We start from the raw sequence: 112,066 nt of genomic DNA on the forward strand, positions 1-112,066 counted from the left end.
GCCGTGTGGCTGTGGCCTACTTGTAAGGTTCCATCCAGTGTCTGTCTCTTTCAGTGGTTACATGGCATCTCTCTGACTCTACCTTCTTTTCTCCTCTATCTCTGCTTGGAATTCCCACCTTGCTGTATTCTGCACTGCTATAGGCCCAAAGCAGCTTTGTTAATCAATGGTAATAAAACATATTCACAGCACACAGAGCATCCCATATCATTCTGTGAATAATTAAGTTACAATGTTAGCATCCAATGAGATTTTTTTCTTTCTCCCATCAGTCATCATAGTCACCATCTTCCTCTTCCTTTCCTTCCTTTTCTCTTCCTTCTTTCAAAACATAATTTAATTATATCAATACAATTCACATATAAAAGGACAGTATAATAGAATGACTTGATATAGTTTTGAACAGATGAAAAAGGGGAAGTTTTCAGGTTCTAAAACCCCTAGGACAACTTTTTTTTAAAGTTTTCATCTCCTTTTCTAAGTGATCCTGTATGACAAATGTATCCAGTGACAGTCATATCTAGTTCCTATCACACCAATGATCACCGGAATGTAAGAGAAAGCCCAACTTGGTCACTGACATTCATCATTCCCGGTAGCAGCACCCGGGCATACAGGAGCATCGCTCCGCTAAACAAAGGTGAGAGACACAGGCCCTAACTTCTGTGTCTTGACTCTTGAGCTGGGTGCTTCCAGCCTGGGTCTTAGCTCTCCATACCGTCCCATGTCCCTCTCCTGTTACTTTCCTTCTCTAGTCCCTCTCTCACACCCCTTCTGCTCAGCAGAGCCAGCTCAGAGCCATTGTACCTCTGCCAGATGAAGTGATATGCTAGTCCCAAGACCACAGAGCCATGTTCTTCGCCTTCAACCTACTGTGCATATTGTGAGATGTGACCCCTCCATCCTTCCCAATGCGTCAAGCCACCAAGGACGGGGGACCCTATGGGTGGCATTGCTGCCGGGGGTTGGAATTTGAGATGTCCCTCCACAGCCAGCATTTCCTCAACTGGCCATCAGGTCCTCTTCGTATCTTCTACAACAGCTGGCGGAAGACTGTGCACCTGGCGGTGGCTAATAAATATTGACTATTTGTCCTTTGCTCAATAGTATTTCTGCCTGCAGGAACTCAGTAAATATTAACTCACTGGGAAAACTCCCCAAGACATATAAAAACCAGTTGGTCACGAGGGCTCTGGGAGTGTGGCTAGTCTGTGATGGACCTTGGTGTGCGGGTGTGGAAAATGAGGTCATTAGGGCACAGAGACCATGCAGGTACATTTGGACCCTAGACCTCACAATTTGCCCCAGTTCTGTGGTGGGGTTACCCCGTAGGTGAGCGAGTTCCATAAGGGAAAGCCTCCTTGGGGACATGGGCATGCCAGTGAGTGGGAAAAGATTTAAGGTCATTGTCTCCTGATGAAGTAAGCGCCACACAGCAAAGTGGCCGTAGCCCCCAGTGCATCCCGGGGGGTGGGAGCTGTGAGGTGACTCTCCCTCAAGCAGAGGAAGTCAGCAAACCTGTCCTGAAAGCTAAGACAAAGCAGCCTGAGGCCCTGTGGTCACTAGAGGGCTTGGTCCATCTGGCACACCTTTTCTGTGGCTGTGAAGTTTTGGCAGCCCACTCCATTCCTAAGGTTGTCTGTGCATTCAGTCTCCCTTGAACTTAAAACCCTCTGTCTACGGGACTGTAGAGCTGATCGTTGTCGGCACGGCTGGAGAAGATTCTGGTACCAGAGTGGTGGATTCTGTGAAATGCAAGGGATCTCCCTCCCCCCCGACTCCTATTCTACGTTTTATGAAGCTCATAGTTGGCATTGGTCGTCCTGAGTCAACAGGCACTCAGGAATCACCTGTCTGCTCTTGGGACAGTGAGTAGCATCTTCCTAGAACTCAGAACAGCCTCCCCGCTTTGCTCTGCTTTGCCCTGACACACTAAGATGGTTTCTAGCAAGGGTGACACACCAAGGGTGCGCTTGGTGCAAGAGACTCTCAGTATGGAGGGTTATTCCCTCTCCCACCTCCCCATGCTAAGTGATTCCGTAGTCCTGCTCCCCCGCTCAGGAATGCAGTCTGGGCTCCAAGCAGGTGCGATGCATCAGCTAACATAGTCAACTTTAGGAGAGTGTCTTAGACATACATTGTTGACCAGCTGCTGTGCAAACGTCACACAGGGCACTCTCCTACACAGACTAGATGGCACATTCGCTCAGTGTTCTCCTGATGAGATGAGCAAGCAAGGCTAGCACAGTGTGTTAGAGAAAACCCACCCCGATTAGCAGAAGCAATACATCTGCACTGGTTTTACGTCAACTTGACCCAAGCTGGAGTCCTCAGAGAGGAGGAGCCTCCATTGAGAAAACGCCTCCATAAGATCTGGTTGTAAGGCGTTTTCTTAAGGCTTGGGTCTCCTCCAGCATCTTAGAGTCATACCTGATTTTTCTTTCCATCCTGTTTTCATCAGAGTCCGTTGGAGAATGGGACAGTTTCCTTTTGTTTCTTGGCCAGGGATCTCCTCTTTCTGAAAGTCGGGCTTGTGGCACGTGATGGCAGAGAAAAGGAGAAGAAATAGGCTTCTTTATGTAAACTTGGTCATAAACACACGGATGACATATTGCCATATGTCAGGACATTTTCAACTCCATCAGCATCAGATGAGGCTGTCCTACCGAGCACTCTCTGCTGTAGATGAACGCGTCATTTCCCAGGGCAATGGCGAGAAAGAAAGCTGAGGTTGCCCCATGGAGGCCCAGGAATCAAGGAGTTAAGTAAGATCTGACATGACTCTACTCCCCAGGAAGCTTGGCGCTGGGTGGGACTTAGCGAGGGACCCTCACTCTTGACCACGTGAGAATCTGTGGTGTTGACAGTTTTCCAGGTGGGGATGTAAAAATAACTCCAAACCAGGACCCCAGCCTCCACCCCGAGCCGGAGCCTGGGTGGTCATTGGAGGCTCCACTGTCCCTACTGTTGCTGGAATTTGTTTAATGTAAACTTCAAGTGTTTCAAATGTGCTTCTTCAGACAATGTGGACCACAGCGGTCATCTACGGCCATCTACGGGGATGCTGGCTTTTGCTTTGTCGGTCTTGATGCCTCTTAATAAAAACATGGAATCCTGTGAGTGCTTCCTTTGTCGCTATCCTTGTTTGAATCCGTGATAAAACACTAACCACAAGAGACCTGGGGGAGAAATTACATCATCTTATAGCTTACAGTCCATCATCAAGGGAAGCCAAGACAGGTGTAAACCAAAGCAGGGACTTGCAGGCCGGAGAGATCGCAAGGGGACAGAAGCTTCCAGGCTTGTTTCCCCTGGGTGGCCCAACTTGCTTAATTGTATGGTCCAGGCCCACCTGCCTAGGATAGTACTGTCTGCAGTGGGATGGGCATCAACCTGCGGTTAAGAGGAAGCCTCACAGTCATGCCTCAGTCAGGTGGGGCAATTGGTCAGCTGAGGTTCCCTCCTCCCAGGTCTGTTAGATTGACAGCCATTTTCCTCTTCCCTCCCCAGAACCATGTCTCATTCTCGCACTTACTTATCAGTACTGCATGGTAATGTTTGCTGTTTTTTTAAACTACCAGAAATGATATGCAATATTTTCAATTTATATTCATATTTAATTTTTGAATTTCCTTTATATGAATAAAAGTAGTACCGACACATTCACATGAACATGGGTCTAACATGCCTTGGAACTGATTCTCCGTTTGACAGGCAGTTAGGTGTGTTGTTTACAGTTTCTTCCTATTGAAACACAGACTTTTCCGATGTAGGTGTTGTCAATGTGCCTGACACGGTGGGAGTCATTGCACTCTCGAAGCACGCGCGCCAGCGTGCAGACAAGGGTGTGTCAGCTCTAGTTTTGTGGTTCAGAACTGCACACTGAGGCTGGGCCTCTTAGTTGTATTTCCCATTTTTTTTAATCTTAAAAATTGTGTTGTGTTTCCCCTAGTTTTAGTGTAGGTTCTTTACCAATTCTTGACCAATGATCTGGGTTTCAAGTATTTCTGTAAAAGTTCAGAATTTCCATGCTCCCGTGGAAGTAGGCAGGTCCTGAGACACAGCTCTGTTGACAGCTTTAGAGGACATGGGGTCATTCAGTCATTTCGGAATGAAAAGTCAGTGTAGTCACCATGGAAGGAGAGGCAAAAACAGACGTTTGATGGTGTGAACCACCAGAGGGAAGGCCACTGGAGGGGAGGCCTCTGGGGGGGGGCAACAGAGGAGAGGCCAGCAGAGGGGAGGCCAGCAGAGGAAGGCCAGCAGAGCTAAGCCTTGGAAAGCACCAGATGGTCTTGACTTTCCTGCCTGGAGCAAAGGCTGATGTGGACTCAGAGACACTGGCTACTCTAGAAAGGACCATGAGAGGCAGTTCACCTGGCAGAGACTTAGCTCTCCAACCCTGAAGCCCATGAGACCAAGAACAAGGTGTTGGCAGAGCATTGTTCCTGGCACAGACTCTGGGCAGGAGACTTGTTTTGTTGAGACAGAATCTCACCACATAACTCTGGCTGTTCTGGAACTCACTGTGCAGACCAGGTTGGCCTCAAACTCACAGAGATCGCCTGTCTCTGCTGCTCGAGTGCTGGGATTAAAGGCGTGGGAAGGGTGGGGCTGTGTTTGTGTTGAGGTGTCCTGCTGTGCAGCTGTCAGCTGCTGTGTTTTAGATTTATCTCTGTTACATAAGGTATTCCTGGAGATGATTCCAGGCCACAGTCCCGCCCTCCTACAGACATTGGGAGCCAGGGATCGCTGTGGCGAGTCTCCCAGAGTGGCCAAAGCCAGGGCCCCAAGTATTTTTTAAATTGGACATCCTTTTCCCAGAACACCAGGGCCTATACCTTCCTGACAGTGATGGGTGAATCCTGTCTCCATGCTCAAGGCAGGAGACTCAGCCCTATGTAGACTGACTCACCTGTAGAAGGCTCACCTTCTGCAGCTAGCGTGTCACATTTCAACTGTCACCCAAAGATGGGGCAGCCCGGAAACAGTCACAGTGTTTGCATCCCCAAACAGCCACATCTAGGTTCTGATGACTCAGAAGGGCTGGGAGGCCAGAGATGCATTCACAGGGAGGGAGGACCACGCCTGGTGCAGCTGCAGAACGAGTGACAGGTGGCCAGCAGGAATTCCTGGCGACGCTGCCCGGCTTTTGCCTTCTTCCTCCACCTAACTGCTGGCTCAGATAACCGAGAGTGGTAACTCGAGAAAGGGAGGTGGCACCACCATGTTCAGCCTTCACCTGCCTCAAGGACTACATTTTTGTGGGATGCTAATGAGTATCACTAAGCAGGCAGTACCACTGCAATGCCCTCCCAACCCTCGTTCATCTAGTGAACTCATGCCTGGGCCTCAAAACCCAGGTAGTTTACCTCATCCCGACAACACAATCGTGACAATTGTATGTCAGAATTCCTGCCATAAGGCTTTTCAGTGCTCTCCAGAGGGCTCTACTGGGTGTCATGGGCTCTCAGTATCTGCAGGCTGCATCTGGTCTTTGATCCAGGCTCTGTGTGCTCTAGGCTCTCCCCACTCTATGCTCTCCCCATGTGGGAGACGGCATCTCTATGCCAGGACCAGCTTGCAGGCTTGGACTTGTCCATCAGACCTCAGACCTTGCACACAGATCTGGCTTCCACTGCCCAATCAGTGAAGGATGACCCCTGGACACCCCTTTGGGGGCCCATGAGATGCCCAATGTGGATATCAAGTGGGAGCAGTCAGACGCAGCCATTTTGTGGGGTGATGGACAAAATGTGCTGGAGGGTTCTCATGTGGTTCCTGTGAAAGCCTATTGATGCCAAAATGCCAGTTGGTGAGGACCAGCCTATTGATGCCACACTGCCGGTCGGTGAGGACCAGCCTATGGATGCCACACTGCCAGTCGGTGAGGACCAGGCAAGAAACACCCACGTTGAGCTGATGGCTACCCCCATCTGCTGGAGCAACTTCAGCATGGCCTCTGTTAGGCCTCAGTTCCTTCCTTTAGGAGCCACAGCAGCCTCATCCTCACAGGCTGCTCAAAGATGGTTTCCATTGTCAACCACTTACTGAAAGTAAGGCAAGGCGAACTGGACACGGATGAAGAGTCTGCACCTGCTTGGGTTAAAAGCGACTTAGGAAGGAGCTGGAGAGGTGGCTCAGTGGTTAAGAGCATTGACTGCTTCTTCAGAGGACCAGGGTTCAATTCCCAGCATGCACATAGTGGCTCACAATTGTCTGTAACTCCAGTTCTAGATGATCTGATGTCTCTTCTGATCTCTGCATGGCCCTACATGCATGCAGACACACACACACACACACACACACACACACACACACACACACACAAGCAAGTACATTTTAAAAAATCTGTTTGACAGTGCTGAAAAGAGATGTCTCCAGACAGGAAGGGGGCTTTCTATTATTTGATTAAAAAAACTAAATGTATACTATTTTTATCAAAATACACTGAATAAACATATCTCAGGTACTTATTAAAGTGTACTCAGCTATTTATTAAAGTGTATAATAATAATAGCTTCTCTGGGGAAAGTGCAGAGTTAGAGTTTCTGCCTTTAAGAGTGATAGACAGGGAGGCCCTGGCACCCAGCCTAGGTCACTTGTGTTTCAGGTGTTAGTGGTGCTATAGATCAAGTGGTCCAGGGTCCTCTGCATTGCTCCTGTGAGGTGGCTGGGAATGCAAGACTAAATGCCCCTCACAGCCTCATAAAGCCTTCTTCCAGACTAGGCTCATACAATGATTGACAGACCCTGCTTCCAGGTTGCACTCTAAAGTGGCTGTCCCCACCCATCCCCATCACTCTCCCCACCCCACTCCATCCACCTGACTCAGGATGGGGGAGGAGTCTTCTGGAATTTCACAGGAGAGAAGGTGGTGGAGCCAGAGGCCAGAGTCCACAGAACCCAGCAAACATATGGGTATAAAAGGGCCTTGCTTGTGCCCCTGCACATCCTGTGAGCTCATCCTGAAGCTTCCTGCTGCCATGGAGACCAGAGCCCTCTGTCTAATGCTGCTGGTCCTGCTAGCTGGCTCCTCTGGGGTAGCTGCGGAGTACATTGGCCTGTGTAAGTACCTATCTGGCTTCATCAGCACTAGTCTGGAACCTCTCAGCGGGGGAGAGACTCAGAAGCCTGCCTACCTTCTACATCAATTTCATACCTAATTACCATTCACCGGGCACACGTTTTCTTAGAGCAGTCCTACAGGGTGCCTCTTTCTGTCCCCTTTCACAGTCAGGTTAATGGAGGCTCAGAGAAACTGAGCATGCCCCTCTCCTCCTCAGTCTGTAGCGGGGTTGAAACAGAGGTTGGGGTGGGAGGGCTGGCAGGTGCTCATCACCTCTCATTTCCTTCTTTGCCAGAGATTTCTGAGCAGGGATGGGCTTTCCACACCATCCTGGCAAGTTGCCAGAATAAACCAGGCACAAATAGAAGCTCCAGATGGTTTACAGAAACCAGTAAATCACAGGGCTGGGTGAGAGGTGGCCAAACTCAGAGACCTGGGGTATGACCTTTTCCAGGTGACCACTTACTGGGGTGAAGACAGTAGAGCCCCTGGGGAGCAATGAAACCCTTTAGACTTGGGCATGTAAGGGCATCCGGTAGCTGGAGCCAGGTTGAAGCTTCAAAATGTCCCTTAGAGCCCTGCGTCAAAGTCTGGAGTAGTCAGGAAGACATGATGGCCCCGCTGCAGTGGGGAGATGTGGAAGGCTGTTGGGTTTCCACTTTCATAGGGGAAATCAGGTAGCCGGTGATCGGGGGCAGGCTTTAGAGGTACATATGGATAAGTAGACAGAACAGGGATGCTGGAGATGGAGGAAGCCCACAGCTGGAACAGGACCAGCTAAACCAGCATGTGGTGGGAGCTACAAGTAACTACAGAAACATTCTTGACAAAACAAAGATGGTCCCAAATCAAGACAATTCCTGAGTACAAGATGGGGGTGTCAGGGCTACAGCAGAGGGTGGGGCCTTTGCCACAGTTTCGGAAGTTATCTGATGGCGTTCTTAGCTTTGGGGTTGGTGGCAGCTAGGGGCGCCTTAAGCAACACATTCCAAGGTTTCACCCGAGAGCCAACGGATGCTAGTCCGCTGCAGAGACGGGTAAACTAATGACAGTCCAGGACGATTTTAGCTCCGTATCCCCGCTCTCCGCTGTCCGTTCATTTCATAATGAACTGCTTTTCTTTAGACATCCCCTAGGGGGCAAGACTGTCACCATCATTGAATTCAGGAGGAAGGGTTCCAGGGTTCCACAGGAAGCAAGAAAGTAATCCCAAACTTGCAGCCTGGCCACTGATGTGGTTTCATTTGGACAGCTCCAAGTCAGTGTATGGTCCCGGCCAACGTCAGGGTGGACTGCGGCTACCCCAGCGTCACCAAAGAGGAGTGCAACAACCGTGGCTGCTGCTTTGACTCCAGCATCCGGAATGTGCCCTGGTGCTTCAAGCCCCTGCAGGAGGCAGGTAAGGTCAACCAGCGATGCCCAGGGCAGCCCTGTCCTTCCATGTAGCTGGGCCTCAGCAGGACACCAACATTGTCACTATTCCTCGGTGGAGGCCTCACATAGGAGACCTCATTTCAGGTATTTTGGATCCAGGGCAGCTAGTGATCAGTGGCTGGTCCTTTCTATAAACTATAAAGATGTAATCTGAGGGCTAGAGAAATGTCCCAGTCAGTGAACCGCTTCCCACACAAGCATGAGGACATGAGTTGGATTCAGGAAATCGTGTCAAAAAGCCAGGTGCGGTGGTCCATGCTTGGGCTCTCATTGCCAGGGAGCAGAGACAGGCAGATATGTGGGGCTTTACTGGCCAACTAGCCTAGACTAATTAGAAAGTTCCAGACCACCAATAAGCAAGGTAGGACTAGTGAGATGGCTCAGCAGATAAAGGTGCTCGCTGCCCAGTCTGGTGACCTGGATTCAAATCTCTAGCCCCACATGGTGGCAGAGGAGAACTGACTCCACCAACCTGCCCTCTGACCTCTACCTGTGCACTGGCATGCCTCCTTTCACATATGCACACACACAAGTAAATAAATGTAGATGTATGCACACATACACATAATTGCACACACACACACACACACACCAAAGCAAATAGCAGCTTAGGAACAACACATGAGGCTGACCCCCCCAACACACACACACAAACACACATGTACACACACACACGTACACACACACACGTACACACACACACACGTACACACACACAAACATACATGTACACACACACATACACACACACACACGGTGCAAACTGGTGTGAAAAATGGACACTGCATGGCTGTGGAAATGGATTGATTTTGAGCTAATGTTTTATCAAACAGGCCATCCATAGCCCCTTGTCACCTAGGACATGCTCACCGCACACCAGCAGCCAGGTGACTGTCCTTGTGCCCTGGCTCCTGCCCACTAGCCCGCCTCTCTTACCCCCTCCCTGGGTGGAGTGGGTTGTAGGGCAAAGCCCCTGAGAATCCCTGGGTAGGGCCATGTGCAAACAGCAGATGGCCAGGCACACGGGTGGCTTGCCAATCCTGTTTTACCAAGGTCCAATCTATCCCATCTTAGGGGAGCCATCCGCTGTGAGCCATCTGTCACTTCTAAATGCTGGCTCACCTTCTAAGAGATTGTATCTCTACGAGGGATTGTCCTGGGCTGGCACCCAAAGGATCCAGATGTGCTCTTTGGCCTGGGTAACAAATGGCTGAGCCCCAGCTGAACAGAGGCATCCCATGTGCCGCTCCCCTCCTTCAGCAGAGCCAGGAAGGAGAAATGAGTGTGGTCAGGAGCAGTAACAGGGGCTGGCCGCTGCCCCATGAGTGGCAGGTCACTTGCCTCTGGCTCCCTTCTAGGCACTATGGCACATACCCCTGACAGGACCTCTGGGGTGCAGTTATGTGATTTGGTGATGTCAGGAGGATGCACAGTGCCTCCTGCAGGCTTTGGGGGACTCACATTCCCCTGTGACCAGGGAAGAAGGCCGCCATGTGCTAGTTTGGGAAGCCAGGCAACCCTGTGGGAATGACCTTAATCCTTTTCTTTCTTTCCAGAATGCACATTTTGAAGCCAGCCAGGCTCTGGGAAGCGGCCTCTGCACCCCGCACACTGGCTGCCGGTGGTGGTTGAGGGCAGCGCTCATCCCTGCTCTGCTCTCTCTGCTGCCCACATAGGAGCCCGGAGTCCTGACGAATAAAGACCCCACACTCAGCACAAGGCTGCTCTGATGGCTGAGACCTCTGCTCTTGTGTTTATTTCTCCATGTCACTCTTGGGGGGTGCAGAGGGGGAAGGGCCACACTTCACGGAGGAGAGAGTGTTCCAGACCCATGGGGAACTGATCCTGAGTTGCTTTAACACACCAAGAGACTCAAGTCAGGAGCCCCCGAGAGGAGTGTTCTAGTTCCCTATAATGTTGCCATAAAACACTCTACCCTAATCAGCTCAGGGGAGGAGGGGTTTATCTGGCTTACACTTCCAGGTCACAGTCCCATCACTGAGGGAGGTCACAGGAGGAACTTGAATCAGAAACCATGAAGGATGCCCCCTGCTGGCACAGTTGGGCTTTTGCTCACTTGACTTGCTTATAAAGACCAGGCCCACCCACCTAGGGAAGGTGCCACCCACAGTGGGCTGGGCCCTTCTACAGCAATTAACAAGACCATCCCTGCTCCACCCCCAGGCAGGCCAATCTGATCTGCCATGCCCTCAGTTGAGACTGCTGTCTCAGGGGATTCTAGAAAGATAGAGTTAGAGCTAGCGAGAACAGCAGGCAGACGGAACCTTCTACAGCACATCGACTCTCTAAGATGAGAAGAAAATAAACAACAATAAAAAACCCAAGAAACAAACAAAAACAAAAGGCAAGCAAGCAAAAGTCCCCAAACACCTCTACTACAAGATTTAGAAATCAAGTCTTTCTTGCGAAGAAATCAAACGATGAAAACCATCTTCTATTATGGCCTGGTTTGTGTTTATCTACAGTCCCATTTAATATCAGTCACATTGTGGGTGGTCACCCTCCCCCCTTTTTAGTGGACACAGAGCAGTGGTCTGTATCTCATTTCCTACCCAACATCCACTGTGGTTTGATCCGCCCTCTTCATTTCCTGGTGTGAATTTTCTCTGAATCATCTTTGGGGATGTTTGGGGGTGGAGGCTCCTGCTTGTGTTGCCTGGCTGATCCTTAGCTCTGTGCCCACAGGGGACCCCTCTAAATACTCCATCATCCATGCCCCATTCACACAGCACAGTGGTCAGAAATCATTGCTTCTCACTGAGGTGGGCATCCATGGTTTCTTCTCCTTGGAAAAGGACTCAGTCCCCCAAACACCATGCACTGGGAATGACATTTCATTCCCAGTGATATTGGGCAAGTCACACTGAGAGCACATCAGACTGGATAGTGATTGTTACACCCAGGACACACAGGGTCAATAAATGTGGTTAAAGAGGTCCTGGAGAATAAGAGAACACAGTGACAGGGGTCTCCACGAGGGAGTCAGCAGTGCCTGGTTCTGCTGTGGTGAATGTGTGGAGACAGATGGAGAAGCCCCAGGCTGTGGTCAACAGCACAGGACCTTCCAGACTGGCAGGACGCATCAGATTCTCTCTCCTCACCCACAACTGGGATGTCAGCTTTGGTTGACTTTGGAGGTTAAGCACCCCAGTCCCTTAGAAAACCTCTCCAGCGTGTAAAGTCTGTGTTGGCGTTACACAAATAAAATGCAAATCCCGTTCCAGACCAGCTGTTTGTAACAGTCTGCAGGATCTGAACTTCAGGCTTCCAGCATGACTGTGGCAACTCTTCATCCACACTGGCCACCTTCCTGCCTGACGCTTAGAGAAGAAAACTGCATCCTGTTGCTCCCTGGTTTCTAGTCAAGCCATGAGGTTGCAGTCCCTCTGAGCGGAGCACCCTTCTCTGTGGGGCAGGTGAACTGGAGTCCTCTGCTCTTCTGGGTACAGCAGTCTTGGCCCTCACCTCCCTCTCATTGCAGCACCCGCCCATCTCTCTCTGCCTGGCTCTCCTTGACCACAGGAACTCAGGATGCTGCCCCTTCCTCAGGGCCCCGGGTAGAATGGTGTGGGCTCAGCTGAAGGCAATTTGGCTACACTCCAGGAGCCATGGTATTCACGTCAGAATTTCTGGGAGTGTCCTCCAGGCCTAAGTGAAGGCAGCTGTGAGCCCTTCAAGCGTGAATCAGAACCTTGAATAAAACTGAGACAGCCTCACAGCGCCCTCTGCTGGCAGCCTGGAGTGGCGGCCGCTCCTCACCTCTTGCCATCTAGTTTCCAGCTTCCCAAATTCCCTGCCTCCTGCCAGAGTCCAACCCTGCAGCAGTGATTTCCTTGACTGGCTTTGGACTGTGTGGTGTCCTGTGGTTGTTCATCTCTCTGACACTGTCACTGAGTCAGCAAGGTGCTGAGACCTTCCTGGCTGTGGCTGACAAGCCCAGTGTCACTCGGCAGCATGCCTATGATGTCCTGTGGGGTCGTGGGACACACATGGGCCAAAGATAGGTATCTCACATCCAAATTCACTTTGTGTTGTTTCCTATCTAGGGCGTGGGGTGGATTTGGGCTCAGAGACATAGTCTAACTGTATTGCCCGTGTGTATTTAGGAACTTGGGGTGCATTTCTGAGTGTCATATGAATGTGGGGACAAGGCCGGCTTTGAGTAGATACAAGGATAGAGGTATCTGTAATGTGCCAAGTGCCCTTCCATAGACCACTGCCTCTGTCTGTGACCGTCCAGAGTCTTGTCTGCTCATGGTGGCTGCAAACTTGCTGTCATGATTTGAACCCAGGCCCTGTCCTGTCTGGCATCCTGGCATAGGTTATGTCCTGGTTTTATTCTTTATAGCAGTAATGAGCAAAAACAACCCGGGAGGAAAAGGTTGATTTGGTTTACATGTTACAGTCCGTCACTGAGGGAACTCAGGGCAGGATCCCAGACACAAGAACAGAAGCAGAGGCTATGGAGAAGGCGCTGGTCCCGGCCTGCTCCCCATGGCTTACTCAGCTTGCTTTCTTACACAACCCAGGACCACTTGCCTCAGGGTGGCTCTGCTGTAGCGGGCTCCTCCCTCCCATATCTCTCAGCAACCAACAAAAAGGCCCACTGATTTACCCACAGGTCAGTCTGATGGAGGCATTTTCTCAATAGAGGTTTCCTCTTCCCAGAGGATTCAACCTTGTGTCATGTTGAAAAAAAAAAAGTCCAGGCACGTTGTTTTTGTTTTCTGGCTTACCGTGTCCCGCATTTACCTAGCATGGAGCTACAGGCATGGTGTTCACTCCAGTATAGTGATACCAGCACTATACAGCTGACCACTCGACATTCCAGGAGGTCTGCTTTTGGTGATTTTATGTAGGAGCTCTGGCACCCTGGTTCCTCGTTACATCCTCTGGGGTGTGAATATGCCAATACCTGTTCACTAGCTACTTAATAGGGATGTATGACGTTTTCAAAAGTTTATGTGCAGACTTGATCATTGGAATGTGAAGGGGAGGTGGTACCGTGTGTGTGTGTGTGTGTGTGTGTGTGTGTGTGTGTTAGGGTTCTCTAGAGGAACAGAATGTGTGTATATTTTACAAGAGGATTCAATTTATTGGTTTCTATCATAGGGACACTTGGGAGGCAGAAGGATTCCTGCAAATTCAAAGCTTGACTGGTCTAGACAATGAGTTACAGCAGGCTGGGCAGGGCTACATGGTGAGACCCTGCCTCAAGCAAGTAAAACAAAAACAAACAAACAAACCGAACGAACAGTGTGACTATCAACCAATTCTCACTTAGTCAGAATCTGAGTTTCTGAGATTTGTGTTGCCAGGGGTCCTGCCTGTCGTTTCTTAGGTGGCTCATCCCCTTCCAGGCTGATCATGTTCTATTTCCAGCCATCTCTCTGGGCACAGGGGTTACTAGCTGCTTTTCTCTGCAGCTGTCTTTGTCCCCATTGGCCTGGTCACAGCAGCCTTTCCATCTTGTGACCCCACCTCCCTAACCCTAGTTGGCCTCCCTTGTCTTCCAGAGAACAGATCTGCTCCCCACACTGTGCGTGTGCAGCCCCAGCGACCACTAGAGGGCACCCTTGGACACTCACTTGTGTGAAAGGACTTGTCATTGTCCTTTCAAAGCTGAATGCATCACATCCAGTAAAGGATGTGGCCCTCAGGTCCCCTAGGAGGGAAGACTATGCTGGTGACGCCCCAGAGAAAGGGGAGCCTGCTTCCTCTCCCCACCCCCTGCAAAGTTCCATTCAGAAAAGTTTGCTGTGTGTGTTGGGGGAAGAATGTCTAGGCCAGTGCCTCTCAACCTCAATGCTGCGACCCTTTAATACGGTTCCTCATGTTGTGCTGACGCTCCCCCAACCATAACATTCTTTCCATTGCTACTTCATAACTGTAATTTTGCCACTGGTATGAATGGTTAATATCTGTGTTTTCCAATGGTCTTAGGTGATGACCTGCGGATTGAGAACGGCTGTTTTAGGATTGCCTGGGGAGGTGGAGCATCAACAGGAGCCCCACACTGCCTCTCAGAGCAAGGATTGCTTATGGAGAACCAGTACACTGGTCCCAACAGGTCACTAGCATGGGCCTCTACATAGCTACGTGCTCCCTGGCTAGTCTCAGCATCTCTGCCTCACACTGTGGAGAGGGACCTAGTAACTTGAACGTTTCTGGAGCCCAGAGCTCATGACTCATTGATCATAAAATAAACAGGACCCCTAAGTGGACACAGCTCATTCCACACCACAGCACAGAGCCACAACAACCCCAGTGACTGGTGATTCTGTTTTGTGCATCCCACGATGACAGGTAGAGGGGACCAGCACTACTGTATTGAGAGAGACCTCACTGAAGGGGCTACGGGTTGGTGCCAAGGTTTACTGTCCTGTCTATGGAGTTGTGTTGGATAGTCTTATGTCAACTTGACATAACTAAAATCATCTGAGAGGAGGGAGCCTCATTTAAGAAAGCACCTCTGTAAGATCTGGCTGTGGAGTATTTCCTTAATTAGAGATTAATGGGAGGAGGCCTAGCACCTTGTGGGTGATGCCATCTTGGGCTGGTGGTCCCGGGTGCTATAAGAAAGGAGGCTGAGCAAGCCACGGGGAACAAGCCAGCAGGCAGCGACCCTCCATCAGCTCCTGCCTCCAGGTTCCTGCCCTGTTTGAGTTCCTGTCCTGACTTTCTTCAGTGCTGAACAATGATATGGAAGTGTAAGCCAAATAAACCCTTGCCTCCCCAGGTTACTATGATCCTGGTGCTTTACCCCAGCAATAGAAACCCTAAGACAGGAGTGGGCGTATGCCCTTCGCAAGAGCTCAGGGTGGAAAGGCTGTTCCCGAATGAGTCTCAGTGATATTACTCCTGAGAGGACCTGAAAGGCAGAGGTGGCAGAAGTGTCGTGACAGCATCTTAGACAGGCACAACCGTGCCTTAGAGAGCCCCAGAGTGTACCCCTGCCTCCCTGACACCTGAAGCCTGACAGAGCAGGCTATAGGCTTGCGTAGCTTTGCATTTGTGTCAAACAAGGGGGCCTTTCTGCTTGCTTTCCTGGCTGTTTTGTGTTGATCATCTGACCTGGAGGGACCTGGGGCTGCACCCATTGATGACTGGGATGGGGAAGACATGCAGTTAGGTTGTTGTTTCCCTTTGATGCCAGGGAACAGTCTTGAGGATACAAAGGCATGAGACCCCGAAGCCTGACCTGTGTACCTTGGAATCAATCATGCAAACTCCACATAGCATTGACTTCCTTGCTGCCCCTAGCACACTGCAGAGGCTGCAAAGATCTGCAAAGAGACAATGGGAAGTGGGGTTCAAACTCTCTTCTTCCCAGGACGCAAACCAGAAGGGGCAGGGCCCTGAATGGTTACTAGAAGCTTAGGGGTGGGTCATCTCCACATGGGATCTTGAGTACCTGTACCCAACCGGTCTAGTTTCAGTTATCCATGGTCAACCACAATCAGAAAATGTTGAAGCTACTTTGAAAGACTAGAAGAGAGACCATACTTGCCCGACTTTTATTACAGCATATTGCCAAGACCAATCTAATTGTTGGGGGCTAATGCTGTCAATCTCTTGCTGTCTCTAACTTTGTCATGGGCACATCAGAGTATGTCTGGGGCATCTGCACTGGCACTGAGATCCAGGCATCCCATTAGGGTCCTGAGTGTATTCTCTTAGGTGCTTTATTTCAGAACTACCAGAAGGCTCAACCCAGTATTGCAAGGCGGCTTCAGGAGGATAGACAGACTAGAGAAGCAAGAGGACACTGGGAGACATAACAGAAGCACATCACACTCAACAATGGGCAAGACAGCATGCCCATGCCCAGCCATGCTCACCACGCTCACTTATCACCCTTCCTCCCATGCTGTAGGACACCGCAGGAGCCAGTGAAGTGCACCCTTTTGACCTATCAGGGTCTCTGCTCTGTGTCCTAGAGATGGGAGCAAGGTGTAGTTTGAAACCTTGACTTTAGGCCCCCACTGCTCTTCAAAGATGAATTCCAGAAGGTCACCCAGTTGAGAGCTCAGCCCAGATCTCAAGGGGACCCCACACAGTCACGTGAGAGCTGCTTCCCAGAACTCAAGCCTAAGATGAAAACCTATCTGCTGCAGAATCGGAGCCCTGAGCAGGGTACTCCCTGAAGCGGTTGCCCCAATCCTGAAGAGGAGCAATGGGCAGGGCTGTCTTGGCTATGCCTACGGGGTTGCAGTGGTGGCAGCCTTCATGTTCCAGTGGTTCAAGCCTCATCTGGTGCTGCTGGTGCATGGGCACATGATCACGGCAGAGGACATGGGTCAGATGTCTAGGGAAACACAACCTAACGATAGATGCATAGAAAGTGCTGGCGAGAGCAGGCCAACTCTACAGTGGGCCAGACCAAGCAGCCAATCAGAACCCTTACCAAGCAGACACATGCATCTTCAAGATGGCGAAAACGTGGATTTGACACCGAAAACACGTAAAACTTATATATAAAATACTTTATTAGCAGTCTTTATTTCTTCCAAGTATCTAACTTTATAGTGACACAGTCCACTCCTCGAGCTCCCCTGCTGGGTTCTGTTCGCCTTTCCGTTGCATTCTCATTCAGCTGGTGTTTGTCAATAGTCTCGATGTATTTTCCACGGAACGCTCATCTGCGCCACAGGCATGGATGAATTTTGTCTTTCCTCCATGCAGTAATGTGATGGGGAAGGACCTGGAGGCTGGCGTGCTACTGACACGCAGGGAGAGCCATAGAGTAACACTATCCGACATGTGTGGGAGCAGGCCTGCATGTGTGCACATACAAGCATGCACATGTGTGTATGTGCAAACTCATGTATAGGCAAGCAAGCCAAAGCACATGGACGCCAGTCTCTCTGACCTGAAGTGGCCCCACTAGTGTTGCTTTGGGAAGCTCAGACAGGAAAGAACAGGTCTATTGCCACTAAGACACAGGCGAGGTCAGCCCCTGGACGGGCTAGAACAATTCATCATGGGCACTTGGATGTGAGTCCCTCAGACATAGAGCAGACTTGGCCTTCTCTTAGCAGTAGAATGGCTGAGGAGACAGCCACTGCAAAGGTGCGGCACTTTGCACGAGTCTAAACGCTTCCCGACTGTTTGCACCGTTGCAACAATGACAGCTGGAAAAGCCAGACAGCGTGGACTCCGGTGTGTGACACGGACTCTGAAGCCCCTCAGCACCGTGCCAGCACCTCCCCGCCTCAGTCCTACCTGCATAAGGAGAGCAAAGCAGCTGCCCACTGGGGCAAGGCCTGAGGAAGGTCCCTGCCCTGCCCGAGGGCTTGAAACAACATGGGGGAAGCAGATCAGTGAGGGAGTGAGGGATGAACACAAGATGGAGAAGCAGAAGGCACTGCGCAGTGCCCAGACACTCCCGAGGGCTAGGAGGGTCTCACCTCCACACTGGTTTCTCTTCTCACAGACACACCCAGAGGCATTTTCTGCTTGGCTGATGTTGTCTGTCCCTGGCCTCAGGCTGATAAAATGACCTTTCTTTAGGCTTCTAAGATGGGTTCTTACTAAAACGTTGTATGCTCCATTTTCTGGTCCTAAGGGTGCCCCTCCCCACTCCCAGGTGAGGAAGGGAGAGTATGACACCTATTCTGTATGCAGTTCTCATAGGCTCATCTCCCCCACACCCCAGAGTTCAACTCTCTCTTGACAAAGGGTATAATAGGAAGCAGGAGAGGCTGGGATGGGGGAGGTGGGACAGGATGGACAAAGGAGGGGGGCTGGACAGAGGATGGCAGCCCCACCCTTGCATCCTGCCTTTCCTGAACCTCAGCCTGGCAGGGCCCTGAAGGCCTCACTCTCTGAGGAGGTCTCTGCAAATGCTGTCTTTGAACTTCCGTTTTTTTTACCTCTGCTAACATGAGGAGGGAGTACAGCCTTTAACTTGATGGAATCTTTCCTTTAACTGAAGGAACTTAGCCAGAGATAAAAGGAAGGCCTGGGTCCTCAGAGGCACATGGAACCCAATTGCAAGGGAAGTCTGACTCTAACATCAGTGTCAGGAAGGACACACTGCCGGATACCTCCTACCATGACAGAGACAAGCAGGAAGAGGAAGAAGTCCAGACTGCATCTCTGGAATTCAAGTTATGTATGGCGGTAAGCAAAGCTACACATCAGGGTGCCTGTGGACACTGGATGAGGGACAAGGATGTAGCATCCCCTAGGATGGCTGTCAGCCTTCCTCAAGTCTGCAGAACAAGTGAGCAATGCTGTCCTGTGGGGTGACTTCTGACCTCTTGCCTGTTCTGGTCAACATTCTTTAGCAACTACCCTCGTCACTCTGCCCATCAGCAGTGAACCCGCTCCTGTAGCATCAGCTCAGACTCTGCTCTATGGAGGGACCCCAATACACCCTCACTGACTTAGGGGTGGTGACAAGCTGCTTACAGTGGTGAGGAGAAACCGGGACTTGCAAGAACTCTTCCAGACATGAAACATGGACCACCCTGCCTCTTTGATTGACAGCAGAGCAGTCTCAGTGCAGGAACCCAGCCCCTGGCACATCTTGCCAAGCATGAGCCATTACACTAAGCCGTCAGTGGAGACAGGAGAGGAATGGGTTCTTTGGCACTGGCTTTGAAGTGACCGCCCGACTCCCGTTCCTTTAAACTTGCGCTTCACCAGCTGACAGCCCACAGTTCCCCTCTGGAGTCAATGCAATACCCCCCCCCCCCACACACAGTTCCTTTCTGGAGTCAATGCAATGCCTAGCATCTTGAAATTAAATCAAGACTTTTTTTTTTAATGAAGACATTTTTATAAAGGCGAATCGTGTCCCTGGTTAAAAGCTGAATCTAGAAGGCAGTGCCATGTTTGTATAGAACGAGCAAACTGAAAATTACATTGTAATATGCATTTCAATTGTCTTCTCTATAAAAGATCTAGGAGTGAAAAAAATAAAAAGAATCTCTAAATATTTTCAAAGCACATCCATGCGTTTAAGTAAAATTCGGACCCTTATCATTCTCTACAAGGAAGATATGAAAGCTTCAAGGCCACAACCGAGGAATCTCAGGACCTGTCAGAACATGACCTAGTGCAATTACTTACAGGTGTTGAAACCAAGGCTCACAGGGTAAATGGGCCTACCCACAAAAATATAGGGTTTTGCAGGAGACTCCATCTTAGGACAGCGGTGCTTCAGAAGCAAGCAGCTGCGTGTCCTAAAGGGGACATCCATGGCACCTCCCCTTCCACTTAGCCGGCCTGCCCCTCACTGCACCCTCATTGCACGCCCCCTGGTATTTCAAGGGCCACACCCAATGTGTCCCCAGGCCGGCTTCCCAGGCTCAGTGGAGGTAGTTAACGTGATTCATGAAGAAAGGGGAAAACACTCTTTAAAAACCGACAAGGTTGATCTATGTACTTCTTGGGCAAATGAAAGTGGCCAGAAAACTATAAAAGAAATCATCTATTTTGCTTAAAATAGAAGCATGTGAAAAAGAAAGGTCTGGAAAGAGTCTGCCAACATCCAGCTCCATACTGTTGGCATGGCTCTTTGTCCCTGCTGGCCCAGCACAGCTGGTGTGTGTGTGTGGGGTCTCCCTTGCCTGGAGCCCACGTTTGACCATCCGTGGTTGTGGCTGTGAGCCTCACTCGGTGGCTAGGTGGGACTCGTCTATTTCTAAGCAAAACACACCTTTCCTACCCTGAACCAGTCCTGGAGAAGCACTGGAAAAGATACAGTCTCTCAAAATGAATGAAATTTATCGACTTTGGCTCGGAGAGTGACTTCATGAGAAAGGGGACGAGCTTTAGAAAAGAAGAAACGACAGTCATCAAGTGGAGTCCCACCATCTGTGGACTTTCTCCCCTCAAGATATCCACCTCTGGGGACCAGTGTGGCCAGCGCTCCTCATCCAGGCCAAGGTATCCTGGACTCCGGCAGGAACCTCCTGAGAAAGCCTCTTGTCCCCAGCTGGACCACAGGATGACATTCTGTATCCGTTGTGTTTTAAATCCTGCGTATAAAATAAAAATCCCAACCGTCCTACATCTTCCTAGTTAAAGCTAGAAAAGGAAACGAACAGTTCCAACCCGGCGGGCAGAGGCGCTGAGCACTGGTCGCCATCGACCTGCGTGGCCTCCAGGTAGGGTTGGGAGAGTCTGTGTTACCAGGAGCAGGCACACCGCTGCCTCCCAGCAGTGCCCTTGGTCATGATGTCTGCTTTGCCTCCTTGCTGGCCTGCAGGTGTTTTACCTCTCGGCCCGGATTTTGTATCTCAGGACAAAATAGGCAATGAGCCGCAGGGAGACGAAGAAGATCCCTAAGACGATGAAGTCCAGGTACAGTTTGGCGTTCTCCACATCCAACTCCCGCAGGATGGCCTCTGACTTCTGGAAGTGGCAGGTCTCAGCAATGTCGCAGTGCAGGTCCTCTCGGTCCAAGCCATAGATGGAGAGGATGACCCCCTCGAAGCCATATCTGGGGAGAGGCGCACCAGGTGAGAAGGGCATCCATGGCAGAAGGTCACTCTGCCGGCTCGCCACTCTCAGTACCCCGCCCTGCATTGCTTCCTGACCTCACAGCCATCTTCCCAAGACAACACCCTAGCAGCCCCCTACCTTTGCTTCCAATCCTGTTTCTTCCAAGGCCACCAGAGGAAAATGTAAAACAGAACAAACCATATTTAATCCACTGGTGCAACAAATAAATAATAAAATCATATTTGGCCTCCTTCCAATCCTGCACACCTTTTCACTGTTAGGTCTAGTTATGGGTTGGATATCCTGGCAAGAACACCGGAGCATTTAAAGAAAGCCCTTTGGGTCCAGTCTTGTCTTACAGAACAAAAGCACCAATCTTCAGAAGAAAGGCGCTGGGCTCCAGTTTCCCAGGATTGGCAAGCGCACAGGCAGCTGAAACTCTGTACAAGGGCTTTGTGTCTGTCTTGGTCTCCGGAACAATGTAGTGGGGCCTAAGCTGACACTCGAGGAAAGCAGCACTTGTTCTCAGCATGGACCTTTGTGATGCAGGGGGATGGCTGCAGATGGGGGTGGGGAGGAGGATGCACGCCAAGTCCTGAGGATGGACACTGACTGCCCAGGGAATGGCCAGTGTGCAGAGCTACTCCACAGAGGGGAGGAATTCTGGGAGACCCCGGACCCAAAGAGTCAGAAAACTCCTGCTGGAAGGGAAATGCTGGGATGTCTCAGAGAGGGCACAGTGCGGCTCTGTTGGGCCTTGTTTAGATTTTGTAACCAGAATTTCATTGGGGAGTTTTTTTTTTTTTTTACATAAAATATGGACACACCCTTGGAAATGCCCAGAATGTGAGGGCATGCCACAGCATCTTCAGAGGCCGTCTGCGTGCATCTGTGTGCACTGGAAGGGTGAGGCCCCACACCAAGGGAAACATAAAGGCATATTCTTGGTGTCGGGATGCAGATGCAGTGGGCAGCCAGGCAGTGGCTTCCGGGAGTCCCTCCTTCCAGCGCCACTGATTCGGTCCCTGGGCCTGCCACCGGCCCCCGCCCACACGCACCTGACATAGGAGATATAGGACATCCACTGCAAGTAGGTGGGGATCGTGTCAAAGCTGACGAAGAATCCCGAGAAGAGCAGGACGGGGATGGCAGTCACGGGACCCACGAACGTGGCGACCTGGAGTGAGCCACGGTGGGACAGGGTGAGGACGTGAAGAACACTCACTGGAGGAAGCAGAGGACATCCACCCACTCAAGTGACCCTGAGGATATCCCCAGTGGTCGGAGAGCAGGAATCTCAAAGGGCCAGAGTCTTTCTGGACTGGCCAAGACCAGGATGGTGGCCAAGAATGTCCCGTGGCAGGGCCACAAGTTAATCTCCTGAAGAGGGACCCCCGAAACCCCAGTTGAGGAAGGGGATTGAATGAAAAATCAAAATAAAGTATTTCCTGAGGTCAGAGGCCAACAATTTGTGGGAACGGTCTCCGAGGGACTGCAGCGAACAATTTCCAGCTGTCCCTGGAGCTAACAACTGGGTAGGACCACCTCTCTGGAGATCCTACCTAGAGATAGAGATGTTGTCACCCACCAGCAGTGGCACCAAATGCTAGAGTCAGGTTTCAAGGAGCCCACGGGACCCACGGGACCCACGGGAAGCCCCCTCCTCTCAGGTCTTGCTGTCCCTGAGAGCTAAGGGCTGGCAAGTAGCTGTTCCCACTGTTTCTCCAAGGGAAAGATTCCAGGGTGTCAGTGTGTGTGCATATTGTGTGTGGTATGAGTGTTGTATGTACATAAGCTTAAAGGACAACTAACACCTAGTAAGATACACCCTCTGGGGTCCAAAGGTCTCGGGGGAGGGGCAGAGAAGGGTCTGAGAAAGTGAAATGGGTTGGGGGGGGCGATCAACACAGGGGACAAAGTCATCTATGAAAACAGTACGGATCTGATGTGTGGGTGGGACTGGCAGGGTGCATGGGGAATGCTGAGCTGGGAGGTTCAGATGGGGGTGGCAGATGTTCTGCAGGCCTGATTTGGGGCTGGTGTGTCCCAGGCTGCTCTTCAGAGTGTTGTCTTCTCGTGACAATGTTATGAGGTAGACACCATGGCTGCTCCCATCTCTCCATGAGGAACCTGGACCCTGGAGGCCAGGAAGCCCTTGTTGAGGACACTGGAGAGGAACTGGGATGTATGTGGTACCCAGGAGCCCTTGGAACATGACACGGAACCTCAAGAGCCTCAGGTGGCTTGGGTTTGTAAGGACAAGGAGGCATCTGGGGGCTGGAGATGAGAGCAAGCTCAAGGAGACCGAGAAGGGCTACGTGAAGCTCCCGGTGAGGTGAAGAGTGGGTACCCACCATTGGCGTGCCAAAGAGTGGTCACGTGGACCTATAGGCGTGAGAATAGAGGTATGGCGAGTTTGGCCTCTAAGCCAGCTGTGTAATGCCAACCAGTCAAGGCATCTCTGGTCCTTAGTCTTCCCTGCCTGCAAAATAGAGTCCTGGGGTGTGCTTGGTGCTACACATGCTGACAATTAGAAAGCACTGTAGGGTACTCATGTCTGGGTATGTGCAGTGTGTAGGCACAGCCACTCTGCAAGTCTCTTACTTCTCAGTAAGAATGTCATCCTGATCACAGAGGGCACCACCACTTTTTCCCTATGAGAATAGCTTTGTGAAGACACCTGGAAGTTCAGGACAAGGTTAAGAATATGGGGATCACCGAGCCCCATATGGGGAGCAGTCTCGTTAGAGCAAGGAGGCAGAGGGAAGCCTAGTGCAGCTCAGCACCTCCTTGGCTGTACCTGCAGAGATGTGGAGGCAGCTCCAATCAGCAGGCCTAAAGACTGGGCCACCAGTGAGGTCATGGTGCCAAGGGCAGCAAACAGCACAAAGCGCACGGCGTCTGACGGCTGTGATGTCATCCAGTACACGATGCTGCAGTAGGCCACGGGAAACATGATCTGCAAGTACAGAGCCTGTGTCCCTGGGGGCTCCGCTTGTCCCACCAGGGGACGGTTGCTCCCGCGATCCTTTCAGTTGCAGGCCCCACAGATCCCACCGAATCCTGCTTTGCCCCTCAGCAGGACACTAGTGGAAACCAGTCCCACCCGGCTCTGTGGGTGTAGAGATTTCCTGCCCACTATTGCCAGTCACCGGTGGCTCATGTACCTGGAAGGGGACATCAGCCATGGTCTTGGCCAGGTAGTAGGCCTTCAGGCTGTACCAGTAGTTCAGGTGCTCTCGGAGGAAGACACTCATCTCCAGGGGAACTAGGGCAAGAAGGGAGAAGGGAGTGATTGGGTAGGCACAGCCAGCTACTCCGATATGCGCATGAATAGCCTTAGGCCCAATCCTAGCAGTTCTGGCCTATGTCACAGTGTGGGCCAACACTCCAATACTCACACTTTAAACCAAAGATGGAACCAGATTCATTGGTCTGGAAAAAGAAAATCACCAGCCGTTTCTCTAACCTAAAGACTTGCGTGGTGGTTTAAATGAGAAATGTCCCTCACAGGCTCATGTATGTGAACACTTGGTCCCTGGTTGGTGGAGCTATTTGGGGAGGCTATGGAACCTTTAGGAGGCAGGACTTTGCTGGGGAAAGTGCATCACTGGAGGGCGGGACTTAAGGGTCTATAGCCTCAACCTATTTCCTGCTTTCACCTGTTGCTTCCTGTGTGCAGATGTGTGCCAGCAGGCATGCCACACCTTCCCCACCATCATGGACGCTAGCTCTGGAACCGTGCACCAGAATAAATGCTTTCTTCCTTAATTTGCTTTTGGTTGTGATATTTTAGCACAGCAGCAAGAAAGACACTGATCTAAGTGGTCACATGAAGACCCAGAGTGGACCACGTTCCCGAGAACATCAAGTGTCCCTGTGGTAGCTAGTGGAACCGTTCTGATCAGCCTTGTTCCTGCTGGGTTCATCAGGTCTCTAGCCACTAGGTTTCTGCTTTGTACCTAGCAGTCCAGAGTGGCCAGAGTTGGCCACCCTTGCTGTCTGAATAGCTGACCTCCACTGGTCAGGTTGGGACAGCCAGCAAGCTGGATCTGAGTGTCTCTTGAGCAGTACACTTTGGGGAATTTCTCTCCATTGCCTTCTGCCACACCTAGCTGCCTTTCATTGAGATGGGATCATTTGTTCTAAACACAGCATTTTCTTGTATATGTGCAAATGTGAGTATATACCACCTGTGGGCAGGTACCCTTAGAGACCAGAGGCATCGGAGCCCCTGGAGCTGAAGTTCATAGGTGGTTGTGAGTCATTTGACATAGGTGATAGGAACCAAGTCCTGGTTCTATGAAAGGGCAGTATGGGCTCTTGGCCATCTCCCCAACCCACTATACAATACTTTCTTATGCAACAGTAAATACAATACAACCTGCTTGGTCAACACAGAAAGGTTGGTCAAGACAAGGCCTCAGCCCCCAGGCCTTGGTAGGAGTCCCGGCTAGAGGGGAAGGGACACTCACAGGTCAGAACGGTGGGCATGAGGGCGGCAAACATGAGGAAGAGCATGGAGAAGAACAGGAAGCCGGAGTTGCTCAGGACCTTCTTGGCTTCGTTCCCGATGCCCAGGTACAGCAGGCCAATGAGGAGGCCGATCCCGATATGTGAGGTGATTCGCAGGTGTGTCAGGACCTAAGGGCAGGCACAGCTCACATCCAGTGCACAGGCAAGAGGGAACAACCCCAAGACCCCTAGAGGTGTCGGATCCTGACTCCCATGACAACAGATCATATGGGCCACCTTTCCTTTCCTTCAGGGGAATATTCAGAGCCTTACCAAGGCAGTCACACAAGCACACATGCACACACACACACACACACACACACACACACACACACACGTACACATGTACACGCGCACACACACACACACACACACACACATGTCAAGCTCATGTACTACTGAAACAGAATCACTACACTTTGTTGATTCTTTTCAAAGCAGGCAAACAAGGCTGGTCTCCCTCCTGAAGAGACAAAGCCATGGTGGGGATGGCGCTACTGGAGACCCTCATCCTGAGCTGTGGCTTGGGTTGCTGTGAGCATGAGCCCATGGGAAGCTACAGATCCTCCAACTCAGGACCCTGAGGTTACACTGGACTTAAGCCTCCCCAGGCAGGCTGCATGGTGCCCACTGGACAGGTGGTCCATCATTCCCTGTCTCCTTCCTGCATGATCCCAATCCTCTGCCTTCCTCTAGGACTTTATGCATGTCCATATGGAGGTTATCCTTTGTTGGGGCTTGGAGTGAGAAGACAGATGGGGCCAAGCCCATCTCGACCCACGGCAAATATATGACAGCAGTCAAGACACACACTGGGTCTAGTGGATACAGGTATCTTGGGGCTTTTTTTTTTTACTGCAACACAGTGGTAATAGCCGATTGACACAAGCTAAAGCACAGCAACTTAAAAGTGTACTTGTGTGTCTGTGGTGTGTGTGTGTACGTGTGAGCATCGAGGACACCCTTACCGAGTCCCGCATGATGCTGAGGAAGGTCCTCTTGAAGAGGATGCAGAATTGGGTGAGGCAGCTGGCTGAGAAGCTGTGACAGCCTTCCATGGAGGCGGAGTCCTGAGGACACACGGGGTGCGTTAGCCTCCTGCCCGCCATACCCTCCTTGCTCAGGAAGGGCTCTGCAGGACCCATCTCCAGACCACTCCAATCCCTTCACCTCCGTCACCTCCTCGGCAGGCCGGTGCCAAAGAAATGGGTTCACGTCCGTGTCGCCTCCGAGATCTCTCTTATAGTCCGAGTCACACATGCCCTCCCGCACAGCTCTCACCAGGCGGCTGTTCTGGTCGCCGTACTCGCCTGACGCCACTTCCATGACTGCAGGAGACACAGAAGGTCAAGTGAGACAGGGGCTGCTGGGAAGAAGCACGGCACTGATGGTGGGAACTGAGGGTCTCTGTCACTTTGTGACAGCAAGGTCTATACGGTAATGAGAATGCTTTCAAATGAATGATGGTGGTGCCCGAGAGCCACGGTAGCAGGTTGCTGATTGACTAATGTTCGCTCAGAACCCCCAGTAAGCCATTCATGGTGTCAGGTGACCAGAACTGCAAACACAGAAATGTGCATCATGCTGTCAGCTCACCTAGGGACCCAGGAACTCATGCATCTATGCCATGACCATCCGTACAGCGTACACTGAATGCCTGCTGTCTGGACCAGCAGGAGCTAGAGTGTAAGATCAGCAAAAGGAAGCTGGGCTCCTTGCTCAAGTACTGGGTAAAAGGGGCACTGCATGGTCCACAGGGAAGGATTGTCCACAGCACACAGGGTCCACTGCTCCGAGGCTGGGGACCACAGGCCACACCCCTCACTTCCCAACAAGCAGCTGCTCTCCTAGCTGTCCTCACTTGCTCTACTTGCATCCTCTGTCCTCCCTGGACCCCATCAAGTTCCCTCTGCCTAGCCTGCTTCTGTAGCTGCTGAGTGGTACCATGAGTACCACTCCATGGTAACGACGGTGTGTTGCTGTCTAGAGACCTCTGGGACCTGTTCCTTCCTAACCCTTCCCTGTGCACACACCCTCATCTCTGTACCATGCAGCTGACGTGCCCTCCTCCTCTGTACCCCTCAGCAAACTGGCAACGCCGTTTCTAAGTGGCACATGGAGCTGAAGTCGGGACACATTGGGCCCCTCTGGAAAAGCATCACTTGCAGCACCGAGCAAGTCCCCAGAACTGCCCGGTCCGTTTCTCAACTCCTTGGGGGGGGGTGGTGCTCCCAGCACTCCTAAGAGCTATAGTCCCCACCTTCCTTCCAGAGGACCATCAGAGGAGAGAAACCCCTGGGAAGGGACATCCTCATCACCCGCTCTCTCCTCTCTCTCTCTCTCTCTCTCTCTCTCTCTCTCTCTCTCTCTCTCTGTCTCTCTCTCTCTCTGTCTCTCTCTCTTTCTGGTGAGGGAATAAGCCAACCACAAACAAGATCTTTCCCTTGGCTTTTAAATATGCCCTTTAGGGCTGGAAGAGATGGCTAGTGGTTAAGAGCATTGCCTGCTCTTCCAAAGGTCCTGAGTTCAATTCCCAGCAACCACATGGTGACTCACAACCATCTGAAATGAGATCTGATGCCCTCTTCTGGCCTGCAGACAGACACACAGACAGAATATTGTATACATAATAGATAAATAAATATTTAAAAATAAATAAATAAATAAATAAATATGCCCTTTGTGGAGCACTTTCCCTCCCGTGTCTCCTCCCGCCCCCTCCCCACTTTGTGGCAGTATGCCTCCTGTGGGTAAGGACCATTTCCAGGATCAAGGACTCCTGGAGACAACTTGGGGAATGATATATGGAGCCCTGGGGGCCGAGGGGTCAGATGTTTGAAAGAAACACAGTTGTGGGAGAAAAGCCACAAAATGGGGTTGTCCAACTGGGATCCCAGAGTGACCCGGAGTAGCAGGGTTCTCATAGAGAAGCAGTCATGGATGCAGAGTTGGTCCTACGTCTAGTGACCAGTGTCCTCATAGAGGGGATGACTAAGAGACAGGGTGAGGACAAGCAAAGACGGGTGGGGTCTGGTCACTAGACAAGTCCTCCTGGGGAGAGGCCTGCCTGAGGTTCCACCATAGGATGGTCCTGTCCCATTGGTGAGACATGGCAGTGACTCCAGACTCGGGCATCATATCACAGTAGAACACACAAGATGGGGCGGGGGTCCTTTTCCTTCCCTCTGGGTGGGTTCTACTCACCAAAGTCTGCAGGGTTGTGGTAGGTAGGGCAGTTCAGACCCAAATCCCTCAAATACGGCACGAGATTCGAGACCTTTCCCCGGTACACGCACTGCCCTTGACTCAGGACGTAAAGCTGAGGGGAAGGAAAAGAGAAAGGCATCAACCACAGCCCTTACTTCTGGAAAGCAATGGAGGCTCTCACTCAGTCCATCCTTCAATCAGGTGGTCAGTCAGTCGGCCAGCCTGCCCACTGGTCAGCCAGCTTGTCAGTCAACCAGTCAACCTGCCCACTGGTCAGTCAGCTAGTCAACCAGTTATTCAACCAGCTAGTCATTAATCAGTCAGTCAACCAGCTAGTTAACCAGCCAACCAGCTAATTACCCTGAGAACCAGTAGAAAGAATAAGGACCCAGGGTCTAATTTCCCCAGGCTATCTCAGTCCCATCAGAGATCTTGGGATGGACTCTGGGGAGGAGATTTAGGTCAAGGACCTGGACAAGGGCGGGGCCCACGTACCTGGTCAAAGAGCTCGAAGAGCTTGGCGCTGGGCTGGTGGATGGTGCAGACGATGGATCGGCCACCCTGGGCCAGCCCTTTCATCAGTGACACCACCTGGAAGCAGGAGGCGCTGTCCAGGCCACTGCAAGTCAAAGACACCATGAGCAGCTGAGAATGTGAGGGAGAAGCCCAGGGCCCCAGGTCACTACTGAGAGAGGGCCTGCCATAGGGCCTGTAGCTGCACCCCCTAAGGTCATGCTCTTCTCGGCCTGTGTAACTACTGCTCAGGGGTGGCACTTCAGTGGGGGCTGCATGCGCTGTACGTCACTTCTGGCAAGAATGCAGGAGCCCAGCAGATTCCGGAAGGACTGGCTGTGGAGTCGGGGAGGGGACCCCCACTTGCCTTGGCCAGAGACATCAGAACTGTCTGGGTAAATAGCTGGACTCCAAATTGAGCAATGAGACCTGCAGTCAGTAGTCCCAATGCCATACCCTTTGGCCCACTTTAGGAATGTTAGAGGGGGTGGGTTGGGCTGTGGCTGTGCTCCTTCTGATGGTCCTCAGTTTGGGACATTTTGTCATGGCAGCCTGAGCAGGCACAAGTCAAGCAACTACGGGGATGACAAAGGAAAGCTCTAGAAAGGAAGAAGGAAAGAGAGGAAGCCAAGCCTCAGAGCACAGTGTGCCAAGGTGAGCCTGAGATGACCTACACCAATTCCAAAAGGCATGCTGTGCTCCTTCTGATGGTCTATCCATCATATTGATGCCTTTTGTGAGGAGGTATCCTTTGAGCGGCATCCTGAGGTATGCTGGATTTGACCAGGATCTGGCACTCCAGGGGAATTCTCTCTACTTCTGTTTGAACACTCCAAAACCCGGCTTACTTCTCTGCCACTCCCCACAAGGGAGCGAGACACAGTGGGTACCCTGACTGCTCGCTTTCCCCCAGGGCAGTGAGCCTAGGAGAGGCAATTTTAAGGGTCCTGCAGTTGTCTTTCGGGCCCTCTTTTCTTTTCTTTTTTTTTCATCTTACAATATATATTTATTTCATGTTTATGTAGTTTTCATTAAGTCAGTTTATTAAGAACAAACGGTACAGAATTGGTGAACCATAGCTTGAGCACAAAAATAAATGTTAGCTAGAAAATATACAGTACTAATTATTTACCTATTTTGTTGTTTGATGTTTTAAATAGTGCTAGAAATTTTAAGTATAAAATTCTAGACTCAATATTTCAGTAAACTATTGAATAGACCAAAGGAAAAAAATCAATAACTCTGTGTGGGTATGTGTGTGTTTATGTGTGCATGCACGCGCATATATGTTTCTAAAGTATTATAGATTGAACCCAGAGTCTCATATGTGAGGGAATTTTTAGTCAATGGTTCTGGCGTACTACATCTCAGTACCACCCACTCTGGCCTCGGCACTTGGGGCACTTGGCTGGGCTGAGGCAGATGTAACCGTCCCTAGGATGCTGGAGACAGCTCTCAAGTTCAATGGGCATCCACGAGAGGAGCACACAGTGGGGAGGAGGTGACGAAATCGAGAGAGTCAGTCAGGACAAGCCCTGTGAGGCCAGGCTACCCTGTTAAGAATGCCTGAATACAACGTGCTCGGAAGAAAGGCTGGAAGACTAACTAGTGACCAGGGTTCTCCAGAGCCAGGACTCAAGACCAGGACAGAAGTCAAGATTCACATGGTCATGCAAAGGCAGTGAGCCACTCAAAACCGGAGGGGCTGTTCAAAACACAAGGCATCAAGCCCCTTCCTCAGAATGCCCCACAACACTAGCCTTCAGGGGACTATGCCACTGGCAACTCGGGAACAAGGGAGAGACAAGCACTATGAAGCTGTTTCCAAACTCCAACAGTATCTCCACATTCAGTACCCCACGTCCCTGAGTACACACAAGCCCCTGAGCTGATGGCTTTGTCCTGCCATCCCACAGACAGGGAAGCCTTTTGCAGCTCCTCCAAGGCCATACCGAGATGTTGGGACTACCTCTAAGAACCTCAGAATAGACTCTAGAAGGAACTCTTCCCTGTCCCTTCTCTGGTCACCAGTCCAGACACCAGACACAGGCTTACCTGGTGGGCTCATCGAAGAACATGACAGGAGGGTTATTGACCAGCTCCAGCGCGATGGCCAGGCGCTTCCGCTGGCCTCCTGATAGGCTCCCCGTCCGTGTATTGGCACAGGGCAGCAAGCCCAGCGCCGTCAAGATCTCCTTGACCTGTGGGCAACAAACCCGGAGTCTCTATTAGAAAAGAGTCTTCCATCGTCATGGCTATCAGGAACATATGCTGAGCTCTGTGGGATGCCCTGCCCTGCTGGGCACAGCCTCACTAGTCCATACACAGATGTCTACACTGCTGCGCTATCTCAGGCCATCCCAAGCCGAGGGGCAGGTTCTGCCTCTAAACCTGTGGCCCTGACTAGAGAGACAGGAAGAGCTGTTGAGAGGCAAGAAGTAGTGTTGGGAGTTCAAGTCAAGGGCTGGAGTCTTCTCTCAGCCTCTGACTGGTGACCTGATGTCATCCGCCACTTCTAAGTCAAGCCTAACGTCTGGCACGAAGAAATGTCCTATAAACATTTGATGAACGGATGGATTAATGAACACGCGAGTGGATGGATGATCGGGTTTGTGACCAGCACCAAGGGTCACTGGCCATCAAAGGCAGACATGCAAAGTGCCCTGTTGGAACACTGGGCGCACAGTAAGTACCCCCAACAGCTATCACCCATGTTTCTCATCCCACATGAAGAATGCCAGCAAGTCCCCTGACACACACCCCAGCCAGCCCCTTCAGGAGGCCACCTGAACAGGTGAGTGGCTCAAGGCAGCAAGCAGATCTGTGCTGTATGTGGCACCGTGGCCACCCTGTGCTCAGGGCTCTGAGACACAGGCTGAGAACAGAGACAGGCACAGTTGGCTGTGTGCGGAGCCCCCTGATTGGCCCAGGATGGTGACCTAGTGTTGGCTCGGGGAACAAACAGGTCAGCGGGCTCTTGGGAAGGAGAGGCTCATCCAGGTGCCACATCCCTGCCAGGCTCCTCTCCAGGGGGCTCAGCGATTCCCTCCAGAGTTTGCCCAGAGGTGGGACAGCTCTGAGGTAGCCAGTCCCTGGTGACCATACCAGTCGGACTTGGGCCAGTGACTTCTCTAGGGAGATGAGGTCATCCAAGAGGAGAACTCACAAAGAAGAAAACTTTCCACTCTGGCCTTCTCAATGATTTACGCATGGTCAGTACAGACTGAAACTCTGGGGGCAGAACCACTCGGAATCCAGTGCTGAGGGGCTGGGAGCAGGAGCAGTGCGGGGCCAGGGACCCGGGATCAAGTCCTGCTCTGCCTATTCTTGCCAATGCTCTCAAGTCAGCACCACGGTCTTCTTCTGGGATGCCATGCCATGGGATGGATGTCAGCCTGGGAAGAGCTTCAGTGTGGCTGTCTGGGCAGGGCCAGAGAGCCAGCACCACAGTGGATAGGCCTTTCTTTTTGGCATTTTTGCGTTTTGCCACAATGTTGTTATCTTCCTGGCACAAGGCTTCCAGGCTCTTCCATACAGGTGGCTGATTTGGCAACATGCCTGGGGTCTTTTCTCTGTGGGGGCATTCCATACACTAAGTACACCCTTCTTGTTTACTTTTATGCCAGAGAAGTGGAAATAGAGGCCACCAATTGGTGGTTGTCCTTCTGTCCATATGACCATGTTTCTACAACCATCAGGCCTGGCCTGTTCTCTTTAGTCTGGTCTTAGAAGTAAGTAACACTACCCAGCTTGGTTTTGGTTTAAAAGTTATCAGAAAGAAAAAACAACAGTGTCACTTAAAATGTTTCCCTTCCCTAAATAAGCAAACCAACAAAACAAAACAAAACAAAACAAAAAATCCCCATGGTCACTTGTAATTCAAGCCCTCCTGGGGCATCACTGTCTAGGGATGGTCTCAGTAGCCCCAGACTGGCCCATGGTAACCTCCCTCTCGAGGAAGCCACTGTGCCGGAGGGCTCCTCAGGCCAAGGTGCCTTTTCTGGGAAACAAGGGAGTCTGTGAACAACATATTCCAATGATGTACGAGAACATTCCATTCCATTGTTCTTCCACACGCTACCCACAGCAGGCACTGAGGTCCTGCAGGGGCTGCTGGGAAACGAGTCAGGAAGTGTCCAGCTGTAAATCTGTGATGCCTGTGACGGGTTCTTGGAAGAGTCAGGAACTGTGTTCAGCTGAGAAGAGGGCCGTTGCAAGTAAGATCTCTAGTAAACAAATATGTGCAGGACACACCAATCCCTCAGCCCTACAAGGCTGGCTTACTACGACACATGGTCAACACAGAGACCATGACTGGAGGAAAGGTTTAGGCTTGGCACTCTTGGGGACATCTCTTGGACCAGGATGATGGAGGTTGTGCACATGTAAGAGTCCTCTCAGTCTGAGGCCTAGCTATGGCTCCCAGAAGGCTCCAGGCTTCTTCAAAGAATGCGATCTTCTACACCAGCATCAGAGTGGGCTCCTGAGGCCCAACCATCACCCAGAAGAGTAGCTGGAAGCCAGACTCTGACAGTACCAAATAGCATCACAGGCAAAGATGGCAGACCAAATGCTTGCCTCATTGTGATCATTTGCTCAGAGGCCTGAGTCATGGGATATCTACTTCTTCAGCTACACGGGGTAAGGCTGGACACAGAGCCACAGCTGTGGAGAAACAGCCCCGCCTCCACCTCTCCACTCTACACTTACATTGATCTTAGCAGCGTAAAGACTTGAGCCCGAGAGGCTGGTGGATGGGGGATGGTCTCAGGGCTACTACAGTCTTCTGATCAGTCACCAGGTACCACAAGGATGCTCCAAAGCTCCACCTGGACTCACTTCCAGCTTCAGCCTGTCCCACGGCTGTTCCAGCAGTGGGTAGCCGGTCTTCTCACCAGTGGCAGATGGAATGCAGGGGCAGGGAGCAGGAGCAGGCACAGATGAAGATGGAGGACCCTGCCCATTGTCCATTGGTATAGGTCATCTCAGGCTCACCTTGGCACACTGTGCTCTGAGACTTGGCTTCCTCTCTTTCCTTCTTCCTTTCTAGAGCTTTCCTTTGTCATCCCCGTAGTTGCTTGACTTGTGCCAGCTCAGGCTGCCATGACAAAGTGTCCCAAACTGAGGGCCACCTCAGAGTCTGAGAGCTGGTTGGTCAAGCTCAAGGTATGGGGGCGCTGCCTCTTCCCAGCCCTCCTGACTCCTTTCTGCTGGGTTTGCAGATGGTGTTTTCTCCCCAGATCCTCAACAGCTGTCCTTCTGAGTGTGCTTGTGTCCTGACTTCCTCTTCTTGTAAGGGCACAGTGAGATTGGATCAGAGCCACTCCAATGACCTCGTGTTATCTTCATCTTCTCTGCAAACAGCCTGCTAATTCTGAATGACTGGGGTTGGAATTTTAGCAAATCCCCTTGGAAGGGGAGGGTCAGCCACTGGGCCTGTCTCTTCTAGTCTTCATTCTCAGGGATGGTGGCAGTAGGTTTGAGGGTGGGAGTCAGGGGAGGTGTGGGGGGATGGGTGGTGGTGTCCTAAGTCACATTATTCAGAAAAGGCCAGTGACTGAAGAGGCTCTTGAAGCTCACCCTACGAGCTAAGGTCACAAACCCCATTCTGCTGCCCACCTGTGAGCCCTGAGTTTTTCACAGGGTACAAATGGTTCAAATTCTTCCCCTCAATCTCAGAATAAGAGAATTCCACAGGAAACATTTTCAATAGTCCCAGTGAGCTGTTTTCATCTCAGAAATGAATTCTTCCTCTCTGCACTGCACACTCTACTGCCATGACAGAGAACCCCAAGACTGTGAGGGTCCTGTAAGAAGGGGAAGGGGGAACCCTCAGGCAGCCCAGAGATGTTTCTCCATAGCCAGCCTCAATCTATACCGTGTTAGTCATTCTGGGCAGTAGGAGGATCCATGTGAACAAAGTTATAAAAAACACTTCCTTAGGTAAGTATTTAATAATGTCCATCTAAATGGTGCATCTCATGCCACACTATCAATGTCCTTGAAACTGCAGCACCCCCACTGGCTGGCCTTAGAATAGATAACATCATGAAGGGGGGGGGGCTTCTGCTACATTCATCTCCTGCAGAGCATCCCAGTAGCACCAGGGACAGAAAGGAGGAGGCAAGCTGAGCGTCCCTCTGGTAGCCCATGAACAAGGACTGGTCAGCACTCCTCACCTCTGCCTACTGCGACCTCCTAGGGCTCCTGCTGGACCCTGTTCGCTTCCTTCCCTGATCCTTAAGGGCTCAGGGAGCCAGGAAGACTGCCAAAAGGAAGGAGAAAAGTCTCAAATAGGCTGGGAATGTTTTTATTTTCTTTTTTTTTTGAAAGGCTGGTTAATAACATGCAAGAGCCCAATTTCTCGTTGCAAAGGTATGTGGGTGGAGGGGGTTATTTTTAAACCAATGACTAAACCATCTCCATTGTCAGCATTTCATAAAAATTTATTTTAATCTAAAATGTATTAAACACCCAAGGGGGTGGAGCCCTTGGCCAGGCCCTGAGGTTAGCATCTTCTGCCCATGGGTGGGTGGGATGGGGGTTGTGAGGCTAAGGCAGCAGATTGCTGGATCTAAATGTCAATCTAGCCCCAAAATCATGCCTCCTCGACTCCAGCCACTGTACCCCACCACACACTTTCTGATGCTCCCATCTCTAACATACACACCCAAGGAGAGGCAAAGAAAATCAACAACAACAACAAAAAAATTTAGAAGAGGAATAAGCCCTCCCCGCCAGGCTCCTCCCCGCATGTGCTTCCATCACGCTCTGGACCACGTGTGGCTTGGAGCGTCACACTCACCATCTCCCGTCTGCCCTCATCCTTCTCCTGCAGCTTCAGATGTGCAGACACCTGCAGGTGACAAGGACAATGGTGAGGCGGCTTCCAGAAGGATGAGTCTCATAGGACCCAAGCACGGCCTGGGGTGGTCACACCACGGCCAAAGCCAGCACGACCCGGAGTCCCATTAGCTTTTTAAGCTGCTTGATGGACTCACAGGACACTTTCCCACTCCAGTGGCCTGGGGGGTGCGGTCCTGGGGAAGCCATAGGGGCTGCTATGCCTCTGTTTATCTCAGGTGTCCAGGAGATGTCTCTGGCCCAGCACAGAGACAAGGAAACGTTAGGCAGCAGTGTGAAGACAGCCTGGGAGGGGACCAGTAGCGCATTCAGGACCACCACAAATCGGGAGATGAACCATTGCTGACTTGAGGTTGTCACCCTGGGAGGGTCTGCAGACAGCAGGCGTGGGACAGCAGGGTGAACTCCCTGGCTTGTTTACTCAGATTCTATTTACCAGGATAGGATGGGGTCCCCAGCCTTGCAGTATAATATGGGGTCCCTAGCCTTACCTGGTGAAACCCAGAGACTGAATTACCCAGCCCAGGTTCAGCCCTGTTTCAGTCATACCAGACTCTGTTCTTGGGCACACCTGGACCTCAGTTTCCTCACCAGCACGAAAATAAGTTTAAAATCTACTTCATTAATTGATGAAGTTGCTGAAGGGGTCAGATGAGAGACTGAGAGGCAAGGGAGGGGACTGAAGAGGCCCCAGACCTCAGAGTGGGACAAGGAAAGACCTACATCACCTCTGTAAGACTAGCTGCCTGTCTTGTGACACTGGGTGTCACAAGTACCTGTCAGGATGAACATGAGGCAAAACAAAACAAAAACCACATAAAAATGTACAACGACTGTAGGTCAGTAACCGGTGGCCAGGAAGTGGAGACCATGGAAGACAGGATCTCGAGGGGTAGAAGGTTAAAGAGAAACATCCCCAACGGTACCTGAAAGCCCTCAAATGAGGATCTAACCGTATGTGATTCTGAAAACAGATGTATTTCACAGCAAGACCTAGAAGACAGAGAATTACTCCAGAACAGAAAAGACCTAGGAGCTGGTGAGTCAAAGCGATGGTTCTCACACCGGTGACTGCACGGGCCACCAGGGACTCACCAAGAGCTACAATCGGGTCACGCGACACACGGAGGGTCACTCAGGGCCTCACAGGAGAAGGCAAGTACATGAAGGGCAAGACTTGAAGTGAGGGAAACCTCCTCGGTAGCTTGCCTGTCTGCCCTGGACTGTGTGCAAATCCTCTCGCATCCTCTAAGACTGCTGAAGCCCCACTGGAGGCCAGGTAGGCAGGCAGATCTCCCTAAAGTCACTGTTCCCGGACTGGGTGGTGATGTCCTCTCACCCGGTACCAGGGCAGAGTAACCCTGCCAGGCCCTCTCTTTCTGTTTCTCCACAAAGCAGGTCAAGGAGCAGGTCCCCGATCTGAAATCGTAGCCGACTTTTCTTCATTGAGCCAAGACTCCTTTGAAGTCACACAAAGTGCCGTGTGGTGGCTACTATCCGGTGTTTGCCCATAGCAAGTCATGAATGTAAGGGCAAGACCTCTCTGTGTAAGGCCACCAATATGAACATCTCATCTGCTAACCGAAGTGCAGAGTCTCTGACAATGTCCCCTTCAGGATCAGGGGAGGCACAGTCCCTACCGAGGCTCTATGCAGTGGCACCCAGAAAGCAGAGAAACAGTGCCAGCTAGGCATCAAGTGAGCCATGACAGGCAGAGGCTACCAATCAGAGCTGAATGTTGGTTTGTAAATTACCCTTTAATGAGAGACATTCTAGAAGCTTCTTCTACCCACAATGAGATCACATGAGCTGTCACTGACGGAGGTGGGGGGAGGGTAGGCCCTTATAAAAAGAAAAGATCCCAGAAGTCAAGAGTTCCTGCATTGGTGGGGACACAGTCTATGCAAAGAACACAGCCTGGCTGTTCTGGAAACCTATGATACAGGCGTCATCTGGACACTTGCACGGCCCCAGAGGGAAAGGTATTTTTAAACTCCCCCTGGACATGAGCACCAAAGTCTCATGTGAAGACACGGTGAGAAGATACAGTACAGTGGAAAGAACCATGAACAACATTGATAGACCCAAGGTCAACACTGATAGACCCAAGGTCAAGGTTCCACCCCGTCTTCCTGTGTTACTCATTCTTTATTCTAGCCATAGACTGGAATAGTTTCACAGATGAGGAAGCCATGGCCAAGGGGCTAAAGCAACATCATGGAAGGAGGTAGAGTTTAGCGGTGATGCTCAGAAACCCAGAGTCACAGGCCTGTTTCAGAGTCCCCCCTCATGGCGCTGGGAAGCCTGCAGGCCTGCTTCATGGCTCTGTTCACCCCTGCTCCCCAGAGACAACACAGCCTAGACCCTGTAGGTACTCAGCAATGGCTGACTCTGTCTTTCACCTATGGGTGAAATATGGGTGAGTTCTCTCAGAGAACTGGCAACCTACCAAATATAGAACGATTCAAGGCAGTGATGGAGGGCATCGAGATTATACCAGCTTGACATAGGCGAGAGTCATTTGGAAAGAGGAAACCTCAACTGAGAAAATGGCCCTACCAGACTGGCCTGTGGGTAAGTTCCAGCCCTGGGCTGGTGGTGCTGGGTGCTATAAGAAAGCAGGCGAGCAAGCCAAGAGGAGCAAGCCAGTAAGCAGTATTCTTCCACGGCCCCTGCTTTAGGTCTTGCTTCCAGTTTCCTATGCCACCATAGATGATGGGCTACAATTATAAGCTGAAATACCTCCCCCCATCATGCTTTTGGTCATGGTGTTTTATTATAACAATAGAAACCTTAATTAAGCAGAGGGGAAGTTGCTTAGCCCAAGGGTAAACAGGAAAGTGGTTACCATGGAAACAATCATTCAACCTGGTGATCGATAATCTCAGAAACTTGATTGTGACTCTGCCAAATCAGAGCTATTAAAACTTCTAGTCTTGGGAATTATGTCCCACAAAGCTGTGTAAGCAGCAAGCCTGGGGCAGCATTTCAGAGGGAGTGAACTGGCTGTGGCCAGGTGCAGCAAGCCTGTGTTGTACTGAGGGCAGAGGTGGCTCACCATCATGGCCTCCTGAACGGTGAGGTGAGGCAGCAGCATGTCATCCTGCATGATGTAGCACGAGACCTTCCGGAAGCAGCGCAAGTCCCGGGGCATACCATTAATGAGGACTGCCCCCTTCATGCCGGTCTCCCTGCAAAGATAAGGAGAGAGGTGGCTGTCAACCAGCTCCTTCAGCATCCCACCCTCAGGTGGTTCCCTCCCTTCCGGGCTCTTCCCAGCAGAACCATTCACCATGGCGACAGGATGGGGCAGAGGGCCCAGAGACCCAGAGTACCACACTAGTACTCTGCCAGGAGCAAGCGGCCAGGAGGGAGACAAGCCATACACCAGGCCTTTCCCAAATGGCATGTTTATCACACCAGAAGGAAACGGCTTCTTTTCTTTGCCTGCTGCACAAACATGCCTGGGAATGCCCCTCGATACAGCTGCAGGGCAAGGGTATACACCAATGGCTACTCTATTTGCAGCCCAGACGACACCAACTGCTCCAGGATCACAGGTGCACACAGCAGAGGCCTTGGGTAGCTCAGAGACAGCATCCCAGGCACGACAGTTCAGCCCCATGACTGGTCCTGATGCAAGGGGAGAACCTTGTTATTGCAGGTGAGGGGGTTGGGAGCCTCCTGTGTCCTAATTGGGTCAGAGAACACTGCTCTGGTAGCCACCTGTTGGCTCCTCAGGCATGTGCACACTGGGCCTGCTGCCTCTCAGGTACTTCTAAACATGAGCAGAGCTAGCTACCAGGGTCCCTATCTTCCTTTCTTCCCAATGACACATCTTCTCAGCTCTGCCTCCCTGTGGCCATGGAGAACAGTAGCGTTATGGAGCCCGTGGGGACTGATAGAACCATTCTGGGTTCCAACTTCCTGTGGCCCACTGTCAAGGCTAAGGGCACTCCCAGGCAATGGGCAGCTCCCCTGGCTTCCTCTGGGTACCCAGCCTGGCAGGGCTGACTCTGCACCTCTGGAATGCATAAGCACCCTTGGTCTTCTAGGAACTGCTTTGTTGTTCTCAAAAACAACTACCCCCATCCCCCCAAAAATACCCGACTAGGCTCCCTCCCTGCCTTGACTTAGGGAGTTGAGAGTTTAGCCTTGATTTTTTGATATGAATGTAATGGACAAGAACTTACGGTGATGATGTTGAAAATCAGAACCTCTGATATTAAGAAGCAATTCAGAACTCTAAGGAGCAGTGAGGTTTGTCTTTATCTTTCACCTACCACCCCAGTAACTGAAATAATTAGTATTATGGGTATTCATTATTAGTATCAGGGACTATAGCATGTTCAGGCTTGTATCTGAAATGTCCTCCCCCCAGATCCCCAGCTTGTGGTACTGAAATGGGGGGTTGTGGGACCTGGGTGGTAGAGGTGAGTCACTAAGGACAGGCCTTTAAAGGTTGAAGCCTGGCTCTGCCTCTGGCTCTGTTCTGTCTGCTTCCTTGGGCCAGGCCACAGTGAGAAGACCTCCCTTGTGGAAGCCCTCCAGCTGTTTCAGCTGCTGTGCCTTCTTTCCTATGACTGTTCCCTCCGAGACCGTGAGCCAGAACTGATCCTTGCTCCTTTAAGTTGCCTCTGCTACAGGAATTTGGTCACCATAACAGGAAAGCAAGTGATACGTTCTAGGCAGATACTGAAACCACACGGAGTTTTGTACACTATATGACCATGACTTTTCCTATGCCATGTGTGTTAACGTACAAATTAAGCATGGTAAGAAATTAATAGTAACAACTAATAGAACAGTTATAATGTGTTGTGATGAAATTGTCAGCATGCCTGTCCTTGTACTTTGGGGATGTTATTAAGAAAAGCAAGGGTCCCTTGAACAAATCCCATATCTCTCCACCAATCTGGTAGCCTAGACAGTTAACAGGCATGAAATGTGGATGGAACAAAAGTGGCATCAGATCGCATCATATTTCTTTTTAAAAGATGTGTGCAAGTAAAAGTATAAATGTTTTAGGCTGGAGTTTTAATTCTTTCGGTCAATGGTTAACTGTGGAATATTGTTGCTGCCACTCCCTGCTCTGTGAGAACCGCAGAGCAGAATTTTAGAAAGCCTTTCTTAATCACTTCAAAAGGTTCTACTTTAGAAGCATTCACCAATGAATGACCTTGGTGTGACCTTGGTAATGGTGATTCCCTAAAGCCCTGAACAACCATGGAAACCACAGGCCGTGGACACGGCAGCTCCTCATTCTCTTCTGCCATGCCTCGTGTAACTGTCCAGCATGCCGCCCTGCTTGCTCTCTGTCTTTGGACCACTGCTCTTCCAGATCGTGACCTTCGTACACTTTCCTGTCCAGAGGATATACAGAGGGCAGAGCTAACTAGGAAGCTGCCTTGTCCACCTGCCTGGGATCTCTTCTTCATGGCCTGTGCAGTCATCAGCAGGTTCAGGCTTTTGTCACTGTCTTCTCTGCATGATTTCCTGCCTTGATTCTCAAGCTCTGGAGACAGCATGCACCACACCCACCCACCCACCCCCCAACACACACAGGCACACATGCACGCATATGCTCGGTTTCCCAGGAGTCCATGTGAGCAGAGCTTCCGGTAGCAAATGCTGTACATGACAGAATGCTCCCAGGGACGACAGCCCTGAAGTGGCTCCGCCCCCTCACACAGCTTTCTCTGCTGGCATCTACTCACCTGTATCCCGCCAGAATGTTCATGAGCGTGGACTTCCCAGCTCCAGAAGGACCCATGATGGCTACCAGCTCTCCACTGTTGAATTTCCCAGAGATCCCTTTCAAAAGGGTCTTGTATCCTGAAAAATGCAGAGTGGATTTGTTTATCTAACTGTTGCATGCTCTGTTTGGTCCCAATGCTGAGCTGCTTGGCTGCAGCCAAAGGCAGAGTCTCCCACGATGGATGCAGTATGAAAGATATGAAAGATTTCAGGTGCATTCTATGCTGGAAGCAGACCTGAGTCTGTTTCATGATACTCTCTTCCCAGAATGACTTCATCCTCTATACCCATGTTCACGGCACGTGCACATTGCTTAGGGTTTTCAGAGCACTTGTTCAAGTGACATCTAAGTCTAGGAAGATCCACCACCCTCATGTCAAAAGGGCAGGTGGACAGAGCCTATTCAGCATCGGACCAAAGACTGTTTCCTCCTCCTAATATAGTACACAGGTTCCTGTACTGACAAGCAATTACCTCAGCATTTCATTTGTGAGGTTTTTTTTTTTTACTTACCCCTCCTAGACTTACAGAAACACAAATAATTTGTACACAATTCACAAGCAATTGCTTTATGATTAAATAATATAATCAATGCATTGTTAATTCCCCTATGAATGATTGAAAGGGCTTATTGTCACACAGTCACATCAAATGTCTAGGGAAGGCCTGCCAAGTGTCTTCTGCCAGGATCTTTAGAAATGGGGGCGGGGGAAGAACCACACATCCGAAACAAAGTCAGAGCCCTGTAGTTTTCAAGTAGACTGTAGAAGTGTGCTATAAATGACAAACAGAAGCCAGCGGCTCAGAGATAAAGATGCCAGCTCAGACATGTCCCTTGGCATGGTATCAGATAAGAGCCCACCCTTGCATGGCAGGCTCCTTACATTTTAACTCCTGTCCATGATGGCTAAAGAGACCTCCTGAGCCAGGGACATGTGGGGAACTTGCCTGGTCTCCCCAGGCTCCAGCGAGCACCCAGACCCACAGGTCAAAGAAAGCTCCACCCCACGGGAACGACTTATCCACAGGCTTACCGTCTCTCACAGATGGGACACTTGGACATTCCAACCTGTCACCAGGTGCCACCTTAATTTGGACAAGGAGTCCCTGGAGCCTTGTTTAAGCAAGGCAGAGAGAAGCGGAAGCTAGAGCCAGGAAGCCTGCGGCTCTGAGACTGAATCATTAAGCAGAGGAGGTTGGTTGTCAGCTGTTGCCCCAGAGGGCTGAGAATCTTCCCAGTGGGAGAAGGGGCCCGGGAACAAAAGGGAGGGGCACCGAAGGAAGCTCAAGCTGTGGAAGAACCCAGTTTCCCTACATGATGGCATTGGAGAGCAGAAGGAGATGTGTGAAGGGGGAAGCACAGGTACTGTGTCTGTCTTCAGTGGACAGACAGACAAGCAGATGGGTAGACAGACGTACAGAAGAGCCAGGGATGGCAGAAACTCTTTCTGCACAAAGCCAAGTGCCCTGTCCTGCAGGCTCGTCAGACAGAGTTCTGCCACTTGGGGACAGATGTGGACCTCCAGGGAACCCGAGTGACATCACCAAGGGAGCGCTAAATACTCGGGTGCCTGCTCATTACCATGCTTATCTATCTAGGCTGGGGTTGGGGTTACTGTCGAGCAAATGGTGTTTCAGGCTGCTTCTACTCCAAGACAAACACTCAGCCCCTGCTGAGCTCCCATGAGCTGCAAGCTGCTCAAAGCTGGAGACAGGTCACTGTGCTGGCCACCGGTTGAGTGAAAGCCAGCTGTTCTGCAAGTTTCCTCTGTGGAGCTCACATGAGAAAAACACATAGACGGCTGGATACAGCTGGACTCTCAGCCCCCATCAACAGATGGAGCGTGTATGGCCAGGTGTAGGAGCTACCTCACACTTCTAACATGGCAAACAGCTGTTTAGAGTCCCATTTGTACACAGCCAGGGCAGGACCAGAGAGTATTTTCCCTTAGAAATCAAGACCACATTCCTCAGCCTATGAACAAATCAGCCTTTCCTCTTTTTTCCCCTAATCCATTTTTAGGTGCACGTGTATATGCATGTTTGCATGTGCATATCGCATATGTGTAGAGGCCAGAGGTAGAATTCATTCTCCTTCACCCTTCCACCTTACTGAGGCAGGATCTGTCAATCAAACCAGACATCAAGTCGGACAGTGGTGGCGCACGCCTTTAATCCCAGCACTCGGGAGGCAGAAGCAGGGGGATCTCTGTGAGTTTGAGGCCAGCCTGGTCTATAAGAGCTAGTTTCAGGACTGGCTCCAAAGCAACATAGAGAAACCCTGTCTCGAAAAACAAAACAAAAACAAAACAAAACAAAAAAACCCAGACATCACTGACATGGCTAGTCTTGCTCTAGCTAGCTCACACTGGAGATCCCCTCTCTCTGCCTCCCTAAACTGAAATTACAAGTGAGCCTGTCATATCCATCCAGCATTTACAGGACTTCTGGGACTCCAAACTCTGTCCTTCATACTTGTATGAAGCCCTTGGGCCACTGAGCAACTTCCCTGGCCCAAGTCTTTCCTCTTTAGATAGGAAATCACTCCCTAATAATCCCATGAGCCTCTGCTTGCCACGCGAGACTGTACCCAGCTAAACAACACCTCTCATAGGACAGCACCTCCAAGATGAGCTAACGCTGTGCCAGAAAGCAGGAAGCTGTGCACAAGGGGAATACAAGCCCTGTTTCCATCTCCCGTGCTAACAGCGCTTTACACACTGAACCCTCCCGGTCCACCGACTGAGGGGATGCCTTGATTGGGACGGCCTTGTTTGTTTTCGTCGGATGTGGCTGGCTGAGTGTTCCCGAAGGCAGCCTGGCTCACTGGGGTTGGACATGGCGCCGGCTTTGCTCATAGCATTCTGTTTGCCCACTGTCGTCTTCTGTGCATTTCACACACATTCAGAGAGAGCTGGGGATGGCTAATTACACCTAACAGCCCAGTCAAGGAAACAGGGCTCCACAGTTTCAGGCAGCCCGAGGATGTCTGTGGACCTGGGGCCACCTGCGTTTATGCCAACCTGGGTAGAGCAGCCTGTAGGTCTCAGCAGCCACTCTTCTGACTCCCTGACCTGTGAGCAGACTTGGTGCTCATTGAGTCTGGCCATTCAGCGCAGTCATAAAACATAGAACATGCCAGGTGTGTTTATTCCCTTACTGGCGCCTTGTGGCCAAAGGCCACACTAAGGCATCGACTATCAAAGGCCTCTCTTCCTTTCAAGTCAAGGGCTTAATCTACATAGACACCATGTGAATTACATGACATCATGTCTGCGTGGATTAAGGGTCCTGTCTGTGTCCGGGGTACTTGCTGGGCACCAGCTCCCACCAACAAGCATTCACAAGACCAGACAGTTCCAATCCAGCTGCTGATGGCTGTGACCATCTTCAAGGAGCTAACACCATTCCTGGCTGGGAATCGCCTGGGCTTCTCTGTGCAGGGGGCTGCCAGTCTGGAAGGAATCCTGTCCTCAGCATCTGCCCCAAGATTGGCTTGTAGCTGTGAGAACCTGCCACTACCAGGGAGGCAACTAGGAAGCAATGGTTTGCTGTTTGGGGGGCGGCAGCAGAGGCCCTGACCTTCCAGAAGCCTCAGAGAAGGAGTGTCCACACTGCCTCCAGGTCCTGCCACTTTACAGCAAAGGCCACTTGGTTCCACCCACTCCTCCAGGGACAGCAGAGAGATAGGTCAGGATGCGGAAGCAGATGCCTGACAGAGGACAAAAGCTCCCAAGGACTGGATCGGAAACCCCAGCCAGACTCCCTGCTGATCCAGACAGTCTAAAGTCATCTGCTAAGAGGCGAGTTTACAGGGTGTGGACCCATGAGCCTCAGGGACCGGAGCTGGCAGAGCCTGAAGACAGTAGGAAAAGCAGGACCACTCCCTCCCCAGGCAGATGTGCAGCAGAGCCCCAGCTAAAGACAAATCATGCAGCTAAAACAAATAAAGACCATCAGCTGGGGGCTGGAGAAATGGCTCAGTGATTAAGAGGTTCTGAGATCCTTCCAGAGGTCCTGAGTTCAATTCCCAGCAACCACATGGTGGCTCACAACCATCTAAAATGAGATCTGGTGCCCTCTTCTGGCCTGCCAGCATACATACAGGCAGAGCACTATATACATAAAAAATAAATCTTTTTTAAAAAAGACTATCAACTGGGCCTTGGGAGGCTGAGGATTTCTTCCTATCTAAATACATCAGCCTTAGATGGGAAGAAAGGGGCAGGCAAGCCTAAGTGCTAACAGGATTCCAGTCTACTGGGGTTCTCTTCCTGTCGCACCCACCAGAAAGAGCTCATGGCAAGCCTGCCCTGTGTCCATGCACACACATGTGCAGTCTGTGTACACGCTGCCAGCAAAAACACAGGGACATTCTCCATTTAGATATGAACACGCCACGTGCACTCACACACCTGCAACACCATGGGTGTAACCTTTCCCCTTCACTGGGTACACACTCACCCATCACAGTCACACACCTCCAAAGCACACGGACTGTGTGGAGACAGGCTAGGTCCTCAGATCATAGCCTGGCCACCCTGACCTATGGAGAGAGCTGGCAGTCACTTGCATCAGCCCACACGATACAGCTTTCCATTATACGGAATTTTTATGCTTCTAAAAGCAAAGATAGTCTCTCTCCGAGCTTCCAAGCCTGGCTAGAACAATCTGAAACAGTTTCCACCATCCAAACGATGTCACAGCACCAATGAGATCTCCAGACGGGCTCCAAATGCCACATCAACCTTAGCCTAAAGGCTATCTAGCTGTCCTGGCCTCCATACCCAAGGCCCAAAGTGACTCTGCATAAGCCAGCGTGCCTAGGATGAGCCTAACCTCACTTCCCTGTCTCCCGTGCTCATCTTCCCACTATCTTAGCTCCTACCTGGGGGATCTGACTCCAGAACAGATTGCCTGCCTCTCCTGATGCTTCATACTCTTTCTCCAAGAGTAAACACAACACCTAAAGACAGAGGAACGCTTTTTTTTTTTGGTTGTTGTTATTATTTCACCATTTTTACATGTGTGAATATTTTGCCTGCATGTATGTCTGTGTACCACATGTATGCCTGGTGTCCATGGAAGCAAGAAGAGGACCTCAGATCCCTTGGAACAGGTAGTTGTGAATCACCATCTGGGCACTGGGAATAGAACCCAGAACTTCAAGGTTCTCTTGAAGGGCAGTCAGTGCTCCTAATGGCCTAATCATCTTTCCATCCCAGAGGTACATAATCTTTCAATACCTGGTGGCATTCTTTTCTTACTTTCTTTGGCACCCCCAGGGCCCAAGTTCCTTCTGAACTGCCAGTCAGCCAGAGAGTGACACAGACCTAACTCTGCCAATCAAACTGATGCTCCTGGCATTCTGTACCTCCTGAAGGACAAAGGGGCTTTGGACCAATGGTGGACATGGAGTCTGGAACACTGTGTTGGTAACAGAAATGGGGACCTGAAGGTACACAGGGAGCTGTCAAAGTCACAAAGTGCCAGAGAAAGGCACTGTGATCTGTCCCCAGCTGTGCAAACAACACACTGTCCCATGGGCTGTCCCTCTCTTTGGAAGAGGAGTAGGTCTTCTGTTGGCCTATGGAAATCCACTGTGGCCTTAAGCCAGCACCGTGCTCAAGAAAGCAATGGGGTAATTGCAGAGCGGGGAGCCCTGTGTCCCTCTGTCCCCAGCTCTACTTTACAGGCTTAATGGTGGTCATTTGAGCCACCCCCCCCCCAATTTGCTGTCCTGGCCAATGGTTCCTCTTTCTTCCCCTTCACCATCTACTACTGTAGATTCCCTGGACCCCTAAGTGTATGCAGAAGCCCCTCCTGTTTCAACCTTCTAGCCTGGATTCAGTATATCTAGTTGTAACTGGCCCCTGTATGTCACTAAGCAGCTTCCATTTGGGTCCTAGGAACCAGGCAGAAAGGCTCATGGGTATTAGTTAGGCCCTCCAAATACCTATCTCCATATGAGGCTACACACCAGATGCCTAAGGCACAGAATGGGTGTACTTCAATGACATCATTGCTCTCCCATGTGACTCAAGGGCTCTTTGTGTAGAAGGTTCATGGAAGAACAAGAAGTCACATAGCTACAGTACCTCATTAAGGACATAGCTTAACTGAGCCCAGTTTTCTAACTTCTAGCCTTCCATGGTAGCTAAAGGATGCACTGATCACCTGGCCTGGGTCTTTGGTCTGTCTCCAGCTCAGCATCTTCTGCCAAACAACCCTTTCCACACTGCAAGGCCTCCTGCCGGGAAAGCCTCCCTTCATTCATGCCAGGACCCATGCCTGTGTCTCAACAGCCATTGGTGCAAGGCCAGCACTGTGAACATGCATGCTTCTTGCCCACTGCATGTTGAGGCTCTGACAGCATCTGATATGGCATGCCCATGACACGGAAGGTGCCCTGCAGAACTGGGGTGGTGGCTGCTGGTACAAGTCTCTCTTCTATGGCAAGACCCGACAATGGCTTCCCCGTCCTATCCTAACACACTTGACTTGCAATGACATCAGGAGGGGCGCTTTCCTCTGACGGCCTCCCCAGATCTAACACTAAAACGGGGTTAAAATCCAAGTGGCGAGCCGGGCCTGGCAGCACACACCTAAAAATCCCAAGTGCTCAGGATGTTGAGGAAGGAAGACCTTACGCTCAAGGCCTTGCATGGGCATCTTCGTGAGACTCTGATTCAAAACAGAAATTAGTAAAGAGAAAGGAATGTGGCGGGGGATGTGGCGCAGCGCACGAGTGCTTGTCCAGTAAGTGTGGAGCCCAAGGTCCAAAACCCAGATAAACCAGCAAACAGAGCTCAAAACTTCCAGGCTCAGAGGAAGGGCCAAAGCAGAGAGGCCAGGCGAGATCAGGATGCCCTCCACCCTGCAGTCACCAAGTCAATGAGGGTCTTGTGTTCCCAGGCACCTCTGCTGTGAATAAAGGTGTGTCTTGCGACACACGTCAGAGTTGAGCGACATCAGAGCCACGCTCCGCTGAAGCGCAACCACAGTACGGCTTCCAGAAGCACGTCTGGACTGGTAACCACTGGGCCTTATCGTGTTCCCTGAGTATTTACATAGAGAGGCTTCCCAGAGGAAAACGTCAGCACTCTCCTTCTCCTGGCAGCCATGGCCAGCTAGAGGTAGATACCCAGGTAAGCTGTCTGTGGGTCACGTTTGGGAAGCATTTCAAGGACAGGTACGGAAATGGCTGCTCGAAGTACAGCTTCCACACCTGGGTTCAACAACCTGCCATCAGGGTGAGGGTGGGGATTTCCTGCACCCAAACCCTGGACTGCCCTCCTCTTCCTGTTCCGAGCGAGGCAGACATAGGGAGAACACGGGGCACACTTTGTAAGATTACACAGACCTTCTGAGGGATGCTTCTCCTAGGGTGGCTGCTTAGTCTTCTAACTGCTTCAGTCCGTGGCTCCGAGCACACTTTCCACCCATTGATCCTTACTCTGAATGTTCCCTCAGTTCTCCATCGGGTCAGAGTCTCCCAAACATGTGTTGGCCAGAGAAACCCATCCTGCCCATTCTTAGAACTAATTTTATGCCCTCACCCGCAAGAAGCATGTGGATTTGATAGGGTGACTGTCCTGCTCCCAACCTAGCTTACATGTCATGAGACCTGGGACCCCTCCACGTGTTCCTATGGGCTGTGCTTTTTCCTCTATAATTTGGAGACAAGGATACCTACTTTTTTCTGGTGCTACTGAGACACAGTAGGAGTGGCTACAAAGCACTGGACATACATCTGGGCCCCACAGACCCCTCTGTCATCACCCACACCTTCATCTGCAGCAGCCCCTTTCTTCTAGGATAAGGGTCCACTAAACCCAACTGTTCCCTTAATGGTTTGTTCACTTTACCACCCCACACACACACCAGGGAGTCCATTTAGTAAGCCACACCAATAGGCCAGGTCCTAATCTTACCTCCCACCCCAGAAAAGGACAAGAGTAAGGTCGTGGGACTATGTTTGGGGTTAGGTAAGTCAAGACACACAGGATGGCCTGTGTTTGGGATCTGCTGTTGCCTTGTGCCTCCATCCCTCCTCTTGTGACTGACAATCTAACTCCATTACTATAGTCATCAGTGGATCTAACTGCTGACAATAGCTTGTGGATACTCCTGATCTACTTCATGTTCATTCCTGGGCTAGCCTTCAGCTACACAGCAGGAAAAGGTAGAATTGTGAGAGAGACGAAAAGAGGTGTCTGAAGCTTGATGACAGTGGCCGAGAGAGGGTTCGTGTTAGTGGGACCACAGAAGTGTCACTGATGAAGGTTTACACTAACCGTAAGTGTGACCCAATCACTGAACTGTCAATCAGTGAGTAGCTGCGGGGAGTGCGCTGAGGCCCGTTCTCCCTGGGATGCCTCTGAGCCATCTTTTTTTCTTCCTAGTATTTTGAGACAGGGTTTCTCTGTAGTTTTGGAGTCTGTCCTGGAACTAGCTCTTGTAGACCAGGCTGGCCTCGAACTCCCCTGAGCCATCTTTAGAACACTTTCACAAGCCAGTGAGCTAGTGTGCACACCATGACTGCCAGACCCAGGAGTCTGAGCCTCCTCAGGCAGAAAGAAAACTGAGTTCAGCAAGATACTGGGCATCTCAGGAGGCAGGGGCTAGGGAGCAAGCCCAGTTAGTAAGATGCTCGCATGCAAGTGTGAAGACCTGAGTTCAAGCACTAGATAGAACCCATACCCAAAAACGTACTGTGGTGTGTACTTACAATCTCAGGGCTGGGGAAATCTCAAGACTAGATTTCTGGGGCTTGCCAGGTAGTCAGCCAGCCTAGCCTACTGGGAAAGCCCCAGGACGGTGAAAAATGTCTAACAAAGAAAGCGGGTGGTATACGAGAAAAGACATTAAAAGTTTATCTCTGGCCTCAATAGTTTTACACACACACACACACACACACACACACACACACCAGTACGCACACACACACACACACCAGGTCAACAGGTATCAAGGCTTATGCTGTTCCCAGAAAAAGTGACTTGAACAGGCTTTACTCCAGTTGGCAGGGCAAGCGAGTTCATTTCAGGTGTCACCAACATGTCTGTCTAACTAGAAGCCACTAGCTTTTCCATCATCAGTTCCTTTCCTGTCTCAGACCTAAAACTGGGAGGCCAAATGGGTACAAATACATTGTCTTCTTTAATTTTTGATGCATGCTACAAGGACACTGTCAATACATGGATGACAGAGAGGAGAAATTTGGAAAGAGTGTCCCCAAGTACCTCATCAAGTACCGAGAAAAGCCAGAACCTAGACAGAGTCATGTGGAGGCCAAGCGGAAGTCACCTTTATGAGAACCAGGAGAGAACAAGCAGATGTGCTGGATACCAAGGGATGAAGGGAATAGGGGCTCTGGAAAACTGTAGAGAAAGTTAAAGATGCTCTGAGTTACAAGGCTCAAGAGGCCGGCCCCTGAGGCTATCAAAGCAATGAATGCCTGCTGGGGGAAGAGGAAATCTCGGGTGGAGTTGTCCCCAGGTTGTGCAGGAACCTCCAGAGAGGCAGCTTTTGTGCCTTGTCCCACACAGAATGGAGTGAACATTTAATGATACCACTGGCTGAATCGCCTATACGCCTACATAGCCCCTTACCCATGCTCCCATCACTAACCCGAATAATCTCACCAAGCCAGATTTGCGTGTAGTCATTGGTTTGTTCTGTTGTTGGTGCCCTATCCGCAGCAGTCTAGGGAGCTAGCTCTCTAACCGTCAATAGGACACAACCCAGAGTCATCTGAGAAGGGAGTCCATGGCGGGGACTGCCCAAAGCAGACTGGTCTGTGGGTCTGTGGGGAGTGTCTTGTTAATTGATGTAGGAGGGTCCAGCCCACTGTGGGTGGCTCCATTCCCTAGACAGTAGTTCTGGGCCGTGTAAAAAGCAGGCTGAGTGTGAACCTGCAACCGAACAACCGAGCAGTGTTCCTTAATGGTTTCTGCTTCAGTCCTGCCCCAACTTCCTTCAGTGATGACCTATGACCTGGAAGTGTAAGCCAAACAGACACTTTCCTGTCCGCAGTTGTTTTTGTCAGGGTATTCTTAACCACAGGCCCAGGAAGGAAACTAGAACAGAGGTTGAATGGTGTTTGATCTTATTTCCCCAGGAAAACTCACATGACAACCAGCCTGTCTCCAGTCTGAGGCACACACCTCAGCTCTTCCTGAGCCTCAACCCTTCCTCATCTCAGTCTCCAACCCTGCCCCCCACATCACCTCTACTGAAATTTTTATTCTCCTGCGCTTTTCTCTTTTTACTGTCTAACTATATTCATCCTTAAAGAGTTTAAGTAATTTTTGCATGTTTCTGGAATTTATGTAAACGGCGCTGTATTGTCTCTTCCTGGGGTGGTTTCTCGCCACATATAGAATATATATGTATATATACACATATACATGGGTATATATACATACATATATATGTATGCATGTGTATATATTGTCCAAGAGACTAGGTTCTGCTTCTTTGTACAGTTCTAGAATACTCCATGCTGAGGGTATCTGCAGCTTGCTAACTAACTTCTCTTTCTAGCCAGGGTACATGGTGCTCAGTATGGCCAGGGCTGACCCCAGTCTGGGGTGCTTCAGCAGCTGAAGGGACATGCAGTGTTGAGCACTGACTGTCAGTATGCTCATCATGGGCCTCAGCCACGAGAGTGCACAGCAAAGAGCTCCATCTCCCCGCCCCTGGGCAGCAGCCCCATGTCTCCTGCCTGTGATACATGGCCCATTTCAGGCTAATGCTGGAAGCCGCCTGCCACCAATCCTGCATGTGACATACTGGGCCTCAACAGCTCTGAGCCTGCTGTGTGTCAAGCCTCCATCTGACCCCTATCTATGGAGACCCTCCTTGTATCTGAATGAGCTATCTGTCTCCTCATTTAGGGTACTGTCTCTATAATTGTGTGAAGGCTACTGTATGCCCTGAGAATTAATATTAGCAATTAAAACTGGAATAAATGGGGGGGGTGGCTAAAGAAATAGCCCAGTAGTTAGGGACACTCATTGCTACTGCAAAGAACAGGAGTTTGGTTCCCAGCACCTAGGCTGGAAAATCCACAACCACGTGTACCTCCAGCTCCAAGGGACCTGATCTGGCATCTGTGGGTACCAACACACAGACATATACATGAAAATAAAGACATATAATGAAGAGCATTGGAATAAAAGAACCAGAGATTGTCAAAGGTCATAAAAGTCTAATTCTGCAGGAGCTGGTGACTCTAAAGGGCATGAAGGCCGGGTTACTGTTGTTTACCATAATTCAATCAATTCTGCTGCTGCAGAAAAGCACAGATGTGCCCATCTATGTTCCTGACTACGGGTTCACAGTGCTTTGCAATCTATGAAATAAGCATGACTGGACAGGGCTTTCCTAATTTAAGGAAATTATAAACATGGCTGTGCATGTACAGACACACGCGTGTCACTGTATCAAGGTGACACTTCCCATGTTCTGCAGGTCAGAACTACAAAGAAAGGGAGACGCACACGCAGTAAGTTGTTTTTCAGTCCCTTATTTCAGGATTGAAGCTATGACTGTGAATCCCTCCCTCTCTCCCGTTCCCCGCCTCTGTCTCCCCCTCTCACTGCCCTGGAGCAGACCTGCTCTGGTTCCTGTTTGTGCACACGGACTGAGATTGTTTTATGAAATATTTATTAACAAGTGAATTACTAGAGCAGCTTGGTTGCTCTGCTCGGATCCCTCAGAATTGAAACGCCTCAATAATAAGTCCTTTCAGAGCTATTCTAGATCCACAGAAGACTCTAAGAAGCTGCTTCCCATAGGCGCCTTCTGTAGGAGTCCTCAACTCAGCTCTTTGAAGTGTTCGCATGGCTGGTTCACAAATCGAGAGGCCTTGCAATCTAGAATGTTGAAGAAACCCCCATGTTGGCACTAATTCAGGAGAGGTGGCCCCTCCACTGCCTCTTCACTTCAGTTGTCCACACCGATCCAGAGCAGAGTCCCCCACCTGCCCCACCCCCTCTGGGACGTTCCTGCTAGGACACAGATCTTGATCAACTTCAAGGCCGAGCCAAGAAGAGGCAGACAGGGAAGTGTATTGCTGAAGCAGCCCTTTTGCTGGCTTTATCCAGATTCCATCAGCACACCTCCACCACACTTCCCTGTGAAGACAGTCTCCAGAAAGGGGAAGTCTCAGGAAGAGAGAGGGAAACACATTTGAGATGCTAGGTTGTCCCATCTTGGCCTCAGGCTGCTCCCTCCTCTGGCTCTGGTGGGGGTCCCACATGTATATCCAGGCTCTAGGGGAGCGGGGAGCTCCCACCTATAGACCCAGGCTCTGTGCTTTTCCATGCCTTCTTCTCATGAATGGCATGCAAGCTTCAGTCTTGTGGCTGCTCTGTTAGCTGCCCTGATCTCCTCCTAGCCCCACACTTAGCCAGGGAAGTCACCTGGCCTGTACTTCATTGCAAACACCAAGAGCCATCCACATACAGAAGGCCCAGTTGGCCCAGGAAGCTCCCCTGGGGCGGCCTCTTGATCACACTGGGTGAGGACTCTCTCTTTTTCCAGTTGTCTGAGAAGATAGGCGCTTTCTAGTTCCCTAAGCATATGTATAAGTCCACCAGTCACCTGAAGGACTGATTAACGGTTCATGGAGTGGTGCATCTAAGAGAACTGTCTTTCCTTTGGTTTCTTCGTCTGTCCTCTTTCAGAGGTTCTGTGACTTAGTTCATCCCACCCACTTCCTGGTACAGAGCACACTATGTAGACTTCTTAAGAGGCCTGGGTTGTACCAAGGTGCATAGGGCCCATCAAACTGCCGTTCACTCTGGGTACCTGACGCCTGCCTCCTCAGGGCCCTGAGGACAGCCATGGGCCAACAACCGAGGAGTGCTGCTGCCAGGCATGGGGTGTTTACATCTGTTTCTCACCCACCCCTCTGAGTCTGACTCAAGCAAGTCACCTTTTGGTACCTCCTTCAGGCCCCTTGCTGGTTCTGTATGTGAAGGTACTTCCCCCACGTAAAGGTCATCCAGGGCCTCAAATGGGTGTTTCCCACATTATTCTTGGTAGGAACATGGGTTGCTTGTAAACAGCCCCAGATCTCCATCAGCAGGAATAAGAAGAGGCCTCCATTGCTGTCGTTCCACCCGAACCCATCCCCACACACTAGGACCAGTGTTGCCATATCAATGATCCAATGGCAATCTTAAAAAATCAGGGATTGGGATCCTTATGCATTGGAATCTGCCATTATTTAAATAAGGAAAAACTGAATGCATTGCCCAAGAGTGAGAACTGCAAAGTTAGACAATATGGAAATCAGACTGCAGGAGATGTAGGAAATGAAGCATCCGGGGCTTCTGCTGCAGCATTTTGCTGGCAGGGCACTGGCTGTGTTAACTATCTACAGGCTTTCGTTTTTCTTTTGTGCTAGACACTAAACCCAGAGGCCAATGCCCGCTAGAAAAGTGTGCTCTACCACTGACCCATCCCCCAGCTCTGCCTGTTTCTTATCTGATCCGAGGAGTCTGGACCAGAGGACTGTGGGAATGTCTACTGTCCTGATGTACTGTAGTCAAGTTCTGAGAAGTTGGCTCAGCAGAGCTCGGCACTGAGAGAGACCAGCGAGGCACCGGGTCTGGATGTCATCTTCTCCACACCAACCCAGCCCCTGCCTGCACTCCATGACACATTTCCACCCTGGGGGCCACCTGAAGCTCTGCAAATATTTCTGTCACCTGCAGAATAGAGGGCGAGTTTTCTTCCAGCCAAAGATAAAGAAGGTTTACAGGTAAAAGCAAAGAACTCCCTAATGGAATGGTTCTTCTTTAGGCTTCCCTCCTGCCCCTTCTGACGGGACAGGGCCCTGGAATCCAGGGACAGATAAATCTCCCCCACCCACATGACGCCCTCTGTGACCATACTCAGTGCGAGCTGACAGGCAGGGATGGGGATCATAGACAGCTCATCTGGGGTTTCGGCAACATGCTTCCCAACTGGCAGATGGACCCCCACCACTACCACCAAGAGACACTACAGCAGTCATTCACAAGGGGGCGGGGGTTAGAATGTCTCTCTGGGGTCAGTGAGACAGAAATAAAATCCATACTCTCTTAAGTAATAGTAACAGAAACTGCTGAACCAGGTGTTTTGTCCCACACTCAGCACCAAAGTCTGCTGTCCCTGGCAGATGCCCTGGGGACAACGGTCCACACCCCAAGTCCTCAGGAAGGAACAGGGCTGAGCAGGGCCTTAGGTTCACACTGGTGTCAGCACCAGGTCCTCCCTTCCTTTGGAGGGGAGCTTCAGCATCTCTCTCTGACCCTCCAATGTCTTCCAGTGCTGGAGGAACTGCTGACAAGCAGGGGCTGCCTGGACCACTGTGAGTAAGACCCTGTCCTCCCCTGACTCCAGGAATATGAGAAGCAAGGACTCTTCCTGACAGCTTCTCGAAGGATCAAGTGTGGCTCCCAAGTGGGCAAGCCCTCCTCACTGCTCTGAGGCAGCACATCTCAAGATGAAGTCCCCCAGCAACAGGGTCTGCATTGTCAGGAGGTGGGAATTCCCCCCTGCTGCACACCCCATAACTCAGAAGCGCCGGAATAGCACCAAGTCAACCGCATGCCAAGCCCTCAAGACCATACCAGCAAAAAAAAAAAAAAAAAAAAAAAAAAAAAAAAAAAAAAAAAAAATGAACAGTACACCAACAGCTTCACAGGTCGCTGCCCCACCATGTCCACTCCAAAGGTCGACAGGTGGGGGACTGTGGAGCAAAATGGACGACCTTCTGGGGGCCACGAGTCTTCTCCAGAGGGAGTTACACCGTTAGTCTGTTATTACCCATGATGCTTAACTTCTCCGTTTCATTATTACCCCTGCTGCTTAGTTTCGCCATTTCATCCCAGGGTCAAGCTCTATCTAGATGGGTCTAACCTCAGTCTACGACTTCATGCAGCTCCAAATAGCTATGCAGACAGCCCAACAGAAAAATTGTAAACTTACTTAGAGCACTGTAAATGTTTTGGAAAAAAAATTCAAACTTGGTTGTGGAATTCTCAAGCATGAACTCTATGGGTGACCATGTCAAAAGGTTTGGCACATGCCCGTGAGGTGCTTCAGTGTCTTCTCTCAGGGTCCAGGTTTGGAAAGACGGTTTTCCCTAAGGGAATCTCAAAAAGTCAAAGAATAGGGTGAGAATGGCCTCTAGAACTTTCTACCTTAAAGCCCTGGCTGCCCAAGTTCTGGGACTTAGGTACTGTCCCCAACAGACCGGTCTATGAAGCAAGCACAGCACTGTGGCACTGATTCCCTAGGGAACACACAGACCCAGGGTCTGACCTCCCCATGGAACATGCCCCACTCCCACCTGTGGCAAGCTTGCTGCTATCCTGGGAACAGAAAGGGATCTATTGCACCTGAATGTCTTGAATCAATGGGCTCTGAGAGCTGGTAGGCTAGCCTGGGCTCCATCAGGATCCCATGCTCAATGTTCCACCAAGTTCGATGTTCTCACCACATATCTATGAAACTCAGAGTGTAAGGTTTTCAGAAACTCATACACTCCCCGCCAGACCTAAAGAGTGCTAGGGTAGAGGCCACAGACACCTATGCCAGCCAAATTCCTTCTGAGCCTGCCCACACCCTGATGCCCTCTTAAACCTGCCCCCTGTGCCCTCAGTCCTGTGGGTGGAACTGAAGGTCATGCCAGCCGTGTGTGAGTAAGTGTGGAATGTTCTGGTCTTGGCTGTTTGTTCTCCCCAGGCACGGCTTGCAGGTGTCACCTGGGGAGACCTGTTGGGGGCCTCCACCCCTAGAAGCATCCAAAGCTCGCCAGACTTGTCGAGGTCCACTGCTTCCTCCTCGCTGAGAGCTACTAGAGGCAGCAAGCACATGTGTGTTCAAGGTCACTGGTGGCCATGATCATAGCTGGTCACTGACTGCTTCACATGACTTCAAGAATCAAACGGAAGGATCTTAGGAGTCAAGGCTGGGCTTTGCCTTGGGGTCCCTCCTGTCATGAGCTGGGTCTCTGAAGCTTCATGCTGTAGTCTCTTCTTTGATTGGGAGGAAGTGGTGCTGGGGGGACAGCCTGTCCTAAGGCTGCACCATCATCCTCAGCAGCCTTCCTCGCTTATAAAACCCCGCTCCCCTCACAGCCTATGATGACCACACACAGGATTCTCAGCATCATAAGAGGGTACCACCTGGAGCAGAGGTGATGGGATGTCAGTCTCACACACTGATTTTCTGGGTCCAACTTGAGGGATGGGGTGCTAGAAGCCTGGACATCACCAGACACCCCCAAATGACCAGAAGAACGTTCTAGAACTTTCACGGCCAGCTCCTTGACTCTGAAGATACCACTAAACCAAGGCTCCTCACTTGAGTACCCTGAACATCTGCCTGTGGGAGCTGCATGGTAGGCAGGCTGGAGGGCATCTGTCTGAACAATGGAGATTACTTTAGAAGTTTATGTTACACATAGACATATTGAGGTAAGGTCAGAATGGAGATTGATCTGGGGATTGGCAGGTAGCCACCCCGATCACTTTGGGCTCTACCACACACGGACCTGTAACCTTGGTTGGGTCTTGAACACATCTCTTGTGACAAACGCAGTGGCTTTGAGGACACATGGCCCACAAAAGGCTGAGCCAGGATCTGACAGTAACCACACACTGGTTCCTTGACTTCTACAGCCTGGAATCACAGCAAACTTTCGTTTAGAATGACTAAGGGGCTTTTAATCCACTGCAGTGATCCTATTATGACTGGTTTCTGATGGCACACACAACACTGTTTATTCAGCTCTACCTGTGGAACCCAAGGCTTTGTGGGTGTCAAGCTGTTTGACCCACTAAGATAAGGCTTATTGCTGTTATGACTGCCTGTTTCATAGAGTAGGTAAACTCACCCAGAGTCCTGCTGGTGAGTTGAGGAGTGAGTTTTACAACTACATTCCCAACCACTGGACTCCTTACTTGGCCTTTTCCTTGACTGGGATGGTGTTAACTGGTGTTAAGACTTGGAGCCATTTTATTAAGAAGAGAGGCAAAGAAGTGAAGTTCAAACCAAATGCAAAAGTAGTTTAATTTATTTTAGTCTTTTTTTTGAGTAAAAAGGGAAATGCATTTCCTATAAATTTGTAAGATTACAGGACTTACTGTAAACATCCGTAAACCCTGGCCTCGGGTGTTGAGGCTACTTCTCTGCCAACGCTTTGGCCGTCCCCATTGCGGCTGCCAGTTAGAGAGTGGGTACAGCTCTCTTCTGTTCGCTCATGAAGATCCAGCCACAAGACAAAAATACACAGGGCCTGAGAGTCTCACATCCTCCCTAGATGACCTACATTAACCTCTCTCAGGAGGCAGGTTCTGAAGTGTAATGTTGCTTACCCAGCTCCGTTTCGATGGCGGAAATTTCCACCTGGCCACTCACGAAGGCCAATGCTTAAATATAAACACTCTCCAAGATGCAAAACTCATCGTTCAAAGACCTGAAACTTCTCAGCGGGTCACTCAGGTGTGACATGGCGGTGCTGTCCTGTGTAAGGCAGTGCCAACTCCCAAGTAAGACATGTTTGTCAATGACTCTGAAAGGAAGGCTAATTCGGTTCTGATATTCGCCACCAGGAAAGCCCAGCGTAAGTCTTAGAAATGAGGCTGTGAATCTCTGAGAGGAACGTGACTGGAGTTGTTAGGGACAGAGACCGACCCCCGTGGTCCTAACAAGCCATGCTCAGCCACCTACCCCCAATATGCTGATTAAATAATAGAGAAAAGTAGAGAAAGAAGATTTACTCAATATAGCCTCATTGGAAAGAACAAATAAAGAGGCCCAGGGACCCCCAAGTCCACCTCCAGGGCATGGACAAGAGGCTTAGGTGTAAGTAGAGGGCAAGAGCTGTGACCATATCTAAGCAGCCCTGGTCAATGTGTCTTGCCACCCACCATGAACCCATCATTGTCTGGGCTCTCGGCTCTCCTGCACGGTGGTCTGATACATCAGAAGTGTGTCCAGTCCAGTCCTGGGGAACAAGGGCCTCTTTGGCTTTTCCCTATTCTTGGGGGAAATTCCAATGTCTTGGGGACCAGTGTTAAAGTCCATCGGCTGTAGGGAAGGACACAGGGACTCCAGGAATCTCCCCCAGACTAGTCAGGTAACAGAGAGTTCAGAGAGCTATGTGGCACAAAGCTCCAAGGCCCAGCATCCCTGTCCCTCATTAGATGGAGCTAAGGACACCTCTACACAGGGTTCTGGGCATGCGGTCATGTTAGTACCACGTGTGTCAGTGTCTTCAGTAACACTGTAGTTATCACAAATGCACACTTCCCTCTTTTGACAGAGGTTTCCGCCCACCTCCCTGACAACCCCCACTCCGGAAACAGAAGGGGGTTCATTGGACCATGGTTACTCCCCACCATCAAGCTCCAGCAGACTCCAGTCTGCCGTCAGTTCAGAGAATTGACACTTAGGAGCCATCGTCTCCCTTGCAATAAGTTAACTCCACCACCACAAAACGAGGTAGAGAAGCAAGCTGGGAAAACACAACCCAGAGAAGTCACCAGTCCCAAGGGGTCCCCTAGCATTTGGGCACGAGCCCCAAAGGTTGAGCCGGCCATATGTATGATAGTGCTTAGTACTTCACAAGGTGCCTAAATTAAGCCCAAAGGAGCCAGCAGGCTGGTGTCTCAAGAATGTCCTGGTCCCCAGGGAGGGTGTGACATGGTACCTCCTGTTCCACCCACATCCTGGGCCTCCAGTTATCCGAATGAGAGGACCCGAGCTTTCCTCACATCTGTGGGTTCACAGACAACAGCTTCAGACACTACAAAGTGCAGCCCTGCAGTTCAGCTAATTGTTCACTCCCTGCCTTACCCAGGATGGAAGTGACTCAGCTGGGCCAGGGAAGCCCTCCGGATTCCAGCTGGCTTAGCAGAGCCACAAACCAGTCTCAAAGGGAAATTCCAAGGCTTGGGAACCCACCCTGGTTCTTTACCAGACCTGGTCTTAGAGAAGAGGTCTGCCTCTTATGCTTTCCCCTGCTCTGAACATGAAGCAAATCAGACCATTTCCAAGGAGTCACAGATCAGCAGTGTCTCTCATAAAAAGGTGGGACTTGGAGCTATGAGCTCTGTTTGACTTTAAACAGTAGTTTAGAAGCCCCCTCCCCCCAGTCCCCAACCTCAGCCCCCACTTATACCTGGAAGTCTGAACAAAACTTGAAGGGGCATAGCCAGTATGCAAAAAAAAAAAAAAAAAAAAAAGCCCCAAGCATTCTTTTCTGGTATCTGCTGTATTTTTCCCACCCAGCCACATCCCCCAATTAAGCTTAAACAGGAAACAACCCTGTGTGTCAAAATATTCATCCAGTAATATGTCCTGCTTCATCTGCTTCAGCGCCTTCCTGTTGGGAGAGTTCTCAGTTCCGGGTGCCTTTTGGACCTGGAGTGGAGCGTGTGACCAGGGGCTTTGCACTCTGCAGGAAGGTCTAGCATCAGGACCACTTGAGCCCCCTAGAGCCGCAACATCATCCTCTTAGCAACAGTGCCGCGGCCGACAGCCAATCCCGCAGCTCCTCACTGCTTCCAGCTAGAGGTTACTAGCGAGCGTTGACCGATAGTAACCCCAACGCTAGCGTCGGTGGCGGGCAGGCAGGCACTGCGCCTGCGCAGCAGCAGCTCACACCTGCCCCGCCCGCACCTGCCCACTAGAGGAAGCAGCGCCTTGCTGTGTCTCCTTCCAGTCATTGAGAATTCAGTTTCCTAAGAACTCAAAGATCCCGCAGGCAACCTCCACTGAGCCTGCAGCCAGGGTTACATGTGAGCAATGGAGCCAGTGTGTCCTGGCCGCTTGTAGGGAGCACACAGAACCACAGAAGGAAGGGAGGGGTGTTCTAAGCAATAAAACCCGTGATAGGGCTGTCACTTGCTGGTGCCTCCAATAATGGGCCATGAAGATAACAGTTGGCTGGAATGAACTATTCGCTCATTCATATTCATATTTATTCTCTCTCTCACTCTTTCTTGCTCTCTCTCTCTCTCTCTCTATCTCTCGCTCTCTCCCTTCCTCTCTCATCTTGGAGATCAAACAGAGATCCACTGGGTCCAGCAGGCAGTGACGGTCGGTGTACTGGACTCTGGGCAGATGCCAAAGCTGCCACCTGTCCAAACCTGAAAGACTTTTCTCCCCCCAGGACCTCCATTGACACAGGCAAAGAGGCCTTCTTGGGGACACCTGGCAGTGTTCATCTCCCGAACAAGAACATAACACAGGTTATCGTATGTGGGTCTGGGCCTCCCGAAACACTTTGAGGCGGAGAGTTAAGCTCTGAGGTAATGAGACAATGTGGGAAAGCACACAGTAAATAAACATCGGCTATTTTTAATTGCATCTAAGCATGACTCCCTCAAAAGTGGGAGAAGAGGCGCAAGACTGAGACACCCTACAATCCGTGCTTGGATGCCTGGCCCAGGCACTTCGGGGCAGAGCCACCAGTGACAGACAGAGAGCAGGTGACTCATGGTGCTTCTCCACTGAGCACCGCCCTTACCAGTTACAGAGAGCAAGAACCTTCTGGGAGGAGTGCTTGTCTCTGCCCTGCTACCCACAAGTGTCACCACGCTGTGTAATCGTGAAGCAAAACTGGGACCTCGTTTCTCCACCGGCCACATGTTCCTCATGTCTTCTGTCAAGGTTGTCCACCCTGGTGCACTTGGTGACTGTCATGTCCCCGGTCTGCTTCTTACACTGTCCAGTTTGTAAGCCCATTTCAAGACCAAGACGAGTTGTTGTTCCACAGAGTTCTAGAAGCAGGACCTGGGCCAACACACGAGCTCAGGCTGACTTAGCACACAAGCATTTTCTAAGAAGGAGCCTTGGGCAAGCCCGCCCATTGCTGTCCAGGAGTCTCAGTTCCTGGTGATTGAAGTGAACGAACAGGCTGACTTGTGGGCAGGGATGGTGCAGACGGCTTGCCCCTGTACATGGGAGTTCACGCTAGGGCAGGCCCAAGATGCCTGTTGGCTCCACGATCTAGATTCTAAATATAGGCCTTGACTGGATATAATCATAGCCTTGATAGCCCTTCCAGCATATCTTACTTTTGACACTGAATGCCATTTGCCCCACTGCACAGAGGTGGCTAACAACACAGCTGGCGCAGAGGGAAGTGAAACCATCGGCTCTGGATCACGGGGGACGGAACCAGCGGGGCGCAACAGCCGTCCTCGTCTCTGGAAAGCCCTTTGACACATTTTCCTCACGGGGCGAAGCACCAGCATCAGATACATGTAATCTGAAGATGCGTTCTCCTTCACACACAGTAGGGGTTTTTCTCAGCACTGTCGCATGAAGGACGTGCCTTGTGACCATCACCTCGCTTGTGTGGCGGAGCCTGAACTTTATTTAATCTACCTCTTTTCCTTAAATAAGCGAATCTGTTGGTGCAAGAACTGAACTCAAAGGGAGCAGGTGTGCAGTTACTAAACATTATTTCCCTGCCAGTTTACAAACAAAAGAAACGGTTTTAGGTTCAGCAAGCTGTCAGCTGTGGTTATTTCTTGAACCAGGAGACCCAGCTTCAGTTTAAAAGGACTTTGCATCTCAGAAGGTGGACGTTTCAGGATACAGGCCCACACTGAGGTGCTAAGTACAAGCAGGGTGCAGGGCGAGCACGGCAAGAATGTCCTTGGAAAATTAAGTAGTGACACCAGCGCCCGTCGAGCAGCGAGCAGCGGTGCACAGGCCTGCAAAGCCACCCTGCAGAGGCCAGATGGCTCCAGAACGGGGACATTCTTGGGAAAGTGACAATGAGGTCACATGCCCAAATAAAGAAATTGCCAAACAGAGTGCTCAGGAAAATAAGAACTCAGGGCCAATGTCATCAGGGTACCTGACCCATGCCCAGAGGTGTCACAGTCCTGACCACACAATGCTTTGGATACACACACCTCTCATTCCAGTTCTCAGCTGGAGAGAGCTAGCTTCTCATGTGGGGGGACCGAAGGGAAAAGGTGTGCCAGGCAGAAGACAGGAGGCACAAGACCCTAGATGCTGAGATGAAAAGCTAACAAGTCGATGGCACTCAGCAACCACTGCCCTTGAGTCTGTCCTGAGAGTCGCCCATTGTGTTAACTCCTTATAACCAAGGGTGCTGCTCTCAGGACCCTGAACAGATGGCCTACCCATCTGTCCCCAGGAGTCACCAAATACTGAAGAGCTAAGAACCGGCTTCTGGGTTCACCAAGGCAAGAGATGGCCATTGGTGAACTCTCTGAAACACTAACGCCACAACAGAGTCTCTACAAGCAGGCTGGGGCTATCCACTGCCTGACAGGGTTAGCTACGACCCTAAATAAAGAAAACAGTGTCTTAAAGCATTTTCCTTTGGAATCCAAAAGAAAGCCCAGCATAAGACAGGCCACAAGGCCCAAAAGATTTCTTCCATGCTAGGAGACCGTGAATCCCCCTTGAAACCTGAGCAACCTATCGCTGTCTTGGGGCTCTTTGGAACCTTCCCTTGCTGGACTGGGTTCCCCTTCCTATGCCCATTCTTGACTTGGTAGAAATCCAAGCTCCCTAATGGAATTCCTGAAAGGGGTTTATTAATGGCACATTCCACTCATTTTAGTCAGCCTGTAATGACAAGCCTTGGGAAGCGTGATAGAAATGAGGAGAAAGCAAACCTTAATCTGAGAAGGGTGTTTAAAGGCCTTTCATAACCCAGAAGCAAACCAAGACAGATGATCGGCTTGGAGCTGCCCAGACTGCTTCTCTCCTTCCTGTTTTGGGGGGGGCAGGGCTGACACTGGGGGACTCGGTCGCAGCACAGACTGTGGCGTGTGCTCTCCTCCATCTGTGGAGTGTCGTGTGGCAACGTAGCCTGGCCTGGCTGAAGGACAGTAAAGAGAATGGACTGAAGGCCCAGGTGTGATTGTGTTTGTTCCCAACCTAAACACCACCAGGTGAACTTTGTAGGTGTATTTAATTCCTAAGAGCCATGTCATTTGCTGGGGAGAGCACGCTCCCTGCCCTTAGCTCCCTTCTCTGGCATGGCCACAGGACAGGCGCATCTCACCAGAGGAGGATGAAATTGCAAAACCCTCCAGATAGCCTTATCAATGGCACATCCAAGCAGGACCATGAGATAGAAACCAAGGCAGTTACTTAAAACTCATCTGTACTGTAGTTGTTCAGGGCAAATCCCCCATCAGGCATAATGTGTATGAGGTCCCTTACAGGCAGCCAATCTTAGTTTGAAATCCCACAGGCATGGTTCTAAGTTGGTCCTTCCTACTGCCATGACCTTGAGATGGGTAGAGGGGTCAGAACCCCTCCTGAAACAGCCTCTTGGGCCATGCAAGGAGTTTCTTCCTGCAGCCAGCTACGCAGGAAACCGCCCAGACGTGCTAGGGTGGCGAGGGGACAGTCTACAGAGCACTCCAGCTCTTCCATCTGGCACATTAGCCAGTCCATCCTAATGAAAAAGAGACCACTGTGTGGGTGGCGTGAGCCTCCATCCCTCTCATCATCACAGTTTTGCCAGGGGGATCCTGGGCCCAGGCTGTCTTCCGGTGTCATTCTGGCCCGAGGGCTAGACCTCTCCCATCAGTCCCCGATCACAACAGCTAGTGTGACGGCACCAAAGGCAAGATTGTTCCAAGTCATTTGTCCCATCAGCTCACACTACGTGAGTGGGTTCCTTGAGGGAGAGTAATTAGCAGATCAGAAGCCGGTGAGGTGCTCCTTGGGGTATGGGGCGTCCCCCCGAGACTGGCTCCTTTCACAATTATGTTCCCTACCAGGAATCTATTACATGATCTAGTTTTTCCTCCAAAGACATCATTAATCATAAGATGAAAACCTAAGTACAATTGAAAATACATGTTTGCCTAAGCACCACCGTCAGGGCTCAGCAGTCTGTCAAGCTTCCCAGATGTGAGCCAGAGTGACCTCCGCAAAAGCCCTGGATACCGTCCGTCCCTTTCCACATCCCCTTCCTCCCAGCAGCATGAATTTGACATTCTTCTCACTCTGCCTGCTTTCTGTAAGATGACAATGTGCTCACAGTGTTATTGCCTTCAGAAGGCCCAGGGTGGTAGCACCATATTCTTGGAGAAATCGTGGAAGAAAGTGGTTTCCGTGGGGTCTATCTCTCCAGATAAGGGAAGAGAGAAGCTGGGTCCCCTCTCTGACTCCGCCTTTGGAGAGACAGCCTCTGCTCCTGGACTCCTGTCACCTGTACCGATCTATCCATCTGATGGGCTAGATGCTCTCAGGGTTCCTCATTCACACAAGTCAGGAGTCGTCTCTCCAGCAGTGCTGTGGCAGCTAGCCCCAGAGTTACAGTCAGCCTGGCACATCACGGTGCGTTCCAGAAGCCAGCAACCAATCCACTTGATATACAGACAGCAAAACTAATCAGGTGGCAGCATATGAGAAGTGGCTTCTACTCTGAAGGTCACCTTGGAGGCACCCAGAGTGGATGGCAGATCCAAAATCACTATGCTGGAGAAGGGGAATGGAAAGAACGGCCAGGAAATGACCTCACAGCTCCAGTTACTGCTGGAACCTGTGAGGGTCGCTAGCTATTGGAGGGGCAAAGCAGCAAAGGGCCCACATGCGGGGAGCAGAATCTGTAGGCATTCAGGAGCAGAGGTGTGGTGGTGGTGGGGTCATGCGGCAAAAGGGTAAGGAATCCAGAGGTATGTGGAGCCTGATGCCTCGTCCTGGGTAAAATGCACACTTTATTGATTGCCTGCTACAGTGGCGGTTCCGAGGCTATTAAATCCCTAGATCCAGAATCACCAGGATGCAGCACTGAAGAGCACACTGGGGCTCAGAGAGGTTACAGGGGTCTGCAGCTCACACCATTCACAGCTGATAGAACAAATGACCGGCTTTCCTTCCTGCAGCTCTACCAGACTATTTCTTAGGGACCTTCAGCCTCCAGGAAGAGCCCCATTTCCCTGCTGGCTGCAGGAAGAAGACCCAGATGGCGCAGAACTGGGCAAGGCCTGGCCACCATGTTGGGCTTCACAGAGTTCGCAATCACCACCGTGGTCTCGGCACCACTTCTCTCTGCATCAAGAGTCTGGCCAAGCCCCTTAACCACTCTTTGCCTTAGCTGGCCCCGTATTTAATGAGAAGAAGATGGGCCCTTTCTTTTTCATTTCAACTTCATACTGACATGGCAAAGCATATAGATTCTGAGTTGTAGGTCTAGCAACGAGAGAAGGACAAGGCTCACGGTGGGGAGGGCCCCCCAGCGATGCCACTGCAGAGGAGGAAAAGGGGAGCTGTGGAAGAGGTCAGCAAGCCACACCTCGCTGGATGAGCAACCGACAACAGGGACACACCAGACCGAGCGTGTCTGTCATCCCCTCTGACTCATGGGTAAGTCCCATAGGGCTTGCGTTCGACTCCTCCCATGCCTGAACCCACAGAGGTTACTACAGGGCAAGTGGCCACCTGGCTGAATGTCCATGAAGGCACTGAGGATGCACTCTTGTTGGCTGACTCTGACGGTGAATGTGGCCTGTTGACCATCAGAGGACGTGAGGCGGACATAGCACCTGGGGAGCTGCCCCTCCTGGGTTAAGATTTCTGTGCTGGGCTTCAACTCAAGATGTTGTGATGGTTCATCGAATGCCGGCATGCTAGGGTTTAGAATTGCCATGGTAACAAGTGTGGGGGCACTTCTGTGAGGGATTACCTAGACTGTGTCCATGGAGGTGTGGAGACCCACCCTAAATGTGGGAGGCACTATTCCACGGGCCGGCGTCCTGGACGTCACGGAAAGAAGAAAGGGCAAGAGTACAAGCCCTCATCTCTGCTTCCTGACTGTGGACGCAACTGACCAGCTGCCCCATTCTCCTGCCACCACGGCATCTGCCACGATGGGCTGTCCTCTGGACCTGTGCGCCCACACAGACCCCTTCTTCCTTAAGTTCTTTCTGCCAGGTACTTTGAAAAGTGACACATGCCCAAGGCTTCACACATCTGAACCCCCACATGGCAAACCGCCTTCACCTACAGCATGGGTTTCCAAACCCCACCACAGCATCTCCAAGGCCACGCACAACACACACACAGAGCTCACTGTGTGTCTCTTGGGTCTGCCACGATTTACCTACATTAACAGGTGAGGCCCACTTGGCACATTTTTCTGTAAAATCTGTGTGTCCCTCCCTTGCCATTCCAGCAGGTTCCATGGAATGGGCATGTGGCTGAGCCTGGTGCAGTTTCCTTCTTAACAAAACAGGCTGACATCTGGGAATGTGGGTGTCAGGTAGCAAGCCCTACAATCAGCCCTCAAGAGGGGACAGGGCCTGTTCCCCGGTTGTGCAAACCCAGACATAATCGTTCATAACCACCGAGCTCAGAGGTCCTGGGCAGTGACTTCTCAAATTTCCAAAATTCTGTTTACCACCAAGACCAGATTGCCCCTGCAAATGATCTCACAGGCTTAGCTTCAAGAGGCAGAAAAACAAAACAAAGGGAAGAAAAGAAAGAGGAGAAGATGGAAACCATGAAAAGGCTCCACCTTAGCCCTCTTAAAAAGCAAGGTTCTGCCAGTATTTAAGAGCCTCTCCTCTCAACTCCTCCCTCCCCAAACTGGTCTTCCAGTGGCACCTGATGTACTCTGGATGTCCCAAGTTCCTTTCTGACTTCCAGTTTGTACAAGGTGATTCAGTGGATGGCAGGGACTGCCTGGTCTGTTCCACAGTTACCTCCTACAAACAGTGGGTAGACTGGGAACCAAGAACCAGCCAAAAAAGGCGTGTGCACCCAAACCGCAGCAAGCTGAGAAATGGGGAAAGCGGCCCAGCAATTGGGATAGTCAATCTCAAGCTCCTTCAGCATCGACAGGGTCCCTCACCATACGGCGCTCCAGAGGCCTCCTAGGCTCCATCTTCCCATGAATGGACACAGCTCACCAGCACCACACACCGAAGAATCCTCCCAAGATCTCAAAAACAGTTGGCTCCAAGGCCCTGCCAGACCATGGAATGCTCTTGAACAACTGGGCCTTGGGAGCAACATACACTTTCTCTGAATGGCTGGAGAATAATTCTACCCTGAAAGACGGGCATAAGCTGAGTGTCTTCTAGGGAGGCCCCTTAGAGCACAAACACATGCTAGCAACAAGTAAAGCTGCTGCTGGGTGAGCGCTGTGCAGTTCTTTATCCAGGCCCCAATACTGGAAATCCATGGTACTGGAACTCACTTCTCTGAGCACTACCAGTGGAAATTTCCATATGACTGACTGAGTGTGACAATTCACAACCAAAATATAGACACATGAGGAAAATGCATAAAATTACGTTCGGGTATATACATCCCTAAACTGTCCAAGAAACAGGTGACTGTCATGGTTACGTTTGGCTCCTGTCCCCAAGGTTCCTCATTATGGATATGCACATATTGCCTAAATCCAAAACATATATGCAGCCACAAGTATTTCTGGCCCCCAGCATTTCCAACAAGGGGTACTCAATCTGTACCAACATCATCAAAGTTTAGACTTTGAGACTGTCTAATCTAACCTGTGTATTTCACAAGACAGAAGTCGACTGTGCATCAGCGAAAGGAAACTGGCCAAGGCAGGGCTGCACTGAGAACTTATCTCAGCCTTCCAACTGCAGCCCAAGACTCCCCCTAAACATGCTGTGGCTTCCTTCACAGGCTCCCCCAAGCACCACCACCAAGCCAATGACTTCACTCCCTACCTTTCTTCCTCCACCAGGGTCCCTCAGGAACGGAGTAGGAAAGGTCCTTGAACTCGATGTTCACAGCTGCCCTCCGAGGCAAGGAGGAGAAGCGCTGGGCCTCTGTGAAGTTGTTGTCCACTTTCTTCAGATGCCCGTTTAGCAGATCTGTCTCGACATCGTCCACGTTGCTGGACACAACCTCATCCACAGACACGCACACGGACTTGGGCTCCGTCATTGCTGCAGAGTAGCTGCTGGCATTCTGGAAAGCAAAGCGGATGTGGTAAGATGTGTTATGTGCTCTGCTGGGGAGAAAGAGCATCAAGATACCTGCCGCCGGGCTCAGGGTCATCGATTGTCCATAGGGATATTTTTTAAACTTGAAGAGTACCGTTGTCCCCAGAGGAGAGAGAGGCCACCTGCAGGAATTGTCCCAGCTAACCATCACTCTTGCTTCTAGTAAAAAGGACACCGAAGATAAGATGCTAAACACACCTACAGTCTTCCTTCAGGATCACAAAATCTGACCATAAAACTTTCCAAAGTTTTCCTCTAGGAAGAAGGGAATGAGCTACCACGGAGAGTCACTTCTTTCCGGTCTACTCATAAAAACCTCAGTGAAGACACACAAGGCTCTGAAGAAGGTACAACTGACACCGGCTTATTTAGAGCGAGCTGTTGTCACGTGTTCCCATGTCATCTCCTGACGTGGCTAGGGCAGCATTACTAAAGTACTGGCGTGTGTGGGCTGGGCGCATTCTACTGTCACATTTTCTAGATCCCTTGTAATTTCACTCCACTGTACCTTCCTAATACTATTGGAAGGCTGGAGGCAGAGAAACTGAGGCACGAACTTACAACACAATGAGGTGCTTCCTGTATTACCAAGGCACCCCACAGCTGGCTAGGCAGGACTACAGGCAAGTGCTGCAGCGCTATATTACATGCAGAGCCCAAAACTTTAGCTTTCAAAGCCTTTCACAAGGCATCAAATGCACATAGCGGGTGGGCCAAGACCCAGGAGTATTTATGCAAAGCAAGGGGTTTGCTTTTCTAATGGCTTGGCCGCCCTGGCCTGATCAATATGCTTCAGGAACCTCCAAGTGCAGCAGAGTCCTAAGGGGACAAGTTGTTCTAAAGTGTTTCTAGCTGTCTCCTGAAGCTAGGGGGAATGTCCAAAAGTACGAGCCTTCTGCAGGCTCAGCCAGGTGCTGATAACCAACCTCCATGAGTATCTCCTAATTCTCACTGACACGCCTACTGGGTGAATGAAAACAAAGGTGTGGAGGGAATCCTTGAAATCTAGCTTGGGGCAGCAGGCATGAAGCATGGATGTTCCTTTCAGTACCAATAAAAGCGGATTCATATGTGCCCAAAACCATGCCTGTGCTGAGATTCGCAGAGACCAGTGGAGAGCCCCCCAGACAGCCTCTGTGGACCTTCATCAGGTGCCTTCCCTGACAGGGCTCTTTGTAGAGGTAGGTCACTCTGTCATAGCTCCATGGTCCTGAAGGAATGCACCCATGCAACTCAGAACCTACCAGCTAGCACAGGGACCTTCCTGAGACCCATTTATAACTGCCATGGCAGGTTTGAAACCACAAGGGCTATGGAGAAGCCTGGGAAGCACCAGGTGCCGGCTTCAGGAGCAGAGTGTCCTATTGAACCGCAATAAGGCAATCAGTTGAGGCCAGGTCCCTCCCACCCTACCTTGTCATGAAGTGGAAGTACTGCAAGCTTGGATCTAACCCTGAGAGAGGTGGGTAGCTCTTCTCCATATGGTTCCCTTAGGTTCCAGCTGCTGTGGGTAACCCTCCTTCTCCTTCTCCGCAGGCCCTCATCACAGGTGTCCAACCCCAAGGCAGCCAAGAAAGGATTGTTGCTTCCTTTCCTGTTGAAACCCACAGGAACAAGGGGCCTCACAGCCATCACCCCACCCATAGGTTGTGGCAGATATCAGACAGGCATCAGGCCAGCATCCCAGCCCTCTCCCCGGACTCTAAATGCACACGTCCATTCCCTTGACAGACTGAACACCAGATAAAGCCAGTCAGCTAGCTAGACACAGACATGGACTCAGGCCCTAGCAAGCTCAAGTTCAAGACTGAGTCTAGGGAAGAAAGCAGCCATCACAACAAGATTAAGTAAAGGCCATGGAGGCTTATTAGATGCAGACCAGACCCTGGTGTGGGAGCCCAGAACAAAGTCTGTCTGCAGAAATAGTTCAGGCTGAGATCAGTGAGATGAGATGGGGGCTGGGTTGTGGGGGCTGGGTTGTGTGTACCATGCTCCCTGCAGGGGGCCCCTGTGAACAACGAGCATGGAATATGGAGACATAGACCTATATCCGGAATGTGGGTTGTGGGGTTCAGCGTGGGGGAAGGCAGGAAGCAGGATACTTGGCAGAAATGAAATGAGAGAGACAAACTCTAGAAAGAGATTATGAAGAACAGTGGGGACCTAGAGAGGGACCCCAAACCTGGCTGGCGTGCCAGGCTCAGAAGGCTATAGCAGAGCTAGGGATGGGAGCGCTTAATAGGCAGTGGTAGCGAGGGAGGAAGAAGCCAGAGTCAGCTACTTAGGATGTGAAGTGCTCAAGAGCGAGCGAGACCACGTGCCTGTGCTTGCTAGGCAAGTGGCTGTAAACAGCAGTGGCTAAGATTCAGGGTGTTCAGGCCACTCCAGCCTGCAGCCTGTGCTCTTAGCATTTGCACAGCATGGTGTGGGTTGGGAGGGCAACTCCAGTTTGAAGGGGGGGGGCAGGAAAGCAGCACGGTTACCCAGCTAGCTCAGAACCTCTCAGCCAGAAGGGGTTCGGATCCTTGGAACTTCCAAGCCTGAGCTGGTCTTTTCTCACCCAGCCCTTTGAGCATTGCTCACTCCATACAGCATGGGTGCTGGCCAAACTGTCCTTTAGAGTAAACGGCACAGCAAACAGGAACTCAGGCAGCCTCTCCCTGCCCCATCCCCCCTTCAGCAAGGACAGCGGCCCCACCCTTCCTCCACCGGTGTCCAGTGGCCTCACCCAATTAATAAAATCATGAAAACCAATGTGATGAGGCAGTGGCCTGTCACTCCAAAATAGACCAGCTCTCTGGAAACACATCCTCCGAAGAGAGCAGCTAGCTAGCAATGTAGGTTACAGCGAGCTCTGCCTCAGCCTCCTGAGCTCATTAAAAATAAAACAAACACCTATTCCCTCCTGCGCTCTCCATTGGCTGGTCTGTTCCCCTGCCTTCCCGTCTGGACACTGTGCCCTCTGCTCATGGAATGTGTTTTGCTGATAGAACAGATGGTGAAGGCAGGAAGTCCATTCCTGGGGACTCTGTGCAGAGGGGACTCTGTCGGGACTGTTGCTGGGGGCTGTTCAAGAGAATGCTTCCCTCGGCACGGGGGGGGGGGTAGGGTATGGAGAGTGAGGGCTGTGGGGATGCTAGGCATCTGGAGACACCAGAGTAGTGGGGAGGAGGTCACATACAGACAGCAAGCCTCACCCACTGGAAGACCCTTACACTGGGAGGCATCCAGAGATAGGAACTGCTCTCAGCACACTGGGGCAGGGGTGGCTCTCTTCTGTGTTTCCTTGCTGCCAACTATGATGCTCACCTAGATGGTACCTCAGGACATCCTGGGCACATCAAAAGAGACCATGCTAACCCATGATCACAGCAATTCCCCACAGGAAAAGTATCCAAATGTCACGACCCAAGCTAAGCTTAAAGGGCAGGTTGTACTTGAGTGACCACTCACAATGTCACAACGCTCTAGTGCTACCATCTCTTGGGGACACACGCCCACCTTTTGTGGCCCTGCAACCTCAGGTTCCTAATACTCCTGGAGCTCTGGACACCCTCCAGGGCTCTCTCCAGACTTGTAGCTCGCTCAGCCAGCATGGCAGGACCTCAGGACAGGGGAGACTAAAAGTAGATCTTGAAGTCTTGTTATAACTGAGATAGAACATTAAAAAAAAAATAGCCTGGTCTCTGTTTTGTGCCAATGGCACCCGGTATTCCTATTCATTGCCACCTCTTACTCCCAGCCAGGACCCACCAAGCTGCTCCTGCTTGGTGTCCAGGATTAGGCAAAATTGATGGATCCAGAGTGGTATGACCACAGGCAGATAGATATTTTAAAATTAAAACCAAGGTGCCAGGTTTCCAGGAAGAAGATTCTTTTCAAATATATCAATAGACTTCTTGCGGAATAAAAAAAAATAAGCCCAGCCATTATGATATCTGTAACCTCACAGCAGAGGTCCAGGCTGTATCAAACCATAACGTTATAAATCAGCATAAAAACCTGTATCCTACAGCATTCTGGCTCATTTATCCACGCATTCAAGCCAGTTCTAAATGACGGCATGTCCCGTGAAGAGGGAAGCCATCAAACTTCCTCTATTTGCAACGATCATTAATTAGCTTAACTTTCCGTTGCCAGCATAATCCCCACATTGATAGATAAACGCGCAAGGGGCAATTTTTCAGTGTTACCCAAGAAATCCACTAGATAAAAGCGAGTATCTTGAGGAGGCGCGATTCCTGTTTTCATTGACTCTAACGTGTGTCAGAACCAGGGCACACACCTCAAGGTTGGGAATCAGCTTGGGGGTCTTTCCGCCGGCCTCACCCCACTCCCTGCTAACCACCACTCCAGCGCATCTTTGCTCCACTCTGTCGGTTTACACAAAATCATTACATAATGAGTCGGCGGGCTGGGCTCGAGGAGAATTCTACAGTAACCTGTTTGGAATCATCGGATGCAGTTGTCAGAGCAGAGCATGCGCACAAAGACTGGTGCTTTTTTTTTCCCTCTAGAGCTCAAGGCAAGAGGTAACTGTCGGTCAAATCCTACTGAGCCTTGCTGACTTCAAATACAGGATGCTAAAAATGAAATAAAGGGGAGGGACTGTGTAATGTGGGTTTCCAGCGTATGGGAAGGCGCAGGCAAGCTAGTAACAAAGCTAGGAAGCACAGAAAGGGACGATCCGGGTGGGAATACGGAGGGCTTGCTGTTTGTACTCCGCACAGTCTGAAATCAGCTTAAGAGGATATTTATCCGCAACGTCCGCGTGTTAGGCGGAGCCGGTAGGGCCAAGTGTGAGACTAGACCGGTGGTGGGCTGTGGTTTTATTGTTCGCTTTTTTTTTTCCCGGGTGCACTGAGGGACCGTGAAAGAGGAGACGCTCGCCCACCTCTGGGAACAGCGCTTGTCTAGCAATGAATTCAGTAGCACCCGGTTTTTGCCCTAGGACTGGTACCTGGGGTGGGGGTGGGGGAGTAAATGCCCACACCCTGTCCTCACCCCTGCAGGGATCGCCCTCCTCTGTCTCCCCTGGGACTCTGCCGCCTCCTCTGAGAGTAGCTGTCCCTGGGGAGCGAAGGAGAACAGGGTCTGCTCCGTGGGGCACAGCTCCTCTTTTTGTCCCCCACTATGCCCAGCGCTCCGGAGGGTGGCGCAAGAAGTCCCCGTCGCCCGCCAGTCCCTCAGAACTCCCCAGGGAGACTCGACTCTCCCTTCCCTCGGGCTAGGTCGGCATCCCTTTCCAGTGAGCCCCTCACCCAGAGGCAGACAAGTCAAGGCCATCTGTCCACTTGTGATGCTGCTAGCTGCCCCGCGCCCCACTCCGGGTTCCTCCACCTTCCTGGAGCCCTAAACCAGTGCAGAAGCACCCTGATGCTCCAGGTGGCCGGGGCGGAGACGAGCGGAGCAGGGCACCTCTCCAGGGCGCCCCGGGTCAGCGCCCAGAGGACGCGCTCCTAGGCGGTTGGTGTGAGGAACAGTGTGCGGGGTTTTGTGTTTCTTGTTTCCCTAGAAGATTAAACCCAGCCCCGAGTGCAAAGGATGTGCGACTCACCATGGCGGTGCCGACCGAAAAAGCGGCCATCAGACAGGCCATGCCCCGGGGGCGGCGGCGGCAGTGGTGGTGGTGGTGGCGGCGGGGAGGAGGCTGCGGGCGGCGGGGAAGAGGTTGCAGGAACGAGGCTGCGCTTGCTCCAGCTCCACGGCGGCGCTCGGCGCGGGTTCCGACTGCGCCCTGGCCCCGCCCCGGTTCACGATTGGCCGGCTCGGAAGGGGCGGGACGCCGACAGGTGCGCGTGCTCTTGTTTTGCTCCTGTTGCAGAGAGGCTTGAGGGTACCTTGGACTGGGAGCTCTGCGCTAGGCCTCTACCTGGGTCTTACCACCTGGGCCTGGCAACCCCAATATAGAGACCCCACAACAAGGGCTGGGCCAGCGCAACTCTAGACGAGTTAGTGGGGGTGCCATACAAATCAGGAATCCTTGTTTAGGAAACCTGGCATAGCTTGAGCAAAGGAGTGGGGAAGCCTTTGCCATGCATCTGTCTTCAGGTGGATGCCCCAGGGAACAAAAGAAAGGGAGAAAACTGTTGCAGGGCCCAGCCCACAGCTCCAGGGTCGGGTGACCCCTATCAAGCAGCATGGGTATCATATAGATAGCACCTAGGCCTCCATCAGCACCACTCCATCTCCAAATAAGCCACAGGGGTCTTTCCTGTGTCTTACATAGCCACGTTCTTGTACCCAGAATCTACTTAAGCCCCCTATTATTTCTAAGTGGGCAGTTTCCCGATGCCCATGGTGGCATCCCAATTGCTGAAGCAATTTTCTGTCACCCCCAGCAGAGTAGAGCCACCTGCTCCAACATTTAGGTGTGCCAGGACACTTCCTGCTCTATTAGAAGGGGGCAGGCAAATGGGTATCAGGCTATCAGATCCTTGACCTTGGCCAAGGTATTCCCTAGAATCACAGAAAGAAAAGAGCCAGCTGAGTTTGGGGAAAGAGTGGGCTTCCATTCCCCAGGGGCTGATGTCCTTATCTGGTACCAAGAAGGCTGACAAAGCCAGGGCTTTCTGGAAAAGTTATGAATACAAACCACCCAGGGAATGAGAAAGGTTTCTGGGGCCTGGGACTGCTGTCTGCCCTGGTGCCTACCCCTGCTCCAGAGGCAGCACAGACAGACAAGAGGGGACTCAGCCCAAAGGCTATGACATCATCACACCTATTTTCACAGATTATTTTCTCTGTCCAGTATCCACTCTCCCTCTTTCCAGAAGTCTGCCCAGAATTATCTTCTGGAAATTTTTTTCCTCAGGCCCGCGGCTCAATTCTGAACCCGCATTCCTATGCCCTTTGATTCATGTATAATTGATGAACCTTCAATACAAACATAGGCCAGTTAGTTTTAATCACCAAAGAGAATAGTCAGGAGCTGGAGACGGGAGGCAGTGCTTTCTGGGCTGCCGAGAATGAGTAGGAATCAGCATGGAGTGTGAGGAAGAAGTCAGAGAGGGTAGACATTCATGCATGAGGTCCTCACTGGTGTGGCTTGAGCTCCTGAGCAAGTTCCAACTCATATGTGCATCCATGAGGCAGTGATCCTCCTGACCATGACGGAACAATGTGATCAGTGCTTTCTACCTACAAACAAGTTACCTCTTTCCACTCATGACATCCCACTCATGCCCAAACATGGAAGAAGTGAGCGGTAGAGTTAGGCAGACTTGTCATGTAAGTGACAGAAAGCCAGCTTCAAATGGCAGAGTGCATTGCTTTCTATAGTGGAGAGGTTCAGAGATGCTAGTTTCAGGCTTGATAGGGGTCAAGGATGAACACGCACACTCACACACATACCCACACCCCTCACTTTCTCCATAGATCCACCTTCATGTGGTGGCTCCTCTCAGGGAATGTCGCCTTCCTCCAGCTCCCCCATCCTACCGGCTGCACCCAGTCATTATGCCCAATGGTGTCTAGTCTTGATGGGCCCTCCAATGTGTCACAAGAAAGGACAAATCAAGTAGCTGAGTCCCGAGGCACCACAGAAGACCCAGCAACCTGTGGGCTCTTCTGTTCCACTTGGAGGCTTTCTGACCACAGGGGTGGGTACCAGGCCAGCAAATGTGAACAGGTACAGGATAGCACTATCCAGTCCAGACACAACCCCAATGGGGATCTCAACCAAGACATGACCATAGACAGGCCTGGTTAGCCTTGAGGACTTCTGCTAGGAAGTCACTTCCTGTTACAGTAAGAAGGCTATTCGTTATTAAATATAGTCATCCTTAGTGTCTTTTGGAGATTGGTTCCCAGATCCCTATCCAATGTCAAAAATCTGTGGAAGCTCATATCCCTCATATGCAAGGATGCAGGATTGCTTATACCCACCCATTCCCTCCTGTGTGCTCCGAACCATCTCTGACTCACTTCTAACATGATGTAATCACATCTATTAAGATGCAAGTGTCATTTTAATGCTGGCAGTACTTGGAGGAATCCTTCTTAAACCGTGGGTCCCTACTCCATCTGGGGATGTTTGACTGAATGTGTGGATCATGGAGAAGTTGGCCAAAGTTTACTTAAAACCAAAAATCTAGTAAACCCAAGGTGTGTCTGTTAACACTCACCTGTGTTGCATCTCAGATGTCACTGCAGCTCTGACCTTTCACATCCAACATGAACACTTTGCACTCCCCAGGCCGTCATACTACCCAACACTGTCTGAAACATACTACTTCAGATTTCAGGGTACTGTATGTTTAACTTTTACTGTGTATACAAAGCGGTGGGCCCTCACGGAAACATAATGGTTTAATTACGGGGAAAAATCATCTCAATATTCTCCCACCATCGTTCTTTCGCAGGTTGTTTTGTCAGCTTGACACAAATCTAGAATGATTTGGGAAGAGGGTCTCTGTGAGGGATTGTCTAGATCAGGCTGGCCTGTAGGTATGCCTCTTGGGGATTGTCTTGATTGCACTGACTGATATGGGGAAAACCTGGCCCACTGTGGGCAGTGCCATTCCCTAGGTTTGAGTCCTGAACTGACAGGGAGAGAGCGAGCCAGCCAAGCCCTAAATGGCTTCATGCATTCTGCATTCACTTCTCTCTGCGCTTGACCGTGGAAATGGTGGGGCTAGCTGATCCAAGTCCCTGCTGCCTTGGCTTTTGTGCTATGAAAAACCTGTAACCTGGAATTACGGGCTGAAATAGACCCCTTTCCCTTTGAGTTGGGTCTTGTTTTTATAACAGTGGGAACCGAAATCTGGGCCTCAGGACTATTGGACAAAGTTCTACCATTGAGCTACACCTCAGCCTTCCTCAAGGTGGTTTTGGTCAGGGGCATTTTTGTCACAGTCACAGGGAAGAGACTAGGACGACATTTATGTATCAGATCTGTGTACCTTGAGATTGGATTAAGTTAGAAGCACACTTTTCTCATTTGCACCCAAATTTGCTTTCCTCTTTAATAGACAGTAAGATGATATATGTAATGAATTGTTTTAAAATAAAGTTGTCGTTTGTTATCCATAACTGTTTGATTTATATACCTATTTTGTAAAATTATATACCCACAGTCATGTAAAAATGTCTCAGTCAAGGAGGCAGGGGTGAGAGGAAAAAGTTCCAGAAGCTTATTTTAAAGACTAGCTGCCTGCTCTCAGTCACAAGGCTGTGTGGTCGGTTGGCTCCTGTCTGGCACCACAAGCCCCAGTGAGGCAACCAAGCTATGAACCATCTGTCCAGGCCTCTGTGTCCACATGCCCAGTTCTCCAGCAAGGCTTGGCAGGACATGCCTCCTGCCCCTCCTTCTCTGGATGTGTGCCAGTTTCTCAGCATCCTTTGCAAAATGCTGGGTCTACCATGGAATGCTGGTCTGATCAAGATGAGCAGAGTGGCCAGGATAGCCCATTCTCAAGTCTATGTGTTTTATTATGCTAGCATCGCCCAATCTGGGTCGATGTTGTGGGCAGCTGCAGCAGCCAGGTGGCCTTGAGTGACATCCAGCCCTTCAGGGCCAGTTCTCTTGCCTGTCCCCAACCAACCAAGGAGAGCGCAGATGAGTTATCTCCCATGACTATAGATAATCTTCTTTGCAGTTGGGTGATGTTTCAACACTGACCGGGAGTTAACTTTGCGGGAGTGTGTGGGGGGGGGGGGGCAGGCCACTGGATGGATGGGAGAGAATTCCCATGGTCCAATTTCCTCTATTGGCTCTAGATCTATCAATCAATCGTTCACTTTTCTCTGTTGGCTGTAGAGCTGTGTCAGTATGAGCAACTCTTCCTGACTAAGATTCTGACTTGGGCTCTACAGATCCAGATGTGCTGGGAGACCAGAGTTGTTCTCAGCACTGGGGACACAGGTGAACCACACAGAATCCCATCTTCAAGGGACAGTAAGGTTTTGAAAGCCAAGAAAATAGCTCTGATTCCTTCCAGGAACCAAACATTCAGGTGAGCATCTCAGCTTACAGTGGGAACTATTGCGCGCGCTCTCACGTGTGTGTGTGTGTGTGTGTGTGTGTGTGTGTGTGTGTGTGTGTGTTTCAGCTAGAGGCAAGTTGAGGGTGTGGCTCTCTCATCTCTGGCATCCTCAACCTTTCAGGTCCACCCTCCAGGCGCTCATCCTGGGGACTTGATCTCTGGGGCTGTCTCCTGCAAGCTACCTCACCTATGTAGTATTCTTGCAATCTGTGACTGCATAGCATCCTTTGAGTCAGCTGTGCCAGTCATCCTTCCTGGATGTGAGCCTCAAGATGCAGGCATGTTTATCCATAGCCATGTTCCCACCATAAGACAGTGCCAGCCTGGGGAGCAACTCTGCCTGGGCTAGAGTGTATGAATCAAGCTTGTACCCAGAGACTAGCCTGGTCCCCAGAAGGAGGCGTCAAGCCAGACACAGTGGCCCTCTTACTTGCCCTAAGGGCAATGTGGAGCTGAGAACAAGTGAAACAGTGGTCCCATATCTCCAGGGGACTCTCTGCGGAGGCTCCTTGATACCCGAAAGTATATACCCTCTCTAGCTGGTTTTTCCTATCCATCACCTAGAGCAAAGTTTAATTTATGAATTAGGCTCAGTGAGAAGTAAACAACAGCAACTGACAGTGAAGCAGAACAGTTATGATGACGCACGGCCAGGAAAGATAGACCTGTGGCCACTCCTTCCTGTAAGGGTTAATGTAACCAGAATACCACAGCTCCCACAGCTTGCCAGCACAATGTCAGTGAGCAGAGACAGGGGCTGAATCTTTAAGTTGTGTTTTTGTGAGAGAGCTGGTGATCTGAGAAAGCAGTGGGTTGACACCCCAAAAAACTGCCTCGTTCGGGTCTCCAGCCTGCAGTTTTAAAGGTAGGGAACAAAGGTAGTTGGTCACGCTGGAACTCCAACTCCCCACTCTGGTCCTGTAGTCAGTTGTCAATCATTTCTGAGACATACGCTGTCTGTGTGTGCGCGCGCGCACACACACACACACACACACACACCTGCCCCATACTCTTTCATCGCTCCCTGCACGTCTGACCTCAGGCACTCTGTGCAACGCTGCGATTAGTTAGCCTCTGCCGACGTCAACCCTGGGTCCTCCAGACTGGAGCATTAGCTCAGAGCAAGCCAGTCACCACTGGCGTGCATGCTCTGAGTGACTAATAACATTTATGTGTGGATATGGAATGGGATATGAAAGTATTTCTACCATCTTCCTTATCTATCATCGTTAAGACAAATGATAAGTGTTTTCAGAGCACAGGCAATGGTGGGTAACGGAAACTTCACAGTAATGAACGTCACATCTGTCTGCTTCGCCATGCTTAAACACACGTCTTCTTCTTTCTTTGGAAGTTTCAATCTTCCATACAACGTGTCTTGATCCTATCTACCCCAATCCTTCCTCCCAGCTTTTACCACTCTTATTCAATAGTGCTAGGAATAATAGCCAGCGTGACAAAGCAAGAAGAAGAAATAAAGGGCATATAAATTGTAGCTATACTTTCAAATAAAGTGCATGTCTGCATAGGGAATGCGCAACACACAAGGGTTGTGAGTTTCAAGCCAAGCATTAAAGGAAAAAGAAATCTATCTTTCTATGCTAGAGACGGACAATGGAAATGTTGCACCATTTACAGTTGCTCAGACAAAACTACAATGCGTGGGGTAAAACCTTATAAAACAGACCTGGGCTCCAGCAACAGTAACTTCGAATTCGGCTTGAAAGTCAGACAATAAATAATTTAACAAAACAGGAGAAAAAATATAGGTTCCAGGGTCAGACAAATAGTTCTTACAATTCACAAAGAGAATGATCTGTGCGATGAACTGAGTAACTGGGCTCATCGAGATGAAAACTGTTGACTCTGAGAAGGGCACAGTCAAAAAAAGTCGAGAAGATGAGTCCAAGAGCAGCAGAAGTGTCTATGAATCTCACAGCCAGTGAAGGGCTGGGGCTGAGAATAAAGTCTCCTCAAAGATTGGCAGTAAATAGTCACATCCTGCAAAATGGGCACAATGCAGCAGCCAACATCTTATGGAAGGAAGCCAGATGCTGAGGAGGCCAGAAGTCCAACCTCACTAACCACTCCAGGAAGGCAACATTAAAACACAATGAAACGACAGTTCACACCTACCCAAATGCTGAAATAAAAAACACTGGGAATCCAAGGGCAACAGCCACAGGTGCAAGGATGGGAAAACCCCATCGCCCGAGCATTGCTGGACCTGTGAACAGTGCAGCCACTCTGGAAAAGTCTGGCTGTCTTTTTAAAAGCTCGTATAATTACCATCCAACCCAGCTCTACATCCCAGAGACGTGGAAAGCCCTCTCCCCACAAAGCCCTGGACGCCTATACTTAAAGCAGGTTCACTTGTGATAACCAGAAATTGGCAACAGCCCACCTGTTGCTCATACTCGAGAGTTAGGCTTTGGTTCACCTAGGGGCAAAGAATACTATGTAGCAAGAGCTCTGGAAACAAGAGACAAGAGTGAATGAATCTCTGGGGAATTCACTGGGAAAAAGGGACTCCCAGGAGTATATGCCGTAACGTTCTTGAAATGAAGATGGTACACGGATGGGACATGTGAGGGACTGGGCCTGAGAAGGAAATGAAGATGGAGGGGGAGAAGGTGTGATATAAAAGGGTGACAGAAGGAACCCCTTCAGGGCTATGTGTCCTGTCTCTAGGCTGTTGTCAACAACAATATCCTGATTGTGACATTAAACTGGGCAAGAAGTTACCATTGACGAAACTTGGGCAAAGGCTATATGGCTTGTTTTACTGCTCATTCTTAAACCTTCAGTATGAACCAGGTGTCTATGAATCTCTCAGCCAGTGAAGGGTTGGGGTAGAGAATAAAATATCCTTAAATATCATCTCAAAAATAAAAATTAAATACCCAAAAAGTCACAGAACATTGAAGGGAGTCACACCCAGCCTGGGGAGGTTAGACATCACATGGCATTTGGTGTCGGGACAGGATGAGGGAGCTGCTGGAAGGCAGAGAAGAAAGGTACCAGTCTAGCCAGGACTAGACTAGGGGTGGGCTCTGGGTCAGCACTGAAAGCCACACTTCCCATAGTCACAGGGGCCACACTCACTGGACTCTTCCTTAACTGACTAGGGCTCGATGGGAAGGCTGGATGCAATGACTGTCCCTGAAGATTTCTCTGGAAGGTCACTGGACCTGTTTCTGGGACCTTCAAGGGAAGGAACAATCCAAAAGGCCACACCGGCACCACTGCTTTGCCAGATCCCTACAGATACCAACACCGTTGTGGCAGGGATCCCTAGGTGTCTCACTTGGTTAGACCAGTCCATACCACACCAAGTACAAGGTCCTGGTACCACAGACCAGTCCCCTTCCTTCCGTTTGTTCTCACTGGGCCAGAGAAGTCTGTCCATGCTTTCCACCTGGGCGCCTCTTACTCCATTTGTTGACTGACTTATAGAAGTCATGAATCTTTGCATTGCAGTTAAAATTCCCACGATTCTTTGCGGCCTACACTGGGACCCACGACTTACACTTTCCACATCTAGTTAGTTGTGAGGGGAACATTTAACTGTTTCTTTTTCCTAGGAATCATCTTGCCTTAGACTCAGCGGCTTCTCACTACACTGCACCGTGGCAAGCAAACCACCGCTGCTCTCCCGTTCCAGGACCCTGCAAGTCACCAAGGAAAGGAGACCCTCCCTGTTAGGTGAGACAGGATTTCACTTTTCTCTGTTGCAGACACGCAAGGCAAACCCCAAGCCACCCACGAGGGTTCCACTTCTGCTTTTCTGCTTCGTGGAGAACAGTTTTCAAATGAGCCTGGTGCGGTCACGTGTGTGCGGGAATTGCCTAACGGGACTAACTCTGAACAGGCAGGAAGGGCCGAGGTTACTCCAGGGCAGTTCTGAGGCAAGCAAAACCTAGTTCACATCTCCAGAGCCACTGGCTGAAATCCACCCGTGTCCTATTGTCACGTTCTCACTCAGACAGTGCACTGTGAACATGGCAGGCAGCTTTCATACACGCTGTAAGCCCACAGTTCTCAACCTGTGGGTCACAACCCCTTTGGGAGTCGAACGACCCCTTCACAGGGGTCCCATATCAGATCTCCTGCATATCAGGTATTTACATTATGATTCCTAACAGCAGCAGAATTACAGTTATGAAGAAGCAGCAAAAATAATTTTATGACTGGGGGGGTCTATCTTTTGCATGTCTTGCGTTCTGCTGTGTAAGTTGGTCAAGGAGGCTGTCTGAACCACCTTTGTCCAAACATCTAGTTGTACTTCCAGAATGTGCACCCAGTGTTTTTCCAAACTCAGTTCTCTCTGAAACACCTTTGCACCCGTCGTACCTAGTCTTTCCAGTTAAGAATGTCGCCGCTATTTCTAAGTCTTTGGCGGCTCACTCCATTCTCCGCATCATCCTTGACTTTTGGACTCTGCGCACACAGGCCCTGTCTGCTGACAAAGGGATGGGACCTGTCACCCATTGCTGAGTGGCCTCTCACCCATTGCGTGGTGCTGTTTGTGAAGGTCTCGTCTCTCTCTTTGGGCATTATTTCTCAGAGCTGTTGCCAAAGACCAGGAACCCAGATGGTAGGTGTGACATCTTCCGCTGCACTGAGGTCAGTGACTGCGGCTCAGAGTCAGGGGATCTATCCTCTCCCACAGCCAACTGGGGAGCCCATGTAGGGCAATGCTGGGAGTGTGCCAAAAAGTCGCTTCTGCCACTTCCCTTGAATTGACCTGTCCACAAGGAAGATCACCAGCCCACCCAATTACATAATAAGAGTAAAGTGCTCTTTATTTTTGAAATTGATCTGATTGAGCTTGGTGGCTTTTGTGGGTTTTTTCTTGTTTTCTTTTGGTTTGGTTGTTTGTTTTTGTTTTGTTTCATTTTCTTGAGACAGGATCTCACTAAGTAGCCCAGGTTGGCCCAGAACTCTCAGTGTAGATCAGGCTGGCTTCTAATCAGTGACAAATTAATCATCAGAGCTATGGCGTGTGCTCCAAACTCCATTCTCTTAAAAGTAAAGGTAGCATCGCGTACAGCATCGTGTGTCTATGATAAGGTAAGCGACATCCACGTTAGCCAAGACTCTGAGGCAGCCAGCCCGGGGGGCCTGGAGGCTTTCGTCTGCTACTGAAGCAGTGCCTGGAGGAACTCCTTTAGGGATTGTGGTTACTGCAGACAGTCTCACGTACGCATGCTCAGTGTGCCGCAGAGACTGTGTGAGCAGCTCCTGACCCTAGGAAAGAGCCCAGAGACCTCCATCTCCACGCTGCCCAGCTCTGAGCCTGATGCCGGACAAACGCTTTCCACCTCCTTAGACTGTTCTTGAGCTCAAGCTGAGGGAGATGAGAGGCGCGGCTCACTCTGCTCACAGCTGTGCCTGGGAAGGAAGTCGATGAGAAGATGACGGCCAGTCTAGGACGTAGCTCTGAAGCAGAGTCAGCAAACGCGATGAGGAGGGGCTCTGAGGTGGGTGTGGTGATGCTCCCCATCCTGGAAGCCTTTCCGGGCTAATGTCACCGCTAGGATAAACTCGTCCTCTATGGTTTGAATCCATCCCCCAGAGTCCAAGTGTTAAACTATGACAGGTGGGGCCTGTAGGAGGTGACAAAGCCATGTGAGCGCTGCCCTCCTAGGTCAATGACCTTACTGTGAAAAGGTTTGACCCCCCCTTCCCTCCTTTCCATGCCACTCGAGACCCACGTGCTTCCCTAATGCTGCTCTTCGATTCTAGACTCCTGCCTCTAGAACCGTGAACTAATGCAGTTGTGTATTTAAAGTGTGTCTAGTCTAAGGTATTCCATGACAGCAACACAAACAGACCCAGACACTGAACTGCCCTGGCCTTGCCCCTGGCTGCCCACCAGCACCTCACCATCCCCATACCGTCCCCGTGCAGCTTCCGTGTGGCCACACATGCCTCCTTCATCTGTCCCTCAGAGACCAAGCAGCCAGGCCACTGCCCTCCAGTCACCTGCTCTGGAACTGGGCAGACCTTCTATCCCAGACACATACACATGCGAAGACACAAACGATAAAATGTGACCGGGCACTGAGTAGAGATTTGCTTTTCTAATTCCTCCCTAAATAAGACGTGAAGAAAGACCTTGACCCGGCATTTGCATGTTCGGTGTGGTAAGGAGCCAAGAGATGACTTGCAGTCTACAGAGGATATGTGTGGGCTCTGTGCAAATGCCACACACTCGAGAGAGGGGACATAACATCTGTGTCCTGAGGGTGCCTTGATCCTACCCCTACAGAGGCCGAGGGATGACCATGTATAAGAAAACACTGCTAGTGTGGTGTAGTGGGCCATTCTGTTTTCACAGAGCAGGGCTGTCGGCTCCTCTGTCCTCATCAAACGCCACTAAAATCCACCCTGTCATAAGGCATAGGCTTCCAAAGGTTTTTGTCTTTGGGAATTGTGGAAACTTAAACTTCAAGCTGAACTTTAGAATCTTTACAGAACATGCTGGAACACTGGAGGAAGAGCCCTGAGTTGCTGCCATGAGAGCTTGGTGGCCCTCGACCTCCCATCACCCAAGCTCCAGGACCCCTCTGTTCTGCAGTCCATGCAGGCGTCCCGGTCAGCTCCTTGGTCCATGGGCGATGCTTTCCGTCTGTGCCAGAGTGCCAGCCATCCTTACACGGGCTTGCGAGCGCTGCCGTGGGCGTTTTGTTTAGAATGCAGCACACACTTTCCCATCGGGTGGGGGTTAGGTTCCCAGGCCGGCCCATAAAAGCCCTGTTTTGTTCCGTTTGCGGACTGTCACTGTGACTCTCTGTGGTACTGAGCTGTGGAAGTCAGGGTGGAGAGCGGCGCAGCGCTGCGTCTGTGGGAAAAGATGCCAAATCCAAGCTCCTGGAGGAGAGGCCCAGGCTCTGCTGCACCCCGGCACAGGACTCTGGCTGCTGGGCCCCAATCGTCCAGGATCCACTTGCTTCAGGAGGTGCTTGGTGTGTGGCCAGTGCAGCACAACACCCAGACAATATCCCAGGCATGAAGGCAGTTCTGGGGTCAGGAAGGGTGACATGGGAAAGGACAGGTGAAGAGAGCCAGGTCTCGGGTCAGGCACCCATAGCAGGAGAACGTCAGTTAGTCCTGCAATTTCTCAAAGTATAGACATGGGTGCTGTGCAGGTTTTTAAGCCCCTCCACTGTAGAAATGGCAAAGAGAACCCAGACAGGGATGCTAGCCAGCACAAAAAACCAACCTGGGGGAGAAGGAGGCAAAGAGGGCTCATCTTGCATGCCTAGACTCATCGATTAGTAGGGCTGTTATTGGACCCAAATCCATACTCAGCAGGACCCAACACCCTGATCAATTAGTGATGTCTGCCATGGGAGAGGGCAGGGCAGTGTGCTGGGTATTTGCCAGGCCTGTTGAGTCTCACTGGGGAAGGCAGGATCTCTTATGGTCTTAGGACAGCACCTCTCTCCTGTTTGGGAAGATGTCCTCTTACACAAAAGCAGACGTGTGTGTCCCTTTCAAAGCCCATGTATCAAATGATATCTATGCAGCGTTGGAGAGGGGTAGGGAATCATAAAGTAGCTATGACTGGAGAGACGGTTCAGTGGTTAAGAGCTCTGGTTGCTCTTCCAGAGGACCCAGCTTTGATACCAGCACCCGTATGGTGGCTCACAACTGTCTGTAATTTCAGTTCTCGGGGAGCCAATGCCCTTCTCTAGCCTCACATCACGCTCTTACATACATGTAGGCAGAACACCCATACACACAAGACAGAAAAACTTAAGAATTAGTTATGCCCCGAGAAAAAAGTTATACACTTGCTTCCTATGCACATACTCAGGTGCTGCCCTGGTGGCTGAAGTTATGGGTGGGAAATTAAGTTTCCGGGTTCAAGCATCTGATAATCCCTGCCACAGAGCACATGTGGAGACACTATGAATCCCGCTTGACTTTCCACCATAACGTTTTCTCTTTGCACCTCATGCTCCTACGAGATTAATATATCCCAGAGACACTGTCACCAAAATGCTACAGTTCTACATTTATATGTGTTTGTTTGTTTATAAGAGTCTCATATGTCCCACGAGAGTTTGAGACTAACCCCAAACCTGGTATGTAGCTGAGGATAACACTAAACTCCTGATTCTCCTGCTTCTACATCCTGAGTGCTGGCACTCAGGCCAGCACCACCACACCCAGTTATGGGAGGTGCTGATGATAGAGCTAAGTCTCATGCACACAAGGCAAGCACTGTGTGAACTCAGGCACATTCCCAGTCCGTAATTCTAATGTCATTTAAAAGTGCTCCTCACTTGTACCTGCTCCCTAAAACACTGCATGTCGGTGTTTTGGGGGAACTTCCCTGCAAGTAGCCTTTGGGAGATACTTCAAATTCCCAGAGATAGTGTGAGTCCGATTTCAACACACAGGATATCTCACTGTGGATGGGTCCAAGCCTCCTCTTCTCAGCACTGACAGGGGATGCAATCTAGAAGCAGCCACAAGCCTGCGATCAGCTCTCTGAAGACCTGCGGGCTCAGCATGCAGAACTCAGCTAGAAAGGGGGGCTTCTGACTTTGCCAGTGTCGGCTTACCACTGAAACCAACTTTCATGCCCTTATATCTAAAAAATAACCTTTAAGTCAGTTTCCCGAGCTTAACACATGTAAGGAAATGTCATTCGGGTCATGATTCTGAAAGGAGGGACAGGTGAATCGGTGCATTGATAGAAGAGAGATGGAAGAGGAGAATGTCTGGGCCTAGCCCTTCTTACTACTCTTGTCTGACTCCCCTTTCAGTTCTCAGCAGCAACCACAGCCCCGGATGTGCTGGGGAAGGCTTCAGGCTTACTCAGCATCATCAGAGAGCCCCTTTCTAACCTCCAGCTGCCGGTTGGCACAATGGAGATCATGTGATCCAAAGCTGAGAACACTGGTTTCTCATTTGGCCTTGTCACTTGGGCTCCTAGCAGCCCCTCTCTTCCTATGAAGGAAAACCCATCACCCTCTGGGGCTTTTCCTACCCCCTAAATCCAAGGCAGGCCCTGGCGGCTTTCCCAGTGAGCAGCCACTGACGGTACAGCAGGTGTGAGGGTGGCTGGGCGGGGGAAGGAGTGTGCCCTGGCAGCAGCCGTCCTTGGCCTTCACTGGCCTTAGGAGGTTGGGAGAATAAGAATCTATGCTTCAGGTCAGTGCTGAGACTGGCTTGCTTATAATCAGTACCTGTACCTGGGCTTTGCCAGTTCATCCAAAGGATGCTTGTTCACTGTTTCCATCCTGGGAGACTACTGGACCAATTACCACTTCCCATCTAGGGTCCCTTTACCCGGTGTGGACTGGGTGGCCCTTTTGCTTACTGAACAGTAGAAGCTGTTTAGAGTCATTGCCTGTCCTGTTTGGCTGGACTGGGGTGGAGAGAAACATCTCTTGGCAGATCACACTTGCGGCAATAAAGCCATGCAAGGCGTCCACTCCATCACAGCTGAGGCACTGAGGAGCACATCGCTGGTCAGAACATGGGGCGAGGAGGAAGCCAGATCCTGGGCTTGTGCTCCTAGGCACGCCACACAGCCTCCTCTCTCTTAGCTATAAATGTGCAGACTTGCCAAGTTGTTCCTTTTAGCAGTCTAGGCTCAAGCCGCTTCAAGTTCATCCCAAAGATGCAGGCACACATGTAAGCAGGCTATGTCTGTGGCCCACCTGAGGGGCGCTTCTCTCCTCTGGGGCTAGGACTCCGGCAACCATAGCCCCTACAGGGTCCTCCTCACCCTTGCCCTGCCTTTTGCTCTACATCACTCCCCCAGGAGCCTAGCCCTCCCCTTCTCAGGCCCCAGGCCCCCTGAAACCACGACTGCCTCTGATAAGGCAGTCCCAACTGTGAATAGACTGCTCCCAACATCAAAGGCTGAGCTTTTCAGAACACAAAAGAGGAAACATCCTTAGCCATGAGCTGCATGTCACCTGCATAATGGAGGGAACAAAAGACAAATGAAAACAAGGCCTAGAGCCTCTGTCTGCTTTTTAATAAAATTTTTGTCCTGGCGTGTAATATTTGTACATATATCTGGGGCTGAAGATGCGGTTTTGATGCATGTAAAATTCACATCTCAATCCAATCAGGCTGTCGCTTGGTGATCCAGCCATACTTCTTCACATAATAAGCCCTGGGTCTGACCCCCAGCATCAAACATCAAAACCAAAAGCCAAGGTTCAAGTAAGGCGATTAGCATATCCTTCATCATAAATGCTTATCCTTCCTGGTGGCAAGGTCGGAGTTAGCGATTTTGAAATAGGCCGTGATAGTGCTGAGTTCAGCATGCTGCTTGGCACAGGCCTCTGGGGTCTGGTCTCTCTGCTCTCTTGTCTTTTAAGCTCCCCAGGACACACATATGGCAAACCAGTGTGATGTGTGCAGCAGTTAGTGTGAATGATCTACCTGACCATTCTGGGTCACCTGGGACACAGGGCTCTGAGCATGTCTGACTATCTTGATTGTCTTTCCTGAGGTAGGAAAGCCTGCCAGCAGTGGGTGGTACCATCCACAGGCTGGGATACTGGACTTTGGGAATAGAGAAAGGGAACTGAGGGGCAGCAGACATTCACCACTCTTCAGACTGTGAATGCAATGCGTCCAGCTGCTCCAAGCTCCTGCTGCCTAGCCTTCCATTCCTGATGGACTGTGAGCTAAGATGAACCCTTTCTTCCTTGGGTTGCTTTTGTTTGAGTTTCCCCACAGCAACAGGATAGGAAGATAAGGGAGCCTCTCTCTGTGATGGACAGGGTGTCTCCCCAAATCTATATGTTGGGATCCTAATTCCCAATTTGGATGAGGGCTTTTGGTGGCGATTGGGCTGCAGTGGACTTCCTTGACAGGGTGGGCACCCATATAGAAAGATGAAGGGACAAAACGTTCATTTACTCTTACCCACATTAGGAGGACACAGCAGAGAGTCAGCTGAAAAGGTCCGGAAGCAATCTCACCAGAACCTGGCCCTACTGGGCCATCTGGCCTTGGTCTTCCAGCCCATAGAGGTGCAGGGCACAAATGCCCCTGTCTATAAGCCAGTCAGTCTCTGGCGCTTTGTTCCAGCAGCACAAGCTGACCTGAAGCAATGCAAGCGTGGAGGGGCAGCACCATGCTGCACCAAACACCTAGATACACGGGTGTGACTTTAGAGGTGCCCCCAGGGAAGTTGTTAGAGTTCTGAGGTTCACATTAACACAGTAGAGGCATCTGTGAAGGGGCTGCCAAAGGAACTTCATGGTGAGAACTGTGGGGACAAGCAGGTTCTCAACTTTGAGACAGCTACCCCTTCTTAAAGGATGCCTGAGTCATCATAGACCAAGGCCCTTTTATGAGGTTGCAGGAGGGACATGTCCCAGGGCAAAGCAGGGAGGTGATCTGTGCCAATGAGTGACACGGGTCTCGGCTGACTCAGTTTCCGTCCCATGGTGGGACTTGTGAGCAGGGAAAGTAGTTGACTGAGGAGTTCCCCAATCAAAACACGGAAGGGTCAGCTTGACTCCTCCTGACCCCTCACAGAAGTGCAAAGGAGAGTTGACGGGAGTGCCAGACAGGAAGGGACAGAATCTAAGGGCATGGCCAGCCTGTCCATACTGCAAACAGTCATAAGCCTGTTAGGACAAGAACATTAAAGATGTGGCCTCCGAGTTGTGTAGACTGAACATCTGTCGTGCCAGCCACCAGTTGTGGCTGTCTTGCTAGAGAAGCAGATTTAACAAGAACAGCATGTGTGTACGGCTTTCTCTCATGTCGTTAGAACAGAAGAAGGACAGACACGGAGACTTGTCCGAGGTAGTTTCTGTCCTTTGTACCCACGTGGAGCCACATTGGTTATGCTACCTTTGCTGACATGAACACACCCACAATATATTCTGTGCTTTCACATCTTTTCACCAGGCACACATCACCCATAAGACTGGCAGTGCCGTAGTTATCCCATCTTTACTTCCGGTATCGACATGAAGTTTGCCACCCCTCTCTTTTTCTGGTGCATTCCCAGCACTTCCCCCTCCCCTTTGGCTCAGGAAATGGTCAGCAGCATCCTGCTTGTTCTCTACTGGCCACAGCCTCACTTTAATTTTAATTGTTCTCTAAGAAATTGGCAATTTCTCTTTGATATCAACACTTTCCTCTTCTATTTGCAAGAGTTTTTGATTTTTCTCTGTGTTAGCTACTTTTCTCGTGGCATGCCACAAAACATTGGTGGAGGCATGGTTTAACTCCCAGTTTGAAGGTATAGTTCGCTATTGGAGGGAAGTGATGGCGGCAGGGGCTTGAGGTAGCTGGTCAGCAAGAAGGGGGGGGGATGCTGGTGTGCTGGGCTTGCTTTCTCCTTCAGCCCAGGACACACATGGACTGGTGCCTTCCACGCTAAGATGAGTCTTCCTACTTCAAATCAATCCAATCTAGAAACTCCTTCAAGAGGCTTATCTCCTAGGAGATTCTTGATCCTGCCACGTTGGCAGTTAACTACCACAGCTCGTTATTGAGTGGTTACATTGCTTGTCCACAGTTTAACTAAACTACTAAAATACATTCCGCTACAGTGATACAGCTAAGCATCCCACTACAGTGGTACAGCTAAGCATTCTGCTATAGTGATACATCTAAGCATCTCACTACAGTGATAGAGCTAAACACTCAGTCACAGCGTTACAGCTAAGTATTCTGCTACAGTGTTACAGCTAAGTATTCTGCTACAGTGTTACAGCTAAACATTCTGCTACAGCGTTACAGCTAAGTATTCTGCTACAGTGTTACAGCTAAGCATTCTGCCACAGTGGCACAGCTAAGCACTTATTATGGCTTGAATATGAAATGTCCTCCACAGGCTCTTATGTCCAGGGCTTGGCCCTTAGCTGATGGTGCTCTTTGGAAGTTTCTGGAAACTTTTAGGAAGTAGTAGATTATTAGAGGGCAGATCTTAACACCCCCCCCCACACACACACTTCCTGTACATCATCAAGTAGATAAACTTCCACCACTAGCGCCTGCCATCACCACAATGCTCTACCCAGGTTCATGGGGCTAAACAACCATGAACTGAAGCCTCTAAACCCATGAGCCAAAATAAAAGATTTCTCCTTTTAAGTTGTTCTTTCAGAAAATGAGGCCACAGAAATATAAACACCGCGCTACTGTGATTGAGATTGCAAAGCCAGGTGGGATACAGAGACAGTTGGATCTCCCCAAATCCAATTTTTGGAGCCCCACTCCCAACATATTAGCACTTGGGTGGGGTTTTTGAGAGGTGGTTGAACCATGAGCAACCCCCCACAATAAGAATGGCATCCTTGGGGCTAGAGAGAGGGATCAGTGGCTAAAAGCACTTGTTGCTGTTACAGAGAACCTGGGTTTGGTTCTTAGCACCCATATGGTGACTCACAACTACCCTGAAACTCCAGTACCTTCTTCTGACCTCCTTTGGCATCAGGCAGGCATGTGGTATATATATGTAATGCACTCATCCATGTTAAAATAAAATAATCTTTAAAAAAAACCCTTTAAATTTGAATTTTTTTGAAACAAATGACATCCTTACAGGAAGATGAAAAGGAGTTTTTACCGAAGCCTCAGCAGACCAGAAGACCAACGGTCTATCACACTGGGGCCATGTGGTGCTGATCAGTGCTCACAAACACGCTGCTGGGCTAAGAAAACTCCTCACCTGGGGTTTGTCAGTTTCCATGGTGCAGAGAATGCTACCACGACCAGCTGAAAACTTTCAATGCTACCCAGCAACAGGACATGAATACACTACAAGCCCCACCAAGATCTCCTCTGTCCCTGCACGCTTGCCTTCTAGAATCCACCCAAGGGTTCTCTGTTCCTGGATGCTGACACCACTCACGGCTTTAAACATAACATTTTCATTGTCTCCACTTCTACCCATTATAGTTTTTTAAAACTATGAGGCCATATTTTCCATTGTTCCTCTCATATGTTAATCTAGGGACCCCCACAATACATAATACAATACAGAAGATGCACTCACCACACGTGACCTATACCACACTCACCATCCATTACAACTCATGCTATATTCTAGTAAGCCCCTGGCTTTGGACAGCTCATCTGCTGATCATTTCCATCCCAGTTTATATAAAGTTTTCCATGCCTGCTCGAGCTATGCTGTTGTATGTTGTATGCCTGTGGCAGGCCTGTGAGTCACATGACAGTAGCAACATTGCTAATGAGTCTGGCAGCAGACCTGGGTTCTGGTCCTTGTCCCTTACTAACGCATGTGTAATCTTGAGCTAAGATTCATTGCCTTTGAGCTCTTCAGTTACTGGGAGATTGGGGTTCCCAGGCAGGTACAAGATCAAGACAAAACCAAGAGTGAGAAAACCACAGCCAAAGGCAAGCTGGGGACTCCAGGGCCCACAAGCAAAACAGAAGGGAAGAGCCCTGACTCACAGGGCCCAAGGCTGGGAGTCAATGCTGACAGAGAGGTGTGAGGTGGGATGGAGCCTCGTTCTGCCTGAACTAGGCAGGGTCAGACTAGTCCTGTTGGTGAGGTCTTTGAGAAAGCTGCTGAGGAACTGCCAGGCCAGGACTTCCGAGACAAGGACCCCATGGGCCTCTGGAACCATAACTGAAAACATCTAAATTTCATCACCCAGAACACATCCTCAGACCTTCATGTGGCTAAGTGAAATCAACAACCGCAACTCTTCATAAGAGTGTTTGGATGACTAAAATGCTCTGCTAACTGCTGTTAGGTGAGGAACCAATAGCAGGGATGGAAGGAGATTCCTGCCTGATCTACCTGGCACACAGCTAGCAGGAGGTTCCCGCCTGGTCTACCTGGCACACAGCTAGCAGGAGGTTCCCGCCTGGTCTACCTGGTACACAGCTAGCAGGAGGTTCCCGCCTGGTCTACCTGGTACACAGCTAGCAGGAACACACAACTTTGTCACTGGTGTGTATCGCTCTTAGAAACAATGAACTAAAGAACACCATGTGCAAAAGCCAGTTTGCTATACAATCTGTTTGAATGGACAGATCTCTAACCAGCATGATCTAGAAGAGGAAGAAGTGAGAGAAAGGAAAGGTAAGGAGTAGGGAGAGCGTGAGGGAGAGAGGGAAAGAGAGAGGACACACTAGGGCTAGTAAGAATAAAAGGTGGGATTATTCACGCTGAAGATTAAAACCCACTGAAGAGGTATGCAGCAATGGAATATAGGTCATCCTTGGAAAAGGAAGAGCTGATGGCTGAGTGTCCCTCAGCTGAGAGAGTGCTGGCCTAGTACACACTGGTGGCTGAAACTCAACAGTCTTATTGGGTCTCAGACAGGTTTTATCAAATCTCCAAGAAAAAGATAACCTTGCACCAAGCCAAATTATTTCAAAGGCTTACAATACTGCACGATCCCAGCATAAGTCTAAGAAGAAGCCTAAGCCGACTTGAACCCAGACTGCCTTAGCAGCTCGGCCACAGAGGCTTGAGGTCGAGACTATACAAAGGAATGCTACAACTCAATAGGAAACCCTTCAGCCTTGTGCTTAAAGTTGCACACAGGATGTGAATAGAAATTTCACATATGGAACCCAGACATCCGATAAACACACAAAATCTTCAAAGTCACCAGTAAGCGCTGATCCGGGAACTATAATGGCATTGTCACCTCTCACTCGTTCATACTGCATTAGCTTTCTGTTCTTGTAACAAAATATCTGAGGCCATCCACTTTAAAAGGGGGGAAAAACACCTTTATTTTGTCTTGTGGTTTCAGAGATTTCAGTTCTTGTTGCTTGGTCTGTGGAGAGGCAGCGAAGGATGGTGGGTGCATATAAGGAACCCTTCGCCCCCTCAGGACCCTGCAGAGGATGCATAGCCCCTTCAAGGACACATCCCAATGACCTATGATTGCTCACTGGGCTCTACAATCTTGAAAACACGGTCACACAAAGTCATGACCAAGCTTTGAATGCACTGGCCTTGGGGGACCACAGAAGCTCTCGGTCCCAGCACCCCTGCTCACACATGTCCCCCACTGAGCATGGATCCCAAGCACACAGCTGGAAAGCACCTTTGCCAGGCTCAGTGGCACCGAAACAGGGCAACCACTGTGGAGGGCACCTTTGCAGCAAGTGGTTGTGACCCCTCTGTCAGCTGGTCCTATTAAAGGTCAAGGGTGGGTGGCCCATAAGTCACACTGACATGGCGTGGAGAAGAAGCCAAGCGTACAAGGTCAGATGTGTTAGGGCACAGCCGCACCTAGGGCTCGGCTCTACCCATGAAGCCACCCTGCCTCTCGCAACCAGGGGCTGACTTGCAACAGGATGCATCTCCAACAGCTTTCTGGCATTCCAGCAACTCCAAATATGTTCGCTCTGATGATTTTCTCGCAACTTGAAGAAAAGAAACTTGCAACATATTTCATTAAAATAGAACATCTAGCCGTCAGATGTCAGCCGTTCAAGTGTTTCCTTACAAGGGATGTCACCATTGCAAGTGCCGAGAAGCCTGGTGGGTGTATTTTCGGCTGGATGTTAGCATGAAGCATTCATCCCTCCCAGGCGAGCCTGCTTCCAAGAGCTTTCACTACTTACAAATGGCCTATTTTCTAAAAAGAATTCAGGGCTTTTGCTGGAGGAAACCCACGTTTCTAAGAAGACAATCAGATCTTTCCATCTGCCACGGACTGCTCTGGGAATTCCTCACTGGCCCTGCAAACACGGATTGTGCTCCTGAGAAGCAGGACTTTGGGTTAGAGGAAGCATGGTGGGAGGAGGGGTATCATTTTGACCAGTCAGATAAAGGAAGTTGCCTGACCTCTCTCCGACTTGAGTTCCTGCTTAGCCGTGGATGATGGTGTTTCCCCAGACACATGTGACCTTCCTCAGGCTCTGGGCAGCACATCACCCTCCCTTGAGGGGAAGGCTTAGCAATTCTGAGTCCTGCAGGGGATGTGGAGAAACAGTAGTGTTGGGTGTGGTGCACCTGGATCTTGAATCATCAAGGATAAAACACTTAGAGGCACCAGGAAAACGAAATCACCTGAGCCCCAAAGGTTAAGGGGCTGAGAGCCCTTAGGATACCCAATGGTAGGGCTTATGACCTGGGTGGTGATAGGTAACACCAGGAAGAAGACAAGGGAGGCCTCTTCACAGCTGCAGATGTTGAACTTGGTGTTGGCAGTGTGCGCCTGCTGCAATGGCTGGCGTCTACTGACACAGGCACAGTAGGAGTCCAGAGTTGTGGAGACTCAGTCCCCGGACCGGGGAACCCACTAGTTATGTTATTTATAACAACATATATGTATATATACACATTTATATATTATTATATAATTACATATTATTCTACTATTGTTATATTATTATATCTATCTAGAGATTCTCTGGCCCACAGTTCCAACTCTTCCAAAAGCCAAAGAGCTCCTTGGTTAGTTTCACCAACACCAAGGCCCCACTCCTTGGTCCAATTTTCTGTACTAATTCCTTTGCTGACCACAGTGACAAAAGTCAGTCAGTTAAGGCTTACTTCAGGTCACAGTTTGAGAGTAGGATCCACACTGACATGGATGGCACGGAGGAAGGGGCAGCCATGTTGCATGGAGGATGCTGCCAGCCATGTTGCATGGAGGATGCTGCCAGCCATGTTGCATGGAGGATGCTGCCAGTCATGTTGCATGCCCAGTGAGGAAGCAGAGAATAATGGATGCTGGCATTCCACCCACCTCCTCCTTTTCAGTCTCCAGGCCATGGGATGGCGTCACTCACATTCAGCGAAACTGTTCTCCGCTCAGTTACCTCTCTCTGGAGATACATTCACGGACACGCTCAAAAGTGGGTTTCCAAGGTGATTCTAAATCCCCTCTTTCTGTCGATGAAGATTGTCATGATAACTTTTAAAAATCAAGTCAGCAACTCAAACAGCAAATTTTTAAAAAACCACACAGCCCAATTTGAAAATGTACTGATTTGATTCTTACCTACTGAGGAACGACTGTAGAAAAACACAAAACCATTTTCCTTACTTAAACCACGATGTTTCCGAAAGAGCAGAAAACTTCGTGTGTGCAGGGAAAAAAAAAACAACAATATATAGCATACACTTGTCTGAAATCTGAGCCAAGGTGTTTCACGCAAGGTGGCTGGCATTGCATGGGTGGAGACGTGAGCACACACTGTATCTTCAGGACCAAGGCTGTAGTGAAGCCACGTGCTGCAACATGGGCAAGCACTGCCAGAAACGCTCAGACTCACCAGTCACTCGATTAAGTTGATTTGTGGTCATCCAGCACCCAGGAACCTTTTCCTGTTGCCAAGTTTTTTCACAGCTCCCCAGTTCAGTTACGTAATCCGCAGACTAAGGAGCCGTGGCTCAGAGACAATGAGAGATGACTTCGGCAACTCTCTCAGAATTATTGAAATCAAATCTGAAGGGTACCGGCAGGGACAGTTGGACTCAACATGAAGTGTCGGCTGGACATCACCGACAGCAGGCAGGCAGCGAGGCTTTGAAATACATCACAGACGCAGCTAGCTGCAGTTTCCATGCCAAGACCTCGTAAAGCCCTATAAAGGATCCAATGGTGTCACACTATGCTATTCGCGGACTCATTCACATCTGGTAGTTACTAAAAAGATAGGGAGTGACTGTCACAGGGCCTGCCCACTGAGCACCCTTCCCTGTCCCCTGATTAGAACCAACCATTTGTTATGGAGTTCTTCTCCTGCATCAAAGCAGTAGGCCTGGCTTCTTACTAATCCACTGGTCTAGACCTGACCAATAAGAGCAAGAATGCTACCAGTCACACAAGCCATTTGGTCATGCTTATGTGACCTGGGTGGAGCCAATCATGGTCCTTCTAAGTATCTGGCCCAGGAAGCAATGGGAAAAGCTGTCTGCATTCAGGGATGAGGTTAATCCAGACCTGGGTGTCAGGACTCTGCCAGCATCCTCTCCAGCCTGTCTTGAGAATACCTTTGAGAGATAGGAAGACAGGACTGGGGGTGGAGAGATGAAGACATTACAGTGCTCCTACCAAGGGGCCTCAGAGTCCCCGCTGTGTGAGCCAAGCCCCAGCTGTCCTGGAAAGGTCAATATAAGGAAACCTCAGTTCAGAGCCCATCTAAAAGGAGCTACGGCGGGGTTTAGGGAGCATTTTAAGAGTTTCCTAGCTAATATCTCCCCAGACAAAAAGAGAATTAACTGTTAATTCAGGTCACCCAAAAGGAGTCCAAGTGATCTACATTTGAGAGGCATATAGAGACAATTGTGTTTATGTGTAATTTTCTCAAGTGTGCATTCTCTCTTCTACTTCCTCCCTCCCTCTCCCCTCTCGCTCTTGCCTTCCCTCACCACACACACACACACACACACACACACACACACACACACACACCACACTCTTCCCAGGGTATTATGAGATGAAATTGGTTTCCCCAGGTGCTGGGATGTCATTAAATACCCCGGAGTAGTAATTTGCTAAATGGTACCCGATCATTCTGGAAAAGTTCACACAACTTCTCAGATGATACCTGCCTCATTCTCTTGGAGTCATTTCCGAATTGCTTAAATCAAGCTGAACACTTCTAGAAAGCTCCAAGTTCTGGGGGCGGGGTGTGGGGGTGACTGCTTCTTTCTATAAAGGAGATTTCCCACAGCTTCCTAGGGCAGAGGCCTCGAGGAGTCTTAGGTAGCGACCTACAATGTTCTGGAACGTCTGTGATGCTGTCCCGAGGAGACATAGGATGTTTCACAAGGAACAAGTCAACCAATTTCCTATGAACATCTCCTGGACCCCTGGTTATCCACAGCCTCCAAATCAGAAGTCCCCTCTCCCTTGCCACCACATCACAGCTCTCCACCAGCATGTGACCAGACGGACCTAGACTGGCCCTTTATCTGATCCAACAACCCTCCTTCAGGCTCAGAGCTATTGGACATTGGACATTGGGAATTCCCAGCCACCATCCAGTCACCTTCACTGTAACTGTCTAGGTCCCCATCAGAGCCCAGAGTGTCTGGCCACTCCCCGTGGCAATATTTTCTCCTCCCCGATAGAATCGTTGGCTAAAGGTGTCTCCGAGGGTGTCACTCTGCGAGGCGGCCCTGTGGAGAGAGGCCTGCAGGCGCCAGGACAGGTTGCCTCTCCCACAGCAGCATCCCTGTATTTAAATGAGGACTCTGTGATGCAGACTGTGAAGAATTGATAGCTGAACTGTGTGCACGTGGGGAGGAAGAAAGATCTAGAACAAATTGGTGGCCGTGCTATGCATACTATCTTCTCTTTGGGGGCATAGAGTTACGCGGGTCTTCCATCACAGGGGGAGACAGACCCCACTGATGTGGGGTACCCCTCTGTATGCTGTGAATACGTTTTATTGCCATTAGTTAAAAAAAAAAAAGAAGTTGCTTTGGGCAGAATAAAGCTAGGTGAGAAAGTCAAACTGAATACAGGGAGAAAGAAGATGGAGCCGAGAGAGATGCCAGCAGCTGCCAGAGGACTAAGAGGCCAGAGCTTTATCAGTAAGGCACCGGGCATGTGGAGATACACAGGTTAGTAGGAATGGGTTAATTTAGATGTTGAACTAGCTAATAAGAGGTCTTAGCTAAAAGACCAAACAGTTTGTAATCAATATTAACCTCGGAGTGGGCATTCAAAAACTGGCGGGCAGGAGAGAAACCTCTGGTCAGACCCCACCCCATCCCAGCTCACACACCTAGTAAATAAACAGGGGGGATAAACTTTATTTAATTTTACACACGAAAGTTTATCTCCTGACTGTCTAAACAAAGCTGTGTACGTGCCCAAAGGTCCACTGTGAAATGAGCTGTCTTCTATAACAAATAGGTTAGAAGTCCCCAGAAGGGGAAAATATTATTTCTCGTTTTTAACTTATTTATGTAGAAACTTCCAATAAAGTACATTGTGAACATTTTTCCTGGATGTTTCAACATTTCAAGGCTTAGAAATTACAGAGAGGTCAGCCAAGCGTGGTAAAAGCCATAATACTAGAATTGTTCTGGATTCAAAATGCTAGAGGAGAAATATTTCCATCCTCGTGTTTCTGAGGAGTTCAGAATATTGTCTATTGTAGGCAGCCTTGGCCTTGTCCAGCTCCAAGCCACCCAGCCACCTCACAAGGCCACCGGCGAGTATCAGCCAAGCACCAAGGCGTGTCTTAGAGTATGACTCCTATCCATGTTGCTAAGCAGGTAGTATGCTAGTGGAGTTTCAGAAAATTCTTTGTCTTGGTTAAAGATCCTAAGCTGCCTCAGTTTCCCCCAATGAGATCAGGAGCAAGTATGAGGCTCTGAGTCACTTTCCAGGGCATCTGGAACATGGGCCAGATGTGACCCAGTCCCCTTCCCTGAACCCCACCTACAGTCACAGTCGTTCCAATGCAAACACACCCAAGGGCTCTGGACTCATTACACACTGAAGGGTCTGGAAGGGGGCCAACGTCAGGGCTGCCGGAGGCCTCATTGCGGTTGGGAGAGATTTTATAGTTAGGTTACTGGAGCCTGTGATGATGGCCCCTACTGGCTTCCCTCTTGCCGCATCTTGCGCGGGAGGTTGATGGTGAAGGTGGAGAAGGAGAGATGTGCCTAAGTGTCGTTATCTGGTCTGTCTGCTGGGACGTGTCCAAACCCATGTTTGGTGTTTGTGTTTCTGTGGTCTCATCGTTCCGTCACCCCGTGAGCCATTTGGCAGCCAGGAAATGAGCGATGGCCCAACATTTGCTGAACTCCTGCCCAATACCAGGCATTGTGCTGAGTTCCAGGATGAATAGATGCTGCTTTGTCTCTCAAGGACCTTATTGTCCAAAGCAGAAGAATGAAAAACAAATAAAAACAGCATTAAAACAATGTCACAATCGAAGGACAAATAGTGCGCTCCAGAAGCAAGAGAAGAAACTGTTTATTCACAGGGCATCTTGGTGTGTGGTGACCATGACGGAGACATTAACAAACAGTTGTCAATTCAATTGGGATTTCAAAAGACCTTCTTAAAAACCGATGTCTGTGTGTGATGCGGTTCCGAATCTGGAAAAGGGAGAAGAACACAAACAACCATAAAAGAGGAGGGCAAAGACCGTGGAGCAGCAGGTGAGGCTGGGAGGCTCTTACCCTGCCCAGGTGAGGAGGTGCAAAGTCACCTGCAGGTGACTGGTCACAAGTTCCCAGTGCCATAGGGCACGGCATTGGAAATCAGCAGGGAAACCACTGAAGGACAGAACAGAACTTGGTTTCCCAGAGCAGAGGGCAAGACTTTGTTTAAATCGAGCTCCATACATTTGCTTCATTACTCAACCAGGCAAAAAACAAAACAAACAAAAACAAAACAAACAAAACAAACAAACAAAAACCAACAACAAATTCTGAGAGAGATTTCAGCCCAGTCCCACCCAACATGACCTTTGGGGTCTGAGTGCTACATTTCAAGAGCAGAGCATTAAAAGGATAAAAACACAAAAAAAAGCAGGATCCAAACTGAGTCCAATTTCCTCAGCTGCTGCGACAGGAAGAAGACACCAGAATGGCAAGGGCCAAGTTCCCACAATGCTATGTTGGTCCCTGATACCTGAATACAGAGCTTCAGAACTGCTCGAGGGAACTGGGTACGAGGCAGACACCCTTAGTCTCAACACCCAGAAGGCAGGTGGATCTCTGTGAGTTCAAGGTCAGCCTGGTCTACCTAGGTGGTTCAAGACTGGCCATAACCACACAGTGAGGCTCTATCTTCTTCCCCCACCCCCACTGCATAAGGAAAAGCCGACAGATGTACACGGAGGTGTCAACAAGTAAGGATGCAGCTGTGTGAGTTGATTTACGCACACAACGCGGACAGGTACTGAAGCGTCCTGCAGGCCTGTACTCATTCAGATTGAAAGTGCCAATAACAGACTCGCATGTTAAAATCTATATCCTCAGCTGGTGATATACTATTTTGGGAGTTTCTAAGAACTTCAGGAGGTGGGATCCAGACGGGAGAAGGTCTGGCTGGGAGTCCTTCAGGGACCAGATCCCTTCTCATTCCTTTCTCTCTTTCCTGTCTGCTACAAGGTCAGTGGCAACTTCCTCCCCCTTTTGGAAAATTAAAAAATTATAACCTTTACTTATTTATTAATGTCCATGTTTGCATGCCACAGTACACATGTGACAATCAGAGGACAATTGAGAATTGTTGGGAATTCATTACCTTCTTCGGGCCTGCGGGCCCAAGGTATCACACTCAGGCAGGTTGCCGGGCTTGGTGCTAAGTGCCTTCCTCTGTTAAGCCATCCTGCTGGCTGGAAGAGCAATTTCCACTCCACATTCTTGTCATTGTTACGTCCTGCCCAAGTGTGTATTGATCCAAGAAACTGTGGAATGAACCGTCCAAAACCAGGAACCACAATAAATTCCTCCTCCCTGGACACTGTTCTCATCAAGGGTTTCAGTCATAGCTACACAGAAGTCACTGATTGAGGACGTTGGTACCCAGGGAATGATGCTGGTACTCTGATCTGGACCAGCACAGCAGAGCACAGCACACGCGACCATGTGTGTGGGAGCATCTCAGAAGTTAGGAGATACAGGATGGAGAAGGTGCAGGGCTAGCTCAGGACCAATGGGACAGTCATGGCCTTAGGGTTCCAGGTAGGAGCAAAGATATCTGGAAATAAAACTACAGGCCATCTGTAGAATGGGCTAGCAAAGGATTTGTCCACATTCTGTCCATGTTCCGAGATTTGGAGTAAGATGAGTTTAAAAGTGATGGACTAATGAGTGGCATCAGAAACCTCAAGGCAGTGGAGCTTTAGTGGCTGCTCTTAGTCAGGTTTATAGAGAGAATTTACGGGGCAGAAGGATCTGAAAACAAACAGTTTGGTCAGAAAGGTGCATGTCCAAAGTATGCACAAAGAAGGGATGGTGGTTAATCCCAAATATCAACTTAATGAGATTAAGAATCACCATGGAAACAAATCTCTCATCAGGTCTATGAAGTATTACCTAGATGAGTTAACTGAGAGGGGAAAATCCCAATCTACCCTGAATGTGTGCAGTACCACTCCATGGGCGACAGGGGGTGTGCACTAGGATTGAAATTAAAAAGGGGGAAATCCACTGGTTATAAGCATTTATTGTTCTTTGATTTCTGGCTGTGGGTACAAAATAACCAGTGGTCTCAAGCCATTATAACTTCTCCCACCAAGATGGACCATGCCTTCAAACTCAGAGCCCAAAATAAATTCTTCCTTTCTTATTTTCATCAGCCTTCCTGCCCCCATGGGAGTAAGATTAAAAAAAATAATGAAGAAGATGGGCTGTTAGAGGTGCTAGGTCTACTAAACAGAATCCAGATGTTTTATATCCAGATAACAAGAAAGATGTTTGACAGCCAGACCCCACTCCTGGTACCAATTTTATGTGCTAGTTTTATCACAGTTATGATAAAATATCTGATTGAAGCAACTTAATAGAGGAAAGATTAATTTGGGCCCATAATTTCAAAGGCTTCAGCCCAGCCTTTGGTTGTTCTTAGCAAATAGTGAGGCAGGATGTCACAATGTCACATGTCATAGAGCATGGAGAAGGAGGTTTCTCAGTGAAGAAAGGATAAGAACCAGTAACTCATTCCCCCCATCTAGGTCCTACTTCCTAAGGTTAATAGACTGTCCTAAAACAGCACCACCATCTGGAGGACAAAACATTCACCACCTAAGACTGGGAGGGACATTTCATATTCAAATGATACTAGTACAAAGTTTAAAAGCAATCAGAGTTGGAGATTTAAGTATTCCTGCCTCAGCGATTAATAGACTAGCAGAAAGAAATTATGAAGACTTTTCTTCATACTCAAGAGCAAAGTGATGTGGGATTCCCCTCTGTATGCTATAAATACATTTGTGAATAAAGAAACTGCCTTGGCCTGTTGATAGGGCAGGGTAGAGCTAGGTTGGGAAAACTAAACTGAATGCTGGGAGAAAGAAGGCAGAGTCAGGGAGAAACCATGGAGCTGCCATAACCTTGCCAGTAGGCCGCATCCCTTGGTGGTAAAATATAAAATAAAGAAAATGGGTTAAATCAAGATGTAAAAGCAGCCAATAAGCTAGAGCTAATGGGCCAAGCAGTGATTTAATTAATACAGTTTCTGTGTGGTTATTTCGGGAGTCTGGGCACACAACAGCAAAGTATTAGCCAATGTGGACCAACCAGCCTGCGCTAGCTATGAACATTCCTCCCTACTATGCCATTTCAGCTTTGGGCTTCTACAGTATTGTGAACAATTATCAAATCATAGTGGAATTGGAAATGCAAGAGTTTGACTCACACACACACAAAATCCTTAAAATAATTCTGTGTAGTTTAATTGACAGCACAAATTTATAATAGAAGTGACTATTTATTATTTATAAAGTACACACATTGTTTAATAAGTAGAGTGGGGGTTGGAGAGCTGGCTCAGAGGTCAAGAACACTTGCTGCTCTTCTAGAGCAGCATCCCAGCATCCCTCCAGGGAGTGTAGCACTTTATCCTCTTGACCATGGACCAGCAAGCCCCAAAGGTTGCTCATCTTGGGAAGTTGAAGACAGTTGTTTGTTTCTTCAAACCAGTTGTGTGTTTCTTCAAACCCCTCCCCTGAACTTGTAGTCTTTGGCTGTAGCATCCTGGCTCTCTCTCTCTCTTCCATGTGATTCTAGACTCTCACCTGTGACAAGACAGGGCTCTGGGCCAAACTGAGGGCCTGGCCAGCCCTGCTACTCTGACCTATCAGGGCCTTGGGATTAGGGGCCACAGAGGGACCTCATTTAATGGTTGTGAGGATTAAATGGGAGTGTAAGGGGAAGGGCTATCGTGGTGAGCCATGGGACACACAGAGCCGAGTCCTCAATGCCAGTGTCAGGGAGACCAAGGGCCTCTTTCCAGTGTAGCACCAGAGGACGAGTGTCCCCAGAACCTGCCACTGTGCATTGTTTGCAGAGGCAGCAGCGTGCTGACTGCCTTCTCTAGCTCACGGCCCTGGGCCAGTCGGGCTGCTGTTTCTGGGCTGGTCTTTGTCCTCTAGCAATGAGCTGAAAGCCATCTTCGGGTGTGGCCATTTCACAGCATGGTCACATGGACCGGTGTCCTCGGCTGTGATGGAACTGTGGGTACTTGGAACTCACATGCGGGTGCAGACGAGTACCATGCCTGTCGCATTCCGTGCTGACCTGCAGCCTCGCCAGGATCTGCACCAGAGAATGGGTAAGGGTGGCACGGAAGCCACAGCTGCTACCAGGGCCCAGAGGCTGGACACAGGTGGGGACAACTTGCCTTCCCAGACCAGCTGTGAGAGCAAGGAGGATAAAAACCAGGGCTGGTACATATCACCCACATACCCACACACCCACACACCCCGTCTGCACAGACTTCCTCCTTCCCCTCCTAGTTCCTGCCAGGACAGTGACCCACAGTGCTCTCTGGGTCAAAGGTATGAATCTCAGTGTCCAGAAAAATCCATAGATTAAGCCTGAGGCTGGCAGGATAGACTTGGGAAAAAGTTGGTTGTGGGGAGAAACTGCCATACTCAGTCTCAAGTTTCCCCTTCATCCTGCCTCAAGGCAGATCTGGTGGGCAGGAGGGATGAGTGCAGGGCCAGAGGCAGAGGCTGGGGGCTGCCTCTGAGTGGAACTGGGCCAGACAGCTTTCTCAAGCAGGAAGCTGAGGCTCTGGGAAAGAGGGAAGGTTTGCCTGGAGATACAATTTGGACAGTGGACATTTGCATTGTATGTGGGGGTCATCCAAAGTTTCAGGACAGGATTTTTGTGCGCTCGTGGACCTCAGGCAATTTGCTGTCACCCAGAGTTCCAGTAAGACCCACCCTCAGCGCCCCTGCGGCCTTGCCAAGGGCATAGCGGTTGGCTGAAAAGAGGAGGGTGTCCCTTGTGTGCCCTGTAGTCATAATGCTCTGTGTGAGACCTTAAGTCACTATTACCCAAAATGCAAGGGGTGCCTGTGGGATATCACCGGCATGTAGGCTCGGGAATCAGTGTCTCAGTCAGTGTGGGCAAAAGAAGGTCTGACCTAGCAGACATAGCCAGACTCCCTGAGAAGTCCATCCCTGATAGCCCACCATGGAAAGCTCTGAGACCAGAATGCAGACCTCTCTAGTTGCCCCCAGAAACACTCTCCCCCTCCCTTCCCTGCCTCTCACAGCCCATTTCTGATGCTCCCTGGCAGTTAGCTCTGGGTCCGTGGGCTGCCTTCATGTGCCCAGTGTTTCCTATTCTGTACCAAATTCCTTGGGGAATAGGAATGTGTGTTTTGTCCTTTATTTCCCCAGGATGGCTGCCTCTACACTCTGGAAAACACAACCAGAGAGCTTGTAGGAAGCACACAGACGGAGATTTGAGAGAGCAATGCCTTTCCACAGAAGTTCCTCAGAGAACTGTGGGCGTGGTCAAACTTCAGCTGGCCTTTGCTGGCAACTGTCCTTGTGTGAGACTGTGGTGGCTTTTACAGGGACTCAGGGTCCTGACGCTTTTCTGTACTAATTACTGTCAGGTGATCCCACAGAAAAGCCCTTGTGGACTCTTTGTTGGGGTTGACACCAGTGACTCCATCTTGTTTTTCACACTTTGACCTTCCCGGCATAACCTCCCTTTCAGAGCTAGGCTCTGCCCTCAGCGCCCTCTGGAGATGAGGCCCTGGAAGTCAGATAGCAGCACCCAGCTCTCATCCTTTGCAGCCCTTACCGTTCATCCCCACCATAGGAAGGATCCGCTTTGGGGTTTGAAATTTGCAAAGAGGATTCAGGTCTTGCTCAGAGCACCATGGGAGAGAGGTAACTGCTTTACTGCTTCCCCCAGTAATTTAAGGCATATTTCCATGCTCAGGATAACTCTGGTTTGTCAAACCAAACACTCCTCCCTATCCCTATCCCTGTCCCACCTATGAACACACACACACACACACACACACACACACACACACACAGAGTGATGGGGAAACATCATGGATTTCAGGCGTTTGGTTAGAGATGCTTCGGTTGTGCCAATGCCAGTCTGTAGGACCACAGAGATGATGTGAAGGCTCAGGGTCGCTCGCTGCCATGCCCCCTGGGAATATCTGAGCACCACAGCTTCTCTGCCCCACTGAAGACTCTTGCCACAATCTCCCATCATAGGGCTGAGAAGGCTCAGATCCAGCCTCAGGCCTGGATAAGGACATGGCCTGCCAACCCAGCCTGCTTTTCTGAACATCCCCTCATACCAGTTCTATTGAAGCTGGGCACGGTCAGTTAGTGACTGGACAGACAGCTAGAGATGCTGGGGAATTTGTGAGCATGTGTGTTAGACTGATTTCCCACTGAATGCTCTAGATAGGAATTTATCTTTCTCCCTCTCAACTGTATTGGCTTTTATGGCTGTTTCTGCTGTCCATGTTGCTAGATTCAGAGAGAAGACCTTGATTCACTGGGTTCCGCAATCATTCGGCTCAACCTTGACAGCAACCTGGAAACACAGATATCCAAGCAGGGCTTGGGCAGCCTTGGAGAAGGAAGCCTGGACAGCCCCACTCTCAGGACTCCTGCCCACCTGGAGTCCAGCCAGGGCACCCGTGGCTACAATTTGCTGTCATTGCTAGGGCTTCAGATCTTGTGTAATGGGAACAGATGCCACTCTATGAGGACCAGGGATTCTAGTCCCAAAGACTGGAAAGGTTTGTAGTCCAATCCATTCACCACAGCTCCCTCTCCCAGGTCCTTATGGACCTCCCTCCTGGCCACCCAAGGCCTCAGCCCAGTGTTGAGTTACCATGGTTACTAACGTGCTTGCTTTAGCTGGTCTGATGGCAATTTCTGCTATTCTGAAAAGAATATTCAGAAACGCGCCTCGAGAAGTACAATGCAGACTGTGCTGTCTGCCACACACCTCTACTCCCCATCACAGCCTCTTACAGCCCCTGCACTGCTGAGAGACCCCGAGCTAAGATCTCCTGACCCTTTGTTTGGCTCTGCCTAGTCTGGGTTGGGAAAAGGGAAACCAGAGCTGGAGACAGAGAGAAGCTGGCCCCGTCTATCTGGGAAGTCGGCATGCATCCCTGAGCACTGGGAGGGAAAGCCTTTGCTCCCTGCGCTTGCCAGACCACATGTTCTCCATGTAGCCAAGGTGACAGAAGGGTGGGTGCCCTTCAGACCCTACACATTTCATGGGACTGAGTCTCGGGGTCCTGGGATATGAGGTTTAAGCCCTCGGGATGTCTCACTGCAGCCATTCTGGCAAAAGAGGGAGCTTCGTCAAGGAGCAACACACAAACTATTTCAGACACTGGCTCTCGAAGAACTAAAATTTCCCCAAGAGTCTTGTCTCAGGGGAAGAGATTTCACACAGTTCCTCCAACTTTCAGGAGAGACTAGAGTCCAGACGATGATCAGTCCATGGTGGGTCCACGCCTTGAACAAGACTGCTTAGCTATGCACACTGCCTGCCCTTTTCTTAAACCTGAACCTCATGCGAGCAACCCAAAGACAGACTCGAGGGATCACTGGATCTCTTTATTTGTTCTTCCCAGTGTGGCCACAACGAATAACCCTCGGTTTTCGGCTTTTCATTATTATCTGTCTTTAATTGGCATATTGAGGACAAATGACCAAACCTAATTTGTTGCAGCTGCCAGGGCTCAGGCTTTGACTCTAAGCTCTCTGGCCACATCACCATGTGATAAGCATTACTTTGTCCACCTGGGCCTGGGTGATGCCACTGGCAGAGGGACCACGGGATCACCTGGTTCTACATGTCTGAGGCTCTGAGTCAGGCTATATATTTTTTGACCTTTGGAGCCCGGAGTCTGAGAAGCCAAGGATGGACATTCAGGCTCCCAGTGCCCGCATGAATGATCCCCAGTAATAACCCTGGGTGCCAAGGATGGAGTGGGCTTTACTGGGGGATTCATCCCCATCCTCAGCATTATCACACACAGAGGCCAGGTCCACTGCGACTCATGGACAGCCAGGCCAGTGTCTTCCTCTCTGCCCAGTGTCACAGACAGTCAGGGTTCCTTCAGAGTAAAGGGCAGCTTAAATATACGTCATGTGTAACATGGCACAACCAGGCACATGGTAACAGATCCATAGATGTCAGCGTGGAAAGTCCTGCCTGTAGGGCTGAGAGATGGCTCCGTCAGAAAGAGCTTGCCACACACACAGACTTGAGGATCTGAGTCCGATCTCCAGTACCTAGGTGAAAAGCAGGGCCCAGAGGGGTGGGGAGTGACTGCAGCCCCCTGGTACCAGGAACCCAGTTCCATGCAGGAGCTGCCAATCTGGCAAAGCAATTGGAAATGTGCCCTGTAGGAGTCATGGCCCTCTAATGGGAGGAGCTTGGGGAGAATTCAGAAGAGAAATGGCCTGTACCTAGTAGATGTCAGGCTAATGGGAAGGAAGGGTAGACTGATGTGCAGGGGCCTGGACAGGGCCTGGGAGTCTGGCTCCTCTGCAAGATGTGCAGGCCCCGGACCTGCAGTTCACGGCAGACTTGTCAGTATAGTGGAGTACCCTGAGAAATCACCAATACTTTGAAAGGGTAAGCAGCCCTGGCTCAGAGCATGGTCTCTGATCTTGAGAAACATCTGCCATGGGGCCCAGGGACAAGGATTGCACAGTGGACTCTGTAAAGTGTTTGTGATACCTGTGAGAGCCAGGTATAGCAGGGCTCCTCTCGCAGCGCCTCTGGCTCCTGCCTGCCACACACGGATGATTCTAGCTTTATACTGAGCTCCTCCTTGTGGTTTAGCAGTGCTGAGTCAAAAGGTACCAGGAAGAACAAAGTAATGTCACAAACAGGACTGGGATGTTTACTAGGGCCTGGGAGCCACCTGCGTACAGAGAAATCACGGGCTCGGGCGCTTGCCCAGCATCCAGAGGGTCCTTGAGTTCCATCCCTGGACCCCACTTACACACCAGCCAAACCAACAGACTCATTAGCTTTCTGCAGCCCTTTTGGACCTGAGTGGGGCAGCTGAGGTGCTTCACAAAACAAATGGAATAAATTGAATTTGTAAACTCAGTTTAAAATGTCGGAGGGGAATTTAATTAGCAGGATTGATGGTGAGGTTGGTTTCATGGCTGGAGTTGGTCAAACATGAGTCAAGGGCCCCTTCAAACATGATTTGAAAAGCCCCAGATGTATGCTAAATAAATAAATAAGATAACCAAGTTGAATTTACTTAAGGAATTACCTTTGGAAATTAATCTTGATGGGGTCTATAATATATATTCTTGTCAGAGGAAGTTGATTATTCTGTGTGTGTGGTGCATATGTGTGTGTGTGTCTGTGTGTGTGTGTCTGTGTGTGTGTGTGCTGAGCAGCTTCCTGGGAGAAAAAACGTGCTTGATGGGGTAACAGTCAACTCGAGGCAGGTGGTCAGAGAGAGGAAACCAGGGGACCAAAGGCCAAGTGGAGCAGGGATGGCAACTTTGATCCTTCAATGCCCTCCTTTCTAGGCTCCGTCTCCTACACTCTGCACCAGCAAGAGTTGATTTAGCTACAAGTGTGAGGTGAGGCGGCACCTGGCAGAGGGGACCTGTAGGCTTGGAGGGCATTGTTCACTTTTGTTCCAGGCCCACACCTGCCTGGGAACCTTTCAGAGAGGAACTGAGGTCCCTATGACAGCCCAAAGTACCCTGGTGGTTGCTCGAAGGACCACCCGTGTGGTTTGGGTCACTTTCCATTCTGGTTAGTGAACATCTACGACAGTGAGAAGGGGTGGGGCAGATCCAGTGTACCTGCACAGAGGGCAATGCATGGCTGTTCATATGAAATTGAGTTAGTAACGGTACCCACTCTGGAGGAAGAGAAGAGGGAGCCATTCCCTGGATCTGACTTAGACATCAGCAGCCCAGCTCCTCAGGGAAGTTGGATGCCACTAGAAATTGAATTCAGTGCCAAGAAATGCCACGTGCTGCTGGGATGGGGACCGACGGCAGCAGTTAAATGGTGGCTCAGCAGACAGGAAGGAAAAGGGTGCAGAAAGGAGGCCTCCTCAGGGAGAAGCCAGCCAGGCCCTTGGAGGGTTGACTTGTTTATGGGCACCCCGAGAAAGGTCAAGTGGCCACTTCCTCCCCAGAAGCAGCTCCAGAACTCAGCATGGGGACATTGTGAGCCAGAGGTTACTCCAGCTGCTGTGGTGACATCCCCAGACAGGGCTCCAGCCCTGGCACCAGCCTGGCTGCCGTGTGCCTATCCAAGGTTCCCGGGGTAGTAGCTGGAAGTCCTGGGGATGGGAGCCCCAGCAGGAGGAGGCTCTAAGTTT

The 112,066-nt window shown here is 50.4% G+C and overlaps 2 protein-coding genes and 1 long non-coding RNA gene across 5 annotated transcripts; 2 read left to right on the forward strand and 1 right to left on the reverse strand.

Moving 5' to 3' along the window:
• Window positions 1-6,908: 6,908 nt before the first annotated feature.
• Window positions 6,909-10,240, forward strand: Tff3 (trefoil factor 3). Its single transcript, XM_087898347.1, has 3 exons — window positions 6,909-7,068; window positions 8,322-8,468; window positions 10,060-10,240. Exons 1-3 carry the CDS (start codon window positions 6,918-6,920, stop codon window positions 10,071-10,073), a joined length of 312 nt encoding a protein of 103 aa, XP_087754473.1. The 5' UTR covers window positions 6,909-6,917; the 3' UTR covers window positions 10,074-10,240.
• Window positions 10,241-19,268: 9,028 nt separating this feature from the next.
• Window positions 19,269-75,547, reverse strand: Abcg1 (ATP binding cassette subfamily G member 1). Of its 3 annotated transcripts, none has more exons than XM_087898349.1 (15): window positions 75,392-75,547; window positions 69,556-69,799; window positions 41,797-41,914; window positions 39,138-39,270; window positions 36,021-36,071; window positions 31,271-31,416; window positions 29,198-29,321; window positions 28,700-28,814; window positions 26,675-26,823; window positions 26,464-26,565; window positions 25,456-25,624; window positions 24,148-24,248; window positions 23,781-23,939; window positions 22,039-22,157; window positions 19,269-20,978 (listed from the first exon to the last, which is right to left on the reverse strand). In XM_087898349.1, the coding sequence occupies exons 1-15, from the start codon at window positions 75,431-75,433 to the stop codon at window positions 20,750-20,752; spliced, it is 2,001 nt and encodes a 666-aa protein (XP_087754475.1). In that variant the 5' UTR covers window positions 75,434-75,547; the 3' UTR covers window positions 19,269-20,749. The 3 variants fall into 3 exon arrangements, with proteins under 3 accessions (XP_087754475.1, XP_087754474.1, XP_087754476.1); XM_087898348.1 differs by having other exon boundaries at window positions 26,666-26,823; XM_087898350.1 differs by lacking the exon at window positions 75,392-75,547 and adding an exon at window positions 70,033-70,176 and having other exon boundaries at window positions 26,666-26,823.
• LOC146890861 (uncharacterized) lies at window positions 48,664-56,838 on the forward strand. Its single transcript, XR_014998378.2, has 3 exons — window positions 48,664-48,984; window positions 55,257-55,613; window positions 56,163-56,838. It is a non-coding gene; the product is annotated as an uncharacterized LOC146890861 (long non-coding RNA).
• Window positions 75,548-112,066: the final 36,519 nt, after the last annotated feature.

The sequence above is a fragment of the Myodes glareolus genome, chromosome 18, assembly GCF_982192425.1.
Source record: "Myodes glareolus chromosome 18, mMyoGla1.1, whole genome shotgun sequence".
Classification (NCBI taxonomy): Eukaryota; Metazoa; Chordata; class Mammalia; order Rodentia; family Cricetidae; genus Myodes; species Myodes glareolus.

Bases quoted from the DNA above. Each gene is read 5' to 3' on its own strand.
- Tff3 (XM_087898347.1), top strand. From the start codon at position 6,918: ATGGGTATAAAAGGGCCTTGCTTGTGCCCCTGCACATCCTGTGAGCTC. The intron at 7,069-8,321 runs GTAAGTACCTAT...TCATTTGGACAG, and splicing joins TGCGGAGTACATTGGCCTGT to CTCCAAGTCAGTGTATGGTC.
- Abcg1 (XM_087898348.1), bottom strand. From the start codon at position 75,433: ATGGCCTGTCTGATGGCCGCTTTTTCGGTCGGCACCGCCATG. The intron at 26,824-28,699 runs GTGAGTAGAACC...TGTCTCCTGCAG, and splicing joins CCACAACCCTGCAGACTTTG to TCATGGAAGTGGCGTCAGGC. The intron at 26,566-26,665 runs GTGAAGGGATTG...GTGTGTCCTCAG, and splicing joins CTGCCGAGGAGGTGACGGAG to GACTCCGCCTCCATGGAAGG.